Genomic DNA, 122,295 nt, shown 5'->3' with positions numbered 1-122,295 from the left:
GAAGCCTTGATTGGTGCATCTGGTACATTAAATGTATTAGCTGCTGTCTAATATGCATGGTTGTGTGGTCATGGTATCGAGCTGTTTTTTTTTTTTTTATCAGGGGTCAAACCTCAGGATCTGAACAGCGACGCCAATGACGAAGCGTCTTAAACTTTCATTCTCTCTAATGGCCACCAGGGGTCGACTCCTCTGATCCCATAGTAGTCTATGAGAAAGATGACTACTTCTCTTTTTTTTTTTATTTCTCAGTACAACATTGTAAACATGAGTTTGTGGTCTCTCTAGTTTCAAGTCTTCTTCAATGCAGCATGAGGTTCATTTAGTAAATGATGGTTCATTTCGAATCAAACAGACCATAAATCAGGGGATGCTTTAGGGCGGGGCTACTTGATGATTGACAGGTCTCACCCATGGTCCTGTGTTGGATAAAAGCGTCAGCTAAATGACATGTAATGTTGCAAAATAACAAGACGACCTCAATGCCAAACTCAAGACTTCAAACCGGAGTTTACAAACCAACTTTCCACATCGTGTCCATTCCTTACATTCTTTAGCAAGGGAAGATGCATAGAGCTCGGCCTTTAAATGTTCTTGAATTTTCCCCCAGTTTAAAGACATTTGTTGACAATAACCTGCGCAAAGAGGTGTGCGCCTTGTGATCACCCTGCCACCTCGGCGGCCTCTTGCCCAATTGCAGCCTGGATCGCGGTCGCGAGCAGAGGTAAGAGGCTGGTGGGAGAAAAAAACAATCCCGCCAAGACAAGTACTTCGTTTAGTTGAGGTTTCAATGCAAATATAGTGGAAAGAAGACGAGCTATAATTTCCACCACATGTTTGTGAAATGCAAACTCAATGCACCTTCCCACCTTCAGACGATATGGTGCTAAAATCAGAGCTGTAGTGGAAGCGGCTTTAAGTTCCAAACAGCAGCCAAACATCTGTCTTCATTTAGTACTCAAAACACCTGGAAGTTACATTGCTCAGAGTTCACAGCGTGAAGTCAAAATCATAAAGTTAAGATTACATGTTATTACTTTCTCTCTTTTGGGATTTTTTACCAGTACTGTATATTTTTGCACCATGTTACTTGGTGTTAATTTGAAATGTATATTTATTGTATGCTTATTGTATACTGTGTTTTTAAAACTTTTTTTCTGCTGTGTGTTTCCTTACTCTTATTATTATACTACTTTAATATATTATTTATCCTTATTGTTCAATTACACCTTGACTTAATTTCCTTTATTTAATATATTTATTTATTTCCTTTTAAAGTCAAGAAGGGTTCTCTGCAACGGGGGGCAAAGTAAATTCACACTATTGTTGAATTTATCATTTATGTGTTTTCTCATAACATACAATACAATACACTGAAAATACAAAAGACGTCAGAAGTTGAAAGTGAGGCGTCGTGCAGGATGAGTTGTGACCTCGGAGAAGAGAGCCTGCGGTTGTTTGGCTTCTCTTCAGCGGTGAGAATGAAACGTTAAAGGGAACTTTTGATGGGCTCTCATGACATTCAAATGAAGCTTATTCTTTGACTCGTGAGGCGCTGAGTTTTAAGAGTTCTTTACTCAGCCCTAACAAGTATGGAGAAATATTGAATCATACCATAAATCAACCATAAATGTGTTCCTACTTCTAGCGGCTTGTTCCATTGGGGTTGTTTGCATGTTGAAAAGTTATGTTTGTCCAAAATACTGTTTATTTTGTCTGAATGATCACACAAGATTTCTGTTTTTTTTTTTGTTTCTTTTTAAATGCAAGACATTTATTTGGTGTTTTAGTTGATATCGTCTTTTCTTTTTTCACAATAGATAACTCACAACGCTCACAGATCAAGACCACATCCGAATTCAAGGTGAGAACCACTGTTGGAATTCAAAACAATGTGTCATTGCCTGTTTACCGAAGTGATCCTCACGCACCCACATGTCATCTGAACCTCCGCAGAGCCCGGCAGGACATAGAGATGGAGTCGCAATAATGCGAGTATTGGAATTAAAAGGCTGCGACATCTGGAGTGACACCTGCTTCGGCTTCAGCGGCCGCAGTGCACAGCCGTCATTTATATTCTTTGCATCGTCGTTATTTCTCCCTGCCCCCCCCCCCCCCCCCCCCCCGGGGCTGAAAAGACGGAGAACACGAGGAGCTGCACATTCCCTTTGATCGTGAACGAGTTTTCGCATCTGTGTTGTGTGCTTGTTGTCTGTCGTGCTCACCGTTTTAACTCAGAAGCTTGGCTTCGACTGGGAACCAACATGGGCCTTATTTTAAATAACATGATATGTATATTATGTTTGTCCGTTATGTATTTGCAGATATCTTTTCCACTAAAAGTTTTATTTTTACACTAGTTATGTGTGTTGAACCGCGTGCTACCACTTATCCAACTGTTTGTAATGTCGTGTGCCAAACATTTCAAAAAGTTATTTATTAGTTTGACTCTATTCATCCACTGTATCAATAATAAAGCTTCAGTCGATATCAAATCCTCACAGAAAATCTCTCTGGCTTTCCAGCTACCAGTACTTTGATTTACTGACACGACGAGCGCACATCTAAAGGGCCCATTAAAGGACCTAATTGACCACATCCTGTTTGACTAAAACCTTTTATAGGAAATGTTTCAAAATGTCTTTTCCTGCTCCTGGGGAAAAGTTCCCTCATTATTGGCCTTTCCAAAGTCCTCACGCGGCCAACTTCTAAAAGTTATGACCAAAGATAACAAGATGGAATTGTTTCAGTGAACTCTGGAGAAAACTCTTATAATGATAAAATCCCACGAGGTGTTTTCACAGAGATTCCATCCGATAGATACACACCCGCTGAAAGATGTGTCGTAAGTGCACAGGGCGTCACAGCAAGAGTCTGTGAGAAGTACTTGGAAACACCAACTGGTATGCATACTGCAACTACTGCACATACTGCACCTACTGCAACTACTGCACACACTGCACCTACTGCACCTACTGCACACACTGCACCTACTGCACACACTGCACACACTGCACCTACTGCAACTACTGCACACACTGCAACTACTGCACATACTGCACCTACTGCAACTACTGCACACACTGCACTTACTGCACATACTGCACCTACTGCACACACTGCACTTACTGCACATACTGCACCTACTGCATATACTGCACATAATGCACCTACTGCATATACTGCACATAATGCACCTACTGCACATACTGCACCTACAGCACCTACTGCATATACTGCACATAATGCACCTACAGCACATACTGCACGTGGACGCAAATAACAACACAATTTCGCTCTTTTTTTTATACAGGAATAACAAATCGTTCACAAACAACTTGGTGAAAAAATCTGTTTAGTTCAGACGGTGGTAGGAAAAGGTCGGCCTCATGGTCATTGATCTCGGGGTGCAGCCGTTTGAGGGAGCAGGGGGTTACAATAACGGATCAGATTCCTTTTTCCTCTAAAGTCAACCGAATGCTGACTCAAAGAAACCAGAGTGTGCATGTGCCTCTGTTTGTTTTTGTTTTTGTAGATTCTGTGTAGTAAGTGAAGAGGGAGAACGCAACGCTCCACTCGACAGCCTGCAATAAATCCTCATCAATAAAACGCTTCATTTCACAAGCTGCCGCTTATCAGTGTCCAAATCACGGCTCCGCTGGCCCAAAGCAAGGATCACATTTCTATAATGAGATTAGGTGATTAAAAGCAGCTGTGTGACACAAAGAGGCGAGTGGTCTTCTGGAAGACAGAGAAACATGCGGTTGCTTCAGAAAATATACAAAAGTTAGAGAAAATTACTCTGGAAAGGGATTCATTCAATTTTTTTAGGATGTGATAATATATTCCCTTTACACAAAAACGTTTCATAGCTGTCAATGGTGGATACAAAGTAATGAATCCTGACATTCACGCTTGTCTTGCCAACATTGCTCCGAATTCACTCCATAAAAAGTCTTTTGAAAAAAGAAAATAAAGTTATATGAAACAGTCATTACATTATATGATTATCCTTGAATAATTCAGGCGCTCGTTTGAGAAACATGTTTTTCACAATTTATAAATCTTTAAATGTTGATGAAAACAAACGGTTCTGTTAGTGAACATATGCTACGATGACGTGACCTTTTACAGAAAAGTAATTGAGAATCAGGGCTACTCAACCTGTTGTTTTATCACCTTGTGCCACTTGGTGGAAGCAAAGACTGACTCTCACATTGATGACAGCAAGTATTACACAGGTTATAGTTCACCAGACAGGTCAGCAGCAGAACGTGTTGGCACCTAAACATAAGCTTTGATCACAGTTATTCTCCGTATTGTTTTTGCCAGAATCCTAAAACTGATAATGTAATTAGTTTGTGCAAGGATTAAACTCTTCCCTATTGGTCATTTGGATACGTGATTATACACCTCTGGTATTTCCTGTTGAATCCTGGAACTGGATAATCATTCTGAATAGTAGCTCTCATGACTGTTTTTAAACACATTATCTTAAACGTGTGTGATGTAGTGAACTGTGAGGGGTTACATGGTAAATATAACAGCAGGGAGTGTTGAGCAACACCCTGAGTAGGGAGAGAGAGAGTGAGAGAGCTACACATCAATGAAGGCAACGCGCCGCAAACAGTAGGCCGCGTCGGCAGGGATGTCTTTGGCGCTGATCTCATTGGATTCCAAACGCAGCATTCTCAGCCTGGAGAAGTTCGTCATGCTGATCGGACCGCAGAAACTGCTCAGGGAGAACTCTGAAAAGGCACAAGAGGAGAGAACCGTGAGGGTGGGCCACATGCTCAAGTCCAGCGGTTGTCGACCTTTTGCACACAGTACCAATAAAAAAACTTTGGACAGATTGAATTGAATGAGGAAATGTGCTTTGGCAACCAGAGAAAACCCGACAGACACACGGGTTATGCGATAGGGGGGAGGAAAGAGGCTGAACTGGAGTCTGCTGGTCTGTTACGGTGTCTCTTGCCAGACAGGGTGGCTGTTTTCTTTAATATCCGTTGGGCTCTGCGCAGGCGCCTCTTGTCACCAACGTCTCTGATACTCGGAATCAGGGTACCTTGAATGTAATGGTTGTAATCCCCCGTGAACCCTCCCGTCTTATGTTGTGCACATCTAATGCCAGTTTGTAATGCTTCCAGTCAGGATGCTTTGCTGTTGCTCCCTTTAACCCTTGATAAGCACAGACATGTCATGAACGGATTTGACTACACAGATGACAACTGTAATGAAAAACGGTGCCTTGAAATAATTTTGTGTATTTTCTGCTCATGAATTATTTATAAATGACAAGATCAGATATTTACATTCATGTATAGAATTAAATCGAATTTTCTTCTCAACATTAATATAGGTGATGGTACGACATCAGAGGTTCAAACAATGTGAAATTCCTTTGATCCGATAGCGGATAGGATTTTTGAATGGGATCCCTTTGCATGGATGACTTGTGAGAGTGGTGTTATGGGCTAGGTTAGACAGTAAGGATGGTAGGATAGGAATAGCATATAATATTGCTGGTGTGTGATGGATTAGGTGTGTGCTGCTTGACTGATCTGTGTTGCGAAATCCTTTGACATCTGCGAGGTTATCACGAGTTAAAAAGATGGACTTGAAGACCACTGGCTGTGGCTATGGGTTGATTTCGTAGAATTAAGAGAAAACGACTCGGCATTCCCTTTTAAGGCCGGCTTCTGAGTTTTGCTGGAAGTATTGTTAATAAGTAGATAGCCTGGGGCAAGCATTCCGAAGGCAAGCTGCAGCGCTTGCTCGAGTAGACAGCGGGAATTAAGATTGTCCCGCCAGAGATTGCTGATGTGATTGCTTGAAGCGGATACTTTGGAGGCCCTGGCATTCTCGTGACAGATGGCCCTGGCTACGGAGAGCTGCTGCGGGCTTTGAGTTTGTAGTCACTCTAAACTTGGGAAGCTGGACAATCGATGAATGAGCAGTGGCCTGTTGTCTGGAATGGAGACTCTGATAGATGAGACAGCTGGGTATGTTCGCTCGCTGAAGAACTGAACTGAGAGGGAATGAATCGTCCTTACGAACAAGGACGCTTCAGTCATGATGTTTCCGTAACGTTGTGTTGATACCATGGGGAGACCGCGGCTATAAACAATGTGGGCAAACAGGGTGCATGTCTGAATTCAAACCACACAAGCAACTGCAGTGCACTAAGTGGCTGTAGGTCGTGTATGTGGAATTATGTCCAAAACAAAGGCTTGATTTCATCTAGTTCTAAACTTAATTTAAACTTTGTGTTTCTAACCACATTTGTGCCACTGATGATTTGAGGGTCTTGTGTGTTGGTACACGCTCAGTTTGTAGAGTGCGTCCTGCTGTGCCAGCCAACCCCATGATAACAGTTAAAACTGAGTTGCCTTGAGGAGTTTTTCTTGTGCAGATTGGTCAGAAAAGTAAATAAACGAGTATCTGGCATTATTCAGTGGGGGAAGAGTGGATTGCTTGTGACAGAGGGAGTGTTAGCAGAGTTTCTTTTTAGCATATGCTAGTGTTATGCTGGTGAGCCACACCCTTTTATAAATATACAAAAAGCTAACAAAGGTTCATCCTTATTAAATAAGAACCGCTGTGAACTCACTGGGAAGGTTTCATTTGGTGTTTTTTGTAAATTATATATCTCAGTATGCATCATTTTATTTTCTCAAAAAAAGGGCTGAACATGTGACATTGTAAATTCACAGTGTTCAAATGTTCAATTTAATTCTAATAATAAGCTGTTTTATCCCACAACAAAGTGTACAAAACATATCGAGGAGAGAGAGTTTTGGAGAAAATACCGTCCTTGGACATTTAACAAAACTCTGCCTCATTAAGAGCTTGGTAAATTGTGCGCAGATACCTATATCTGATGCAAGATACAATTATTTTGTACTACTGTTGAACCAGTGTGTGTGCAATGGAGGGTCAATTGTTGTCGATACAAAAGTGACCCAACCTCACTGTCCCCTTGAGGAGATCATCAAACTACATCAAACTATTAATGGATCCAATCTGGTCTGGTTTCAACATTAATCTTCTAAATCCTCTAATACATTGAAGGCCACTACTTATCTTATAAAATAGATGTAATAATTGAGAAGTGATCATACCTTTGATCTTATTGGCATGTAAATAAAGGTTCTCCAGGTTCCTACTAACCACAGGGATCTTCTCCAGTTTATTGAACGAAAGGTCAAGCTCAACCAGCGTGCTGACATTGAAGACATTGGATGGAAGTCCTTTGTCTGTTAGCTTGTTATGAGCCAAGCGGACAAACTGCAGGTGGGGATTCAAGGTAAGAAAGCCCGCCGGCACACTCTCTATGTCATTAAACTCCAGGTAGAGCTGCCGCAGGGCCACCGGGAGGTTGTCTGGGACTTTCCTCAGCTGGTTTTTCCTCACATCCAGCATGGTCAGGGACTTCAGTCCCTCCAACGCACCTCCAACGTCCTCTAGGACGTTTGCTTGGAGCCGAAGGACGGTGAGGTTGGTCATTCCCTCAAATGAGCTGGAGAGGACTTTAAAGATCTTGTTGTGACCAAGTCCCAGCTGCGTGATGGACTTTGGCAGGTTTGGGGGCACCCGTGTGAGCTCGTTGTGGTCCAAGAAGAGGCGGTCCAGGTGCTTCAGCTTGCCGAAGACACTTTTGCCAATCTTGTCCGAGTCGAGCCGGTTGTTAAACAGCATGACCCAGACCAAGTTGGGGGCATTGTCGAACACCCCGTCCCGGATGCCCGCAATCTGGTTGTGCTGCAGGTAGACGTACTTGATGTGCGAGGGGACGCTCGGGACGTGCTGGAGGTTTCGTCCGTTGCAGTACATGGCCGTGGGGTAGCTTGGTGGGCAGTCGCACTCCAGGGGGCAGTCCGCGTCCTCGGCCCCCCAGCCAGGGGGCTGCCGCCGCCCACGCAGCTGGGACAGCCACTGGCTGTAATGCTGGCTGATGCTCAGATCCACTATTCCCATAGTGAGGAGGACCACCGCTGTCCACATGATCCCTGATGGAACAAAAACACATGAAGTCAAACAGCTGCTAATCTGTAAAACACTAAATGTATGATATTGGAGTATGGATCTATTTCTCTCTGCTCCACTTTTTAAATGCACAGTAGGTGTAAAACACTCACCGGCTTGTAGGTCAGACACGATGCTTCTTCCCTTCCTCACGTTGCAGTTTGCTGCCTCAAACTCAGCGTTCCTGGTGTACAGTAAATATCCCCCCTGGTCGTAGAGTCTGTAGGTGCAGCACGGGCCCCAGACACCCACTCTAATAAGATAACATACATTTTCAGCTTGTATGTAAAACCTTACACTACAACATATCACCTCCAGCCATGAAAATAACAATCCCGGTGCAGACATCTGCTTTTTAACAGCCTTGCTCACCTTGTCATGCCTTATAATTAGGGAAGACACTCAGGCAAAATCAGGCTCTCTATTCGTTGCAGCAGCGTGTAGATATGGAGGCAGGGGGACTTATTCTGTAGAACCTTTCGGGATCCTTGGCTAGATACTTTAATTGGAGTTAACTTTTTTCTCATATAAAACAGCCGTTATAACATCAAATTGATGAGTTGCAGGATGCTTTATGCTACTATTCACTGGATGTTTGCACAACCCTATTATTTGAGCATAATCATCTTTCGTAAACATATTTTTCTTTCTCTCTCTTGTACTTTTCTCAATTACAGTGTTCAAACTGTGGAAAAAGTTAACATATGGCTTTGTGCTGGCGCCTCCAGACAAGAGAGCGCCATCCCCATAAGGTATGGGCCTTGACTTTCTCTCGTCGTGCAATCAACTTGAATCACTCCAAGACACGAGTGAACCATTAGGACACAACATAAAGTCAAAAACATTTCGGACAAGTGTATTTTGGACAAAGTACTTGGCAGGATTACAGCAAAACAATCGGTGGCCTACCTTGAATCAAACCAATAAATACAAAAAATACATGTTCCTAAAATGAAGAAGGCAGACATCGTCATTTTGTTATATCTGTGGTAGTATATCCTTCCTCACTAGTGAATCCAAACTAGCAGTAATAGGATGGGTTTTTCGCAATGGCCCTTTGAAAATCAAATTAAAAAGTTAGATTCATCTTGCAGTTATGATCAAACTATCAAATATCCACAAACTTTATACAACAGGCATATATATTTATTTTCAGGACATCGTCTCGTTCTCTGTGTGTGTGTGTGTGTGTGTGTGTGTGTGCGTGTGTGTGTGTGTCTTTCAGCGCGCCACAAAGACATTCTGAATGAAAACAGGATGCAAAAGCTGGAAATATTCTCTTGTAAGTGAAGCAACATGTTTAATTCAAACCGTTCCGGTGTCATATATTCATGGATCCAACTAAAGCCTGAAAAGCCAACAAAATCCACATTATATGAGAATTCATGATAAATGCTCATCCCCGTTGTAAGCTGTGGTGTATTTTAAAACACTAAGTATCTCCTTTCAGGAGTCTCTTTCTCTGAAAACTGTAAACAAGACTGTATTCAAAAGAATATATGAGATCTCAAAACAATTGAGACATTTAACATAATCAAGGCAGTGGTCTCTGTCCTTTGTAACTTAAGGCACACATCTGATTGTTCAAAATAAATGTGCATAAATAAATGAACATGGCAAAAAATGCCTCTATTGATGGCACATCTGGTACCCTGTGCCTTTGGATTAGAAGAAACAGTTTGGTATCTGTTAGCTAACAAAATAACAGCACACACACACACAGCTGCTTCTCTGCGGCTCACTTTCATTGTTTTGCACATAGCGTTTCATTCATCTTGTCAATTTTTATAAATTTTTTCAACTAAGTATCTTCTATGCCGACTATCAGCTTGTGAGTTATTTCTTTACGATGCGTTACCGGCCATCGATTAAGGAACAAGCAGTTAGCAGCTAACGGAACCAAGGGCAGACATTGCTGCACCTCACCAGCCACCGCAATGTCTTTAGATTTTCTATGTTCTCTTTCTATCACCTTTGATATGTGCTAAAATAATTCATATATTTTGCATGCATGAACATTGTTGAACCGTGGCATCTGTATTGCAATCTAATTGATTCAACCTTGCAATGAGGTTTTTTAATCTCAGGGAATGTCTGTGTTTTATGACTTTACAATCTCAGAGATAATTATAGATTTGTTCCCATACATTTGTGAGTTTCTTCTCATAAATACACCACTTAAACCCCAGGATGCATGTTCTCTAATATGTTTGCGATATATCAAGAACACCTTTTGGGACATTTATTTGACTTAATGCCAACAGCTAACTGGTCAAATAACACGCAAAATCAGAGAGAAAAACTAAAATATTTATTAAAATATTTAATCCAAAGTAAAAGGCAGTGCTCAGATTGCGACTGTTGTTCAGTTGGCCACAGTTTCAGTCTCATGAGAGTAGAAATTGTGATTGGCGCTACACATGGTCAACACGTTTCAGACACGGCACACCCACAGTAACAAATACTTGTGACGTCACATCAGGATAAAAAAAGATGTGGTTTCTGGTATTGGTCATTGAATTGACCTGTCACGATTTGGGTTTGTTTCCTGTTTTATATTGTAGTGTCCTGCCCCCTGCCCTGTCGTGTCACCCCGTGATTGTCTCCGTGTCCCTGATTTCCACCTGTGTCCAATCACGTGCACCTTCCCAGTGGATTTAAGCCATGTGTGTCTCTTGTCCCTGGTGGCGTTATTGAATGTGGTTACTTTGAATGTGGTTACTTTGAATGTGTTTTGTCCTGATTCCCGGTTTGCCCCCGCTGCATTTTGATTTTTTTTGTGCCCAAAATCTGCAATAGTCTCCTGCTTCAGCCACCCTACCGTGACATGACCAAAACGGACGATGCCTGTAAACGTAACTCTTAACAACACCTTGAGGGCAAAGAGTCATAAGGATTCCTACGGGTAGAAGAGAAAGACTTAAAGAAACAGGAAACATCCTTAAAACACTTTCGATCCCACACAAACTACTAAAAATACAGTTGTTTTAAATTTGTCTCTGAGAGAAGGTTCATTAATACGCATTAAAGCCCTCACATCAAACCTTTCAATGGATAGAGTCGTTAAAGCACTTTTTTGTAAACATAAGCTTTACAAATTTGAAAAATAAAATCATTTGAGGTTAATAAAAAAATAAAAAACGCCAAAAATATATTATGAAGCCAATTGGCAACGCAAAATATCTCTAAAGCTAAATCATATAACTGCATTTGTGAAAAACTCAATTTCACTCGCTTGGAAGTTGTGTGGCTGAGTTTTGGATTTTCTTTCTTCTCTTCAAGAGTAGAGGATTAGTTGATTCATCGATGGTTTTGATTTTGATGTGATCAAAGTCCATTCTCATCGTTCGCAAGGCGTTTGTCATTTCCTCCTGATAATAAAAACACAACATCATTTTTATCAAACACAACAGGGAAGGAAAAGAAACACACACATCCAGTTTCAAGTTAAGAGTGAATGGATCTCATCATGTCATTATTTCTACAAGTGAACAGGACCATTGCTCATTCACCCTCAACCCACTTCAGATGTTGGGCTCGATGAAATTGAATCAGGAGCACCAGGTCTTACCTTCACCTTCTCCCAGACTTCCTGCTCCACCTGCAGCCGGCGGCCGGTGTGAAGAGGTGTCCGCGAGGCCTCCACGGACCGCTGCGCAGAGGAGCGACATCACAGATAAGTTTCCACCAAATCATGCAAACATCTCTAAAAATCTGCAGATTCAGCGTCTCACGTTGATCCAGGGATGGCTCACGAACTGGGCGATGGTCATCCGCTGGGTGGGTTCGGTTTTCAGTAAGTGGCAGATTAGCTGCTTGGCTGAAAACAGGCAAATCATCACCACAGCCCTCCTTAAATCCACCACATGTGTCTCCTCGATTGCATGCCACGGCAGTAAATTCAGTTGTGTGCGAGACCAGTGTCCCGACTGTCATGAGTCTGCCTTCAACAACCGTTACAGTTGTAACTGGGCTTGGTTTGTAAATGATAAAAATGAAAGAAAAAAGGTATATGGCGTGTTTCGGCATTGGAAACCAATAAAACAGTGGTTTAACTTCCCTACCCGCTCACCTTCCTCAGACACGCCGCTCCACTCCGGGGTGGGGAACTCGTATTTTCCATTACAGATCCGTCTTTTCATCCCTGGGGACATGGCCAGACCGTGATGTGAGAAAAAGGGAGGATATCCACTAAGCCTGAGTATATCAAAGACAGAAAAACTATACAATGTAATAAAAAAGCAAAAATTTGAACGTTTGATTGCAATGGGAAAATAGTAACAGAATCCCTGAAAACACCCCGATTCACTTACAGAATATACATGATGACGCCCAGAGACCACATGTCGCAGGATCTGTCATACTTCTCAGGACCAAGAACTTCTGGAGCTGACACAGTGTCAACAAAATGTTTTAGATCAGTTTCACATTAAATGTCTAACTTCAGCATGAAAAACTTGTCATATAAGTGCCGTTTTTTCACAGGACATGACTTCTCATCGGTCCCACTACTTTCCATCGAAAGCAACCCAATAAAACACCCTTTAAGGGCAGAACACTCAGCAGAGAGGACGTCTCATCGTCTCAAAGGTGCTCACACTGATCGATGGCTGTGGTTTCCACTCCAGGGAATTTCATGAGAACTTGTTGCAACGGGAGAAACCCAACTCGATGTCTTTTGGTGATAAGTTGGCGTAAACAGAGCATTAGAGTCATCTTGGTCGTCTAACCATCTACCCGAGGGAAGTCTTTGGATTTGGATTGTCCTTTCACATCAGCTACTGTTTGCCATGTTCAATGTTGTCTTGAGACAAGGATAATATAAAATATATATTGAGGAAGATGCCAAAAGCAGAGTGAAGTTAATATTTAAGGTGGCAGGGTTTTAACCTGGGCACACAGAGCTAGCATTGCCCTGACCCCGACATGCACAATTTGACGCTGTTTCCGGTATTTTCTATTCCGACGGTCACCTTAAAAACATTAGTAATGTTAATTCATACATGTCAACGAATCTGGCTGTATAAAAATAAACATTTACAGGTTAACTACAGCAGGAAAGTCACATAAATGATGGGAAGCAGTAAGAACAATCGGGCGACGGTCTGGCAATGCTGGGGCGATGATGATTTATTGTGCTATTTGGAGCTATTTTAACTTCCAATTTTCACAAATTTTCTCATGCGATACTTTCTTCAACCGGATGGAGTAACATGGCGTCTCACCGACGTAGTAGGGGGTAAAACAAGGGGTTGCTAAAGAGTTTGAGGCAGTTATTTCTTTGGCGAACCCAAAGTCCGTCAGCTTGAGGAGGGCATCCGGCCTTTTGGACGTGTACAGCAGGTTCTCCGGCTGAAAGAGAACATAATCAACCACAAGAAGAGACCAATAAAAATACAGTTGATAGCTGATTGTCTTTTCACACTTACGACACCACACATTTTAAGTTTAACCTTTTTTCTTTAATATCCAATAAAGCGGTGCAGAAGAACATTGAAGGAAGAGGTCACATGACAATTACAGATGCAGATACTCATTTGTCGACTATCAAGTCTACACTTAAGTCTGCCTAGGATGTTTCATGCTCTTTAGATAAAACTCTTGGATCATAAAAGGGTCTTAATAAATCCCTCTGGTTCGGTTCATCACAAAACCCTTTGTAAACATTAAATAATTTCAATAGATCCCTTTTAGTGGGTTGTAGATGAATCCCTTGGAACATTAAAGGCTCTTAATGAAGCTCTGGCTGGGTTCTAGATGGAAGCCTGTGAATATAGAATGGAGGTAGCACCGGTAGAAGAGGGAACGGGTAGGACTTCCAGAGAGGGGTCCAGGTGGAAACTTTCACTGATGGTTTGAGGTATAATCCTTTCAGTTGAGTTCCAGGTAGAACCCTATGAATAGGTTTCAGGTGGAAACTTGATAAAAGGTTTTTGCGAGGAAACAAAAAGCTTCCTGTGATGACACGCCGAGAACCATCTATACTTCCATTTAGAAGCTAAGTTCCAAAGCATACAGCAGATAATAAAAAAACGGCCAAATCAAGATTCCAAGAGAAAAGAACTCTGGAGGAAACGCCTCCAGTTGAACTTGTTCGTGGAAACAACTCCAGCTGGACTTTAAATACTGCAGATCGTTCTACTCTGCCTTAAATATCGGTTCCTTGACAGGTTATTACATTTTCAGTGGCATGTAAGCACAATAAAAGTGAACCAACAGCTTTTAATTGAGTTAAGAATAATCCCATGTCAACCCTAATCCTAACCCTATGCTTTAACACACACAACTTTAGCATTACCTTGATGTCTCTGTGAGCAATGTTGATGGAATGCAAGAAATGTGTGGCTCCTCCAATGCTTTTCATGATGTCAGAGGCCTCTGAGGGACACAAGAGAGTGAAGATGAACGAGAGTTCAACCACAAAGATTAAATTATAAAAAATCAGCATCACAGCATCTGATTTCTACTGATGATGCAGATTGTTAAAATCTCATAACTACTGTTTTTTTTTAAATTGGAATTCCAAATACCTTTTGTGTATTGTCCCCCCTTTTGTCTGAACTGTGAACCGGCTCATGACGAAAATAGGAATAACATGTGTTTAAACCTAAGGATGGACAGGTTGTACTTTTTGTTTAGATAACTTGAATTTAGATGCAACATTTTGTTTCCAGTTCAAATTTAAAGTTATTTTTGTATCATAGCAGGGTCAAAACAGGAGTATTTAATATAAATAATTACTGTGCCCTTCTATTTTTGACATTCCAGTGATGCAATCTGCACACTACGGCCCATCTGAGTGAAGCGTAGAGGGCTTAGAGGGCTACTTTCAGTTTGCGTCTCCATCGTTTGGGCTTCCTGGTAAGCGGTCGACTGTGAGAGTCAGCGAGGGGCTTGGAATGGCGCATGTGCGAAAGGGATCGTGCCACCGTCACAACGTCAAAAAATATGTACATGGATTTATTCTATGTTCTTCACTCCCTGATTTGAACGTCTTCTAGGCTCTTTCCTCACAAGATAAACGGAACTTTCAATTAATTGGCAGTGGGACAGACTTCCCGCGAGGGGTTGGTTGACGTTGGGATTGGGCCAAGAGCTCTGTTTGTGTCCTCAGGCGCCTTTTCAGTTCCCGAGGCTCATCAGGCATCGGCCCAGCTGCTCAGCGACCCTCCTTCCTGGCTGCAGAGAGCTCCCGGGGGTTATTGAGGGTTTCCCTTGGTCTCGGCTGGCTGGTTTCTGGTGTCCAGCCGGGGAAATCGCTGAGGCAGTTTGGCAAGGGTCTTATGACTCTAGTTTTCTCTTGTTTTTTGGCTAGCTAGAATGTTCAGTATTGTCTCGATCTACATAGATAGATGGCTTCCGTTATCGTTTTGGCCTCAAAGTTTCTGGTGTCACAACCTCATATTTTGTTTTACTTTCTCTTAAAACAATGTTCCCAACATATTTCAGCTATTGTTTCGTTTTTAACCTTTAGCCAACATCAACAAGCTGTTACAGCTTGTATACCCCAAGCCCCCAAAATAAGCCCCCCTAAACAGGCCATAACAGCTCCATTGAGGGGTGAGTTCAGTCCGCCTCACTCAGCTGACACACATACCTTCTCCTGATTTGGTTGCATTAATCATTCTTTGCTTCTCTCACTCCTTCAAATTAAAAGCACGGAACTTACAGAACACGTATTGACGGATTCAGAAGATTGCTATTTGTAAATGAGGCAATCAGTTAAGAAACCTTTTGGGAATAATGACGAAGCAGGAGCAGCCACAGTGAGCCGTCACTGCCTCCACCCCTCCTCCTCGTGAATGCAAAAATGCTGATTATTAACTGCCCCAAAGAATCCTGGGATCAAACCACATTGACCAACAGGGAGCGACCAGGACACAAATCTCTTGGATTGTAACTTGAACTTGAAATTATTAGTTACTTTACCTCTTTCTGTAAATGCATGATTCCCTCTGTCTTGGATGTGACTGAACAATTCACCTCCATCCATGCTGAAAACAAAAAACATAAATCAACATAAATATAGTGTAGGGAATTTGTTCAGGCATAATGTCCTCACTTCTACTGGTCAATGTTTCCTGGTTCAGTCGAGAGGGTCATGAAGGCGTCTGCTTAGAATCACTGTGGCTTTAATAACCCCGGAGAGGTCCACGGATGAAGTTCACAGCTTTGGAGATATGGACATATTTTGAACCAAAAGTTGCACAAGACCTCCTCCAAGGTGACTTGATTAAACACGAATACACTGTATTCATCTTATTTATTGCCTGACACTTTGCGCTGATGTATTGTGGATTAGATTATGATTCTTTACTGGCCAAAAACTTTTTTTTTAAACTAAAGAATTTCTTTGATTAGGTAGAGTAAAACGCTGTCAACTTAGATCTAAAACAGCTGGAAACATCAGTCACTTAACGCGCAGACGGTTTTATAGTTTACGGCCAGGATTGAATTATAACACAACATTAATCACAACTCACATCGCTTTATATCCTCTTGTAACATTCGCTCACATGGACACCTGCCCGATCGGGTTTTTAACAAATCTGTCCCTCCCCGCTGTTCATCACTTTGTTTTTAGAAGCTGCTAAAGCTAAAATTGTTGTGATTGTGTTTTAAGACCACACACACAGTGTATTAGAGGAACACACCACTCCATTACGACGAGGAGGCACTTCCTTCCATGGTAGATATTCTCATAGACGCCTATGATGGGCACAATGTGGGGGCAAGGGGACACCCTCCAGTGGAGGTCCACCTCGCGCCTCGCCTCTGGACCGTCCTGCAGCATCTGGAAGAAGGCATGATCAAAAAATGAATCTGCGATAAGTGTCGTATAATGACGATGAACTTTATTCTAACAAAATAAGATATTTGTGAAATTACAAAAAGGGCATTCACAATTGTCCGCAGTCGGAGGAAAGACAATTAAAAGTCGTAATCCTCAGAAAAGGACCACGAGCAAGGCTGATTGTTTTAAAAATCCACCTGACAACCTCAGACTCTTATCCAATCATCACATTCATGACTCTGTGCCACGTGGGTTCTTTGTGCTGAATTTCAGTTGCATTCTTCTGTAATATTTAAATTTGGAGGATGAGATTTACAATCTTCTTTGTTGGACTCTTTCAGCGCAGATGATTCACTGCAGTCGATCTCATTCAGTGGATTAGTCCGTCTCCCATGCTTACATCATGATGATCACCCCCCCCCCCACAGGATGCACCGCTTTAACAGGACCTCAGAGGAAGGGAGGGGAAGCCACCTGCAAATGAATATTCCACTACGTGATTTATGGTTTGGGAGCAGTCGCCTCTTCTTTTTCTACTTTAGAGGAACATTGAGCAGCTTTCATGTGGATTCAGAACGATTAAATATTAATATTAAAACTGGTGTTAATTCATTTTATTGGCATATAAAAGGTCCTATAAAATTATTGGAAAGAGTTTCCAAAATTCACAACTTTTATCTAACAAAATGACCTCTTGCCGACCACTGTGCTACGCACTTGGCATTCAAAGGTTTTAGTTGGTTTCCATCGGCAACCTTGCTTTTACATGTTGGTAAATCCTGCTCACTGGCCTGGACATTTGGGAAAACGTCTCCTAAAAACTGCAGATTCTGGTAATTAAAAATCATTCTCCTTCTTTCCTTCGCTGTACAGCGTGACGTCTCGTCTCGTTTGAACTCCACCAGCATCATAATCAGTCAGGCATCTCAGGCACGAGGCTACTTTTAGATACAGCCCCCCCCCCCCCCTAACCTCGTGCTGGACAGGGAGAGTCAACCGTCTTTGGAAGGAGACACCTTGCCCTGGCGGGCCGGAGAGGCCAGAGCTGTTGGACAATATGTATCATTTACTAACTTAGACCCGGGACAAATCCTTCTGCCCTTAACTGACCAGTTCTAATGAGAACCAACATCTATAACTCACATCCAACGTTCACCCCACCTCTTGAACTCTGCTCCGAATTCAATTACTACCTCTCAATCCAGATGTGACAACGGATACACGCGCTCCCTCCTTTGGGTCTTGGTCCAGAGGAATGCGGTGCGGTGACCTACCACGTCGCACGACAGCCATCGAGGGCCAGGCTTACATCCCGTTGACCGCGCTCAGATAATGAAAAAACAAGTTTTGCCGCCAGCTAAAAATGGTGAGATCTGATCGGACGATCACACTGTACTCAAAAAATCCCCTCCTGAAGCTTCATCTTTCTGTACAACGTCCTACCTTAAGCCCCAGAAGAAAACAAATGCACTTGAGTAAAACAAGAGCAACACTTGTTATTCACACATGCATGGAAAGACGGTGCCAAATTGGTTGCCATTGAGGTGATGTCACTGGTTCAAGTGTCAAAGATCAGCTGACCGCCTCTGAAGAATCCCGAGAGCCATGAACACAAACAACATCTCGATATCAAACGCCAGTCGGGTTCATAGTGAATCCAGGTACGTTGTGCTACATGTGTCTTTGCGAGCCAACATTCAATCCTAATGGGGTAAAGCTCTCCGTAGGACCAACACAACGCACAACATGTTTCTCCAAATAACTCCACTCTAGAAGCTTCAGAATGAATAGGATATGATTTAGATAACAGTACCTTTAGTGCGTACTTTCCACCACTCTCTCTGTGGAAAACCTGCAGCACTCGGCCATTTATCCCCATCCCGAGCACCTGGCTTGTTACACTGTAATCTTCTGTTATCACATTCCTTCTGATCTGAAGAGGCTCGTTAAACGCTTTCCCAAAGCACTGTGGGAAAGATGCGGGGTCACGATGGAGCTGCTGCTGCCGATTCGACATGCTTAACCACCGGCAAGCGCGTGGTGACCCGTCCAAAGGGGTGCGTGTCCCCGTCTGCTCTCTGCTGGACCGACTGTGGCTCATGTTGTTGTCCCCGTGGGAGATAAGCCCCCAACACGAGCAGGGACAGCTGTTCACCCCCACCCCCCCCAACCCCCACAGCCCCCTCCCTGGGAGCGGAGTGACCGGCCGGAAAAGTCTGGTTTCATCTGAGATTCTCAACAGGCCGCCGGAAAACAACTTGTCCCGGTAAACAAATAAACTGCTTGATGAACTCAATGAATCAATTAGGGGAGGAACGGATGGGGGCACCTTGCTTGTGTCTGCTGCTCTATGGCAACAGGGAGAATAGTTTGACTCTACATTTTAGGCTCGTCGATTGGAATAAACAAATTTCGAAATCCCAAGTTTAATTTGTAAATATATTAGTCTCGTTTCAAGGGGTCGAGCAGCGACACCTGCAGGTCAGAGGAGGACGGGCTCCTGCTGGCGTCTCGTATCGTTTTAATTATATGTATTTGTTGTTGGTGCTTTCGAATGAATCTCACGCTCCTGCAGATTTAACGAAGAAATCACGAAACAACGCCTGAGCAATGGAGGAAGGGGAGCAGTTGATATTGAAGTAATTCTGACCCTCATAACCAACGGGCCTTCATCTGGCAAGACCTCTCCCTCCCATTATAATTCCATCATCATACTTGACATTTCATCTGCTTTTCCCACTTTAGCACGACAGTGCTCCTCTCGTCCATCGTACATACCACAACTCCCGTAGTGCTCCTTCCCCTCTTAAATCCACTCTTAACACGTTGCCAGCACACCCCTCATTTCCCAGACAAACATCTACAGACATGTGAGCAAAAGGCCGCTGGTTTGTTGTTGGTGGAATTCTTCCCAGCTTTCTTTGTTGGGATTCTTTCTTTGTTGCAAATTTTATTAGCACTTGTTCAGTCTTTTTTCAGTCCATTCCATGCGTATGTGGAAAGAAGGGGAGTAGAACAGACATTCTTGATTAAAATCAGCGCGTACGGTGGTCCGACTCTAAATAAAGTAAAGTACAACAATATTGGCCTAAAAATTAACTTAAAGTATCCAAAGTAAACTGGCTCATAATGACTCATGGGTCACTTTAATGTTGCAGCAAGGAAAGATGGGGTTGATTTTATTTGTTTCTTTCATTACATTACAAGAAATAAACTATTTAATCCATTAACTGTGTGCAGATGTCCTTTGTTTCCATGTCATCGTAGTTTAAGATATCCAGCAGTGCCTCTTCTATAGAAGAGTAAAATTACATAGAATAGATTTACTCACATCTGATTAAAGTATCTTACAGTTGTATTTAAGAATACCTGCTTACATTCCAGGGAACAAAATTCATCCCCAATTTCCATCTGGACCTCGATGTGAAGAAGAGTCAAGTGGAGATGAATTTTTTTCGGGCCAAAAAGTCAGCTGGATATTTTGGAAAGGAAAGTTTTCTGAGTGTGCGTGACACGTTTATCTGTTTCTGATGGCGTGCAGACTAAGTTTCTTGACTTTTATTAAGACAGAAAGTGGCCCGCATCAAGCTCTGGTGCACAATCTGGTAAAGCCTGAATAAAACATATGCAGACGATGCCCACGATGACCGATAAATGTCCAGACTCACATGATGCACAGGACTCAATCAGAAATCAGCAAAACCTAAAGTAAAGTCGGGGAGCCGTCTTTTTGAAACGCATCTTTGATCATTTATTAGAAGGTTTGTTTTGAAAAATTCCACAATAAAAAAGGCTTATGTTAATTCAATTCAATTCAATTCAATTCATTTTATTTTGTATAGCCCAAAATCGCAAATTACAAATTTGCCTCAGAGGGCTTTACAGTCTGTACACATGCAACATCCTCTGTCCCGAAACCCTCACATCGGCACAGGAAAAACTCCCCAAAATATGAAAAAAACCCTTCAATGGGGAAAAAAGGGAAGAAACCTTAGGGAGAACGTCAGAGGAGGGATCCCTCTCCCGGGATGGACAGACTGCAATGGATGTCATGTGTACAGAATCAACAATGTAAAAGATGTACAATACATTCAATTTCTCTAACTGAAATGATACAAGTAATTGCAAGTAGCAGAAGAGGTGTACGGCAGGACCACTGCAGGGACAACCTCCATCAGATCGAACCACCATCCACAGAGGCTTCTGTGGGGAGGGAGAGCAGAAAGATGTTGGTTTTTGATGACAGTAATATGAATCATATTTAAAGTAATGATGATGGCAGTAGCAGGTGTCAGCAGAGCCATGAGCCAGGAGTCAGAACCGGGGTCCGCACGAAACTATGATCCACGGAGACCTGCTAGGCGAGAAAGCACAAAAAACTCCCGGAAAGAAGCTTAATTAGTGATGTACATTAATAAAGCATGGATGATTGTGGGAGGAGAGAGTGAGAGTGAGAGAGGGGCTCGGTGTGTCCTAAGAAGTCCCCCGGCAGTCTAAGCCTAGAGCAGCTTAACTAAGGGCTGGTCCAGGCTAACCTGAGCCAGCCCTAACTATAAGCAATATCAAAGAGGAACGTTTTAAGCTTTATCTTAAATGAACTGACCGAGTCTGCCCCCCGGACTGAAAGTGGAAGCTGGTTCCACAAAAGAGGAGCTTGATAACTGAAGGCTCTGGCCCCCATCCTACTTTTTAAAACTCTAGGAACCACAAGTAGCCCAGCATCTATGGAGCGTAGATGCCTTGTAGGACAATACGGTGTAACAAGCTCTTTAAGATAAGACGGTGCCTCACCAGCAAGTGCCTTGTAGGTGAGGAGAAGTACCTTAAATTCTATTCTTGATTTAACAGGAAGCCAGTGCAGAGAAGTTAATACAGGAGTTATATGATCCCATTTCTTAGTTCTTGTTAATACACGTGCTGCAGCATTCTGAATCAGCTGGAGAGGTTTAAGCGATTTACAAGAGCAGCCTGATAACAAAGAATTACAGTAATCCAGTCTAGAAGTAACAAATGCATGAACTAGTTTTTCTGCATCACTTTGAGACAGGAAGTTCCTGATTTTTGATATATTCCGTAGATGAAAAAAGGCAGTCCTTGAAGTCTTCTTTATATGAGAGTTGAAGGACATATCCTGGTCGAAGAGAACTCCAAGATTTCTGACGGTGCTGTTGGATACCAGAGCAATTCCATCCATAGAGACTGTATCACGTGACAGCTGACTTCGAAGGCGCTCTGGGCCTATCATGATAACTTCCGTTTTTTCCGAGTTTAACATCAGGAAGTTGCAGGTCATCCAGGTTTTGATGTCTCCAAGACAGTCCTGAAGTCTAACAAGTTGGTTGGTGTCTTCTGGCTTGATCGATAGATACAGTTGAGTATCGTCTGCATAACAATGGAAGTTTATGCGGTGTTTTCTGATAACGTCGCCCAAAGGAAGCATGTACAGGGTAAATAGAATCGGTCCAAGCACAGAACCTTGTGGGACTCCGTGACCAACATTCGTGGTCCTCGATGATTCACCGTTCACAAACACAAACTGGGATCGATCCGATAAATAAGATTTAAACCAGCTGAGTGCAGTTCCTTTGATGCCAATCAAGTGTTCCAGTCTCTGCAGCAGGATACGGTGATCGATGGTGTCAAATGCAGCACTGAGGTCCAGCAATACAAGAAAAGATACAAGTCCTTGGTCCGATGCAAGTAGAAGATCATTTGTAATTTTCACCAGTGCCGTTTCTGTGCTGTGATGCATTCGAAATCCTGACTGGAAATCCTCGAACAAAGCATTGTTTTGTAGAAAGTCACATAATTGATTCGCGACAGATTTCTCCAGGATCTTAGCGAGGAAGGGAAGATTAGAGATGGGTCTGTAGTTAGCCAACACCTCTGGAGCTAGGGTAGGTTTCTTCAGAAGAGGTTTAATTACAGCTACCTTGAAGGACTGTGGTACATGTCCTGTCAACAAAGACAGATTCATAATATCCAGTAGGGATGTGCTAATTAACGGAAAAACTTCCTTAAGCAGCTTAGTTGGAATCGGATCCAGGAGACAAGTGGAAGAGTTGGATTTCAAAATTGTAGAAGTCAGTTGATCAAGGTTGATGGAAGAGAAACAATCCAAGTAGGTATCAGGGCCCACGGCTGCGTCCAAGGATCCTACATCCGCGGACGGGTTGGCTCCGGTTGGGGGTAGTAGACCATCAATTTTCTCTTTGATAGTCAGAATCTTATTATTGAAGAAGTTCATAAAGTCGTTACTACTGAGGTCCACAGGAATACACGGCTCGACAGCGCTGTGACTCTCTGTCAGTCTGGCTACAGTGCTGAAGAGAAACCTGGAGTTGTTTTTATTTTTCTCGATTAATGATGAATAATAGGATGCTCTTGCGTTACGGAGAGCCTTCTTATATGTTTTAACGCTGTCTTGCCAAGTTAGCCTAGATCCTTCTGATTTGGTGGAACGCCATAACCGCTCAAGTTTCCGCACAGTTTGCTTTAGGTTCCGGGTTTGAGAGTTATACCAAGGCGCGAACTTCCTTCTTGTTGCCATTCTTCTTTTGAGGGGAGCAATACCGTCCAGCGCCATTCTCAAAGAGCCTGTGGCAGTATCGACAAGATGGTCGATTTGTGACGGACTGAAGTTTTCACAGGAGTCTTCTGATATCTTGAGACAGGACACTGAACTTAGAGCAGAGGGAATGGTTTCTTTAAATGAGGCTACAGCGGTGTCCGATAAACATCGACTGTAGAAACCCTTGGCAGGAGGAGGAGATTCTGGCAGTAGAAATTCAAAGGTTATCAGACAATGGTCGGACAGGAGAGGGTTCTGTGGAAAGATTGTTAAGTGTTCTATCACAATACCATACACAAGAACCAAGTCGAGGGTGTGGTTAAAACAATGAGTTGGTTTGTTTACAGTCTGACAGAAACCAATTGATTCCAGCAAAGAGAGAAATGAAGTACCAAGGCTGTCGTTATCGACATCCACATGAATGTTAAAGTCACCCACTATAATTACCTTGTCCGTTTTAAGGACCAAACTCGTTAAGAACTGTGAAAATTCACATAAAAATTCAGAATAAGGACCTGGGGCCCTGTACACTATTACAAAGAGAACCGGCTGGATTATTTTCCAGGTTGGTTGTGAAAGACTGAAAGTCAGACTTTCAAATGAGTTATAATCCAGTTTAGGTTTAAGGTTTATTAAAAGGCAGGAGTCATAAATAGCTGCCACTCCACCCCCTCGGCCTGTGCCTCGGGGGATATGAGTATTAACATGACTTGGAGGAGTCGCTTCATTTAAGCTAAAGTACTCCCCATCCGATAGCCATGTTTCAGTAAGACAGAAAATATCAACATGGTTGTCAGATATTAGTTCATTTACTAAAACAGCTTTAGAGCACAGAGATCTAATATTCAAAAGACCCCCTTTAATTCTCCTAGTTTGTTGCACAGTTGTATTGTTACATTTAACTTTGATTAAGTTATTAAATATAACTCCTCGGTTGTTTACCTTTAACTTAAATAACGGTGTCCGTGGGGCAGAAACAGTTTCTATAGAGTTAATTACGCTGAGTGACTGCTCGGAATGAAGCGCAGAGAAGTGTGTAAGACTGCGACTCTGCTTCCTGGTCTGAACTCTGGGTCATGGATTAAGTCCATTAAGAAACTGGGTCAGGTTCTTAGAAATGAGTTGAGCTCCATCCAAAGTTGGATGGATGCCGTCCCTCCTAATCAGACCAGGCACTCCCCAAAACGTTTTCCAGTGATCAACGAAGCCCACATTATTTACTGGGCACCACCTCGACAACCAGCGGCGGAATGACGACATGCGGCTATACATGTCGTCACTGATCAAGTTTGGGAGGGGGCCAGAGAAAACTACGGTGTCCGACATTGTTTTAGCGTATGTACACACCGATTCCACGTTAACTTTTGTGACTTCCGAGTGGCGTAACCGGGAGTCATTACCGCCGACATGTATTACAATCTTACTGTATTTACGTTTATCCTTAGCCAGCAGTTTAAGATAAGACTCAATGTCGCCCGCTCTGGCCCCGGGGATACAAGTGACTATGGCCCCTGGTTTCGCTAACTTCACGTTCCTCAGAATGGAGCTACCTATAACCAGAGTTGGCTTCTCAGCGGGTGTGTCGCTGAGTGGGGAGAATCGGTTTGAAACGTGAAGTGGTTGGTGGTTAACCGTGTGCTTCGACTTAGACTTATGCTTATTCCGGACAGTCACCCAGCCTCCCGGCCGCTCGGGGGTTGCCGGGGGACGGTTAGCAGGAGCAAACGATACGTCTATGTGGTCCGCACCGACTATAGGAGATGGCTGGTTAACAGCGGCTACCTCCATGGTGCGGAGCCGTGCTTCTAACTCACTAAGCCTCGCCTCCAAGCGATCAAATATACTGCACTTCTTACATGTACCATTATCCGTAAGGGAGGCAGAGGAATAGCTAAACATGTGACACACCGAGCAAGAGAGAGCAGGGGAGGTAGGGAGGGAAGACATCACAATGTTAGCTGCTAAGCTAATGCTAAAAGAGGTAGCGCTAACGCTAAACAACGTCTAAGCAACTATTCGTTTAAACGACAAAGTGCTGGACGGTGAGGCGTTTAACAACGTCTCACGTAGATAATTCGCCGCTTGTACTGACAATATCACGACAGAATCAACTTGGTATCGCTAGAGCTCTGAAAAAGTTCAAGACATCAAACACGCTGTCGACAGGAAGTGACGCAACAGACTCACCGCCTCCTTGACAGAATTAATTAACCACTTCTCCACTGAGAAGACCAATGACCAAATTGTTAATTGGAATATAAAAAGAAATGTGGTTTTCCCCATTGAATTATTGGAACATACAACAATGTATCTACACACCCCATGGTTTAGACCGATTTCTGCCAAAAACGGCATGTGTTGTGTTGCTGGAAGAAGCTGCACAGAAAGTACTGTGCAAGTTAAAGCAATAAGTAAAAAGGGCTGTTCAAGTATTCGTAGAGGAAGGCTGATGTTTTGCCAAAATAAATGATCCACGAGTTTATATACGTCCTGTTAATTTCAAACTGTTAATATTATGGAGTGCATCATACGGGCTTTGGAACACCCAGTTTCCTCACTTTCATTACATTACATGTCATTCAGCTGACGCTTTTATCCAAAGCGACTTACAATAAGTTCATTTCAACCAGAAGGATAGAAAACTCAGAAGAACAAGGGACAAGAAAGCGCAATTTCCTCATTACCACAGGCCTCCTCCTCACTAAACTCCACTGTTATCAACATCAACATCTCCCTTCCTTTCATCCCTGAAGGGGATGTGATATCCTTTCAAACCGTTCCAGACTGGACCCAGTCATACAACTATCAAGACCAGATGCCCACAAACACAAAGTGTCTTGCAACCATTCATACAATGAGTATTAAAAAAAAAGATTACAACGAAGACCACATTCGCTCACTTCTTCGGAACATAAAGTCGAGGCGGAGCAGTTTCCCGTCGGACATAAATTCGCGTCGGACCACCGCCCCAGCGACCCATAGCGGCTCACTGTAGGGAGCAGTTGGAGACATTTGTGGGGCCGTCGCGTCGTTAATCAGCCCGTCGGAGGGCGGAGGGACGCCGGACGGGTCGCGGCAGTTGTTGTCTTCTGTGAGAAGATGTTCGCCAGACAGTTCCGAGTCAGATCCAACACCGCCATCAAAGGGTCGGACAGGTGAGCCCCCGGTCACGTGTCCCCACCGACCACAGGACGCGTTCATAACAAACGGTCACAGCAGGAGATTCGATTATTGTAAACAGAACCAGCGAAGCATCAACTATCGGTCATATTCCTTCTAGAATCATCGCCGAAACACATCTTAATACGTTAATGCATTACTGGGACATACGTGTGTTACATGTATGTCACTGTATAATTACTCAGTTCCTGATGTTTACCCACAATTCAGCAGTGTCAGAAGCAACGCTCAGAACTATTTAACATAAAAATAACATTTTGTTCACAACAACGATTGGACCAAGAGGACATTTAAGTAATTTTATAATGAGTTGTTATAATTATGGGACGAGAACGTTGTGTTCAGCTAAACCGAATCACAGCAAAAGGTTTTCTTTTGCGCGTTGCTGCGCAGTGATCTTCACCTCCAGGGTCACTGAGAGTGGTTGTTTTTCCCTTTCAGGAGGAAGCTCAAAGCGGACGTGTCCGCGGCCTTCCCCTCGCTGACTGCGGACGAGCTCTCCGAGCTGATCCCCAACAAAGAGGAGTTAAATGTAGTGAAGATTTATGCACACAAGGGCGACGCCCTCACACTTTATGTTCTCCACAAAAATCCTCTGTTCTTTGAACTGGAGAAACGACTTTACCCGACAGGTGATGACGCTCGGCGATCCCGTCACTTTGAGATCACCGGATGAGCTCGTCCTCGCGCGGCACCTGTTCTAACGGCTGCACTGTCACTTTCCTCTCTTCAGTCTACGCGCTCTGGCGCCACCCAGCTCTCCTGCCGACGTTCAGGACATGGCCTCCGGTGCTTGAGAAGTTGATCGGAGGAGCAGGTATCACCAGATAGTTGCACAAAAGTTTCTGGTTGTGTGATGAAGTGAACTAGAAGATTCTGGCAATAATTTGCGCTGATGAAGGAAACCGTTCTGATTTTCTCGAAAAGATCTCATGCTGCCGGGCGTGGTGGCGCCTTCAAGCGGTCTCCCACATGTGAAGCGGGGCGACTGCTGCTCTGTTACGTTGGTGAAGAACAGGTGAGTTATTGCAACATGTTCGTCTTCTAAACGCTCAGCGCAGATTTTGAGTGTGACGCCGGCGGTGGGTTTGCAGAGCTCCGGTTGCCGTCGGCAACGCGGCATCGTCCACCGAGGAGATGCACAGCTCGGGCATGAAGGGGAGAGGAGTGTGTGTTCTCCATGCGTACATGGATCATCTCTGGCGAGTATCCTCCATCTTCTTGCTGATTTTTAGTTTTTATTTGTCCTAACAACCCTGTTAATGTGCATCGCCTCATGCACTGCTGGCTCTCTCAAAGTTAAAATACCTGAAACATTTCACAGAATTCACCATCAAAGCCCTTAACTTTGAATGCATGTTTTTCTTGTAGGGCTTTTGGAGATAAATCAGGCCCTCCTTCTTTCCCCGATGCAGAGGGTGAAGAGCACGATGCGAATGGAGAAGATTATGAAGTCGATGACAGACAGGAGGAGGCTGAGAGGTGTGAGGAGGAGGAGGAGGAGGAGGAGCAGCAGCTCTCAGGTGAAAAGGTCAAAGATCAGCCCTGCTCTGGCATTGAGGAGCTGAGTCTGGTCGAGCAAGAGGAGCAGAGGGGCGACGAGGAAGAGGAGGCAGATCAAGAAGACCAGAAAATGCCACAAGGTACCAGACACGCCTCCCGGCATTTTAGTTCCAAAGTCACGTTGAACAAAGGAGCCATTAAAGCACATTCCACCACATTCCTTCATGGCCTCGTAATCTCTCTTACCCCTGATTCAAATCAAACGGAGACGTTCTGCAGCCAAACGAGTGGCGGGCCGCAGCTAATTCAGTGGGTTGAGACTGTCTGATGCGGCAGGGGGGGGGGGGGGGGGGAGCGCAGGAGAGGATGTGACCCGGGTCCTGCTCTGATTTCCACAGAGACAATGGATGCTCTGCTGTTGCAGTGTTTTCTCCATGCGCTCAAGAGGAAGGTGAAGAAATCCGAGCTCCCCCTGCTGACCAGCACGTTTCTCCGCAACCACATGTTCTCCTGCTGGTAAAAGTTCAGTTGCTCTTTTAAAAAATATATTTCTTTGAGGCTTTTAGCAGAGAAATTGAGTGTATTACTGAAAACATCTGGTGTTGTTTCAGCCCGAGTGGAAAGCAACTTGACATTAGGAAATCCAGCTATAAAAAGGTATGCTGAATATACAGAATGGTGTAATCCTCAAGGACCAGCAGGGTCGTCACTAAGCATTTACCCCCCCCCCCCCCTCCCACTAGCTGTCCAAGTTTCTCCAGGCCATGCAGAAGCAACATAACCTCGTGCGAGTGAAAGAACTGACCAAGGGAGTGGAGAGCATCGTGGAGGTGGACTGGAACAATCAAGAGTGAGCTGAGCAACGTCTCAACTTAAAGAAATTCTCTGGTTCAAACTCGGCCCGCCCACATCCAGCCTGACTCTCCCCTTTTTCCCCCCATCTCTCTTATTCCAATCAATCTTCACAGGCTGCGTTATTTCAAAGTTCTCGAGGAGACGAATGATGAAGCGTCCTCGGCGCAGGACGGCGGGGAAGCAGAACCTCCTTACCGGCCCCCCGAGATCACCACGCTGTACTCCGTGTCGGCCCGACTGGAGCCGCTTTTCCTGGACGCCAACAAGAGGTGCGTTTGTTTATGCTAACCCCTGCCTCTGGTTGCATGCACATGTTTGAGTGGTTCCGGGGGGGGGGGGACGTTGAGAGCGGAGCATCCAGCCGTGCCGTGTTTACCCGAGCGAGGAATCTCCCCCCCCCCCCCCCCCCCCCCCCCCACAGCGCCGGGAGTCCACCTCTTGGACCGTCATAAACCTGTTTAATGGACTGGTTCCGGCTCGGCTCTCTGAGCGTTGCTCGTCGGGTTTCCCCACTATTTGCTTCTTTTTAACCAAATTCACAAAAAGAAAAGGGACCTGACAGCCCAGACGGAGTCGTCGTGTGTCTGTTAGTGTTTGAAGTGGGACGCAGTGATAGATTCTGGAAGGAGGTAATAAAGGTTTCATGACTGACGGTGGTTTTGTGTCGTAAAGATTATACAGACGGCTGGTATTCCAGTAGCTGTTTTGTCCAGGATGTATTTTCTTTAAGTTTGGGGAGATGGTGGCGCATGGGGTAGTGCAGTGCGCTGGGGGCTGCAAGGTTGGTGGTTTGAATCCCGGCTTCCCCATGTGCCATGTCGAAGTGTCCCTGAGCAAGACACCTAACCCCTAATTGCTCCCCAGGCAAAAATGTAATGCACGGGTTATAATGCAATGCAATGTAAGTCGCTTTGGATAAAAGCGTCAGCTAAATAACATGTAATGTAATGTAATTTTGGAGGTCCATGTAGATCAGGGCCTGGGAACCATTTTGGTCTTTTTGCCTGCCACCTGTAGAATAATCCCTTTATCCATAAAGTCATAATACCGTCAGTCACATACAATACATACAGTCTGTAATGAGACCGTAAACTGAACGTGTGAACATTTATTCCTGTGCTTCTGTCTGCTTTAACGCCCCCACAGGAAAGGAACCATCCTGCAGCCTGCTGAAGTGAGGCACATTGTCACCGAGTACGTGAAGAAGAATGAACTGGTGGATGAAAATAACAAGAAGTGAGTAGATACTAAAAGAACCAAGAGGTTAGGATTGTCTAATATTACCTCAAGGTAACATCACATTTTTGTTGAATTCAATCAAAGCTTATCTTTTTGAGAGGGGACCGTGAAAGAAAGAAAGAGAGTAGACTTAATTATTAAGTCTCCGTTCTGCGTCTTGTTTTTTTTTGCAACCAGGCGCTGCTTCTTGATGTGGTAAAAAGTATATTCTGTATCTGAATATGAAATGATAAAAACCTCCTGAGCAGGAGACTACTGTATTTCCCAATTTTAATTCTATAATTACCGCATTTATTCCCATTGGAGGTTTTTACCCTGAATTTGGCCGAACGATGCATAGCTGGAAAAACCTGAGTTCAAACACAACCACGCTGTCAGGATGTTACATAACAGGGTGCTGCAGTAGAAGGGAAACCGCAATGACGACTGACGCCATCGGATGTCGCTTTAATTCTTTAAATGTGACTCGTGACCAGAAGACAAATTGATAATTCTGTGTAATAAAGAAAATGGGATCTTGGTATTTAAAGGGCATGCAGCCTAACAAGGCAGCTGGCCTCCTGTTAGATGGCATCCATCAAATATGAGAGGTGCTTTTTTCCAACCGCCCCCCCCCCCCTCTGTTCACAGCTACGTCACCGTGGACCCGACGCTGTGTGACTGCCTGTTGGAGAGGTCGGAGTACCAGGAGGTCCAGTCTCTTAAGTGGGACGACCTCTTCGGCAGGTAAGGACTTTATTCATCTTGTGAGCTTCATGGTTGCACAAGAGGCCTCAGTATTGAAAAGAAGCTGCTGTGGCAAAAACGGTGAAAGATGAGGATTTAAAACCAATAGAAAGATCCGACACTACGATGCCTTTTTATCATTTTATTTGGACTACCTGTGGTTTCCGGAGTGGGGCCTTCTGGGCTGTGATTCCCTCATGTAGGAATGTACTTTTTCAAAAAGACGTTTCCCATTGTCGATGCGAGGTAACATGTGCTTCTTAAGGTCGTAAGGTCATTCACACCTTAACATTCCTGCTCTTTATGTGAACGCCAAGGAAGCACAAGCTTCTCCGTTAACGCGGTGGTCCCTCGGCCCTCTGACCTCGGCAGCCTCCTCGTCTCCGCAGGGCGCTGGGAAAGATGACCGAGTGCTATGAAGTGGTGTTCCCGGGACATGCACCCATAAGAAAGAAGGGCCACATGGAGCCCATAGACGTCTCCGTGGCTTCACGAGGCTCCAATAAGAAGGTGAGCCCCCGTTAAAACCACCCCATAAATGACCAGCTGTATCAGCACAGACTCAACAGGCTTCGAGCTACGTGCTAACTTCACCATGCTAACGTGGCCACTTTGTTAGCATGCTAACGTTTGTCAGCACTGCAGGCTTTAGTAATAATGATTACATTGCTCGGGGAGATGGGGACATGCTGCTTAGCCAGCAGACGCTGGGATGTTTGAGTAACCATAGTAACCGCCGCAGCATCATGCCGTCGATGTTGACGCTCACATCGTCCCTGCAGGTCACTGTGATAAAGAACCTGGACGCGTACGGCCTTGATCCCGCCGCCGTGAGCGCCGCATTGCAGCGCCGCGTCCAGGCCAGCTCCGTCCTACAGCCCGTCCCCGGGTCCAAGGACAAAGTCCTGGTCCAGATCCAAGGCAACCAGATCCACCAAGTCGGCCTTCTGCTGACGGGTAAGGAGCGACCGGGTCACGTGCGGCGGGATCTCCCAACTGCTTTACCTGTGCACGTCTAATATTGTGCTTCAATTGCAGATTATTATCAAATTCCTCGCAAGTACATCCAAGGACTCGACAAAGCTCCGAAAAGTGGAAAGAAGAAGTAACTCTGCTTTGTGTGAACACAACAACACGCGCCTCTAACTTTAAATAAAGGTGATCACTGCTCTCCTCCTGCAGATTGATGGATGCACTCACTGCGTTGTGTTCCGTTGGATCAGGTTTTCTGATCGGATCATTTAAACCAGAGCAGCATTGTTTCCCTGCGAAGGGATCAGATGCTGATGCAGAAAACATTAAAAGTTCAATGTTTTCCAGTTGAGTGATATGTCCAATAAAAAAAGAGTGTCTAAAAATGATAATATATCTAAAGTTAAGAAAAAAACAGGCGAAAAATGCAAATAGAGAAATAATTTGGCACGTCAGTATTTAGTTTGGTGGTGTGTAGGATTCAAGGCGGCGGTATTTCTCGTGACCACGCCAGGGGATTTTTTTAGTGATCGACTCATCTTCAAGTGTGCACTATTAAACCTGCTGAGTTATGTTGTGGTTTCCGAGGTTGTCGGCTGCACGTCGGTTTCCTAAGTCGTCATCGGGTTTTGCAGATTTTGTACTGTAGTAAAAGAAGGAATTTTGCAATCAAGATCTTTTTAACATCCTGTAAAACCTGTTTTTTGTCCCCCTCAGCCACCAAAGTGTCCCGGTGGATAAAGATGAAATGTCCTCCGGTTATTGATCAGGGGCCCAGAAAGCAGTGTGTCCCCAAGTATCTCAAAAAAACATTCTCTCTAATGACCACCGAGCTGACTGTAAGTCTATGAGAAAGTGACTCTACTTCTCTCTTGATTTATTCCCTCAGGAAACAAGAGTTTATGGTCTTAAGTTCTACTTTCAAGTCTTCTTCAACACAGAAGGATGTTCATTTTAAAGCTGATTCTGATTTAGAGCGCATGGCTTAGGGCGCGGCGTATGTGATTGACAGGTCGCTTTCCGTCTGAATGTTGTCCCTCTTTTTCTTCCATACAACTTTACCAAAACAATCTCCTCCCTCGGGGTTTACTTCACTGGACTTTTATGTGCAAACTGATTCATCACCAGTCACCAAGTGAATCAATGGTATCGCCTGATCTTCGTGTGTGTGTGCGCGTGGATACGCACATCAATTTGTCCTCAAACCATAAACAAATAGCCACATCGTTTTGACCTTGTGCGTCACACCCGTCCAATCAGGTTGGACTCAAAGAGTCTCCGGGGGAAACCACGGCGCTGCTCGCTGATCACCATCCCAGCGGCTCCCACACACGTGGCCGCTAATTAGCGACGTCACCCGGTGACGCGCTGCTCAGCTTCCGGAGGCTGGAGTCCATGCTGTTGGTCCAAAATGTGTGCAGAGCCTCAAGAAAAGCCAGCTGCCCCCCCCCCCCCCCCCCAAAGGAAGTTTTGTTTTAATGAGAAACGTCCTGCAGGAGGTCAGAGCCTGCAGCTGCAGGGATGAAGTGCTCCTGTAAGAGGCCTCTTTGTGTCGTGGCCCTGTTTACACTTTACATTTAGTTATTGATTTAACATTTTTTTTGATTTTCCCTTCCTGCTAGAATCGCTTCCCAAAGACTGAATCTTGCGTGTTCAGTAGAACAAAATAACCACATTAAGCTGTTAATAAAGTGTCATATGCTTCACTTTTGCTCAAGAAAGTATAAATCGATCCATTTATTTTACAATTATTGTAATAAGAAGTTGAGAAAAAACCAAGCTTCCCACAATTTATTTTTCTTTGTCAAATTCTGGCACCTCTGGTACCCACAGTGCAACTAGACCACGGAAATACAGTCATATTTCCAGATGCTTCACTACCGTTGTCACGGTGACGGCCACCTTCCAAAGAGGTGACGCATCGCGCAAGAGTCGGCTGTCGGAGCCTACGTCGTCTCTCGTTCCAAACCTCTTCAACTGAATGTAAAATGTGATTGGTCGTTAATGGCGTTAAATACTCAATGTCTAAGTTAATGAAAAGGAGAAGAGGAGCAAAAGAAAACCAAAGAGCAGCAGACAAATATGTGTGTAAATGTGTCTTATCAATCATTGCGCTTCTGTCAAGGTCGCGTTGTACAGACTTCGGGCCACTTCTATTCAGCTGAGCCGTAATACCGAGGGCCACATCCTGTGTTACTGGGGGCCCAACATCTGTGCTTTTATTGGGACCCCGTTGGCTGAAGCCGAAGGTTCGACAGAAACCACCGAGAAAACAAATGATATAAGACCACAAATGTCGTAACGGGCCGTTACTACTGCACACGTTGTTATTAATATCCACCGATTTGACTAATAAACACTGAATGTACTCTGTCTGTATATTCAATGTTTGACTTTACAAAGAAATGAGCTAGAAATGTGCACTCTGCCCCCCCCAGCTTGACTTTAATGGGCTGTGGAAGGTGATAAAAACGCTCTCCGGCGAACCGTCTCGTGTCACAACCCTTCGACCTTTTCCCCGCCCTGCGCGAGTTCTCCGTGACATTCCGATCCCATCGTTGACCCGCGGGGTTCTCTGGCGTCCCGCCGTGACCCGACGCTCCAGTTCAGGTGATGGGGACTTCCTGCGCTGAGGCCTCACCTAAATGGTCGCGTTTGCTGCCCGGTCAGCTGACTTTGGAGGAGGTGACCCGACGGACGGTTTTCTCTTTATTCTCGAAATATCCACTTCATGTTGTCCTCCGTCTGTCCGGACCTGTTTAGTCTTCTGACTCTGACAACCATCGAGCAGTAGATCTGCAGCTTGCACATATTTATCATTCAGTACAGTTTTAATTCAAGACATTATTCAGTGACTTACTTGCTCTCCATGCCAAGGTGACCTCTGTCTCTGTCCTTCTGACTTTGTTGTCTCCCTCTCTGTCTCTGTCCTTCTGACTTTGTTGTCTCCTTCTCTGTCTCTGTGTGTTTCTCTCGCTGTGTCTGCGTCTGTGACCAATACAATGCAATAACTTGCCTTTTACCTTTATCTGTTTTCTACATGTCCAAACTGACTGGCGGATCCAGCGGTGCCCCGGGTCTGACCCGCAGAGACTGCTGCTGGGGTTTGTGCTTTGTGAGGACGAAGTGGACACACGGGTCTATTCTGGATTTAATCCAATGAAACTATCAAAACGTCCTTGGACTTGATTGACTGGAGGCAGGCGGAATGTCTGTAAACTTTGTAAACATGAGTTCCTGGTCTATGAAGTTGTCTGGAATACAGCATGATGTCCATTTAGTGGATTATGGTCCAATAGAAATAAATGAGGACATATTTTAGGGCGTGGCTACCTTGTGATTGACACGTTGCTGCCTGGACACACACGAGTTGTGTTTACTGCCATCTCTGTTTTGATATTATTAGTATCATTACTATACATTTTCCTCTATTACACATCTCATCATGTCGGTAATAGCGTTGTATTATAATGCAATTCCCCTGAGATGATGTTGTCCCCATCGTCACACGTGCCCCCCCCCCCTCCTGCAAACAGAAATAAGACTTGTGGCTTCCGTGCTGTGCAGAGGTTACGTAAGGCCGTAAGCCGCTCATTAAGAAAGATGTTTTTTAAACATTTTTCTGAAATCTCCATTTGGCTCGCAGGGCGGATTACTTTCACCTTTCCAGCGAGGTCCATCTTTGTTTCCAAGGGAGGCCTTGCTCCGGTGAAAAGAAAAAGAAGAGGTGTCACTCGGACTGCTGCATGCCTACTTTTGGATTACGTTGTTAGCGTTTTGTTGTTTTTTTAGGTAACACGGCGGTTACGTAACGGGTGCCCGGCGACGCTTCTCCTGAGCTTACTGAGGTCATCGCTGCCGCTCCAGTTTACAGCTGAGAGGATGAGAAGATCAAAAATGATTTAGACGCACTTATGGAAAATATTTAAATCTGGTGCATCTGTTTGCGCCGTGTCGTCACAAGTAGCATGTTGTTGGAGTTTTGTTTTTTTTTCATTCTGCCTGATAATCCACAGACTGTGTTTTTAGCTCGTAATGTGGTTTGCAAAGTGACAGGAAGTTAAACACCGCCAGGCTGCTGTGGCTCGTCGTGCAGAAAGCACAGATGAAAACTTGTCTCTTTTCTCACTTTGAGTTGTTATGAATCCCAACAATCCGTCATGAGGGTCAGAGAAGTACGTCCCAAAGGCCAGAAACTCACAGAAAGCAGATGGAAGGAAACCCTGAAAGCTTATAAACCTCATGACTGAGCTGAGGATATGGTGATACACACTAATGAAAAGGTGCAAATAATCACCAGGGATTGGTTTGAGCCGACATCAGCAGACACAGTCTGTGCCGCCATCTGTTGGTCATCAGTCAGCACGTCAGGGTCTCTTTTACAGACGCACCTTCCAACAAGCCCGAACATCCAGACGAGGCCCCCGGGAACCTGTACGCCGCTTTTAAGCTGCCGAAAAGTTACTTAAAGTCAAGGTCAAACTTTACCTGTATAACAATATAAAGTGATAGTGAAAAACATTTCATCTGTTCAAATATTGAAGTTGACATTTTTTCCTCGTCGATTACAACAAACGTAACAACTACTGTAACATGATTTCACTTCCACCTACTGAGGGCCCCCTGAAGCTGTATGGAGCTAAGCTAAGCTAAGCTAACCATTGGTTTTTTGCACCTGATGTGTTTTCTCACGGCCTTGTGTTTGCTGAATTCTACTGATATACAGCCCACAACATCGAGGCCAAACAGAAATGTTGATTAACATTTTCCATTAAACGCCTGCAGCACCAGTTCTTCAGGCTCAACTAACAATACCTGCAACGTCATTGCACTCGACGCTGACACAGATCCCTGCAGAGCACCCCAGGCTGTGGGCCCTGATCCGTCTGCGGGACGTCATCCCGCTGAGAGGATTGCACCGCCGGAAAAAAAGGATTACACACTTTGCCGTTTTCCCGACCCAAAAAACTGCTTAACCGCTCTGATTAGAGACCCAAAAACATCACGGCGACGCAGCGGGTTCAGAATCGTGTTTTTTTTGGGGCACCGCTTATGTTCTTATGACGTGGCTGATGGATCGATAGGTTATCGGGTGACTCGTCTGGTTTTATATGTTCTCGCTTTGTCTTTATGAGACAAAATAAATCTTCACTTTTCTTTTTTAGTTTTCACACTTGCCCCCCAGGCTTTGTTGGGCTTTGGTGTTCTCGAACGGCCGTAAAACTTGACGCCCTTCAGCTCCCACCCGTTGAGCACAACCTGAAATATACCTGCGGGCTGAATATATATATCATTTCAATTTATCTTTTGTGATGCATACCACATGTTTTCACGCATTCCATTATTCAAATGTAGCAGCCAAAACTCAGAGGTCAGAAAACTTCAAACATAAATGAAAGATCAGAAGCATCTGCCTCTGGTTCACCATCTCACGTATCCATACGATACTGCAGGAGCTTCATCATGTCCTTCTTTAGAGATCACGGTTTCTTGTTTCGTATAATGGAAATGAGATTCACAAAAGGGGATTTTTCAGAACTTTACTTGATGTGCGATCCATACGGTTCAGTGCAGCAGCCGCTGGCTTCATCAAAATGAAAACTATTTGTTCCAGAATCCCAACGGAAAGAGATCGATCCGAGGGCGTCCGTGCCGTGTGTCTTCCTCACATGTCGGTACACGACCTGTGATCTGTCAGTCTGCCGCATGATCCATCAACTTCAGACTCATTCATCAAGGACTCTCAAGGTCAGGGCAGGTCCAGGGCTGCCCTCTATGTAGAAGAAGCATGTCCGTGTTCACAATATTGCCCTATTGACACGGGCTGTTGTTATAAGGGGTTCTTGTGGGATTTAACCCCCCCCCTCAATACTCCCAAATACTTTGGACTTAATTCAAATGGGTCTCCATGTTGTGTGCGAGGTGCTGCCCCAGAATGTGCCGTAAACTATCACATGACCTCTGTGTTTGGTGGAACACAACCTCTCTAAGTACCACGAGGTCTTCTGCAGGTCATGTGCTCGGGCCAATAGTGGCGCTGTCATGGCGTCGCGTCCAGAATAAGAATAAAGAACCAATAAAAAAAGCAAAGCCTCTGCAATAGTGGAGCGTTTAATTTAACCCGGACTCAGAGCTCCTTCATAACGCCTCCATTAATCTCTCCCTCCAACACCTCCAGATAGATTAGCCCTATATGGAGTAATTTTGTCTATTCCACATTTGTCTATTCCTTTGGTCCTTAAGTAGACATGTGAACATAATTTAGTACAAAGGATGAACAGAAATTAGGCTCAGAGGAGTTGGTGAACTCTTCGCCTCGCCTCGGGACTCTTTTCCTCCAGAAGGCTCCGAAAGGAGAATTATTGTCCAATGTTGTCCACATTTGAACTTAACTTAAAATTGTCTTTGCCTATTGTCTCCCATTGAATCTTGAGCTGTCCTCCCCTTTCGACCTGCTCTCTTTTTTTTTAAGCTTAGATGCTGACTAAACAACCCTCGCTGCTCAAATTCAGCCCAATCCGAAGGATTAGAACATGAGAAAGTCGTTTGTGTCAGTGAGTGGTCGTGTGTTTGCGAAGCTTCCCGTGCAGGTGACCTGTTCTCCTGCTTGTGTGCATAACGTGAATGAGTCCGTCTGTGCTGTCGAGAGACACATGTGCGGAGCAGGAGGCGAGGATGGAGGCGGCGAGGGAGCGAGGGAGCGAGCGAGGGGCCCGTAGGTTAAGAGCTAAAGCCGCTTGGCCCAGATGAAAAGGGCTCTCAGGCTCCCTGCCAATCAAAGCCCGGGCCAGCGGCCTGCCCCCTCACTGCCGGGGCAGGGAGCGCTATGGCCACACGCTGCCTGCATGCACACGCTATAATAACAATAATAATAATAATTTCATTTATATAGTGCTTTTCCAAATGCTCAAAGTCACTTTCCATAAAACATTTTAAAAAATCCTAAAAGCTGAGCAATAAATAAATAAAACCAAGCAGATAGCGAATACACAGAATACACAGTCATGCATTAAAAGCAGTTCAGTTCACGTTCCCTGCATGCACACGCTCGCTGCATGCACACGCACACTGGGACAGAGACAAAGAGCCTCTACTTAAAGAAGTGTTTATATGAAGCTGCTGGGATTTTCATTCCTATATACAAATCAGTGGTAAGACCCAACTGGCTCTGGAGTTCACCCGAGCTCGAGGGAAGTGCTTAATCTGCACATTTCTTCTGTTTTTGTACAGCCTGCGAACTGCCGTGGTTGACTTTCATCGGTTACTGTTTTTTTTGTTCGCCTTACTCTGTGGCCAGCATGAAGAATGATAGAGAAAACAAAATGAATACTGCACTAACATCTGTCCTCGGGACTCCATGAATGATGAGGTTGTTCCTCATTTGCTGTTTTTCAATCAGCTTCTCACTGTATGTGAACAGTATGAGAACCGAATGGGAAAAAAAGTACAGTAAAAAAGTTTGTGGGAAAAACTTGGTTTGGCAAATATTAAGAGAAGCAAAAGTAGAAGGCAGGGCCGTGGAAACAGACTCACACAATAAATTATAAAGCACTTGAACCATGTGAACCAAGTGTCCACTCAAGCCTCCAACAGCTAACAGGGAGAAATAAAACACCATGGGGTCGGGTCCAGGTCTGAATCTTCTCCTCTCTGTAGGATCACGTGTGAAATCTGGCCCTTGATTCTGAATCCAAGTTGCATCAATCATCTGTCGCCCGCTGCTTCCAAACGAATCCCCCGCCGAGAGGCCGACGTTGGAAAGTGCTTCAAAAGCCCTCGCAGAGAACGCACAGCAGGCGGGTGGATAAACTCATCCGTCCGGGATCGAACGGGAAGAAGAAAAGTGCTCAATTAGCAGTGAGATGTCAACCAGCTCTCTCAGATTCAAACTTGTTTGTTTGAGGGATTCTTGCGCTCGAGCCCGGTCTTTCTTGCATTAAATATGCTCCTCTCCTTGTTTGACACTACATGGTTCCTCCAGAGTGTCCCGCAGATATTCGGAGCTACTGTTTGAAAGACCACCAGCTGGGTTCGGGACATTTGAGACATTTTTCCTGTCTCGTCCCTTTGGAAGCAGCTCTTCCACATTGGTCCACTTCACTTCATCTTGGTACAGTTACTGAGTTTAGAGGTTTACCAGTAGAAGAGAAAATGTGATTATTTTGAAACATTTTTCTTTCCTTGTTTCAAACCACAATCCCCACACTTTAGGGGCAGTGACTGTCATGTTGCCCCTGTCGGACTCCTCCCCCGCCAGCTCTGCTCCACTCTTCCCACCAGCTGCAGTCAATCACCCTCGTCACCTCACCTCCTCTTAAGGAGCTGCAAAACCCCGTGCCGTCGTCAGTTCGTTGCCATTCAACGTCGACTCGCCAGGCCCCAGCCAAGCTTTGTCTTGTCCTGCCTTGCCTTTTCTATTTAAACTAACCCTTGTTCTCGTGCCTCAGGAAACTGCTTCAGGAGCACGCCAGGGGGGACCTCCAGCCAAGCGGTATCACCCATCCTCGAGCCCGGACCTCGTCCAAGCCAAGTCCCTGTCTGCCGCACCGACACAATAAACCTGTACACTCTCCCACGACTTACCTGTCTTTTCTACGGGGTTCCAGCACCTGGGTTCGCCCCGTCAGGGTACCGTGACAATATAAATAACTATTTACACAGCACCCTTCCAGTACATATTATGGATATTAAGATTCAATAAAAGAGCAATTGTTGTAAAACACATTTAAAATATAAATAATTAATAAAACATGATGTATTAGTTGTCTATCATATTATAAAACACAATTAAAAAGATCTACCTCAAGGTAGCAGCGTTGAAATCATTTTTAAGACCACTCCAAAAAAAGGAAGCCATTGTGGAGATGCTAAAATGTATTTACCGTATTTTTCTTTTAGTTGTTTTGTTTGAACTCTGTATTTTCATTTTGTTTGAGAAGTCCCTCACTTCTTCATTCGTTCATTTGTTTGTAATCTTGTCAACAGCACTGCAAAGCTCAGTCAAGATCACGGTTTCAATAACTATCATTTTATAAATGATCAATAAATTCAGTTTAGAGATACTATACTGTGTACATATAGCTCTATATGAGCAGGTCAACCAGTCTGTGAGGTAACCCACGCGGGCCGCCTGCAGCCCTGCAGCAGATGATGGGCTGCGACCACGCAGGGAAACACAAAGGAGGGAAGCAGAGTGAGGCCCAAATAACAAAAGAGGGATGAATACACAGTTATGAAATGGAATCGTGATTCTCCATCTGAAAAGGACAAAAAGAGATGCCTCATGTCAGGAGGCGGTACTCAGTCATCTGACGTGCATCCCCCCCCCCCCCCTCGTTCTCCCAATCCCCCTCCATCCATCCCCGTTGTACATGACGGGATGATCAGCGTGCACGAGGGGGGGAGGAGGGATAATACCTCCTGAACACACGATGAATGTAGTCATTGGGCTTAAAGTGACCGGGGGGGGGGGGCGTGCATGTGAGTGGCACCAAGCGCATCATCGTCAACTCTCCCCTGCAGCCTCTTTCAGTCTCTCCATCGTCCTCTTGGAGAGACAGAGGGGGAGAGACAGAGGGGGAGAGACAGAGGGGGAGAGACAGAGGGGGAGGGACACATGGCTGCTCGCAACAAACAACACAAGTGACAGAAAGGATGAAAGAAGGCCTCTTTTTAAATTATTTTTTTTAACTGAGCAAACAAGACAACCGAGTCAGTGAGACGCAGAAGCAGCGTCTCTCCGGCTCGCCGACCTCGTATCCGGCCTTCTTCTCTGAGCCAGAAGATCAGGACCCGAGAGAGAGAGGGAGAGAGGATGCTGAACAACATGACGGACTGCGAGGAGGGAGAGGGGGGACCCAACAGCCAGGGTGAGTGACCAAGTGTGTGCGTGTGTGTGTGTGTGTATGTGTGTGTGTGTGACCCTGAGAGAGTCAGGAAAAGTGAAGGGAACGAGGTCATGTGATTCCTCTGTGAGCTCTGGTTTCCGGTTTGGCAGCAAAAAGTGATCCGTTTGTTGAGAGAATGCAAATAAGCTTCCTCATCACACCTCCACTTAACTGCCCCCCCCCCTCCCCTCAAAACCAGCTGTTCACGGTCAGGTGGATCTGACATCCTGGTGCAGTAGATGTGTTTCAGATGTGACCTTGGCAGGAGTTGATGAATTCATACGGAACATCTCGCCAGGCCCAACATCTGCCTTTTATAATGGTGTGTGTGTGTGTGTGTGTGTGTGTGTGTGTGTGTGTGTGTGTGTGTGCATTTCAAGTGGAGCCAAATATGTCTTCACCTTCCCATCCAAATTGCCGTAGGCTGCAACAATTAACCGATTAGGTTAACAGAAATTCTATTCGGATATTTAGTTATATAGTTTAGGAAATCTTTCTCCCAGTCTTTTCTTTTGGGGCTTTTTGTTAAAAACGTATCGTGACTCAACAAAGCCTGGTTTGGATCAGCGGTCTTGTGGTTGAAAGTCCCTTTTTTTGTTTGTTTGTTTGAAACCGCCCGGCTCTCCCTCCGTCCACCTCAATATGTCTCTGCGACATTAAATACTGTCTGCTACTATCTGACTTCTGTTATTTTATTTCCTTAAAAAGCATGTTGTTTCAAAGTATCAAGCGGCCCATTTAACGCTGAAATACTGTTTGTCGAGTTCGTTTACGACGGAGTAGCCCAGTTTAACAGATCTCAGCTGCAGAGATATCTGCCTTTTCTCAAGTACAACGAAGCTCTGTGGCACTCAAAGCACATTTTACATGTTTTACACATTACTTTGTATGAAGCCAATCGTGTAGTTCAATTCAAATGGATGAAAAGCAGAGAGATGTGTTATTTCCTTACCACATCAGTTTCCATTTGTGGGATCAATCCGAAGCCATTTTGTCATCGGCCTTCGATCGGCGGCTTTACTTTGAAGGCCAGATTACGCCACACGCCGCACGCTTTTTTAAAGGTTAAGAGTTAAACCGCTGCACCCGGTGCGGTTTATAACGAGCAGGCACTTGACATGATGACGAAGAGAGCAAAGCGTACTCGTCACTACAGAAACCACCTCATTAAACTCTGGCCTCTCACAACAGAGGGGACGGATTAATGAGGCAGCGAAACAGCCGATGGCGTTTCCATCAATGACCTTCACTTCCACACACACCCATTTAACTTATGCGTTGTGAATGGTTCATTCGTGACACGTTTATATGTTTATTTAAATGTTGGGAGAGGATGCTGCGTCGTGTGGTTTATTCATCAACAGTAGAACTCTGAAAAATAGCTGTGTAACGAATGCAGTGGAGTGAAAAACGCACGTTTGCATTGAAAGTGATGAAAGTGCATTTGATGGAAAGTAAAAGTAAATGGATCCAGACCTAAAAAAAACACATGTTATTACCATGCACTATATTACAAGTGTCCGTCAGACCTTTGACCATCCCGAGTTCATCTAAAGCAAACCAGCAAAGTCCTCAAAATATCCATTGGTACCGCCGGGATGCAGCTGCGCTCACCGAAGCCCTGCTGCCATCATCTGGAGCAGCTGGAGCAGGAGATAAGCGAAGGTCATGTCAATGTTGAATCTCTGGTGGGATTTATATGAGAGCACGTAACGACACCATGTGTGAACGACGCGGGGTCAGAAAGGAGCATTTCATTGTAATGACGGGGCTGACGGACGAAAGCGAACACAGATGCAGGAAGACGACCGCCGGACAAAGCTCTCCGTGAGGTTGGGACGTGCTCACTGCGTTCGAGCGGAAGGGAAAAGCTTATTGAGTTAAATCCGTCATGAGATGAAGTGGTGTCATCTGAATCACTAACTGTCGCCCTGTTTCTGTACGAGACGCAGCAGGCTTCGAGTAACCAAAGAAAAGCCTCCAGCGGTTGTAACGAGCTTAGTATTAAGACCAAAGGAAACGTGTGGAGGTCAAACAGGACTTTCCATCAGGAGACCATGTTTAGTTTCTTCCAGGTTGGTTAGCGATGCTTTTGATGTGCTAATATGAAATATATTTGAATGGGAAACTGCTTTATCGCCAAAGACACATATACTGTAGACATACTATATAGTGCGACAACCACAGAAAAAATATTAATAAAGTCGTGAGCCTTTGGATTTATCTTCTGACCCGCAACTCCCAACTGGAACGTTTTAACTAAATTACACAGTAAAAAAACAAAAAAAAAGTCTCATTCTCTCTTGCTTTTAGGATTAACAGCAACTCGAGTGATTCTGCATAAAGGCGAGCTGTGGCATGCTGGGAGAATACGCTGATTTACCAGAGATGAGATATAAGATGATAATGCTTGTTGGTTTTTTGTCGTTTGGGACAACACATGTACGACTTACGGGAAAGAATACGTGCAGTGTTCCTTTAAAGGAGTATTTTTAGGTCTTGGGAAATACCAGTACTCCCCGTCTTGCCAGAGAGAAGATCGATAGCACCCGTCCCTGCCCTTCACAACACATCCACCGACCGCAGGGCCGCACTCCATCTGGCTGCCAGATGTTCAGCCGCCGCTGTTTGAATCTGAATCAATTTGTGTGATAGTCCATGTTAATGCAGATGCCTCCCCCCCCCCCCCCCCCCCTCCCCCTCACAAAGGGTCACCAACCCGTCTACTCAACGCCTCGCAGATGATGATGATTCATCGTCTTTGCTCGACGAGAGTTTATCGGCAACTAAAGGGTGACAAGAAAGTCCCCCGTCGCTAATTAGGATTCAGTTACAATTAATAGTAAGGACACATCATCTGTTGCTCTCAATCACATTTGGGGGTGAGATGTTTTCTGTGCGCGTAGGTACGAGCAGTCGCGTGATTGTGGATCCGAAATGGTTGTCATTCCAGGCCGCTCTCTTAACGTCACACAGAGGGTTTGTGTTTCCTCACTCTGCTGATCTACAGCGTTAACAAACACGACTCTGACCCGAGCCAGCGATGAATTACAACAGTGAGGCGAACAGACTTGTGTGTTCTTGTTGGACGAGTCTTGCTCAGATCAACACTTCCAGGGTCTCACTTGGATACGGCCTGTTGAGGATTGGCTTTGTCGTGGAGTTCAGTCGTGAGAAGGTGTAGATGATGTGACGTTGTCGTTGCATGCTGCAGCGCTGATACTAGTCTTCATGCAGAGGCTTCCGTAGCTTCGGATCAACACGTCGACAATAGCAGCTTTAAAACGAGGGAACGCGTCTTCTGGTATTAAGGACGTGTCCCGGCGACTTGACCCGCTCAGGCTTCGGTGTCTTCACTAAGGCCCGAGATCGGGCGCTCGGACTGAAGGAGAAGTGAGGATAGCGACGGAGCTCTCTTCTAATCCGCTGAGCCGCGACACGTCTGCCGCCCCCTCGACTCGGGTCGGAGAGATGATTAAAAACAGTGCGGTCTGATCCTCTCTTCCGCTCTCAGCGGTCCAGTCACTTAGTTCTCTGCCTGCAGCTACGCGGAGGCATCAAACGAAAGGACGTCGGCCCGCCGCCAATTATGTCCCTTTTTTAATACTTTCAAATGAAAGCAGAGGGGACAGGACGGGGGGAGACGGACAAATTATTTGTATTGAATTTGTTCAAAGCTAGAGAATGTTCCCGTGGTTCAAAGTACCGACTTAAAATGATGGCAGAAAAAAACGGAGGAATTTAAGGAAAAGAAATAAGAGGCGAAAGACATTTCTAACAATTTCCTGTTTTTTCTCTGTGAAACCTCAAAACACGCCTTTCTCTTTTCTCAGAAACAAGCCGACACGTTCCACAGTGGTGTGCATGATGCAATCCATTGTCTCTGCGGTCGCTCCGAATCGGCACCCTGCTGAGCTCCGTCTCCGGCTGGAGCCCGGAGGGAGGAGCGCTGGTCTCTCTGACCCACGTGGCCCATGTGGGCTTCCAGACACGAACCAGAACAATCAAACGCAGGCGGCTTTCATGTGGCGGCTGTTTTACTTTCAGGGACAAAGCGGTTTAAAATCTGCCTCTCGTTCGCCCCCTCTGAGACCTCCTCGGGCTTCAGTGGTTCGCAGGAGCACGTGTTCTCATCCAACTTCGTACCCAGGCCATCACCCAACGGGCCGCACTATGGAGCCTGGCCCTCGAGTTTGATCCCATGAAGCAGACTTCAGGCCCCTTTCACTGCTGCTTCAGGTCGTATTTATGTGTGATTTTGTATCAGAGTGAACTTCAATCCTCCCTCGAGTTTGGCATTTAGAACGTCGGCATCTTGTTTTTTTGCAACCAATGAAGGGAAATTAGCTCATTAGGACATCGGAGGAGTGGCGTAGAAACGTTGTACACAGCTGTGGTTGAGTAGCAACCCCTCAATCACAACGTAGCCCCGCCCCTAAAGCATCCCCTACTTCATGGTCTATTTGACTTTAAATGCACCAAAACGTACTAAATGGACATTATGCCATATAAAGACTTTACTAAATCAAGAGAGAAGTCAATGTAACTTTCTCACAGACTTCTATACAGTCTGATTTATTTGCACCGAGAGGAGTCGCCCCCTTCTGGCCAGAAGAGAAAATGCAAGTGACTCTTTTTTCAGAAGGGTTGTATTGCAGCGATCCAAAGGAAGCGTTAAGTGTTCGAGTAATTCTCAAATCACGGACCCACTCTGAACATGCCGGTCTCCCTATGAAGAATCTGTGTGTTTTCTCCTTTTTAAACATATATTAGTGCACTAACTGCGATGCACGTGTGTGGCTCTGTGGGCGTTGCATCTTCTCACCACATCCAGGCCTCTCGTGGCTCATCAACACACAAACAGACAGGGAGCGTTCTTCTCTCTGGTGAACAAGCCCCGGCGTGTTGGAGACACCGAAGATGAAAAACGGGTTCAGGAGGCAACAGCATTTTTTTTCCAGATGTGAATCCCGAAGGGCTTCACATCTGGAAATGTTCACGGGTTGTTTTGAATTTCTTCGCTGTTGTTTCTGCTTTGATGAGATCTGTTGACAAGCTGATGGATGGTCTAAAAGTTTAAATTCCCGGTTCATGTGCCTGGGGGACCGCAGAAGGGGTGCTAGTCGTAAAATGACCACCTTTTCCGCCATCGTGCATACATCAGGACTTTAGACAAGGCTACCGCATGAGGCAGCTCGGTTTGGTGTGAAGACTGGGGGGTGGGGGGGGGTTTACTCAAAAGCCAAGCTGTGCATGTGGAAATAACAATGAGTGTAAAAAGAAAGTGATCTCTGCTTTGGGAAATTAAAAGTCGGTTGGCTCTTGGAAGTGCGAGCGTGCATGCTTCACGCGTCCCGCTTCCCCGAAAGAGCTAAGTGGCCATTAATTCCATCCGAGTTGATTCGGAACGTTTCTTCGGCTTTACAGCCTCCAAAGTAAATGTTACTATCGAATAAAGTATCTTCTGAACACGTACAAAGTCAAAGGAAGAGAAAATGAACTTCTTTTGGGGCCTTTCTTCTGAGGTCTCGCTGCTTTATATCTGCCTGAAACACAGCAACCGACAGTGAAAGACAGAGTCAGCAGATTTAAATTAAACTAATGACTCCATGGAATAAGCTTTAATGAAAAATGAAGGAGGGCTGTGTTGATGTAATTGTGTGGTTTGCTGTGCAGCCGGTTGGTGCCGTTCTCTCACATGCAGAAGTTAATTTTTTCCTTCCTCTGTGGCCTCCAGCAGATGCTGGATAATCCCCTTGAGCCTGCATCCTATTAAGCTTTTAAAAGCCGATATAAACTGTCCATTTTGTAACAGCGGTGTCATATCAAGGGTATAAATCTACCACACCCCCCCCCCACCCCGCCCCTTTCATCTGCATGACGCAGTCGAGTCTCGACTCAGCGGCACGGACACTTTAAGATCTTGTAATGCTGCAGTGATGTCATCTCTCTGAGCCAATAGCCTCTTATCAATAGCTCGTATTTGTTGGATAGAAAAAGAGACCGATTGTCCATCAATAACATAACAATGATATAGCAAAATATTTAAATATACTCAACATTAAAATTACAAACTCTGGAATTCGTCAGTGTTGCTGGTCACGTGACTCGTAGCTTCGTGAGTCGTTAAGGTTGCTGGTCATGTGACTCGTCGCTACGTGAGTTGTCGCTAGATGATTTGAGACTTTGAGGTTAATCATTTATTCAAGTGGAGGGGAAACTTTTTAGCTACTCATAGCAGGAATAAAATGTACGTTACTATTTTTATGTCTTTTGGAGAACCAAACCTATGATGCTGGTGAATTTGTGACGCGCTTTTGTAGGTTTTCAGGGTTCTGTGTGATCTCTCAAGGACACTTTGACATCTAGACATCTTCAGTCAGTCCTCAGGCAGCTCAGGTATCTAAAAGTTGTGCTCATTATTTTTGGCTTTAAATTTGCATGTGTTCCTATTTATATTTGGCTTTATTGTAAAATGTGTCACCTCAGCTGGTTCTTATTGCGTGGATGGAAATCTGTTACAGACGGTTCAAGATCACCCCTCAGGACGAATTTCTCTCTCATTGCATCCAAATAAGATTTACAAAGTAACACGTGAGCAATTGAGCCATTTAAGTTCTTTCATAATCATTTACAATCTTAACTGCGTCATTTCATGAAGACGTCATTACATATAAGCCAATAAAACCAACCCTCCTTGCAAACGCGTGGGTACAGGCTGAAGATTAAAGCGGCTTTTGTGTTTTAGAGGCGCATTAAAAACCAGTTTTAGTGAATGTGCACCGACACAGAAGCACAAAAGAGCTCATCCTGCGGCGGTAAAGCTGTGGACGTGACCCCTCCGGGTCAGACGGGTCGGATCGGGACGAGCACACAGCTTTGAGCCTTGTCTTTGCTTTCCATGATAATTGTATGTAGTCTTACTTCCTTTATCTTCCAGCCAATGATCCTCCTGCGTTACTCAAAGGGAAACTGTTCTCCGGCCATCTAAAAGTCCACAGAAAAAGACTAAGAAAACATTTTTAAAAACATTTATTTTCCAGATGACCTCTCCGTGATTCTGTAAACGATATCGAATTGTTGAAGAGTAAAGACTAATTCACCTCTGTTTATTCTAATGATTAACTCTATTGATGGTTTTCTTTTTTTAAATCCCTGAAAAGAGATTCAAACCAGAGCAAGTTATCAGGGTGTAGGGTTGCAAACTATATTTTGTAATCTTAATGACTGTCAGTGTGGAGGATGGATTTCAGGGAAGGAATCATTGTTCCTGAAAACCAGTCATTCCTTTGGAAAGAAATCCGGACGTTTTCTCTGATCATTTGGAAGTCAACTTTCTGCTCCGCATCCGGAGGCGGGGGGGGGGGGGGGGGGCGAGGGTGATGACACATGAGGTCGAGAGCACAGAAAGACCGTTTGACCTTCATTCATACTTACAGAGGTCAACAGCAAAAGATGAACGATCTCCGGATCCCGTTAGAATTGCGTCACAAATCGAAACATGTGATGTGGGTCGATGGACGGGATTATTTTACGAGTCAAGAAAGTCGCAGTAAACGATCACCTTTCACAGTGAGGCACCTTCTCCGTGGGTCGGATGGGATGCATCAGGAGATGCATTTCACGCCGAGGTGAAGGATGAAGGCCGCTGGGATTAAACCGCTAAATTAAACACTATTGTCAAAATTTGAGGGTTGTGGAATACGCAGCTTTCATTATTTAAGAAATCTTCTGTGGTGTAATGAAGGTTTATTGGGTATTGGATGACTTTGATGTGTCAGCATCTCCTGAAACACCCAAAAATTATTTTAATTTTTAGTACTGGAGAAGGATGAGCAAATAGTAAAATTCAACCCATTTGAAAAGGATTTTCTTTATGAAACTTTCTAACATCAACCTTTTATCTAATAATTCTTTCTTTGTAGCCTCAAGAACATTATCTTTATACTAATATCACGCAATGTCACCTCACACGCACACATTTGGTAAAACGTGGCTTTAAAAGCTCATTTCACTCTAAGCTAAGAGCTGAAAAGCTGAATTTAACTGCAGATTTAAAAGAACATAGTGGATTACTGAATACTCAGGTGGCTTGGAGTGGAAATAAAAGACGTATTGTGAGCTTTTATGTAAAAAAAAGCTCAGCGCTTCCTTGTTGTCTCACGCACAACCCCAGATTATTCGTTTCTTGACCTACATTTAAGGCAAAAAGCCAACAAATAAACACCAAGAGTGCTTGAGGAGGTGTGTAAGGTGTTCAGGGAGTTTTGAATGTGATCTGTTCAGGTATTGACAGGTATTGACAGGAGGGTGATAACAAAAAAAGAAATCACTCCCCGCAAACCACATCTGCAGCATCGACATCCCGTCTAATCCAATCAGAGGTGAGCACGGATTATGTGCTGCGTGAGAGCAGTTTGGCAGCCGTCTGACTCTCTTTGCTCTAAAGATTAGTGTTTAATGCCGCTGCAGCGCAGGGGGAATCCAAAGGGACGACCTGATTGGTGGTCACATCTGGCCGAGTCGTAAACCGCAAAGCCCTTGAAGGGCAGATGTGCTCCTGCTCTGCTCAGGTGAAGCGTTACTTTGTTCATTGTTGTGGAGGAACAGCTGGGGGTAGTTTGAGGTGGAGGATGGATTGCATCCAGCCAATCCATAGCCGCGTCCAAAGGGCCCGGGATGCATGTCTTTGCTCTGCATTAATGCAAAAATTCGAAATGTGAGGGATGCCCAGAGAGGAAGGGAAAGTAGAGTCTGACCATAAAATCCAACCAGAAAACGTTTGGACATGCTCTGTAATTCAAAATATCACCATCATATGTTTTTTTTCGTTTTTGTAAAGAGATGTCCAATCACATTTTCTTTGCGATGAGGAGAGGCCTTCGCCACAGCAACATGTCAGTACAGTCACTTCCAGAATGTGGAACCGCAGACATGTTTCAATTCTTTCTTTTTCCATCAATATTCCGAACCACAACATTGGGTAGACACACAGTTGGAAACTAAATACCCAAATGTCGTAATCTAAGTCTTCACTGCTCCCTCTTAAATGCCAAATGGTGGAACATGACAAACACTTATTTAGATGCTTCTGTGTTGCAGGTGACGGGAACCCCAAAGAGAGCAGTCCGTTCATCAACAGCAGCCCGGACGCCGATAAGAGCCTCCAGTACGACGCCAAGAACATGGCTCTGTTTGAGGTGGGGGCCCTTCTTCCAGGATGGACGCCTGGACGTCTCACACCGACCTCATAACCAAGACTGTGTGTGTGTGTGTGTGTGTGTCTGCGCTGCAGGAGGAGATGGACACCAGTCCAATGGTCTCGTCTTTGCTCAGCAGTCTGGCCAACTACACCAACCTGCCGACAGGCAGCAAAGAGCACGAAGAGGCCGAGAACAACGAGGAGGGGGCGCGTCCGTCCAAGAAGCCCGTCAAGGTAGAGCCCCCCCCCCCCCCGCAGCACTCAGCAGAGCGGTGTGGAAAAAAAGATCATGACGGTTTTTGTTTTGATCATTTTTGAGCGTTGCCAAATGAGGAAAAATTGTTCAACAAAAACACATGTGACATTGAATAAGACTTGAAACAAGAGATTAAGACCTTGAACTCAATGTTTACTATGTTTACTGAGGGAATAAAGAAGTTTCAATCAAGGAGTTGTTTTTTTTCATAGACTTCTATGGGACCAGAGGAGTCGCCCCCTGGTGGTCAGTCAACAACAAGAAACTTTTACTTTTCTCTTGGTGTTTGAAAAGAATTAATTCCTTTTCTTTATAATGAAAAACCGGGACGTATTTCCTTCATTTTAAAGGGGGAATATTAGCAGAACAACAAAGAGCACTTTGTCTGTGTAAGATGAGATAAAAACACAAACCTTCAGTGATGACTTCCTGCGTTTGTGCTGCTCAGGCTCCACAGCTGGGCACTCTGATGGGCGTGTACTTGCCGTGCATACAGAACATTTTTGGGGTGATCCTCTTCCTGCGGATGACTTGGATGGTCGGTGTGGGAGGCGTCTTCGGCTCCTTCATAATCGTCTTCATGTGTTGCTCCACGGTGAGTAAATCTGGGAAAAACGCCGTTGCATATTTGTTTTTGTTGTGCAACGCGGCCGCTCTCTGTGACCAACGGCTCTGTGGGTTTTTGATATTAAAATATGTGGGTTTAATTTACTGCAGGCCAAAAGAACTGTAAACATTTTAAAGTGGTCCATTAACACACATGCTGTTTTTTAAATGTTTTTTATTTTACTTGTGACATACAGATGACAAGATTTATTGTTTTGTTTCGAAAAACTAAGATAAACGAATGACATACAGATGGGAAGGTTTTTCTAATTAGTATAATAATAATAATAATACAGGCATGACATTCAGATGGAATGGTTTCCATTAATTGTATTGTCTTTCATTTGCAGATTTTAATTTAAATGTATTAACTAATTAATTATTTTGTACTCATACCAAACAAAAAAGACATAAAGAGAGAAAGCTATATTTAGTGTGGAGAAAAAGAGACTAACTGCATATGTATGTGTGGCGAATAATCGGGAAAACAAATGTGTGGAGTCAGTTTGGGAGAAAAAGCTTTTGAGGCACTGCTGGCAGCAGGAAAACAGAAAGACAAAAAAAGACACCAAAAGACACCGAAAGACGTAGACCAGGGCTATTCATTTGGCGGCCCGCGGGCCACATCCGGCCCGAAGGCAACCTCAGAGTGGCCCAGCCCGTAGTTCCGCAATAGACAGTATAAAAGGGAAAATAGGGTCCCGCCAGCGATATTTTTCCCCCCACTATGGCCACGCCAAGACCCGCCCTTCAATAGCATTCACACACTACGATTGGCCAGGTGTCCGTGTACAGGTCCTATCCCTTGACTGCTTCGTAGGGCGGGTCTTGTGGTGGCCATAGTGGGATTGGTAATTCTGCGTCCCGCCAAAACTAACAAAATGTAAACAATGCAGAGCGTGCTGTGCCGGCAGTAGCCTACATTACTATCAATATGTCTTTCTCAACACTGAAACGTAAAATTGACAATGAAAACCGTCAGTTTAACCCTGCCTGGACTGACAAATACTTGTTTATTTTACCGCCACATCCAAATGCCAAACCGATGTGTTTAATTTGTAATGAGTGCGTTGCAGTACTTAAAGATTACAATCTGCGGCGGCACCACGCTGAAAAACACCAGACTTTCCGCACCAATTTTCCCGAGGGATCTCAAGAGAGGGCTGCAAAAGTGCAGAGTTTGATTGCATCTTACAACCGGAGCAGTGTTACTATGGTACGGTCATTTACAGCCCAAGAGAGAGCTACCGCAGCATCCCTTCGTGTTTCCTGGATATTGGCAAAAAAGAAAAGGCCATTCACAGACTCTGAAACCGTGAAGGACTGTAATGCTGGCCATCGTGGATGAGGTAATAAATGACGATAAAATGAAAACGAGCGTGGCATCTGCTATAAAAAACATACCCCTGTCAGATACTTCCAACAGTCAGAGAGTTGAAATTCTTGCTGCAGATGTGTATGAAACGATGTTAGGCGACCTGATGAAAGCTGACACTATGTCTATAGCAGTCGATGAGTCCACAGACAAAACTGATACTGCTCAGTTGTGCATATATGTCCGTTTTTTTGACGGCAAATGCTTCCGAGAGGAGCTGCTCACCCTACTGCCGTTAGAAGGACACACAACTGGCGATATAGTCTTTGGGAACATTTCTGCTTTTTTTAAAGACAATGGTCTGGATATGAAGCGTGTGTGCATGCTTGTGACAGATGGGGCTCCATTCATGACAGGGAAAGTGAATGGTTTGGCAGCACGTTGGTCCGCTGTAGCACCTCAGCTGATGTCCTTACACTGCATTGTGCATCAGGCGGTGTTGTGCGCAAAACTAAGCGGGGCGCTCAAAACGACAATGGACAGCGTGATGGCTACAATTAATTTTATTCGCTCCACATCAAGCCTCCAACACCGCTTATTCCGCATGCTGCTGTCAGAAATGTCTGCTGAGCACCAAGACCTGCTTTTGCATAATAACGTGAAGTGGCTGTCCAAAGGCAAAGCACTGGAGCGTTTCTGTGGTCTCAGAGAGGAGATCATAACTTTCCTCCGCAGCAGCAAGCAAAAAAAGGCAGAAACGCACTTGAGTCGCATACTGGACGACAACTTCATGGCTAATGCCTGCTTTCTGAGCGACATATTTAAACACCTGAATGATCTCAATTTCGGACTACAAGGCAGAGATAAAACTGTCATTGACCTTGTGGGACAGATGCGCGCATTCCAAGTTAAACTGGACCTTTTCGCAACTGATTTGAGCACAGGACGAAGACTCCATTTTCCGACACTCCGCAAATACATCTCATCCCCCGCAGAAATCACGGATGTGATGACAGATTTCATTGCGAGCCTGAAAAAGATCTTTGCTGGTCGATTGGATGGACTTGTTCTGCCCACAGAGGTCTCCGCTTTTGCCAGAGACCCGTTCACTGTTGCAATAGAAGGGGACTTATCCGCCCGGGCAAAGGAAGTGGTTCCTTCCATTGACGAGGGGAAATTCACACTCGAACTTGTTGACATGCAGTCATCTGTGACCATGGCACAGGAGCTTTGCACTAACGGGCCCGCAATGTTTTGGACAGATGTCAACGTACATCAGTTCCCTAACATAAAGAAAGTAGCGATCGTCATCCTCAGTATGTTTGGATCAACATACACATGTGAGTCAAGTTTTTCACACATGAACTCAATAAAAAGCAACTCTCGTTGCTCCCTGACTGACCGTACTCTCCATCAATGCCTCCGGATTGCATTGACAACTTACGAGCCTAAAGTCACTGCTCTCGTTCAAAACAAAAAATGTCACTTCTCCCACTAAGTCAGCAGGGTAAATGTAGCCTAACTACATCAATATAATGTGGGATGTGTAAAATATGTTCCCTCAGTGTGCAGCTTGTGTAGTTAGTTAAAGTTGTGCACTTTTTATTTTTATGCACTTTGAGATGTTCCTGCATGGGTCAAATATGAGCAAGATGTTTATTTTATTTCAAAAGGAAAGTTAATGTTATTTTTAATTGCTTACTGTGCACTTTTTTGTTTTATGCACTAAGATAGGTCAGATATGTAGCCTAGGTAGGCCTAGGCAAGAGGTGCCTAGGTCAGTTTCTTTTCTTTTGTAAGTGGAAAAAGTAGGAGCTACCTCAGATTCTGTTCAGTTAGCTCTTTTGTTTTTTATGAACCTTTTGCTGTGCAAACTCACCAAAGTCAAAAGAGAAACAATTAATAAATGTTTTTTAATAAATTTGTTTGTGTTGGTTTTAAAATTTGTCATTACGAGCTGCTTCGCCGCTGAAATGACTGGCCCAACTAACCTTTCTCGATTTAAAAATCTGGCCCAACTGAATTTGTAATTGAATAGCCCTGACGTAGACTGTGTAGAAAAGGGGAAAATAGGAGGATAAAGAAGTACAGAAATACTGTACATTGAACTGATAAAAAAATACATTTTAAAAAATCAAAATTCCACAGTAATCAATAATCAAAGCCTGTTTCTGTGTGAGTTTTCAAAAGAGTGTGTTGGCGATAACCAAAGCTCAGCCACGCCCCCTGGGTCAGCTGACTAAAACCCCCCACTGCAGCGTTTGAGTGGAAAATGGTCAGACATATCCTAAGCCTCCTCCACTGTGCGCTGCTTCTTCCAGACGATGCTCACCGCCATCTCCATGAGCGCCATAGCAACCAACGGAGTGGTACCAGGTGAGTTTACGGCGTGGTCCGGGAAGCGCGGGTCTCTCTGAGAAGCAACGCACCGACTCTTCCTCGTGTGCTTGTGACTCACAGCCGGGGGGTCGTACTACATGATCTCTCGCTCTCTGGGGCCCGAGTTCGGTGGAGCCGTGGGGATCTGCTTCTACCTGGGCACCACCTTCGCCGGCGCCATGTACATTCTGGGCTGCATCGAGATCCTGCTGGTGAGCACCTTGTCCCCACAGATGCTGTCTTTGGTTTGTCTATCATCTGTTTAACTGTCATTGTCACACACGTGTCGTATTTCACCTCCCTCCCCCCCCGCCCCCCGCCATATCTTCAGATCTACATCATCCCCCAGGCGGCCATCTTTAAGATCGAGGGCCTGGAGGGCCAGGAGGCGGAGCTGGCTCTCCTGAACAACATGCGGGTGTACGGCACCATCGTGCTGAGCTTCATGTCGCTGGTGGTGTTCGTCGGGGTCAAATACGTCAACAAGCTGGCGCTGCTGTTCCTCGCCTGCGTCATCCTCTCCATCGTGGCCGTGTACGCCGGCGTAATCAAGACCGCCATCGACCCCCCCGTCTTCCCGTGAGTGACTCGCTCGTTCGCCTCTCGGGAAGCCGAGGGTGGGGGAGGGGGTGGAGGGTGGGGCGCGCGTGAGGGTGACGGGCCGACTCTCTCCACAGCGTCTGCCTCCTGGGGAATCGAACGCTTCTCTCCAAGGGATACGACGTCTGCGCCAAGGTCGTGGAGATGGACAACGAAACCGTCACCACCAAGCTGTGGAGGACCTTCTGCGATTCCGACTCTCTGGACGCCACCTGCGACGAGTACTTCACCAACAACAACGTGACGGAGATCCAGGGCATCCCGGGGGTCACCAGCGGCATCCTGGCAGGTAGGAGGCACACCGCACGAGGGCGAAAATCCATCCAACGCGCTCGATTGGATGTCCCTCCGTTCCGCAGAGAACCTGTTTGGGAACTACCTGGAAAAGGGGATGTTCCTGGAGAAGCGCCGCGTTGCATCAGAAGAGGACGCGGACAGCCCGCCGACCGGCGCCAACCGCTACGTCATGGCCGACATCACCAGCTTCTTCACCCTGCTGGTGGGGATATACTTCCCGTCAGTCACAGGTCAGCGGCAGGAGAGACGTCTCGAGGGAGGGGAGGAGGTCCTCGCCCAATTGAGGGGACCGTCATCAGCTTTTAAACGGCCTCCAGACTATATTTTTGCAGCAATTGATTGAGACCTGCAGGCCTCTTCGACTCCACTGTGTGTAACGTGCTTTACTTGCACCCACAGGCATCATGGCGGGCTCCAACCGCTCCGGAGACCTGCGCGACGCTCAGAAGTCCATCCCCATCGGCACGATTGCCGCCATCACCACCACGTCCATCGTGTGTATCCTTTGCTGGACTGGCGTTTACGTATCAGTGTACACTACGTGTGAGGCGTTTCTTGACGGCCTTTCGCCTCAGACATGTCCACCGTGGTGCTGTTCGGAGCCTGCATAGAGGGAGTCGTCCTCAGGGACAAGTGAGTCTCACGGGCTTCTTTTCCTCTGTGAGTGTGTGGAGTCAGAGTTTGTTCTCACGGCCTTGCTCTCTCTCCACAGGTTCGGCGAGGGGGTGAATGGCAACCTGGTGATCGGGACTTTGGCGTGGCCGTCTCCGTGGGTCATCGTGTTCGGCTCCTTCTTCTCCACCTGTGGAGCGGGACTCCAGAGTCTCACCGGAGCTCCGCGGCTCCTGCAGGCCATCGCCAGAGACGGCATCATCCCGTTTCTCAGAGTGCGTACACGTGCACCACCAGAAGGCATCTTCATCATGAAAGCACTAACGTTCGTATCTTTAAAGGCCTAAGCCGGCTTTTAGTGGAGCTTTACGTGGGATGTTCCCTCATTAGCCAAGTCTTCAGATTCCTAAACCTAAGGATTTATTTTCACCTTTGTTTCCTCATGATTTTGCTGTCATTATTTATATTTAATGAAACATTTAATATTAATTTGTTGTTTTACGTCGCGGTTTCTGTTACATGTTATTTCCATTAAAAGTGCTATAAAATCACAGATCCGATGATACATTTAAAAGCGCTGGATTTAATTGAATCCCCTCATGCTGCTGCAGGTGTTTGGGCACGGCAAAGACAACGGGGAGCCCACCTGGGCCCTTCTGCTCACAGCTTGCATCTGTGAGATCGGCATCATCATTGCCTCCCTGGATGCCGTCGCCCCCATCCTCTCCATGTACGCACACCAAACACACACACACACACCTTGTGTTAGTTGTTTTGCCTGCTGTCTTTTTAAAATGTTTTTGGGGGGTATTTCCCACCCTCTTTCTGTAGGTTCTTCTTGATGTGCTACATGTTCGTCAACCTCGCATGTGCCCTGCAGACTCTGCTGAGGACGCCAAACTGGAGGCCGCGCTTCAAGTTCTACCACTGGTGTGTGTGTGTGTGTGTGTATGTGTGTGTGTGGCGTAAAGGTGAGGACACGTCGATGCTGTAATGCCGGCTTTTCATTTGAACGTAAGAAACAGCATCTGGGGGATGACGTTAGAGCATCTGCAGCGACGCGGGGAGCTGATCTGGTGCCGCCTGGGCGCCAGCACGGGTTTTTAACGGCAGAGGATCACGTGCGCACCTTTAGGTCAAGAACCTGTGGTCACACGTGTGATGTGCTGTCTCCCGCAGGGCTCTGTCCTTCCTGGGGATGAGCCTGTGTCTGTCGCTTATGTTCATCTGCTCCTGGTTTTACGCCATCATCGCCATGGGCATCGCCACCTGCATCTACAAATACATTGAGTTTTGCGGGTGAGTAATTATAGTCATTAAGATTTTATCGCAAGAAACCCAAATCCCCGCACACATTGCTCCCTTTGGAGTCCCTCCAGGGGCTTCGGTCTCGGCTCACTTGAGCTTGTTCTTTTGCCAGGGCGGAGAAGGAGTGGGGCGACGGCATACGTGGCATCTCCCTGAGCGCCGCTCGCTTCGCTCTCATGAGGCTGGAGGAAGGGCCGCCACACACCAAGAACTGGAGGTCAGCTCGCAGAAGCAGCTGAAGTCACATGTGGTCGATTTCGAAACCACACTGAGATGAGGCTCGGTGCCTTTTCCTTTCATTTTTTTTTCCCCGTCAGGCCTCAGATCCTGGTCCTGGTGAGCGTGGACGCCGAGCAGAACGTGGAGCAGCCTCGTCTGCTCTCTCTGGCCAATCAGCTGAAAGCAGGGAAGGGTCTGACCATCGTGGGCACCTCGGTTCAAGGGACCTTCCTGGACAACTACGCGGAGGCCCAGAAGGCCGATCAGGTTCCTCTTCTCGTCTCTGACGCATGCACAGTGGTGCTCGGGGTGGGGAGGGGGGCGAGCTCCTGGCTCCTCGCGCTAACCGTTACTAAGCAACAGAGACCCTCCGCGCAGGGGTGACGAAGTTGCCGCGGTTCGGCATCAACCCTCGCTGAACAAAGTCAAAACACCAATGTGTGGAGTAACGCCACGGCTCATTTTGCCTGTTGTCAGTTGACCTTTGACCGAGCCCCCCCCCCCCCCCCCCCCCGTTACCACGGCGCCCACACGGTCACTAGGTGACCTCCCTGAAGAATTCACATCCAAAATCAAAGCTGTTTCGGAGCGAAGCAGACAGAATGTGTCCAGCATGTTGAACTGATTCAAGAAGTGGAAACAGACAAACGGATAAAAGAGCGAGTGAACGGACTCCATTAAAAGAAGGAACACCCTGTTCCAGTAAACAGTTTTTTATTTCCTGCTAACATCATTAAAGATCAAAAGCAACATGTCTAAACATCCAGAACACCTTCAGTAGCTTTAGCACATGCTAGTTTATGAAGTGCTTATTTACTCTGTAGATCTAATCGCCAAAGGTTTTTAAAAACTATGATTTTTGACCTTAGGTCAATTCGTCTGACCTTTCAACAGGATTTGTGATGTCAGACAGAAACAAGTAAACCGAACTAATGCACTTAAATGATTTCACATGTTTACTGAGAAAGAGGAGATATTTTCCGATAACTATTTGCTGACATTAAACAGCTGTCTTCCCCTCCTCTGTCCTCAGTCTTTGCGTAAGTTGATGGAGACGGAGAAAGTGAAGGGTTTCCCTCAGGTGGTCATCTCCTCCAATCTGAGAGACGGGACGTCCCACCTGATCCAGGTGGGAGGACTGGGAGGTCTGAAGCACAACACCGTGATGGTCAGCTGGCCCCGGAACTGGAAGCAGCCCGAGTGCCACCAGCAGTTTAGGAACTTTATTGGTGAGTCTTAAACACCGGTGATACATGTTGAATCCTGATCATTAAGTTGCTCTGTTGAGGAAACAATGCATTGCTCTTCAAAGTTACTGAGAAGAACTTTTGACCGGTTATGAAACAGTCGAAGCCTCTTTACGGCCTCAGAAGGTGGGTTAAAGTGAAGCGAATTTTCGTTTTAGATGGAGTTTGACTCCGGTTTATCTTTGGCTCTCCATATACTTTACATAGGGTTCATCTTCATTAAGAGATTTTTTTCTTTGTCCTTCCTGAAAGCGTTTGAAGTTCGAGGGAGAGATGTATTTTTAAAAATACCTTTAATGATTATTTTGTTTTACTTTTTTTAATTCTATGGTGATATCAGTATCTGCCTAATGGCACATGCTATAATTGATGTTTTTTCTATGAACAATTAACACTATCACCAGAGAAATGCTTTTTTTGTCTATTTGGATGAATCAAACCTTTTCCTGGAAAATCCATTGCATCCCTCTGCAGAGGTGGTCCGAGAGACGACCGTGGCCAGTCTGGCCTTGTTGGTTCCCAAGAACATCTCCAGCTACCCGTCCAATGGGGAGCGCTTCACCGAGGGCCACATAGACGTGTGGTGGATCGTCCATGACGGAGGCATGTTGATGCTCCTCCCCTTCCTGCTGCGACAGCATAAGGTGCCATTGAGATTGTTTATTGTGACTTTTAAATGATTTTGTCTGAGGAAAAACAAACAGTTACAAACTTTGTTCATTGACTGTGAATGTTCCTGCTTCAGGTGTGGAGGAAGTGCAAGATGCGCATTTTCACCGTGGCCCAGATGGACGACAACAGCATCCAGATGAAGAAAGACCTCATCACTTTCCTCTACCACCTGCGCATCGACGCTGCTGTGGAAGTGGTGGAGATGGTGAGCGACTCATCTGACACGTCATCCGACTTCAGAAACAGGGGCGAGCGAGCTTTCGCGTTTTTGTGACGAACCCAGATTTCTTCAACCGTGGACCCAAACGTTCTTCTATTCATTGACTCCTGTTTCGGGACTTGACGAGTTTGTGCGTTGAGGGAAGAACGTGTTCTTCTCTTCACAGCACGACGGCGACATCTCGGCCTACACCTACGAGAAGACGCTGGTCATGGAGCAACGATCGCAGATCCTCAAACAGATGCATCTGACCAAGAATGAGAAGGAGAGAGAGGTCAGTTTGACATTCATTCATTCAACTTTGACGTTCTCATCATCTCCCCAAATATCAGCTCCTGCAGGAAATAGTATTTATATCTTGTTTTCTGGGCTTGTTTTATTCAATCCATTTTTCTTTCTTTCTACTTCAGATCCAGAGCATCACTGATTCCTCCCGCGGGTCCATTCGGCGTAAAAACCCGCCCGGCTCGCGCTCCCGGCCCAGCGTGGATGAAGGAGCCAGCGTGGCAGAACAGCCGGAGGACGAGGTAACGTTTTTCGCGGTCTGTCTTCAGGTCGAAACGAGCGTCTTTTCAGTCTTTTCTCCCGGAGTTTCACCCATACTGACGGGTGTGTCTCTTTCTCGTTTTTTTTTCTCTCTTTCACTGTCGCGGTGTTCGTCTCTCAGTCTGTGGCTGTCTCCAACCCAAAACAGGTGCGGCTCATCCTTGGCAAGAACGCCTCCTCCACACCGGCCAGCCCCGCGAGCCCCGCGCCCCCGACGGCGCCCACGGCGGCGAGCGCCGCGCCGTGGACGGACAGCAAGGGCGCGGAGAGAGGGCTGACCGCCGCAAACCCAGAGGCCGGCAGAGACCAATTCAACATGAAGCCGTGAGTGACCTGTCGGCACTGGCAGCAGAAATGACACGTGGCAAGTGACACGTGACACTCTACTCATGACACATGACCGTTAACCTACAACACACGACTCATGTCACGGCACGTGGCAGTTGACGCTCTACTCGTGACATGTGACACACACACAACATGAATATTTGTGCATAGAAAGAAAGAAATACGGCGTTTTCCTGCACAATGAACAGAACTTGTGACTAACACAGTGTTGTCAACACACGTCTTTAATTAACTGTACTAACCCCCCCCCCCCCCCCCCAACATGCTGCTGCAGGGAGTGGGAGCACCTGTAAGTATTTTTGTGTTCTATTGGGGAAAGAGCAGCTGATTCCTCTTTTTCATATCATCAAAAGCTTTTTTTTCCTCCCGTTTCTCTGGTCAGGAGCCCGGTGGACGTGAGGCGCATGCACACCGCGATGAGGCTCAACGAGGTCATCACCAAGAAGTCCAAGGAGGCAAAGCTGGTCCTGCTCAACATGCCCGGACCGCCCAAGAACCGCGTGGGCAATGAGAACTGTATCCTCGGTCATTAATAGAATCAAATGCATCCACGTACCGACATCTTATATCCTGACACGATAACAATATATATCACAATACAGCATGCTTTCTGTTCATTACAGTCAATGTGAAATAACCATCATTGTATATTCCTGAGTGAATTCAGTACTTTTTAATACTTTAGTACTCATTTAATTAAGAGTTTTCTGAACATTAACCGTTCTCAAGAAATTATAGAGAAATGTTTATTGAAATTTAAGCAGTTGTTTAACACGTTGATCAAGTTTTAAAATGAGAAAGTACACAAATTTTCATCACAATACTCTAAAATATTAAATTAATTATGCTGATGTAAGATGTAAGTGGTAGCAATCCATAAATCGGTCTTCCACTGAACCTTTGAGGTCGCGCAACCAAACTAGACTCCTTCACATAAGCGTCTCTCAGACATGGAGTTCCTGGAGGTGCTGACCGAAGGTCTCAATCGGGTCCTCCTGGTGCGTGGAGGTGGACGTGAGGTCATCACCATCTACTCCTGAAGGGGCTCCGAGGTCTTTCAGGGTCACACGCACACAGACTCTGCCCCCCCCCCCCCCCCCCCAAGTGAAACCTCACATAGCGTCCGCTTGTTTCACCGCATGAAGGATTGCGCAACGTTCCGCTCATAACAGCAGATTTATGTTTAGTGCACTAAAAAAACAACTGAAAGCGTCACTTATCCTTAGAAAGAAATCATGGTTTTCTCATATTTCTGTTTCCTTTTTGCACTTTCTTCTTCCTTTAACTGTGAATTATTTATTTATATTATTTATGTATTTATTAAATTAATTAGTCTTTATTTGTCTAATTCTGCTTTTCATAGTATGGTTGGAAGCGTGCGTTTATTAACACGAGACTTACAGGCAACAACATTTAAGTCCGGCGAGGTTTCCCGCGGCTGCAGACGAGCTTACGGGGCTCAGCTTGAATGAGCCGAGTGACCATTGACCTCAGCTTGAATAGTACCCAGTGTTCTGCCGTCACGTGGCCGTGTTGGTGGGCGAGGTGCGCGTTGATCGGAGTGCACGTGACGCATGTTTTGATTATTTTTTTTTTGCAGTAAATGAACTCTGCATTTTCTCAATTCATCAGCTGAGTTCAGAAATATTATATATAAATATGATATATATATTATAGTATAATGTGTTACAGAGAAAGTCAGTGAATGTAGAATTGTATTTCTCATTTTGACTGTTTAAAGACACGTATTGTTTATATGTCATTTTTGTTTGTAAACAAAAGTAAGCAACGGATAAATACAAATCAATGATATCTCATAAATCAAATCGCGGACGGTTTATGTTTTTTATGCTGCTGTCCGAAACCTCAAAAAGGTTTGAATAGTCTGTGTTTTATGGACACCAAGTACTGCATCATTCTTGCTGATATTAAGAAAACTGATATTTACGTCTTTACCTCTCAGCAAGAAAGCAACTGAGCGTATTTCACAAAATGTCCAAGCGTGTTTGCTGCTTTGCTGATGCACCTTGTGTTTAAAAAATCATCAAAAATGATTTAATCAGATTGTCCTGCAGAGTGCCACCCCTCATGCATTTAGTAGAGTTTATTTCCCTCTTCTCCTCGGCCTTAGTACTGTGAAGTATTTCTCCTTCTAGTAAAAAGCAGTCAGTATCTTTTCCAGGAAGTCATAAGACATGTAAGTATTTTTCGATGGTTTTCCACCCACATCGGAGACAGTTATAGAGGATATCTATGCAGCCCTTTGTGTTTCCCTCATTCCCTCCAAAGAAGGGACATTTGTAAATAGGTGCTTGACTTTAGGCTTAGTGCAACGTGTGTTAACACAGATTTTATAGAAATTAAATAGTTTGTATTGTCTTATGAAATGATGGTTTTTAAGAAACCATTTGATATGTCGGCAAAATGCAATAAATTAAAATCATTTTAATATGTCGTTCATGTGTTGGTGTTGTTCAGAGTGCGTCTGCTTGCATTCATTGTTGATCTTTCTCAGCGTTGTACAGACTAGTTCTTTCTGTGTGTTGCAATCCGAGCGGTCTCTTTGCTTTGAAGACCTGGCCCGGGCCGCCGTGCACGCCTTCAGCGATCCAAACCCACCGGTTGGCTGACGGCCGGCCCTCTGTGTCGCCCATATTTTTTTTTAAAAGACAGGAAAACGCCTTCAACTGAGCACTTCATTCAAAGTTAGAGCGCATGCTGAGGTAACGATAGCCACACAAAATGAGACCTGTTACAAGTCTCACGACAACAGGCCAAAGTCCAGTGTCACGTCCGATGCCTTTGACCCGTTTTATCTGAGCAGATAAACCTCCGGCTGCAGCAGAAGCCGCCGTCATTTGTCCCGGAGAGCAGTCGCGATGAAGAGCAGGTCGCCCAGCCTGCGGCTGAAGTTACCCGCCTTCGTGTTCGTCACGCAGGTGATTGTCGCCGCCCTGTACGCCGCCTTCGTCACCTACGACGAGCACGCGGACGCCAGGTTTCAGACCAACGGGACCAACCCCGTGGACAATGCGCTGTACAGCGACTACCCGGTTTTCGCCGACGTGCAGGTCATGATCTTCCTCGGCTTCGGGTGCCTCCTGGCTTTTTTCCGTCTCTACGGCTTCGGGGGGATAGTGTTCAACTTCCTCACGGCCGTCTTCGCCATCCAGTGGGCCGTCCTGGCGCAGGGCTACTTCCAGTTCAGCCGCGGGGGTAAGATCCACCTCGGGGTGATCAACCTGCTGAACGCGGAGTTCGCCTGTGCCGCCGTGCTGATATCGTGCGGCGCCGTGCTGGGCCGCACGAGCCCCCTGCAGCTGCTGGTCATGGCTCTGCTGGAGGTGCCGGTGTTCGCGTGCACCGAGTGGGCCGTGCTCGAGTACCTGAAGATCAACGACGCGGGGGGCTCCGTTCTCATCCACCTGTTCGCCTGTTACTTTGGTCTGGGCGTGTCCTTCGTGCTGCACAGGCCCGGCTTGGACGAGGGCCACGCCAAGCAGAACTCCAGCTACCAGTCGGACATCCTGTCGGTGATAGGGACCCTGTTCCTCTGGGTGTTCTGGCCCTCCTTGAACTCGGCGCTGACCCTGAAGGGAGACGACCAGCACCGGGCCGTCCTGCACACCTTCCTGGGCCTCAGTGCCTCCACGCTCACGGCCTTCGCCCTCTCCGCCGCGCTGAACAAAAACGGCAAGCTCACCATGGCTGACGTTCAGAACGTGACCCTGGCCGGGGGGGTGGCGGTCGGGGCGTCCGTGGACATGATGATCTCGCCAGCGGCCGCGTACGCCCTGGGCGCGACGGGCTGCGCCACATGCATGCTGGGCTACAGGTACCTGACCCCCTTCCTGGCGCGCCGCTTCCGGATTCAAGATCAGTGCGGAATACATAACCTGCACGGCCTGACGGGACTCATATCCTGCGCCGCGGGGATATGCGCCATACTGGTGGCCGACGAGGAGACGTACGGGCCCAGTTTGTACGAGACCTTCGCCCACAGAGCACCGCCGGAGGGCGACCCGAAGCTGCAGGAGCTCCGGGTGTTGATCCCCGGGTTGAGGGCGGGGCTGGGGAGGACGGCCCGGGAGCAGGCTCTCTTCCAGGTGGCGGCCGTGTTCGCCACCATCGGAGTGTCGGCGCTGGGAGGCGTCCTCACGGGCCTCGTCGTAAAGATGCCTTTCCTCGACCCACCGCCCGATAGGTTGTGCTTTGACGACGGGCTGTTTTTTGAGGTTCCGCTGGATTATGACTCACCACTTAATCTGAATAATGACACAATGCAGGATTCTGCTGCCTGATGTGCAGCAGACGAGTGAGGTCAAATATTACAAATATTATCTACATGAAAAAAATGTGGTCAGAGCAAAAACAATTGACTTATAAGTCTTATAGAAAATAATATTGTTGTGGAGGATAGGGAGACATACAAAATAATAACTAAATGTTTTTAATAAAGTTTGTGTTCTGAAGTCTGGTCTGATCTTAGCATGAAAGGGAGGTGGGACGTTTTTGCTCATCACTTGATGGCGATACAGAGCCGTGAAACTGCTCACGCGCGATCTCACGAGGAAAGCCTGTGAGTAATGGTGCCCAGAGTATCGTCTGTCAGGAGGAACGTTGTGGTTTGATGTTAATCCCCACTTAACATTTAGGAAGAAAGACATGTGTTGTAACTAAGCGGTGATAATTATTTCAAGGGAAAATAAACCACCAAACAGGAACACTTGAATAGCCGAGAACGGGGCTGGACCAGTGATGGGAGGCGGGGTTAAAGAAAACGCTACTGCGCATGCTCAAACTGGGCCCGTACTGCGGAAGATCCGGGTATTTTCATCTGAAGTCAAACGTTTTTTGCTTCATTCACGTTGTGTGCAGTTCATTTATATTTCCATGCGTTGACAACATGATTTATGTTTCATCATCATGCACTCAGATGATTATAATATCATAATAGAAGTGATCCCTTTTGCGATTCAAAATGTACAAATACCAAATGTATTAACACAAAACACTATGGTTTGTTATATTTGTCTACTATGACGGTAGATTAGTGTCTTTATTTTGCAAACAAATAAACTGTTATAATCTACTGAAGCAGGCCAAATATTTCAAATCTTATAGTTGATCAAATGCATGTCACATAGCGGATATTTCACATTTATATGTATGAGTCACATTCCAGTCAAAGAGCTTATTTTAATAACCTGCAGCAAGTAACGTTTTGCTATTTCCTTTTGTAGTTTCTGCCTTTTTTAATGATTGTGCTTTACAGTAATTTATCAATTTTCACATAGCATCATTGAGACCCTGTATTATATTTTCTAAAAGGTTCCGCTCATTTAAATTAGATTTAATAAAGCCCGACGTGTAATGCTCAGCTCCGCTAGGTGGCGGTGATGATGAAAACTAACGGTTGCCGCTGCCGCAAAAACTCACCGTAGAGGAAGAAGACGAAGAAGAAGGAAGGAGAGCGCTTCCAATCCAGGCCGCGCGACCTGCCACGGATAGCTGCTAATAATAAAAAAAGCTTATATAACTTCGAAAGTCGAGATTGCATCTCGACTTTGTTTCATCTTCCAAGAGAGGGGCGTCGAGGAGAGTATTTTCAGCACCGCATTGCCCGGGATATTTTCACGTTGGCACGTCATTTCATCAATTTAAAAAGGTATCGTCAATGTTTGGTAATCAAGCTAGCTCGCTGCCGCGGAAACGCTGTTAGCCATATTGGCTGTTAAATTTAGCCCAAGCGCTTGTTTTTTTTGTCTCTCTGCCGTGAACACAACTTGCACCACTGAACGCGTACGACCAAATGTACCGTTAAATTGTATTTGTTTAGAAGAGGCGTGATGTTTTTGTCTATTAAATACCCGGGCAGTGTAGTCGAACGCAAAGGTAAATAAATGAGGGTCATTGATGTAAGCTAACGTAAAGACGACAGCCATGGAGCTCGTCGAGGCGGCTAGTTAGCTTTAGCATCGTGTTGAGTGCAACGTGTGTTTGTACATCAAGTGTTCTCTCCAATGCTGAATGTGTATTCGACTTGTGTTTGGCGTTAATAGTGGGTTCGACGGTAGTATGCATTGCTTCTAGATCTGTCCTCATCCCAGAATAAAGTCCCAACTACAAAAGTGAGTGAAATATTAAGGAAGTTCGGTCCAACTCGATCTCCCACTGCTGCCATCTAACGTTAACTTGTTCTCGGCTTACGTCGATCTAGCTTCCGCCCACTTGTCAAACGCTTATTTTACCGAATCAATAAGAGTTTCAATCAAACTAAAGTCGATGACTAACTTCACAATAGGACGTTTGGACTAAAGTAATAAGCTGGAGTGCATAGGCGTGTAATAAATGACCTGTTTAACAGCTGTGTAACAGCACCCCACCGAGAGCATGTCGGTGTGATGCTATTTGTGTGGAAACGGACTGTTAACTGTGGGGTTTTTTCTCCCACAGGATCATCATGGCTGATGATTTTGACGTTGAGGCCATGCTGGAGGCTCCATTCAGAAAGGTGGGTCTCAGATTACAGAGATGAGAGGCCTGTTTCACTGTTATGATTTACTCGAGTCTTTTTTATATATTTGCTACTGTGACAAAGTTTACTTGATTGTGTGGTGTACTTGAGTATTTCAAACGCAATACAGACATAAATAAATCCGCATCTATCTCTCTTTATAGACTTCCCTAATGATATCTCACCTCTACTCCCATGAATTCATCTTTGATTCCACTGTGAACTGTGAAAAAAAGGAAGGTAGTTATTGTGCATATACTGATGTACTGTGGTTCACCTTAGGGCTAAAAGAGACTCAACCTAGAACATCCAATCCCTAATCGGTTGCAACAAGGTGAATGCCAATGGTTGATAAGCCCATCTTTACCTGTCCAGCAAAGGAGGCAGTATTCAGATTTACGATCTGCACGCCATCACGCTTTCTGAAAGTGGAATACTACATGATTCGTTTTCCTGAACGTCGGACACTGTTTTGCTCTGAAGAAAATGTATCACTCTGTCATCTTGAGGTTTATTAAGCTGTTAAAACAAATTGCCACAAATTCAATACGGGTTGCTTAAATGTGTTTTGTATCAATCTGTTATTAAATCCAATAGTTTGACTTCAGTATGCTTGAAAATGCAGATTTTGCAGTTGTGGAGCGTCATTGTTCGAATACATGAGCCATGTCATGATTTTATGGCAAAATACAGGTGAACTATTAATCTCTTTTGCAAGTAAATATGAATACTGCCTCTTTGCCATAGTCAACTGTAATGTGAATCAGCATCTTGATTTTGCATGCCACACAATACCACAGATATTGATATATTAGAATGACTGTAAAATAGATTATATCTAGCATCATTGTATTATAAAGTGATTTTATTTTTAGCCATTATTTCATTCCTTCTGAAGTTCAAAGGGATATAAATATTACAAGATAATGGCAGTTTAACACGTGGCTGAATTAATGGATTTATTTCTTTTTTAATTCATTTATTTCCTTGGGCGTCAATATTACTAAGAAGTGTGAATCCCTGTTTGCTTCAGGGCAAGATGTGTGACAGAGGTGGCATCGAGCTCTTACAGTCCAAGAACGAAAATGGGTGAAGATCACTGGACTGACACCGACCACACAGGATCTCTTTTAGTGGCCCATGCGTGGTCACATGATTAGGCACAAATAGTGGCTTTGGTACGACCTATAAGGAGGGGGATGATCTGACTTCTGAACTCAGCTAATGTGTCTGACACTCTCCCTTAACTGTGCTTTGTTGCATTAAGTACTGAGCAGGCTTGTAAATAACAGGAGGGGGATGGGAAGCATTTGGGGTGGTGGAAGGACACTGTCCAGACATGGCAGTAGGCAGTTTTGAAGTATAATTATTAATTGAATACATTCTGCATTTTCTCTTGTCCCACCCCTTCCCCTTTACCTTGACGACTTGAAATGTTTCCTCTACGTCCTCATGATGTTCTTCTATCAACCTTGCTTAGGATGAGATCAAGTCCTCTCATGCAAATGGACACAATGAGCAAAATAAGAAGTAAGTTTGCAACTTCTCAACTATGTGACGATACAAAGAAAGCAAACTGTTTTCCCATTGCACGACGATAGTGTTGTAACATGTTTCAGAAAAAGGAGGAGTCGAAGCAAAAGCCGAAGCCCTGGTTCTAGGAAGCGAAGGAGCCGAAGCAAAGACAAAAAGAAGAGCAAGAAGAGGAGCAAGAGCCGAGAAAGAAAGCGAAGCCGCAGCAGAGAGCGCCATCGCAGCGGCTCCCGCAGCAAGGAGCGCTCGGGCCGCTACAGAGCACGCAAGAGCCCCATGTACGTGACCTCTGGTGCCCCACGACCCTCACACGGCCAACACTTCTCATGCAATCTGTCACGTCTATTGATACAACTATTGGTACTATTGGCTTATAGAGTACGGTCTTTGGCAACGTTGAAGGAAATATCAGAATTTATAGTTTATAACGCAGTCGCGTACAACACATGTAGCATCTGTGTAGGAAGCTCTGCTCTTACTCGAAGTTAGATGTTAAACGTGCAACACATTGATCAAAGTGCATTGTGGGAGGCTCTGTTCCCATCAGATTTACGTAGGCTCGTTACAGAGGGAGAAAAATACCACAATGTCTTATAAGAAGAGTCATGGCGGTTTATCTTTCAGCTGAATTCAAAACTAAAATGTTAATTCTTTACATTTTAGCCGGAAACGTTCAAAAAGTAGGAGCCCCTTTAAAAAAGAGAAGAGTCCCATCAGGTGAGCTGAACCTTCCTGCTCTCTGGAATCATGATTTTTTGTTTTGTTTTTTTAACTCAAGGTTTTTAACTGATCTTTGTTTCTTTTCAAGAAACTTTGAAGATGCTATCGGGCCGTTTAACAAAGTCAGGGAGTATGTCCAACCCTTTTTTAACATTCCACACTATTCATTATTTTACCACTTCATCTTTTCCGAGCACGCAGGGGCATTCTTTAATTTTTGGTGTTTTCTTTTTTTCTTTCCTTTTTAGGCAACCGATTGACAACCTCACGCCGGAGGAGAGGGATGCTCGCACAGTTTTCTGCATGCAGCTCGCTGCACGAATCCGAGCCAGAGACCTGGAGGACTTCTTCTCCGCCGTGGGAAAAGTCCGTTGTTGTTTTTTTTCACGTGCAATCCAGCAGCGTGTGCGAGTAGAGACTGAAACCGTTTCTGACCCTCCCTCTTCTCTGCAGGTCAGAGATGTCAGAATGATCTCGGACAGAAACTCCAGGAGGTCAAAGGGCATCGCGTACATAGAGTTCGTGGAGTCGTCCTCCGTGCCGCTGGCCATCGGTCTGACCGGACAGAGGCTGCTCGGAGTTCCCATCATCGTCCAGGCCTCGCAGGTCTGATGCTTCGAATCCGGTTGACTCTGCAAATTCAGACACTCTGAAGAATCTTCTGAATGAACCTCTCCTGCGTGTGATTACAGGCGGAGAAAAATAGAGCGGCAGCGGCTGCCAACAATCTGCAGAAGGGCAGCTCGGGCCCAATGCGGCTCTACGTGGGCTCGCTGCACTTCAACATCACGGAAGAAATGCTCCGAGGGATCTTCGAGCCTTTTGGGAAGGTGCGCGGCAAGTTTGACGAACGTCAAAGGGTGACAACTCCTGGCTCCGCCCTCGTGACGATTCCTCCGTTTTTGTTTCTTCAGATCGAGGGCATCCAGCTGATGATGGACAGCGAAACGGGCCGGTCCAAAGGATACGGCTTCATATCGGTAAACCCAGCGTCTTTAGCGCAGCCAAAGATTCCCGCCTGCGTCACCTTCCTGATCCTGACCTCTCTTCCTTTCGCTTCAGTTTGCAGACGCCGAATGCGCCAAGAAGGCCCTGGAGCAGCTGAACGGCTTTGAGCTGGCGGGCCGGCCCATGAAGGTGGGTCACGTGACAGAGCGCTCGGACTCCTCCACGGCCTCCTCCTTCCTGGACAACGACGAGCTGGAGCGGACCGGCATCGACCTCGGCACCACAGGCCGCCTGCAGCTCATGGCCCGGCTAGCGGAAGGTTGGTGACCGTTCAGTCTGCAGCATCTACTCGATCATAAGTCATCACCACAAACGTTTTCACCCTCTGGTTGGACAAACGAGCCATTTGAAGGTTTTTATATCAGTCTGAATTCTCCATTCTCCCTCTTTGCTAATTGTTATACGCCCAACCCCTGAGTTTCTACATGCGAGTAGTTATCATTTTACTGCCATCAATCATTGGATTGTGTTTCTCCTCCCCAGGAACCGGCCTGAAGATCCCCCCCGCTGCTCAGCAGGCTCTGCAGATGACCGGCTCCATTCCCTTCGGGAACATTTCTGCTCCACCATGTGAGTTGCCAGATGACCACCGGACGCTCGGCGCGTGTGTGTCTGTGTGTTATTTCATTGTTTTTCTTTTTGTTTCAGCTCTCCCGACTCCGTCTCAGAGCCAAGCGATGAACCTCCCGTCCCAGCCGCTGGCCACACACTGCCTGCAGCTCTCCAACCTCTTCAACCCACAAGCGTAAGGACCGCCTCCTTTGGGATTTAATTAAATTCAGGGAACACTTCTCAGTTTATCAAAATCAATGGACTATTGAACAATTGCATCATCGTCCTTTCAGGGAGAACGATCTGACCTGGGCTGTGGAGATCCAGGACGACGTGATCGAGGAGTGCAACAAACACGGAGGAATCGTTCACATTTATGTCGACAAGAACTCTGCTCAAGTGAGTTTTACTCCCAAGAACTAAAACCACATCAGCTTCCTGATATTAGTACATTCACACAACTCTTTCTTCACAAAGGGCAACGTGTACGTGAAGTGTCCCTCGATACCAGCGGCGATGGCGACTGTGAACGCTCTTCACGGACGCTGGTTTGCAGGTGTGTGATGCTTCCTTTTTAAATGCCGCCTGGGGAACCAGAATGTGTGACGGACGGTTTGAAACCCGTTTTTATTTCATTTTTGTAGGTAAAATGATAACGGCGGCTTACGTCCCGCTCCCGACGTACCACAACCTTTTCCCCGACTCGGTGACGGCGAAGCAGCTCCTGATGCCGGCGCGCCGATAGACTCGCGGAGTCACTGTACATACCTTTGTTTGCTGTCATGGAAGCGTCATCGAAGTTAGCTGGCAGTGTGTAATAAAAGTTGCCTCGAGTTCATGTGTCCACGACTGAATATTAGGCAGGTTCTTTTGTTTTTTCTGAGTTGCTTTTCAATTTTTTTGTGGGTTTGTGTTGTAAAAACCACTGAGAAGTAATCTGCAGTTATCTATTGGTCTGTATGTTTTTAAATATTCCTGTCTTATCTGCTTGTTTAAATCAAGTTTTAGAATTAAAATAAATTGCAAAAAGTTACAAAACTATGTTGGTTAATGGGCCTTAAATGCCAAAAGTATGTCAACAATAAACCTTTGTAACTTTTTACAGCCATAATTTCATTTTTTGTATGAAGGCTCCCAATAAACTTTGGCAAATTTGACAATTAGGTTTTTTTTTTTATACCGCCTGTTTTAATATGATTTACTAAATGAACTGGTCTATTCAAACCACTTTCCAGTCTTCTTCAACCAGATGTTACATGAACTAAATAATCCTTATTCAGCGCTTCACTAACTCACGTTATCGCTTTGATTTACATTTATCAACTGTATTGGAGGAAACATCTTAAGTAGGTCGATTTGTCAGATGAATAGAAGCATGTTTCTTATACTCCACAACCCATTCTACCGTGTCAAGTATATTGAAAAGAACAAAGCAAACCATTTAAAGTGAAACTGAAAGTACAACATTGCCCTTTAATAGATGACACAAAACAGGTTTAATGCATATACTGTGAACTTTTACTTCTAACAAAAATGTTTGCAACAACAAAATAGTTTTTAAACTTCATTTCCTTTTTCAAAATGTTACTTCTTCCAGAAAGTCTAAATCTAGAAAAGTAATGACAAAAGTTATCAAAATACAATTGTCATCCTGTTTAGGAATCACTTCTGTTAACAGAAAGAAGCGATGCAGATCTGAAAGGACTCTTCACTTCTTAGGAGAGCAATCCTTGGCCTGGTGAGCCTGCAGCACGGCGATGGCCTCGTCCACCTGACGGGACAACGAGCGTGGATTACTAATCAATCGGTCCATAACAGCAAGCCCCCCCACACACACAATCGTACCTTAGAGTGCAGGGACTCGGGGGTCTCCAGCATGTGCAGAAGCTCCGAGTTGTCGATCTCCAGCAGCATGCCGGTGATTTTACCAGCCAGGTTTGGGTGAAGGGAATGGATCACTGGGTACAATCGCTCCCCTACGCATCAGAGAGAAATCGGTTAATGACCGAGCCGCCTACAGCGACACGGGGAGCAGCCGTGCGGACTGAGGGCTCACCGAGGAGCTGTTTCTGATCCATGGGCGGAGCGGCGGCCAACATGGAGGTGGTGAGCGGCTCGTGGTGGAGGTGCACGGGGGGCTCCATCACAGGAGCCGGGTAGACCTGGAAGAGCAGAAACCCGGAGGTAAACGCCCCGTTTTGTTTCCCCGCGAGTAGAATCAAAAGGAGTGGATGCAGCACCTGTATTCTGCTCATGGGCGCGGGCAGAGTGACGACCTGCTGGACGTTTCTCACCGCTGGCGAGTACTTGTACTGACCCCCCCTGGCCACGTCGGCGCGGCCTCCCCCGGTCTGGGTACCGATGTTACCTAGAAGGAAAAAAAAAAAAGAAAGACGCGTGCTCGTCAGCATCTGGCCGCCAGTGAGGGGCCGGACGCTGCCGTGTCGCCGCACTCACTGGTCTTCTGGGAGGAGCTGAGGATGCGCGGGGCCTGGGTGGAGGCCTGGCGCACCGTGGCGATGGGGGTCGACCCGCGGCGGGGGCCAGCCGGGCTGACGAACTGCGCAGAGTAGGGCCCTGAGGACGGGAGCGGTCGACATTGGCGTCCATCTCATTCACGGCAGCGTGCGATAGAAGAGAGCCACTCACCCTGCATCCGGGGGGGCTGTCCGGTCCAGCGCGGCACCGGCCGCATGTTGCCAACGGCGTTCTGGTTGTAGAAGGAGCGCGTCGGAGGCTGCTGGAATGTAGCACGTTCAATAGTACGGGTTAATTCACTTTAGAGTGAACCGAGTAAGCTCTCCTGTCATTTAAGTTCCATTCAGAGCGAAATTGTGTGTGAGCTTCTTCATTTTATCGACTTTAAAAAAAATAATTAAAAAACAAGAGGTAAAGAAATTGTAAAAATATCACCATCAGTAAAACTAGAGACCACGACCTTGAATGTTAAAATAACCCCCAGAATGAAGGAGCAGTTTGTGTTGCTTTCAAACGCCTCGGGCCTCAGCTTACTTTAATTACTAAACGTAGGGAACAATAAATACTTTTACTTTATTATTCAAGAGTAAAACCGTATATACAAAAGATTGTTTGATGTTTGGTTCAGCTAGAAAAAGAAAATGCTCTTATTGCATTCACTGTTATCTGAGAAAACTAAATTGATTTAGTGCTTTTATGTGTCATTGTATTCTGTGTGAAAAAAACTTTATGAGATAAAAGATTGCTTTTTAAAATAGAAATCGAGAGGTTGGCCCTCCACTCAATGTACTTGTTGGTCTTAGCGTGACGTAGTACCTGAGGCACCGTCATGTAGTACCCGGCCTGCTGGTACGAGTCGATGACGGGACTCGTCATGGTCCTCAGGGACGCCAGCCTCTGCATGTACTTGTTGGTGAGGATGGCCTTGCGCTCCTCCCTCCGCTGAGCCAGCGCCACGTACAGCGGCTTGGTGGCCACGATCCTCCCGTTCATCTCCGTCACCGCCTTGGTGGCCTCCTCCGGTGAGGAGAAGCACACGAAGCCGAAGCCTTTGCTCTGCGAGCCGTCGGTCATGACCTGACGAGGGAAGGGGTCAACAAGGTGGTTAACGGCCTCCAAATCTCAAGCCACGGAATTATTCAATGAAATAAATGCTTTAACTAGTGGGAATAATCAACGGTTATTTTATGACGAAACATTTTTTTTTTAATAATGTATAGCCAATAAAATCAGTGTCTGCCCCTGGTTACCTTGGCACTGGTGATGGTGCCGTAGGGGGCGAACTCCTTCCGGAGGCGCTCGTCATCGATGCCATCGTCCAAGTTCTTCACGTACAGATTCACCCCCTAAAAGCACGTTTACTGATCACGTTCCTGTTTGTATGCGATTTAACGGTTTATATTTTGTAAAATATAAAGCGGCACAGTAACGCCTTAACGTTATGAAATCTCAAAGGTTCTCAGCCAAACTCCTTTTATAAAGTAACACCTACATGAAAACAAGTTACAGCACTATAGACCCTAAACCTGTATTATTATTACCTAATAAGTGAAATATATGATAAACCACACAAGGAGACCTGATAGCGCTGGATGCGATCCTGTTTGATCTGGTCAAACTTGCGCTTCAGCTCCCCTTGGCGCTCCAGGCGCTTCTGAGCCCGACCCACGTAGAGGACTTTACCGTTGAGGTCCTTTCCGTTCATCTCGTCCACGGCCTGCAGGACGAACGCAGCGTTAACGTTATCGCCGTTATTCAGACTAGAGCACGTCATACTTCCCTCATATTGACCACGCTTTGTTGATCCACGGTTCACCTTCACGGTTATTGCATATCTATTTATTCACTACTACACTTTACATTTGCACATACTCTGCATTTCGTTGCCTCAGTACTTGTACCCTGTGCAATGACAATAAAGTTGAATCTAATCTAAAGAACAAAAAAATAACTATGCGTCTCAGATCTGCTAATCTGTGTGTTGATTACCATGGCAACGTCGGAAGCTTCAAAGCATCCACATCCATGTTTTCTTAACCATGTGAAATATACAATGTTTGTGGTTTTTACTGAAACGCGATTAATACCTGAAGCTCCGAGTCGTCAATGAATCAATGGAAATGTGTGGCTGCACAGAACAAACTACCTTCTGCGCGTCCTCGTGGTCGGCGTAGTTTACGAAGCCAAACCCTCGGGATCGGCCCCTCTCGTCCTTCATCACGCGCACGCTGAGGGTCCTCCCTGAGAGCACAGCGCTGAGTGACGCCTAGTTCCTACTCCATTAAAGGATAGGGTTCAGCGATCCATCGACAACTTACCAAACGCAGTAAAGATCTCCTTGAGCTTCTCGTCGGTGTAGTCTTCACCAAAGTTTTTGATGTAGACGTTGGTGTACTTCATGGCTTTGGTGCCAAACTCCATCTCTCTCTCCTTACGCGACTTAAAGTGGCCGACGAAACTGGACAGAACCAGACCCGCCGCAGTGATGACACAACAGGAAGTAAATACGACTTGAAAAAGGTTTAAGAAACACCACTTGGATACAAAAACATCTGTTGGACAAAATAACTAACTCCTGTTCACCATAGATTTCCATTTGACAACAAATTAAAATGTTCCTCCTCCTGTCATGAATGGAAAATCTGATTAGTCATCGCTTTCTGATGATCTCTTTTGTCTTAAAATAAATCACAACACACACAAAGACAAAGAGCTAGACACAGGTCCTACGTACTCACTGACCTACGCAGGGACAACTGACATGTTTCCCCCAGAGAACGCGCCTTTGGGTTGACAATGCCAGATTCCAAATGATTTCCTGTCTTTTGACTGAGCAAAAAAAAAATGGCAAGGTTCATAAAACTTACATACTTAACGTACATTATATATATATATAAATAATTAGATATATTCTGCTCTACTCTTTTCCTCAACTAGCTTTTCTCCCAAACCTGTTTGGATGGTTTTTTGATCTACTCACACTTTCCTATCATTCAGCAGCATTCCGTTCATGGTGTCAATGGCCCGGTTTGCAGCCTCGTGGGTCTCAAAGTGAACGAATCCGTAGCCTTTGGACCCTTTCTCATCACAAACGACCTGCGGAGACAAAATGCTTCAAAACGGGCAAATCACAGAGCATTTGCAGCCAAAGAACCACAGCGTTCCCTGTGGACAGACAGCAGGTCTCGGTCGGTTCTGGAGTCAGATTTTGCGCGATGGGCAGCAGAAGAACACTTGACTGCTAGCGACAGCTTCTCTTCAGCGATGTCGTCGCTTTGCAGAGCGTTGGATCACGGCGCCTAAGCTCATTTCCAAAGTGCCTTTTCGTTTTGCTACAAAGCGAATAACTTTACGTAATCATGTCTCCAGCTTTACATGATCTGTTGAAACATCCAATGACAATAAAGAATTGAAAGTTTACGCTGCACAGTCTTACATGTGCAAAGCCCAAGATACATTTCCTCTACCTCTAAATGACGACCCTTAATGTCCCTGATTGTATTCAACAGGTTTATGGATGTAGCTCACAACATTTACATGTTATGGGTTTATTGCACCGCTCACTTTAATTTGAGGGATTTTGCATTAATATGCTCACGTCTGATCAAAAGAATATGAAACACAGGCTAACTCAATGCATGGAGGATGTGTGTATGGTCAAACATGTGCTTAAATAAGCAACAGTGCGACACCAACCAGGTAGTCAGTAACCACGACGACCACCGAGGACACTTACCTTGCAGGACAAAATATTGCCAAAGGCTGAGAAGGTGTCGTACAGCGCCTTGTTGTCAATGGACTCATCCATGTTCTTGATAAAGATGTTTCCCACACCGGACTTCCTGAGTCCCGGGTCCCGCTGAGACCACATTATACGGATAGGCCGACCCTTGATAACGTCGTAGTTCATTGTGTCCAAGGCGCACTCCGCTGAGACGAGAACGACATCACAAAGTCATTCTTACACTCTCAAAAGGTCGTTTTTCATTTCTGGTCAACATGAAGCGAGACTACGTTTCTCAAAGCCAAGGACGCCTCCTCGGTAGGACGGGTGCTGAGGGAGGAGGTCGACACTCCGTAGCACACGATGGAACATTCCGGAGAGTGTGCTGAAGAGATGGATGCTTTTTAACTTTATTGTGAATATTCAGTACAATAAATAGTTTTAGAGGGAATTTCAATTGTTCACCCCCAAAATAAACAATTTCAAAAAGCATGTCATTAATAAAACTAATTAAAAAATAGGATTTTTACAATTAATAGAATCCACAAATGTCCTCAACAATACCAGAATAAAAAAATGTGCTAATTGCAAAACACTTTGACACAACATATCAGGCTGGAAAACAATTAAAAACAAATTCCAGTTTAATTCCGGGGGTCAGGAAATGCACGGTGCACACAGGAATGCTTCTAAATCTCCTAAACGAAGGACTCGGTCCTCAGTAGAATTTGAAGGATCCTCGACTTTGGGTCATGCTTGAAATTCAGCCGCTGAATGGTCCTTCCTTGACTTTGAGAAACAGCCTCTGTGGGGGATTCAACTTCCTTTTACCTAAACAGAATGATCCGATTGGTTGAGCAACAATCGGGGTGACAATGTTTTTTCCCCACACTCTTCGTGTCCAGTTCGTTTGATAAGTGGTGAGAATCAAACGTCTGATTCTCACATATTTATATTGCTGCAATATTTGAGGGTATTGGCTGATTTCCAGTGTTTAATTAGGTTTTTCATGCTGTCCAGTGTACATTAATCATAATCAACGCAACCCAGGATGTCCTATTGAACAACACTCCATGATGATGCCATTGGAACTTGCATCCAGACAACATCAAACCTCTTCTACATTTTATTCATTTTAAATTCCATGACCATTGCCACGGGTCCACAGGGGGCGACACCGCGGCCAGTACACTATTACTTCCACAAACATTTTAACTAAATATTGCATTTCTAAAATTAATAAATGTTAAAACGGGTACTTTACCATCAGCCGGTTGCTGGAAGTTGATGTAGGCATAGCCCAGAGATCTGCGGGTGATGATGTCCCGGCAAACACGAATCGACATGATTGGTCCGGCAGGAGAAAACTTCTGGTAGAGCATGGCCTCCGTGACGTCGGGGTGCAGGTCGCCTACGTACAGAGAGGCGAGGGGGTACGCTGGTCCACTGCCGTTCATCTTGGGCGACAGTTCAAGAAGAAAGACTGTTTCAGGCATTACATGGTATGGCTTTAAACCTTTGACATGCACAGACTTTATCCTCGGAGTAGCCAGTTTGTTGTTAGGTACAAAGTTAGATCCCACGCAAAGCTTTATAGTCAACAACTATTTCTACCTTTACAGACTCACACATCTTGTCCAACATTGTGGCAGCCTGCATTAAAAGCATTATAAAGCGGCTCAAACGCCACCTTGTTTTGATTTTTGGAGCCTCAAATTAGGAACCAGCAACCAAAGCTGGGTTTAATTTGGGGATTTTTGCAGCCACACCGCCTATTTAAAAAGAGCTGAAAAGCACTAAGATTAAGAATTGTTTTCTAACAAATAGGGCAGCATGAAACTAGGACGATATTCTGATGGTGCTTCATGTTTGAATGACAGATAATTGCAGGTCATTTACAGGACATGTTTTATGTGGCAGTGACGTTCGTTCAGCATTACGTGGTCGGTGGGAGGTTCCTTTGTCAACGATGTCAGGGTATTTAGGGACATGGACCCTCATCATCCGATCATTTGAACGGAAGGTGCATTTCTCGAAGTAGTCAGTCCGCTGATGCGCTCTGTCCGCTGTTTTTTTTAATTTTATTTGCTGACTTTTTCCGGGGGGGGGGGGCACCCTGTTTTAGTGATGGGAAACTTAACTGGCAAATAATCAGTTGCAGGCTTTATAAGCAAATACAAAACCCCTTTGTATTAATTTGTAAATACTCGCATGAAGACATATATCACTTTATTTAAGGTCGCTGTGTTTTGCCATATCCTCAATAAAGTTAGAAAAAGCATATACACCAAACCCATGGTCATGAAGATACTCATTCAACGTGACATGGACTTTGCATGAGGAGGAGGGGGGCTCTGTGTCGCTAAATACCCAACTGAGATCAGCTTGTGCCGGTCTGAAAAATGATCTGACCACCGACCAATAATAATATGAAGCCGTATTGGCAAAAATAAAACTAAAAGTTTTTCTTTATCAGGGAGTCAAATCCCTTACTAATGCTTGGGACTGAAAGTTGCTCGTTAAACAGTTTTATAAGACGTTCTATATTGCAACTTAACTTAATTAACATTAATCAAATAATTTATGTTAACGTAGCAATACTAATAGTAACAAAGTAATCACGATGTTGAAACAATTACACATTATTTTCCCCCAACATACGTGCATATCGAAACCACGTGTTATTAAGAGGGGTTAAAAACGGTTATGCTAATGTAAGCTAACGTTAACGAATAGTTCATTTTGTGCGGCGACAGGGTGTGGCTAGGTGCTGGGGGTAAAATGGGTCATTGATTTTTAAAAATCACCATCTTAAATAAGTTTTAAGCACATATCATCGCAGAACTTTGTTTGAAGTATCCATATTATATATGAATGTAAGTACCACAGAAAAGTAACTGAAGGCTCGTTACGTTAAACTGTCGCATGCTAACGCACTTAAGCTAGCTGCCGTTAAGCTTAATTCACTGTTCACACGCCTCTGCTTCGCACAATGCACGTTTAAGTTGAAGCAACGGTGAAGAAGCAGCGAGTTGAGATGAAGTTACTTACGGCTGGTTTTAATAGCTGGTGCGTCCTGTTAGTGATGCGGCGGGTTTCACAGCAGCGGGTAGTTTGCCCTCATGGGCGCCGGGGGGTTGTTTTCGTTTAATTACGACCGCGGAACACCTGCAGGCGTTTCAATTAGGGCCGGAAAACCTGGCGTGATAACTCCGCGATAAATGAGAAAGTAGTCCCCACTTATCGAGTTTCTTTCCGTCGGCGAATCCAAGCGGTCTTTATGAACTTCCAAATGAAACTAAATTTCCTTGAGAACAAAAAAGAAGACGTAACTTGTCTGTTATCTTAAACGAAACTTTATTTCACTGAATGGTCTTTGACACTTTCCTATTTCTTACATGTATAGTGAAACTAGAATGGTATTAAGATACATAAACACAAAGCTAGAATTACACCAACCATTGTTTATCTCCATTTGCCATTGCTTTTTTTTGTTTTAAGAGCTATTCTAAATTTTTCACAACCACGTGTGTGCACTGGGTAATAGACTGTTACAGAAGCAAATTTTTAGCCATAAGACTTGTCAGTAAAAACAAAGCAAGATACCTGATATACAGACAGGCTTCGTTCCACATTCACTAACTGCATTTTCATCAAGCATAATAAACTGACATGGATTTTTTTTTTCCTCAACAGAAGATTATTTCAATTCATTGGAGCATTTTCAGAGTAAACACTGTCAGCTATAATGTGGAATGGTGTCTTCAACTACAATATGTGGAATGTAGTGGTGAAAAAAATGGTATTGTGACACTGAGCTTCTTCCCAAAGTGAGGACTTGAACTTTTCCCAAATTGCACCTTCAAAACAGACCTGATTTTTTTAGGCGATTGTTCACACCAGCTACCCTTAAAGCAGAGCGATGCACCTGGGAGAAAGCTGACGTCAGGATTAAGTTATCCAAGTTTGTCTGGTCTTCTCTTTCCCTTTGAGCTTTCTAAAAAACCACAATCAGATGCTGCAAGAGAAAGCCAGGCACAGATTTTTTCTTATTTTTTTCTGGAGAAAACAACCGCTTTAAGAGGAATATTTTGCAAGCAGGGTTGATACAGTGTGGTATGACATTTTCAATTAACATCAATAAAAGGTTACTTTAGGTTTTACATACAGATGATAGTCAATCTTGCAAAATACATGGAACCACATTTACGCACATACAATTTCCATTGTACTGAGATCAAGCAGCACCTGAACAGTGAGTAAAACTACAATAACAAGCAGTACTAAGTTCAAAAATAAAATACAAATTTAAAATGAAAAAAAAAACGCACTGCCTTTCCGAAAGCCTAATAATGTGGAATGTGTGAACAAATCTAGCCTGACAATTTAAGGGGTCCCTTAAAACTTTGAAAACTGTGAATTTGTGAACATGACCAAGGAGCATTACACCAAGACGTCAGTGTCACAATACAGCCTGCCTCCTTTCTGTATGAGCCCACAGCAGAATTGCAGTTGGATGTTAATACAGGATTGTACGTGTGCCTGGAAATTCACAAAAACAGGGTTGTTGTGAAGCAAGTGGAACGCCTGCCATCACAGTGTTGGTGGAAATCAACTGCCAGCATAATTACCATACAATAAAACCTGTAAATATCATGAGGAATCACAAAAGAGAAAGTAACAAAAAAAAAAAAAAGAAAGAAGCACAATAAACTAGCTGGGACAAAGGGATTTGGAAGGACGATTTGAATTTACAACAACCAGCTCCCTCCCACCCTCAGACCGCGCACGCACACTCACTCACTCACTCACATTCTTTCACGCTTGCTCTCTCACTACATACAAACACACACAACGCCAACTAAACAACAGCAACATGGACTCACTAATCATTAAAACATGTTTCCACAAAGTGACTGAATCTGCTAACTGAAAATGACCCGGTCACCTCCCAGTGAACTGAGAGGGGTGAACTAGTTGGTCGGGAGCAATTCAGGCTGCTTGTCATACAGAAGTGGGAGGAGTTGATGGAGTGGAGGGGATGTATATAAGCTGTCTGTGTTTAAGATAAGAGTGTAGGTGGATGAACAGTGCAATTCCATTAGTTTTCCCCGTCTCCGGTCTCTGCCTCATCTGCCTGGTTTTCTGATGTCCACAGCTGGGAATAGAGACAGGGAGACATTATGGTTTGCTTAGAGTAAAACGCCTGCATCAAATCTGGAGGGGAAAAAAAAAAAAAAAAAAACTCACGGTCAGGTTGTCCCTTAGTAGTTGCATGATCAGGGTGCTGTCTTTGTAAGAATCCTCGTTCAAAGTGTCAAGTTCAGCGATGGCGTCGTCAAATGCCTGAAATACAAAGATTGCAATGGTTATATAAACTTATAAGAATCCAGCAGCCTCCTTTAAACACTGTGTGGCATTGACAGAACATCTCTTTGAGCCAGTCAGCTCTGGAAAATAAATAGCTCAAAATAACCCTCCAAGGTTAATTGATGTACAATACAGGATCTCACAATGAATACAGTTTACACTGCCAAGAAACAAAGATGCTTGGAATTCTGGCGGCTCAGCAGCGGATTCTTCTGCAGCAGCGAGTATAACAGGATGTTGCTGGTGGTGGCTGTTAGTTTTTAATATTCTTGGGCTCTCGCAGGCACCTCCTTACACCAACATCACTGATGCTCTGTAGATAAATGGGTAACAATTCTGGCTACTTTTGCGTCATGTTCACAGTTACAGTTAATGGTGTCAAAAGTATAACATTGGGCTTTAGTTCGTACCCCCTTGGCCAGGGCGCAGGCCTGGTCCGGGTTGTTGAGGATTTCATAGTAGAAGACTGAGAAGTTGAGGGCTAGGCCAAGCCGGATTGGGTGTGTTGGCTGCATCTCCCCCTTGCTGATGTCAAAAGCTTGCTGGTACGCCTGCTGGGAATTGTCCACCGTATCTTTGTGTAGAAAAACAGATCAACAGATAATTAACCGTCAAGGTTTAAAACACATTTCGAGCACCATGATTTATTTGAAGTAATCATCAGGTCTGCCAAACCAATTTAAGTCACTTTCCCTTTAGCTTTGTTGCAGCTACAACTATTTCCTAAGGAAAATATCTGTCTCTTTTGGTGCTAAATGATATACTGTGTTCAAAATACGCAACTTTGACAGCCTGCACTGTATGTCAACCGCTTTGTGCCGCTGGTGGAAACAAAGTATTCATTAACGCGGCTTCTGTATTCTGTTACAGTACATGTTCATAATATTGATCCATGTCGTCACTTACCCTTCTTAGTATCCCCAGATGCAACCTCGGACAGGTATCTATAATAGTCGCCTTTCATTTTCAGATAGAACACCTTGCTCTCAGCCGCAGTTGCATTGCTAATAAGAAAGTTGTCCAGAAGCCCCTGAAAACAGCAATCAAATAGCTGTGTTAATCTGGCTAAATCACACACTGGCACTATCTTTACAAGTAAATGGAATTGGGACCTTTTTTTTTGTATACACCAAAAGACATGAGAAAACCCCTTACGAGCACATCATGGCAGATTTCCTGAAGCTCGGCTTCGATCTTCTCCCGGTATTCACGTGCCATCTGCTGCTTCTTGTCGTTGCCCTCGGTCTTCTGCTCGATGCTGGAGATGACTCGCCAGGATGAGCGGCGTGCTCCCACCACGTTCTTGTAGGCAACAGAGAGAAGGTTGCGCTCCTCATTTGACAGCTCTGCACCTTGCTCCGTCACCGACTTCATGGCTGCAGCCATGTCATCGTAGCGCTCAGCCTGCTCTGCGAGCTTGGCCTTCTGTACCAGGTCGTTCTTATCCATTTTCTAAACTGTGTGGCGTGGAGGGGGGGAAATAAAATTAGTTTAGGTTATGTGCATTTATTCGAAATACAATTGCTCTCACATTGTCTATTCATTGGACATTTCGGTGTAATGTGGTACATAAATGTCATGAACTGGTTTTATTTAGCCTAGCAGACGAGGACACCAGACCAGGGCAACATTGCATCCAATGGAAAGTGAGGATAAGCAGTGCAAACTGGGCCCGCTTAGCAAGTGGGTCAACCCAACACACCACTAGCTACGGTTAGCTGCTAGCTGCCGTCAGTTTGATAGCGATCGTCAATCCGTTATCGTCTCGACTGCCGCTGCTAACGTCATTATGACTGAAGCCGCTTCCCCAACGGTCGTTGCATCAACCGTGATACCAAATGTGGGACACGCGAGGGTTCCTAGTGCGGTGAAATGTGTTGTAAACGACAGTTACTACGCAAACCCGAAGCCTTCCCGGGTCAGGTTTTAACGCTAGCGGGATGTGGTTTATATCGCTAACCGATGACCACGTTAGCTTTTTTTTAAAAACGCGATCGAACTGATCCGCAATTAGTTTCGCTTCCATGCATGTTAGCGACCCAACGGGATCAGACAACGTTATTATCCCTAATCTGCCGTATTCGAGACTACGCAAAGCGAGCGGAGTGGCTAACACTAGCTAAGCTAGCGCTGCCGATCTAACGGAACCGTTTATTAGCTAGGCCAGAGTGAGCAGAGGCGGACTCTAGTTTGTAAAAAATAAAATAACAACACCACAAAAAAAGGACATGGGTGTCCGAAAATCCATCTAAAAAAAATACAACGAACACAACATAACAGTCTTCCCCTGCAATGTCTTAACAGTGCTTCGGCGTTTAATTCATTTCCCACAGCTGTATCACGGCCCGCCCGGGCGGACGAGCCTGTCAGAACAAAGTGTCATGGAATCCGTCCGTTGGTTAGCTCGTTAGCGCTAGCCTGCTAGCCTGCTAGCGAGCTAACGCCACTTGCCTTTCAACAAACCCCCGCGAGCTCGGTCCGTTATCGTGACGGCTTTCTCAACGAGATTCTAACCGGCTACTCGAACATTGAGCTCAGCGTGCAGATATGGTATCATAAAGCGCTTTGTATAGGTACGACGTTATTACACTTACAATATTGTCGACTTTAAGTCCTGCTTCTCTCGCTCTCTCTCGCTCTCGCTCCCTCTCTCTCTCTCTCTCTCTCTCTCTCTCTCTCAGCACCACTTCCGCTTCTCCAGCACTTGTGTTTCCTCGTTCCTCACATCTGCCTTACATAACGCAGCCTTCGATCACGGGCTAAATAGGAGCATTTGTGTGCAAGATAAAGCCGCTGCTTAATAGCACACATGTGCGTTCTCCATAACGGGCTCGTAATCTACCACGGATCTTCTTTTTTAGGGTAATTTTCGCTGTGTTTTTTTTTTAATTAAAAAAAATATTTTAGAGAATAATTCATGATAACTTAAGATGCTTTCAACGAATACAAAATTGTTGCTACCCACGAAAGGCCAAAACATTTCAAGCCTTGGTGCTTTAAAATGGGGGGATGTCTGCCTTTAGACACGTTGCATAAATAAATAAACAATTATGGGCAGGAAATTAGAAGGCTCTTATTGGTTGTTATTGTGTGGATGCATATTATCAGTGACTGAGACTCTTTATGTGTGGGCAAGGTCAAAGGTAAAGGTCAGTCTGCGATTTGCTCAAGGGAAGTTAATCGGTTTAACAAAAAGATCAATCTTCCCATAGCACAAGGAAGAGAAAGAAATGAATCGTAAATTAATCAAATGTTATAAAATAGTGAGTGCTGGGAAACATCTTGTAATTGAAGGTGCAAATTCCACAGATATTGCTCAAATTGTAAAATGAAAAAAAAAATCCTCACATTTGAGAATCTGGAACGAGAAATGTTTTTTCTGTATAAAAGAGGATTTGTGACTTTTGACCAAAATAAATGAGTTATCTGCTAATCTACTAATGAATTAATTTACTAATCGTTATTTTCTACATTTAAGCAATAGGTGACCACTCAGTATATAAACGTTGAATGTTCATAGTTGTATCATCTCTCTGCATGGGATACCTCACATATAATGAGAATGGAACCTGTATTCATCAGGAAACAGAAGAAGACACCCAATGGAAAGGGTTAAGGATGCCCGTCGTAACTCTCCCTCTGGTAGAATGTTTTATCATAATACACAAAAGGGATTTCAGCTGCACACCAAAACTCCACCATGATTAATGAATCAGCACTAAACAAAATACTCCATCAGCCTATTTACAAGCGGTCTTATTCTACAGAAAATAGACCTCTACATCTGGAGGTTGTTTTCTCCGCAGCGTGTGTGTTGAGCAGAACAATCAGATCTCAGCGATAACGCACGAGACATTCTGCAAAGGAAACTCCAGCCACCACATCCGCACCAACACGGAGGAGGTGACGCTGGACGGGAACCCCGTCACGCTGCACCCAAACAGCTTCATCGGTCTGCATCAAATGGTGCAACTGAAAATAACGGATCTGACGGAGACGAAGCGTTTAGAAAAGGCAGTTCTTATGTTACAGTTAACATCCTCAATTCTATTGTACAGTGTTAGATCTCTTTTAAGCGGACAGAAAGTCACGGGGTTACAGAAAAACTATATTTATTCAAAGTTAGTTTGTTATTTACTGGCAGATTTCAGTGTTTCTACATACAAAGACTTTCTGTAATTTATTTTGTTGAAATTACATTTTTTTCAGTGAAGGGCTATGCAATGACATTTACATCAATACGAGACCATTGTTGAGATTATTATTACTCCTATTGCTTTTTTTGCCTCTTCAACTCAACATCATATATTAAAGATACACTTGCATGCCTCTGCATCCTCTTTACACCGTTGACTCCTTCATAGAGTAACTGTGATACGGTGAAGTGAAGTACAGTCCGGCCTGCTGGAAACAAAGCAGCGCGCGTCAGGAGTCCCACGTGTCCTTAGTCCTCCTCATCAAGTCACTTGGCTGCCGTCTCATTAGGAACCACCAGACCGTCTGCGAGCTTCTGCTGGTATTCCCGCTCAGATTGTTTTCTTCGGTAGACATCATCTGGGGGAGAAAAAAAGGAGCATTATAAAACTGAATGGGAGACTTTGAATGCAGATGAGGGTAAGGATAAATCATATTAATAATAACTGCAGGCCATTCGGGAAAGCAAATATACAGGTTCGCACACAAGAGGATTTTTCCTTGTGTTAGTTGTCCTGAAGTGCCACATCTGGAATGAATGGTTGTGAGTTCAGTGAGTGCAGCTCTTAAATGGGACACACATGTGCAACTGATGTTTGCAGTGGTGGACATGTATTCAAGTATTGCCCCAATGTACTACATTTGAGGTACTCTATTTTTTATGCCGCTGCAGAGGACTTTCACTCTGCTAAAGTTCCTTGGCCATATTGTATGAAAATTTACTTCACATTTTTCCTATAAACGCCATTAAATTGTCTTATTGTCATTACACGAATACAGTTTTTCCTCCAAGGTCAAAGGTCATTCAATTTTGGGCCCATCCTCTCCTCCTTCATTCTTTATCACTCATTCCTGGTCACATGGACAACAAACAAAATTGTTTATGAATGAAATTTTAAAAACTGATATTTATTGATGAATAGGTACCTCAAAGAGAGAATAAAGAATAGGGAAGACTAAATCATGAGAGTTTTGGTTGTAGGGAAATTACGTATGCCTCTACAAAATATACCATAATCCATTTATTTCTCTGTGCAGTCAGCTGTGCATTCAGCTTCCTGATCGATCGAATAGCCTGCACTGTGTGTCCTTTCCATCACTTTTACCGCATTCCCTATTGGAGGAGAGGAAGGCTTTGATGAACATCTGTCCCCTCACAGCCCTCACAGTGACAGTGTGACTGACACGAGCAACATGCCAGTGGTTCACAACAACAAAAGGTGGCGCAGCCGCTATGACATAAAGTGATGGCACTGACAAATCATACGTTTGTCCTTTTAACTGTCGTTTATGGTCAGCTAACAAGCTATAACTAACGTTAGCTAACGCTAGCTTAAATACCAAGTCAAGAGACGTACGTTTTGCCGTCGTGAACGAACTTGATGCGTTATACTCACAGAAAGTCTCCTTTCCTATCCTCACGTTGATCATGATCCACTCCATGACACCTCCGACGCAAAAGAAGATGGGGAGAAACCTGTAGTTACCGAGACGTTGTTTGCCCGGGACGAGGCTTAGTAGATATTTGACTTTATCCCGCGTATTAAACATCGTCGCTGGATGTAAACAGCCAACAATGCGGCGGTGAAACTACGCGGTCCCAACGGTTGAGCGTACGAGGACGTTTTAACGTGTCCTTTCCACTCGTTACGAGCGCAACGGACGTTAGTGGAGGGTGCGTTCGATGCGAGTCCTCGCGTACAGCGAACGAGCGGAGACGCGTGTAATCTCGACACGCGTGTTGCGGAAGCTACGTTCTCAAGTCAAAACGAGCACACCGGGAAAAGATCGTCACATCCGGTTCGCGTCAATAAGCACACCGAAACGCAAAACAAAATAAGATCCAAAATAAATGTAAAATTAAAAGAACAAATGTAGAAATAACGTCTCATAAAAGCATGATATATAGAGAATGAGACCTGCACTATGGACACCTTTATGACATTTTCAAAAAACTGCATTGTCTTCATATTGAAAGAGACATAAGAATGTGTAGTATCTTTAATGTAAATTGATACAGTAGTGTAGTAAATTTGGTTTTCCTTTTCTATTGGGATTCAATCAATTATGTACAAAACGGGTCACTAAATGGAAATTCTATGACGCCACCATAAAACTGAACTCATGACTCACAAATGGATTTATTTTAGCTGGAATGACCAAACACATCGTTGAAATGAACTCTTAACTAGAACATCATGATGTAGAAAAAGCGCACAATTAAACTCCAACACAGGACACTTAAGACACATGCGACGACGACTGGGGCCTACAGATATAGTATCGTACTAGGAAACAAGAGAGCTAACTTCAAGATCTACTGTTAGTTGGGCTAAAGATAATCAAATTGAGATCTAAAATAAAGTAATTTTTGATTTTCTTCAGTTTGTCTGTAAACAATCTCAGACCACAGCCACCCGTTTATGAGCATTTTATCTTTCATATAAACAGATGATGGTATCGGTAGAACATTAAATATAAAAAGAAAAGAACCAACATCTTTAGCATCATTTGAGCGTAATAAAATAAATACAATCATAATCGAAACATTGCTATAGGGTCTTCATGAAATTAGTGTCAAATTAGTGGAAGCACAGATCATTTGTTTTTCTTACACTACAACAGGAGACTAAATCATAATTCCCATTTCATTATTTTTATGCCTTCTGTCTGGACCTTGATCTTTGATCTAAAAAACAGAGATCAAAATAAGTTCCTTTTTTGATCATGGCCTGTGTAATATGGAGACAAATTAAACAGTAATGTCCCCCGCAGTTCAGTCCTCGACTTTGTGAGCCGGCCTGCAGAAAGTCCAGTGATGCTCCACCGTGTTCTCGTTGGCGCGCTCGCTCATGTGATGCACGCGCGTGTTACGGATGGTGAAGCCTTGTTTCATGATGTAGTCCATGAGCAGAACCCTCAGGGACACCTCTTGGTGATGGTCACATGGTCCGAAAGTGAACGACACCTGGCAGTCCCTGGTGTCCATCATGTGTTTGTTCCACTTGGTGAAGTTGTTGGAGATGCCTTCCAGCAGGCCGTGAACCTTCGTGGTTATGGTCAGCTGCGTGATGATGACCGCCACCGGGTTTGAATACTTTGACAGTTTCCGGGTGCTGGAGAGCTCCACGACCTGCTCGAAGATGTCGGGAGGGTACAGCGGCTTGGGGTCGTTGAGGCACTGGATCAAAGGTTCGATCTGGTAGAAGTCCGCCTCCTTCCTCAGGAGGTCCGTCTCCGTGAAGTCCAGGGGGAGGGTGAGCTCGGACGTCCGCAGGAAGTTCAAGATGTACCTGAAAAGCGTCCCGTCGCGATCAATGAAGTAATTCCCTTGGGAATCGCGGGTGGTGGGGAAATCCCCCCTGAACATGGCGCCCAGCATGGAGTCCGGATAGCGCTGCAGGGTGGATAAACTGGTGGTGTACAGGCAGCCCCCCACATTCAATGTAACAGGAGAACTCATCTGGGGGAAAAAGAGGAACGGAGAGACGATAATGAGAACGCAGGTTGTTGTATTTCAAATGAGCATTTGCATGCTGCAAATGTAGGTTAATCACATGAATGGTGTGTATTTCCGGAGTCTGACGCAAAAGTTTGTGTGTGCATGGCATTATAAACCAAACATCTGAAATGTATCCTATTCTAGTCTGGTCTTCTGTCCATCTCTTACCCTATGGCCCCAGTCTCCATTATCCATTTGTAGAACAATACCCACTTGGCCAGAATCAAAATAGAGAGGGAACAGATACGCTTTGGCTTAATTCAATACCACCTGTGAAAAAACAGTCACATTAATATGAGCTGTAACACAGATATGCAGAATATGATTGACACGATCATGTAGACTTGAGTCAAATCACGTGTTTCCCCAGTAGAGCAAGCTACAGACGATCGTTGTGGTTTCAATGAGCATTCTGTACACATTGCTCGATTATTCGCAAATCCAGGCTAGAGATTTTTCACTTAATGTCCATTAAACAGCTGTTTGACATCAAATCGCATCATCGTTATCCTGACCGTCAAGTACGCAGGAGGGAAACTAAATAGTTTCCATGCAACCTGGCGGTTTGATGGACAGCTGCTGGATAAATAATGCTTTGTCAACAGCTGTTTCAAACGTCTATTAGAATTAACGTTGACCCTCGCACAGCAGAACATCGTGTCACTACCAAATATGCAACTTAAACGTGGCGTTACTTAACTTTAGATACAAACACTTCCATACAGTATCGATTATTCAGCAATAACTAAAACTAAAGTAACAAGAAAGACGGTAGCTATCCATCGTTAATGCATTTCACTCTTTCTGCTGTGATAAAGAAGCTAACGGAGCATATTTCCAAAAGAAGAGAGTATGACTGTTGCACATTTAAAATACAACGTTACGTGCTGCTGATGCGTCGATAATCCACCGAGGAGGGGCTGAGACAAGTCGCGTTAGACGCACTGCGAGTACCACAAGTGAAAAAAGGGCTTTATCGCACACCTAGGTAGCTGCGAGCTAGCATGCTAACGCGGCTAACGCGGCTAACGGCGGCAGCCCACGAGCCGCTCCTCCTCGCGCGCGCGGGGATCCCGATCACACAGACAGGAAGTAACGTTTATTTTATTGTTGTTGTTGTTGCGCCTGTTTGTCCTTTCTAGTTGGGTTTGTTATCCGGAAGTAACCCTTGGTCGGTGCTTCACGTTACCGTTATGGATGTTGGCCGCTGGTCCTGCGGGGCAGCTGTGCGGGGCTGGTGCGGCGACGCTGCGCACACCACGTGGTTGTTTATGACGTAGGGGAGAGGCGGTGCTGCGGCGACCACGCACCTCTGCATCCACGCACGGATGCATGAATGCACTCACACGCACACGTAAATGCAGCATTGGCTTTTTTTAAACATTATTTTATTATAACGATGCAAGTTACTACACAAATAGAATGTGATTCATCTTCTAGTAAATGCAAGATCGGAACACTATAAATTGCTGTCATGTGTTGAGCTTAGATATCTGTTTGTACATGTCCCTTTTGGGGGAAGGAGTTCATTCGGCTCAGCAGGATTTCTTCACGCCCCCCCTGGCCTCTTGCTGCAAGATGATGAACTCCAGGATGAGTTTGGCGGTCCTACAGGGCCTCTCCATCACCACGGAGTGTCCACAGTTCTCCAGCAGGTCCACTCTGCAGCCGGGCAACGCCTCTGCAATGACCGCGGCTCCGGAGACGTCCACCACCTTGGACAGACGCAGAGGTTACTCACGGGATTCAGAGGAGACGCCCAACGTCTTGTTGCAAAGCTTTTTTGTCCCACATGATTCTTTTTAGGTTCAGAAGCCAAAGCCTCCACTTGTGTTTTGTTGAGTTTGTATCACCTGGTCCTTTTTGCCCCATATGACTTGCAAAGGAGCCGTGATCAGATGTAAGTGCTCCTGCAGGGCATATCGCGATGTCTCACCAACAATCTCCATAAAGACTGTTAAAAAAAGGAAACCCATTTATGCACCACGCTCACATGGGAACTTTGGGAAAAAGTGTGTGAACTAACCTTCTTCGTAAAACGTGTTGTGAGGCTCCCGAACATCTACTAGCCCTTGAAGAATCTAACAATGACATCACATGTGTAAAACAGCAGCGATACAGATGCTCATGCAAAAGAGAATCCCATAATGCTCTGGAGCCGAGGTCCTGACCTGCTGAGGGATTTTAAAGCGAACATGAGAGCAGAGCCTGAACATGTCCTCCATCTCCTCGGGCGTGGTGGGGATCAGCGGGATGTTGAGTGTGTAATTGCTGTGCTCCAAGTCCTGCAGGTGATTGTCAAATTTGGTCTCACAGGGGTGTCTTATACCTGCAGGATTAGAAAGGAATGATGGGAAAATAAACAAGGCGAGCCACAATAGAAAAGGAGACAATACTGAATGGGTTTTTGTGTGCTATTGTGATCATGCCAGGTCACTGATGATCAAACGACAGGCGGGAGATCAAATGTGGCTCAGCAGCTTTCTGAGGGGTGCACACACACACACACACACACACACACACGACTGACCGTCTGGACAGATGAGAGTCATGCTGCAGATCTCTGAGGGGTAGCAGGCTGCGTAAACCCCGGCCACATTTCCCCCCATGGAGGTCCCGACCACGTGGAAAGGTTTCCTGTTCAAGCGAACGGTTTCCACAAACTGAGAAGGTAAAAAAAAAAAAAAAAAACTAAAAACCACAGATTTTCAGTGAAATGACAGACACAAATTGCTTCTTGTGTTTCTACCTCCCCCCCCCCTGTACCTGATGGATCCGTCTGACCTGCCCCCGGATGGAGTAGTCCTCTGCGCTGGTGCGTGTGGTTCCCTCGTGACCGGGCATGTCCACGCACACGATGTGAAGATGCTTTGGTAAATACTGGAGCAGAGCGAGAGGAGAAGGTACTCGGCTTTAAGTGACTCGGTGATACCTGATCACTCAATACGTGGCCTTTGAACTTAATGTGGGTGTAACATGATTGGACAGAGATCTGATTGACAGCTCATCCTTTGCATCGCGTCCACATTTACCCATTGAATTCTATCACATTCGGTCAAATCGTATATTTGTAAACTCCTTGAAATTGAAAGCCTTGAAATGACGTGGAAATTCAAACCACGTACCTTAAACAAAAAAATCCCTGGGTTTAAATTTCTCACTAACATCACTGCGATCTTTTAAAACTGACTTTTAACCCTTAAAATCTGATGGTCTCTGTGTGATCTGGGTTCTTCTTGTCACTGCTCCTTCAAAATAAAAATGAGTTTCTATCACAGAACCCCCTGCCCCCTCCCCCCTGCCCCCTGCCCCCCAGACCTTGACCACGCTGAGCCATGTGTCTTTGTGTGCAGAGAAGCCGTGCAGCATCAGGATGGAGGGTCTCGTCCCCGGCTTCCCTCTGCAGGCGAAGCAGAAGCGATAGCCGCCGCAGTCGGCGTAGCGCACCTGTAGGCCCAGAGTCCTCCTCCAGTACCTGGAGAGGAAGCAGGTACACGCGTGAGCCCCTCCGCCCCCCCCCCCCCCCCCCCCCCCACTACACAACACGGACACCACGCCTCCACGGACTCACGGTGTGCTTCATAAAGGTCAAAAGAGTCGAAGGATTTTTCCTCTTGAAGGAACAGATCGTGGAGGCTCGGGGTTAGAATTTAAAAACACATGAAGCTTCAATTAGAAAACTATAAAGTAAAAAGTAAAAAGGCAAACTTTTTAATTATACCTTTTTCAGATTTTGGACTGTTTAGCTTCCATACGAGTCGTTTTTTCAGACAAATATAAAGAAAACACATAAATACACATTTGGCGGTTTCATTAACTACTTTGCATTTATCTGTAGATTTCTTCTAAACTCACCAAAAGTTACCGTTAGATAATTCACAATTTACCATTTCAACATTCATTTACAGAAAATCTTTTTTTTGAATGTAAAAACTCAACCAGGGGACATTTTATTCATGTTTATATGTTTTAACCTTTTCCCCTTATGAGGGTTGAAATCAGACGCGTGTTGATCAGAGCCACTTTTTGCAATCAGTAATTTGTCATTTCCTGTCAAACACGTGAGTCATAATTATCAGCGTGGCTCAAATCAAGGTCGTGAAGGCAAAGAGCTCACCAGTAATACACCTTGATGAGCGCAGAGGGCCACAGCATGAAGGAAGCCACAAAGGCGACGATGGGAAGAGCCAGTGTCCCCCCCGCGATCACAAACAGGTTCAACACGTCCAGGTCCGCCGCCATGGCCTTCTGCACAACACACACACGCACGCACACACACACACACACAGGCTGTGGGCCGAGCGCACAGACAGCGTCCAAAGATGCTACAGCCCCCGCTTTAAATAAAACTTAAAACTCACTTTTCAGAGGAGTCGTTTCCCTCCTGGCGTGATTCTGTTGGTCAGTTTTCCAGCACGCGGATGTTTGAGCTCGTTTAAAAGGTGATGTGGAGCATAAACAGTCAGGTAATCTTTGTTACACAATCAGAATGAAATAAAAACACCCGGGTGGAGAGCAGTTAGTCCAGATGCTTGCTCTGGATAAACTTATTGATTATTAAATCATTGGGGGGAAAACCGGGCCAATCTTTTAAAGTGAACGCACAACAGGAACCTGTTTATGAGACCGGTTCCCCGTCCAAAAACACACAAATAAGAGAAACAAATACAGTGAAGTCAGCAGAGGTAAAGTAAGGCAAAGTAAAACACAATGAGCTGACAGTTTATTACTTATTTAAGGCGTATGACCACTGGCCAGAGCTGCAGTGATGCAAAACCTCCACCAGAGGAGCTTCACTGGGTCCCTTTCATCTCACCAACGCTTCAGGCCCAGAAGGCTCCACAGGGGGGTCACGATGGAGGCCGACTGCTGCTTCCTGATGGTCTGAGCAGGTTTCACTGAAGGGAAGAAGCAGAACCAATCAAGCTCAAACAAGAGCTCAATGATCACTATTTTTCATTTTTTGCATTCAAAAAAGTGGAAAGAAAACATTCAAAATCTACATTATGGGTTTTCAAATGAAAGAAATCTACTGGGGAAGATTCCTGATTATATCTTTTATTTCAAAGTAAAGTCTCGCTTTAATAAAAGCGTTTACCAAAACCATTAACATGTGTAGTCTGAATAGAAACAAAGCCACTGTTATTATGATGATTATTTCACAGCTGTACAGAGGGCTTCCACATTAATCAGATTGGATGCAAGTTAAAGCTACTATTCAATTCATTTTATTTTGTAAAGCATTTAGATGTGTACAGAATGAACAACGTGAGGCGAGAAGGAAACCTGAACTAGAAGCTACTGACCGTCCATTTCAATGTGCAGCTCCCCCCCCCCCCGTGATGCACCTCTGGCCCACTAACGATGACCTACATACGAACTGGAGCACAACTAAATGCACGCAGCGGCTCTGCAGAGGAGCCTCTGCAGGGTTTTTTTGGAGGGGGGGGAGGGGGGGAGTAGACCGGGACGAGAGGAGAGGTCACCCTCTACGTGCTCAGATGGCAAAGCTGTGCTCCGTCATCTTCCAGCCCCCCCCCCCCCGTGAGGTGTCACGTGAGCTCCTCATATTGTATCATTACATTTCCCATAGTGCTTTAGGTGATCTTATACCAGTGAAAACATTGTTCCCTTTCTGACTCCCTGAATCACACACTGTTCCATTAGAAGTCAGGAGGCGTTAAACAACGCTGTAGAATGGAATATACTTCTATTAAGTATGGACTAACAATCTTTGTGTTTTAAAGTCTACAAAGATGAAATTAGTTGAACCCAGCGACCTCGCCACCAGAGGGCGCCAGATTCGAGCCCCTGCAGCTTTAAGTAGAAGCCAGATGACCCCGATGACATCACCGCTCCATCATCAAGGGTATTTCATTTCAGACTTTGAGGGGGGGCTCCTTTCAAAGCCACAGAATACTTCATACTTTATTCAAAGTAGTTCTCCTCTTCACTAGTACACACTAGAGTACTAATATGCATTAGGACCCTTTACAATGTACACACAAAGACTGTATGTAAATGCATATAACTGGATTGTATTTCTAGGACTGACTTTGAAGGACTTCCCCCCCATCCTGTATCCTTTTCTCGCAGGTCAAACTGCAGGTGATGTTGGAGGCCTGCTACATGGTGCAAAACAGCAAAAATAAGATCTAACTTCACTAGGTCTCTGGCAGGAGATTGAAAGCAAAAACCTTAATTTCCAAATCCGCTCACGTCACCAGACGAGAGCAGCTCACCTTCTGTGTGGCGTTCCTCTACAGAAGAAACACGAAACCACACAAAGGAGGTTGAGATCTTAAATTAAGGTCACTCGTACTTTAAGAGCAGTTATTCATAAACGTTGAACCCAAGAACCCAAACAACCCTCCATCTCCTTACTAGATACCTAGATGTGGTACTTATTCACAAAACATCAAAAAAGGAAATTTATAGAAGAATGAAGTTGAGATTTCACACAAAATCATATGTAATGCAAACAACTATGAAAACACTACAATTCTAGAGTTTACTTTCATAAAAGTTAACATTAAGTATTTAACCAGTTTCTTGATGGAAGATAAAATACAAATGAAAGCATTTAAATAACACGTCTGCTTCACCAAGCTTTGAATTCTTTAATAGGCCAAACTAAAAGAAATGTGATGATCGGCTGCTGCAGAAACTACGGAAGCAACCGTATATTTAATGTAAAGCAGAGGAGGAACCCTCGACTGGAGTTTGATGGAGAGAAGTCCGTGCAGAACTAACGCTGAACAGAAACAACACTGAAGGAGAATATGTCAGCCATCAATGTGTCCGAGGCGTCATGCAATCAACTCAGCGTTATTGTGACAATATTTATTATTTCTGACAGTTACAGAGATGCATTACATTTAGGGAGGTTCAAACGGCAGGTGATCCAATGAAAAATAGATTTAGAACTGATTAAGTGTGTAGTGCTCCTTTACATTCATTAACAGACTACAGTATATGACAGAAACAAAAACACACGATCCCCCAAATGATACAAAATAACAAAACAAGCGTATTCGCTTTTGCACGCAAAACACATTCTTTTATTAACATCTGTCATCTAAAATAGAGCATCTTAGAAATTAAACTGTTTAGTACGAGCCCTCCTAATTAAAAGTGCAGATATGGCGAGGGCGAGTTTCGGTGTGTGTGTGTGTGTGCACGTGTGTGTGCACGTTGCCCTCAGGTCCTGAAGAGCACGGCAGCGGTCACAGCTGTTAGAGCCACAGCGGCGGCGACGGGCCCCCAGATCAACCACGGCTTCTGAAAACAAGCGGCGACATGGAGACATGAGGAGCGACGCGGGTCAATACCACCACCATCATCACCACCACCACCACCGGGGGATTGCAGGAGCTTTGAGAGGAGGAGCTGACGTTGAGGCCGATGCAGTGCAGAGAGAAGATGAATCGAATGAAAGCAATCAGCTTTCAGATGAAGGGGAGCCGACGGGCAGAAACAAAGCCGTTAAGCATTAGCCATCCAGACAAGACAAGCAGAACTGTATGATTAGAGAGGTTAGAGTCTCTGACACCCCCACCAGGACCCCCCCCCCCCCCACAATGAAGGCATTCTGGGAAAAATAAAGTCATGCATCCGAGCCACAAAAACACGGGTGAGAATGAAAGATGTCGGCCGGCTTGAGACGAGTGACGTTGTACCTTTAGTACCACAACGCGCCGAAGCACCAAAACAGGCCGGCCAGGACGAGGCCGAGGACTACGGCCTGAAAGGGCAGCAATGGGGACGTCTACGGAGGGGACATTACAGGACAGACGTTTAGGGGTCTTAATGAACCCCCTTCGGTCAGTGGTGTGTAACAGACACAACGCTGCCAAAGCGGAGGGGATAAAACAAATCTATATAAATATATATCTATATCCATATATAGATTATATATCTGGGAACCTTACCAAGGACATTTTAAAAACAAATCTGATGCAAAGCTCATGCTCCTACAGAACAAATCAACCGGCTGCCTCTTATGCAAAGCTACGGTGACGCTTTCCTTTCTCGGAACGGTCGGATCATTATTAATTATGCATAAATGTGCCGTTGTTGGTGTGCGATAGACCGGCGCTCACCTTTGTCCCTTTCTCCTTTAGTTCCTCCACGTTGGCTTTGCACTCCTCCAACTCGTCGGCGAGCGACTGCTTTTCCTGCTCCGTCTTCTCGTATTTCTCCTTCAGGTCTGACAGCTCCGTCTTGGCTTCCTCAAACTGTGCCAAGCAAAGTGGTCATCTTCAACTTTACGACATTTAAATGTTCATTTGGCTCAGAACTGTATTTTAAGTACACCGCGCTCTATAATTAGAGGCACTTAAATGAGTTGTATGCAGGAGAGAGACGTCACAATACAGAAAAGAACACTTACAACAACTAAATAATGTGTCAGAGTGTTGGACATTGTTTCCCCCTCATGCTGTGAAGATGTCGCCCACGTCACCTGACCACACATGGGTTTCTTTTAATGCAAAGTTACAACGCACCGCAGGAATGTAACACTGTTTGTTTTGTTACGGCTCGGCTCGTTACAACTGGATGTCGTCCCTGTGTCGCATGACAATAATAAATGAGCCTTGAAAAACACACACAAAAGTGCTTCACAGTATAGACTAAGTAGAGTAAATAAATAAGGGTTGCTTGAAGTATCTGTGATTGATCCCCAGCATTCCTTTGTCCCATAAAGCAAAGCGTGAGAGCACTCGGGTTCATCACCCCGGGACGAACGCATGGAGTCTCCTTGCGACATTTTTCAAAAACGGGGTCAGAGTCCTGAAACAAGTTTGCATTCAAGCACTTATCTCCAGATGTCAGAAATGCGGTTAACTTCTTGTTCTACAAAATGAAAACACGTCAGTAAGGATCACTTAGTCGTTCTCGGGCCTCAGAGCGAAGCTACAGCAGCTCCTCCAACGAGCGGCTCCCGACGAACAAACAAACGCAAGAAAACATCTGCATCAGGGAGCCGCCGGCTGGCTGGTCGGTCCCAACAATTTGCAAATTAAACTTTATTCTGTGAACTGCGCTGCAATATCAAATTATTTATACGGGCAAATGAATTACTAAAGCAACATATAACAAAACATGTGCTGGGGAGTATCAGGCAGTGGCCCAGATGGACGAGGGCCTGCAATCATAAAGTGTGAAGCTTGTTTAGTGGTACAGTCCTAAGAGAGAAAAGTCTCCTAACTTCCGGTCCTCCTGAACACTGCGATAATCAAAGCATACTGGTTATGCATATTTCATTTTCGGTTCTGCATGCAGGAGGCGTCATTGACACCGTAAGACACGGTAAACAGCAGGCTGCAGGTCAGCAGGTCAGCAGTCCTTCCACTCTGCTGAGATGAATTATCTCACAGATCGACACACAATGATCTACAGAAGCGTAGACAATGTGTAACTGTCGGGTCTGAAGTGTCGTTCTGCTCCTGAGGACGCACCTCTTTCTGCAGGGCCTTGCTGTGCCCCCCCGCCTCCTCCAGCTGGGTCTGCAGCTCGCCGCTGTCCCGCTGGTGCTGCAGCTTCTGGGCCGCCAGCCGCTTCTCCAGCTCCTGCTGGGACCCCTGCAGGGCTTTGAGGCTGTCGCTGAGCTCTGCATTCTGGGCACGTGAACTACCAGGAAACGAGACAAACACGGGGTTCAATAGGAGGGGGGGGGGGGTTCACACAGCATTCTTCTGTATAGCAGAACGTGGAGCCGAGTAACGCTGAAGATACAGCGATGGGAGGGGGGGAGGGGGGGGGTCTGTCGGGGCGGTGCACTGACCTGGCGAGCTCCTTCTGCAGCTGTTGCTGCCTCTGCAGCGCCGCCTCCACGTCAGAGCGCAGCGTCGCACAGTCGCTCTGCAGGCCGTCCGCGTCCCTCTGGTGGGCCTTGAGGATCTCCTCCCTCTCGGAGCGCAGGGACGCACACTCGGCCCGGAGGGCGGCGCTCTCCTTCTGCTGCTTGTTGGCGGCGTCCTGCTTCTCGGAGCGCAGGCCCGAGCACTCCTTCTGGAGGCCGCTGCACTCGGCCTGCATGGACTGCAGCTCTCCGGCTGGGAGGATAAAGAGCTTTAAGGCGACCATCGCGGGGCAGATGCTCTTTTCTTAATCAAGCAGTCAGATTTAAAGTTTAAAAAAAACATATCGTCCTGCTTGGACGGATATTTGAGCCCCTTTGAACTGTATTTCAGAATCACAAGGTCACTAAAGCAGTGTGTGTCTGCACCTTGTATCTCTGCGGTTTTCTGCCACTGCTTGCTCTGCTGCTGAAGGTCACGCTGCAGTTCGCCGATCTCTCGCTCGTAGTTGTTGGCCGCCTGACGCCATTTGTCCAGATCCTTGGAGGCGGTCGCCAGGTTGGCCTGGACGGCGGCGGCGTCGCGGTCCCGCTCGCCGGCGGCTGCCTCAAGGGCGCGGTTCAGCGCCTTCACCTCGTCGCGTGCGCTCTGCAGCTCGCCGGCCGAGACGTCCCTCTGGTCCCTGAGGACGCCCGTTTCATCCTGGAGCTGCCGCAGCTGACCTGTGCGACGCCACGTGGGGACGGGGGGTTGGGGGGGTGGGAAGCGTGGTTTGGGTCAGCAGCCATTTTTAGTGGGGCGGACGAAACGTTCATACTGCAACAAAACGTTTACCTTGAAGATGTTTTATCTGTTTCGCAGACTCATCAGCTTGTTGCTTATTTTCTTTTCTCTCGTCCTGCAGGAGGCCTGCGAAGGAACGATGCAGTTATTTACTGCATTAGCAGTCATCGTCATCATCGTTTACCTTGTAGCTCCATGCATTTGTGCTTCTCGGCGTTGGCTAGCTCCTGGGCTCCTCGGAGTTCATCGTTCAAGCGCTGGAGCATTTTCTCAGAGTCGCCAGAAGAGCCCGTGTTCGACCTGGTCAAGTCATCTGATGACAGCAACAAAAAGAGGACAAACAAAAAGAACATCATCCGGATTGGACGTTCCTTTCTCCCAACAGGGAAGCCTGCAGCTGTGAGGAGTAGATATTTGCAGACGGCGACGTCAGGAAGTCTGAACCCCGGTGACGCATCAAACAGTAATGACGGCCATTCGTGGCCGTAAAAATAGATGTATTACTCATAAGGTTCCACCAGATTGATTCTGTTTCACTCCCAAATATTTAACCAGGCCTGACATGCTAGATGATTTCCCAAGATATTCAAATGGGAGCATTACATAAACTAATTGCACACCCAGAAATAGACACATTCTTTTCTTTTATAAGAAGCTTTCGTTCCAAATTGTCCATTAACCCGAAAACAGACACGTCCCTGGCACCCCGACACGCTTTGTTAACGCTAAGTTACTGTAAACAACACACAAAGGCCAACGTTGTCAAGGGTCTGTTGTGCTTCCCCAGAGGTGGAAACAAGCGCCACAAATACCCGTGCTTTGCAACTCCCAGTGAATACCCTCATCCCCTAATCTGCCGCGGCTCGGAAAAGAGATGACCTCATCTCAGGCCCAGCATTTGGCGGAGAGGGGAGAAGAAAAAAAAAAAAGTCCGGGACAGGTCAAGCGTGAGCGCCATAAATGGTCACATCGTCAGCGGACTCGGCGCGTACCGACGAAGGTCCCTGAGGGGCGGCCGATGGAGGCTGGTGGCACCCTCCGACTCTGGCACATGACCGCCAGACAAAAGGACGGGTCGGAGGGAGGCGGCGCCCTGTCCAGCGTGCGTGCATGCGGTGGTGTGTTCCCTCATGCATGCATATGTATGAGAGGGAGGGAGGGGAGGGGGGGGGGGGGGGGGGGGGGGGAGGAGAATGTGCGTGGGGGTCGATGTCTGGAGACAGATACTTTTCCTTCAGTAGCATCGTTCATTACGGCCGTTGTGTGCGAGTGTCACAGAGTAATGACGGGTTTAGCCTGTGTGTAAAAATACCTCCCTGACTAGCTGAGGGAGGGGGGGGGGGGGGGCAGTTGGGAGGGGGGGTGCGCAGAGCATCACACAGAAAATGTAGGAGAAATTCTTTTTTTAGCTCCAGCGCCGAGGGGCCGAAGCCATTCCGGTCTGTCATTACCCCGAAGGTAAACGCCCCCCCATGTGACGGCGTTCCTAAACTGAAATGAAGGGGGTTAGCGCCGCCGGCCTGAATGTGGACAGTGTTCGGCGGGTTTCTATAAAACAGCAGATCCCACTGCCGGGAGGGGGTTTATTCACAGCGACACACTGCGCTGCGACGGCGTGTCCTCATCCGTTGGTGGAGAAAGGGACGCCGTTGTCGCGGGGACACTGTTTGCTTTGTGCTGCCTATACGCGGCGCAGCCGAGCGTCACAGATTCACTCGTCATGCCGATTTGGATTCGCTCGCCGACGCGCTTGCTCGTTTTCCCGTGACGGTCCCTGTTGCTCCTCATGTGTGTTGGAATCTATAACGTTGGCCTGATTGCACAAAACACACAGCCGCTAATGTGAGCTCCATCTTCTGATGACGCCTGAGAAAGAAAACAGGGCCACCTGCATCTCTCCTCCTGCATCTCTTCGCCCGGCCGCCGACCCCCCCCCCCCCACCCCCTCTCTCTCTCTCTCTCTCTCTCTCCCTCCCTGTAACTGCAGAGTCACTGAGGGAAGAAGACAGCTGGGTTACCTTGGATGACCGGTGCGTTATTCATTGGATCACTCAGCTCCTTCTCATCCATTTGCTTATCTGTGAGGAAATAAACACACACATATTACATATTTATTTGTGCATGTGTGAAATAAATAAATATAATAAAATAATATATATATATATATATATATATATATATATATATACACACACACACACACACACACACACACACACACACACACACACACACACACACACACACACACACACACACAGACATACACACACATATACAGACACACACATATTCATGTCCACACACAGATATCATTTTCAGAATCAGGAGTTAAATCCAGAGATGATAAATCAAATCTTTAAAGATACCACCGCTGCTGCTGATGTTTTGGTTAAGAGTATTTTCAAAGAAGTAAAACATAGAAATTCAAGCTCTCTTATAAACAGAAGTTCTTCTGAAAGAGGACAGCTGCCTGGGTGCCAAGAGCTTTAACTTTAAACTCTTAGTCCCAGAAAATGTACTGAGAATTTAAAAAACTAAAACTAATTTCATTTAATGGGGAAATATTACCTCAAGGAGATGCAGGAGCTTCGGTACTCGTTGTGTTGAGGCTGAATCCCTGGCGTGAAGAACTCTCCTCCAACTATCAGATTTTTCTCAGATGTGAAATGGACCAGTCCAAGCGGGGAGGCAGGGTGGGGGGAGACCACAGAGGGGGCGACCGACGGCGCGTTCCAAACCTCTCCGCTAATGTTGGGCCGAGGCCAGCGAAGACGAAGAAATATGGCTGAAATAAGTGACCAAATATTTAAAGTCTTGTGCCAAAAGCTACACAGGAGGTAAATCAGACAAATTACATCAAAAACACCCCCCTCTTTGCACACCCCCCCCCCCTCCCCTTTTATTGTGTGGCTGAAGTCTTCCAGCCTCGCCACACTAGGTCATGCATCCGAGTGGAAGCTGCAGCTGCACAGCCAGTGACAGAGAGGTTTTGTTCAGGGAGCCGCTCTCTGACCACGTTGTGCCGGACAGGACGACACGGAAGGCCGGTGTGACGCTGTGTGTTGGTGTCGTACATGTGCTGCATCCTCCCCCCACTTATTTTGAAAGATTGATGAATTAATAGCCTCCAGCGTGAGATCTGCACATGCCCCTGAGGGGCAGAGCTGTGTGTGTTGTTCAGCTAGACCACATTGTGCTATTGGACAAGGCCAGAACTCAGTTTGCATGGGAATGCTTTGAAATGTGTGAGACTTCCTAAACTCATTGAATAATCCATGTAGTCCACACACAGACATGATTGTGAATTTAAAAAAAAATGAGGTTGTGTAAAAGGTGTGATGCTACACTGGCATGCTAATCTCCAACAGAAACAGGTTTACTGGTGTTGCCTCAGTTCAGATTATTTCATATCATGAATGGTGACAGTGTGCGTCATTCTCGTGCCGCCGAAACCACAGGCTCAACAGTGCAAGTATGAACAGCCCTCGTCTGATCGGCGCATATCATAACAAGCTGCACCCAACTCAAAGAGTGCGAAGCAGTCAGCGTTTAGAGGCCGGCGCCCTGAGAGCTACCAAAGTCTAAACTACAGCTGGCCGTGCATTAAATGTCCACATTAACAACCTGCAACTTCAGGGAGGACACCATTCGCAGCTACACGATAGCAATAGATTTGACTGAATAATTCAATTTTGGACACAAGGCAGAGGCTAAGCTGTGCTAGCCAGAGGCGGTTAACTTCACACCCTATAAATAAAAGGTAAAACAACAACCAGGGAAATTACCATATTCCATAGAGTAACCTTTTGGCAGACGAGTAATCAAGCGAAGGTTCATGATCTGATGCTGCCAATCATTGACACATTGTCAGTCAATAATCAAACTCTGCAACCTTTGACTTTCTTCTGCAGTAAATCTATAATCTTTACAGACTGTATCTTGGCATCTTGCTGTCCAGGCACCGGAAGGGCCTGAAGGGGATCACGGCTCTCAGAGAGCATGCAGTGTTCTCCACCCGGACAGGAGAAAAAAGGCAAACCACATAAACCGGTTTTATACACGTGAAAGACTCAACGAACTCAAAGCCCAGCAGCAAAACTGCTTCACGTCACAATGTGCAAGAGGCCGTAGCATTAGTTGTTTAACTGTCGGCCTGTGATCACACGCTTCCAGAGCCGCCCTGCCAAATTCCAAGGATTAACTCCCCCACGCAACTTGGACTGGTTTCAAATGCAATAAAAAAAAAAGAAAAAGAAATCTACTCCTTCCCTGAGCAATAAATCCATCTTGATGGTGTTGAATACATCATAATAATATGCACCTAATGTACTGTCTCAGCTGTCAGTTTATCAGTTAAATACGTTGGTGCTGAACTTAATCTGCCTCGTGAGGGTTATGCAGTTCAGGTTTAAACTGAAACTATTTCAGAGACGAGTTGATTAGACTTTATGAACCTTTTGGTACATTTTTGGGAGAACTTAAATAATGTTTCACCGTAGTCAGCATTACTTAAGACGGCAGGGAGTCACACAGAGACACATTTTGTTCTGCGTCAAATGATAATCAAGATGTTTGTGTCTGGTTAATCTCGTGGTGCCCAAGATGATAGTCTGCATCCAAGGTTGATTACCAGTAGTGTGTTTATCTTACAAATATATATTCCAGCTCAGAAGAAAACCTTTGAGTAGCCTTGGTGCATGACTTCCATGTGTGTCAATTCTGTCTCCTACTTGCAAGTACTTTTAAAACTTATTCAAGGATTTTACACTGGCGTAAAGTAAGAATTATTCTAACATAAATGAAAGAGAGAGTTGCACATCGGACAAGTTTCTTTTTATATGAGCTCAAATGAATGTTAGCTTAGCTACTGCATGGTAAATAATTTTGGCCCACAGGATGCTATGGGCTAGTTAGCTAACTGCTATCTAACTAAGTCGGCTTTTAGGCGCTTTGCTTGTCACCTGATATTTCCCCTACTTCCTATCAAATTGTGGAGTTACAAGTGTCCAAACACTGCATTTGATAGTCGTCACTTACCACCAGAATCGCCAAAACATACGGTAACGTTACCTTTAATTGGCCGTGAGGAAAGCTAACAGAGCCTGAGTTCACCTAGAGCTAATTGGCAAGTTTTCTTCTTCTGTGGTTTTAGGTTTATTGGCGATTGGCCCGCAAACTAATTGTTGCGTCACCGCCACCAGCTGGTGTGGAGCGTGTGTTTTGATTAAATGAATAAAAGAACAAACAAAACAACAGGCTGTCATCTTCACTAAAAAAAGCAACGTTTTAGTGGACATCGTCCCAAGTTAATGGTAAATTCCCAACAATCTCAACAATCCCAACAAGCACAACGTGACGTTTAAAAAACTCAAATCTCGTTCAAATGTCAAATCTCGCCCCCGCCCATGAAAATAAAAAAATCCCACGACCGGTAACACGATCCTCGAAACATCCGCAACAAAAAAGACAGAAGAAAGAAGAGGAAGAAGCGGAAGGCAGGAGCGGGCCGATGAGGTGGGAGTTTCCTTCAGACTTTCAGCGTTACGTGTCGAGCTGACGGAGGCGGACCAGAAGTGATCGTCTGTCGGTGCTGGCGGGAGGAGGTGGAAACATCTCCACCGAACCGTCCGTGTGTCTGCTTCGCCTCCAACAGATGTTACACAAGTAACTTTCTCGCTTCACTTTTTTTTGTCTTTTTTTGTCGATATCGAGTGGCTTTTGAATTTATTTATTTTTTTAAATATATATATATATATTTTTTTTTGTAAAGTTGTCTTTCGTCGGTTCCGCCGCCCGATGGCTTCCTCTATCTCCGCCTGGTTTTGGAGTGAGAGTTTTTGGCTCCCCGGTAACGTCACATGGGCGGACCTGGAGCGACCCCCACCTGGGGTGGAGTACCCCCGAGTCAGGCACCTTCTCTACGCCCTGCCCCTGGCTGTCATGGTGTTTCTGCTCAGAATGCTCTTTGAAAGGTACGCTCGTCCTCCTCTCGGCTTGAATCATTTAGATGCGTGCTCCCGTGTGCGCGTGCACGTTTATATATATATACACATAAATACTCTTTATAAAGACTGTTCGGTCCGTGTCGCCACACTGTTGCTCCCGAAGACAAAGTGTGAAGAGGTTTCCTTGCGGTGAGCCTCGTGCATGACTCGCTCCCGACACCAGAAACCACACCACGGGCCTCGTCGGGCAAACCGGAGACACGCGAGCTGCTGCCCACGTGAACTAAAACCTCTTCTTTTCATGTGTTATTTTTCCACAAATCGACTCCACAGCTGGGAGCTGATCTTGCCCCCACGTGACCGATATCGGGGCCCAGGCTCCCGTGGTTTCTGCCTCTTGGCCTCGTTCTTTTGGCAGAGTCAGCGTTCCTTTGAGCTGATGAAACACACTTCTCGTTTTGGACACTTTCTTTCATTTTGTGAATTGAGCCGGGAGGAACGCATCTGTATTACGGCCTACTCGAATGAGGCCCAGTTCCATCAAAGTGAAGACACACACACACACACCAACCCCCCCCCTTACTTCATTTGGAGTGGACTCATCAATAACAGCCCCCCCCCCCCCAAAAAAAAGGCCCAGTCTTTAAGAGAGAAGTAGGGTGTTGTGAGGTGGAGACAAAGTTAAAACACACCAGTGTGGCCCCTCCATCCCGGTCTCTCACATGACAGAGGCCACCACGCTCTGTTTAGACTAGGTGCCGCATTCCCCCCCCCCTCCCCTAAACACTCCCTGGTCCCCCCTCTCCACACCCCCTGTGAGACAAAGTCAATCATTTCTTATCCTAACTTATCTCCCTGTGTTTCTCTTTTGCCCCCCCCCCCTCCCCCCTGTGTGTTCACAGGCTGGTGGCCAAGCCCTGCGCCCACATACTTCACATCCAGGCGGGAGTGCCCCGGCGAGCTCAGCCCAACGCCGTCCTGGAGAAGGTGTTCCAGTCCAAAGCGGTACTCACGAAGCTCCCTCTGCATCGTCTCCATCCAATTGCCCCCACCCCTCCATCTTATGTCCACTTTTTCCATTCGACTTTGTCCCCCCCCCCCCCCTCAGTGTCCGGACACGAGGCAGCTGGAGGGGCTCTCCAAGCAGCTGGACTGGGACCAGCGGAAGATAGAGAGATGGTTCCGGGTGCGTCGGAACCAGGACCGGCCCGGCATGCAGAAGAAGTTCTGCGAGAGCATGTGAGTTCCTGCCGAACGGCCCCCGGGGGGCCCACCCTGTGAAAATGATCGCAGTGTGTGTTTCCCCCCCCCCCCCCCCTCATGGCTCCGCTTCCTCATCTCCTCTCAGGTGGCGACTAACGTTCTATTTGGGGATTTTCATCTACGGCGTTCGACATCTGTGGGTGGTGAGATGATGATGATGATGATGATGATGATGATAATAATAATAATACGTTTCAAAGTTAGTATCAATGAAACCAGTTGGACGGCAGATGCTGTTGCATAATAATAACCCTGATAACCACATGATTGACGTGATTACGATCAAGATATAAAACAATAAGAAATAGAGCCAACGCCGTTCGATAAATGAGTCTCAAATAGGATTAAAGAAAGATAAGCAATGCTTTATCATTTATTTGTTTAGCACCTTAACAATTCCTTTAAAGAAACAAACAGGGCTTTAACAGGGCTTTAAGTCATAAACAATAGAGAGCGTGATGAATGCAATGGAAGGTGTTTTATTGGCGTAATCATGTGACCTCTCGTCTGCCCCCGTTAGTCGCCCTGGATGTGGGACACCAGAAAGTGTTGGTACAACTACCCCTTCCAGGTGAACACTCACTTCTTCCCTTTCCATGAGCCGCTCTCCTCTCCCCCTCCTCCGGGTTTGTTTTAAAGCCGTTTCTTTCTCCAACAGCATCAGAGCTCCCAGCAGTTCAGCCACTACGCGGCCGAGCTGGCCTTCTACTGGTCCCTCATGTTCTCCCAGTTCATAGACGTGAAACGCAAGGTGAGCAAACAAACCACCCCGCCTCTCGGGTGTCCGATGTCGGGTCGGGGGGGGGGGGGGGTGCCGCGTGCGGTTTGTATCAACTACTGTCAAAGAAGTGGCTTTATTGCGCCGCCGCCTGCAGAACCGGTTTTGGCGGTAAAATGCCGCTGTTTCCAACGCGCTTGTGTTCACGACCGGTTGTCGTCTCCCGACAGGACTTCATCATCATGCTCGTCCACCACCTCGCCACCATCTTCCTCATCACCTTCTCCTACGCAAACAACATGCTGAGGGTCGGCACGCTGGTCATGTGCGTGCACGACGCGTCTGACATCTTTCTCGAGGTGAAGAACCGGCGCTTTTTGTTTTAGGGTTGGGCAAAAAAAAACTCTGCGGTGAGCGGGGCGGAGGGAGGCAGTAACGAGCTGAAATGCAGCCGAGCGAGTTTGGGTTGTTCCCAAACAAGATCTTACTCGACTAAAACGAGACGAAACCAGGCGGGGGGGCGGGTACTCTTTGAGTGACAACCATCCTTCTTCCACGAATGAATGAATGAATGAATGAATTCCTTGTTTAAGGCGGCCAAGCTGGCCAACTACGCCAAGTACCAGCGGCTGTGCGACGGCCTGTTTGTGGTGTTCAGCGTCAGCTTCTTCATCACGCGACTCGTCATCTACCCCTTCTGGTGAGGCAAATGAGATCTTTATTTACAAATCAAATGGAACGTTCCCGAGCGCCGCCGCCTTGGCACCGACCCCTTTGTGACGAGTTGACGCCCCTTTGTGCCGCAGGGTGGTCTACAGCGTGCTGGTGGAGAGCTGGGAGATCGTGGGGCCGTACCAGTCCTGGTGGCTGCTCAACGGGCTGCTGCTGGTGCTGCAGACGCTCCACGTCATCTGGTTCTACCTCATTGCCCGCATCGCCATCAAAGCCGTGTTCAAGGGGAAGGTGAGTGGGCGACGGTACTGTTCATGGGGAGGAGAGGAGAGGCTAGGAGAAAGAGTGTTGGAATGATCTTAACATGAGTGGTCCGGGCAGGATGACACACACACACACACACACACAGTTAGATTCTCTTGTGGAATCTGTTAAGATTTTATCACCCAAAGTGTCGCCGACCAATCGGGTTTGAGCCTTCGTCTCTCCGTCCGGCTAGATCATCAGATAAAATGAATAGTCAGATCGGATCAGCATGCTTCTCCCGTTGGTTCTGTTTGAGTGAAATCGATCACTGCCGCGCAGGTGGCGAAAGACGACCGCAGCGACGTGGAGAGCAGCTCGGACGAGGAGATTTATTCCACCTGCAGTAAAAACCAGAGCGAGACGCTCAAAGCGAAGGACATCGGTCACACCGGCAACCTCAACGGAGAAGCCCACGACCGCTGAGCACCACGAGTGTGGCTTTTAATCCCCAAAGGTTTGCTGAATGGCAGAAACGGAGCGTGGACTTAAGACCGAGAGCGTAAAGTATTCCCTCACTTTGTGGAATAAAGACGCCTTACTGAGAGGGGTTTACACTGTGTGAGGTTTACACTAAACGTGTGTGTGTGTGTGTGTGTGCGCGTGTGTGTGTGTGTGTGTGCGTGTGTGTGTGTGCAAGCTGGACATGAAAACGGAGCATGTAAACACTGCTTTTTGTCAAAATGCATTTTCTACATGTAAATACGTTTTTATTTGTGAAATTGGTAATATATTTACAGCTGTAAAACAAATCACTGCAATCTGCCTTAAATCGCTTAAGGTCCCGTAATCGAAATCCATCTTAGAATGCCAAAGATTTCTTAATAAAACATTATTGTACCAAATTTAGCAATGAATGTGAAGGATTCGTGCAAATGACAATTATTCGTCTGCCTGATTATTTAAGCTTTATCCAGACAACAAAGCCCAAAAAAGTAATTGTTAAATTTATTATATTTCTTGCATTGTCAAATAAAAGGTCCATACTACAAAATGTTTAATTTTGTTTCTTGTGAAGAAACGCGAAAGAACGCTGGACGCTGAAAGACATTTTCCTTTGAAATATGACCTGAAAAGTATTCTGATGGATTGTTTATTTTGTGTGTGCATTAAATCATCCCCCCTGCGTGCGAGCAGGGTGCGACCACGTCGTCCTCCTCAGTATCTTATTTTGCCGCACTCGTCCATCACGTCGAACACGTCCTCGCTGATGTCGTTGTACTTCAGGCTGAAAGACACAGAAAAAGCGTCACGTCGTTCATTCTTGTGATGCGATGACGTTCAAAAGTTCCTCCTCACCTCATCTCCTGCATGCTGTCGCTGTCCTGCACGGCGCGGACCAGCGCCGGCACCGAGGCGTCCGTCAGAGAGTTGTTCCTCAGCTCCAGGCTCCTGAGGACCCCGCTGGCCCTCAGGGCGGCGCACAGGTCCCGGACGCATTCGTCCGTCAGGCCCGTCATCTCCACGCTGCGCAGAGAGAGAAAGGGGCGGAGCTTAAAACAAGTCATGTGTGTGGGGGTTTGGTTACAGTTTTGTGCCGTCAACTCACTCCAGTTCCTCCAGCAGACAGCTGGGATGCGCCACGGCCTCCCAGAGGGGCTTAACCCCCTCGTCCCCCACCGCATTGAGACCGACGATCAGGGACTTCAGACGAGACGTCCCGCCCCTCATCGCCGAGCTCAGCTCCCTGAACACCGGCGCGGTCAACTCGCAGCGGGACAAGCTGCAGGGGGGGGGGGGGGGGGGGGGGGGGGGGGTGTGTTTGTGAGAGGTGGCTCTACATCACCTGGGTGCAGCGTGTTCGAATGCAACGGCGGCGACACCCAACCTGAGCTTTTCTATTGGACATCCAGGGCGGCGGAGGGCGTGGCACAGCAGCAGCGCCCCCTCCTGGCCCAAGTCGTTGAGCGACAGGTCGAGCTCGGTCAGGTGGCAGCGGTCCGACATCAAGGCCTCCGACAGACGGGGGCAGCACGCGGCCGACAGCTCGCAGTCGAACAGACTGAAGTAGAAGAGATCAGCTACTTAATAAATTATTAATCTGGTAAAAAGCCACCTTTAAGTCTGTTATATCTACTTAGTGGGACCTGGTAATAATTCAATATAATCATTTATCATCTTTCAATGGATTCATAACGTAATGAAATCTTGTATTAGAAAACAATGTACTAACTACGATTTATCAAAGGGTCAAAGTTCAGCCATGTGATGAGAATTAAATGCACACTGCATGCAACGATGCATGCTTTTTAAATGCAGTAAATAAAAAAGTATGCCGAAAGCGGCGGCTGGCTCTTAGGGGGGGGGCCTCTCAGGTTTTAGACGTTACCCGAGGGCCCCCATAGGGTGCAACCCTCCCCGGACTGACTTGCAGTCTCACTAAGGGAGGCGCGAGCAGAAATCCAACCCTCCGTGCCTTTAAGTGACAGTTTCAGCTCATGTAACTTGAACATCCTTTCTTTTCTCCAATCCTCTAATGCCCCCCCCCCCCCCCAGACTTACACGAGGCCCCGCAGTTTGCAGAGCGGGTGCTGCAGGGACTCACTCAGCGCCTCAATCCCCCGCTCGCCGATCACGTTTTGCGTCAGGTCGACTCTTCTCAACTCCGACCCGCCCGAACGCAGAGCGGCCGACAAGGCCTCCATGGACACGGCGGTCAGCTCGCACTTTTGTAGCCTTGAATATACAAAAACATTTTTCAAAGTGCAACATCAAACACAAGGGTGCTCGCGGTCGCCGAGGACGAAGAACATACATGAGCTCCTGGAGTCTGCAGAGCGGACTTTGCAGCGCCTTGCACAGTTTCACAAAGCCCCGGTCTCCGATGGGATTGAACCTCATGTCCATCTCGCGCAACTGGGCGGTGCCCGAGGTCAGGGCGGAGGCCAGATCTCCACAGACCGCCTCGGTCAGCTCGCACGCTAGAAGTCTGGGAGGAAGTGACGAGGAAAAACATGGAGGACTTCATTTCAGGTCTTTAAAAAGCACATTTTTAAGAGGAACGCTTCCCTTCTTACTTTATAACGTGCAGCTTGCAGTTTCTGAGTCCCTCGCAGAGACTTCTGAACTCCTCTTCTCCGAGGCGGACGTGAGAGAGGTCCAGCTCCTCGGTAAGTCCTCTGCGGAGAGCCGAGGCCAGATGGGGGACAGCGGCAGAATTCAAGGAGCTGTCCGACAACCTGTGGGGGAGATTGGGGGGGGGGGGGGTGGAGCTCACATTAGACGCCGTGCCGAGCCCTTTTAAAGGTTGGAACCCCGGACACGTGGACTCTTACTCGATCTTGCGGCACAGACTCATAGCCGGAGCCAGCGCCTCCGCTTGCTCCTCCGTCAGATCCCTCGTCCGGTACAGATTCAACAGCTCCATCTCGCCGAGGCAGCCGAAGACGTAGTTCAGGGCGACGCAGTCCCGGAGGCTCGGGTCGCCGTAGCCGATGCCGGTTCGCGCCAAGGGGCCCGCGATCTCTTTCACCAGACTCTCGTTTTGAGTTTGAAGGAGCAGGTGGAAGCGGCGGTGGTGCTGGTCCTTGCGCCGTCCCTTTAGCGTCGCCTCCGAGCTGCTCCTGAACCAGCGGGCGAAGTCGGCGATCCGACCGGGGTCCAGCTCCCCCAACGCGGCCTCCAGCGGCCGGCGCTGAGCCGGCTCAGAGAGCCCCGACAGGAAGACGTCCAGGAGCTCCACGCGGCCTTGGTGCTTCTCCAGCAGCTCCTCCACGCCAACGGGTGTCGAGGTGTCCAGGAGGAAGGACGTGGCCAAGGTGAATTCCAGCATCGCCCGGGAGTGGAAGGAGAAGACGGGTCCGTCCGAGCGGCCGTCGTCCACTCGCAGGAAGATGCCGACAGAGGCGAGACCCTGATGAAAACCGAAAGAATCCATTTCCTCTTTGGTGCAACTCTGATGCGGTTGTAGGAGGCAGTGGGATGCCATCTTGCCGAGGGCCGACACCAGGGCTCTGCTGCGGGCCTCGTTCAGCCGGAGCGACTGGATCAGTCGCGCCAGGATGTCCACGTACAGCTGAGTCAGCGTCTCGGGGAGCTTCGCTCCAGCGTCCATCAGAGACTTGTAAACGGAGCAAACGGTCCAACAGAATCTAGGGGAGGCGCAGACATCGTAGAAGCCCAGAGTCCTTTCCATGTGTTTTCTCGCCGTGGTGGCGGCGGACGGGTCGGCGGAGAAGAACCCCTTGACGTAGGCTCCTCTCTGCGGCTTCAGAAACCCCAAAACCTGCAATCTGGCGTCTCTCGGGAACTTCTGACCCTCGGCCGGCCTGGTCGCCACCAGGAACGAGGCTCCTTTCAGCAGCGATCCGTGGAGCAAGCCGGCCACCAAGAGCGACGCGGGGGCCTCCTCTCCGGGGTCAGCGCAGAGGGGGGGGAGGACCGAGGGGTCCAGGCTGTGTCGCCACTGATCCAGGTCATCGAAAACAAACAACACACCCTCGGGATCCTGCAGGAGAGGGGCCAGGGACCCCGGGGGGAGATGGCCGTGGTGGCGCAGCAGCAAGGCCTCCAGGGAGAGCGTCCCGCCGAGGGAATCCAACTGGCCGAGCCGGAAGTGGAAAACGAAGGAGAAGTTCTGGAGGAGCTCCCCCCGGGCCCAGCCCACAACCAGCTTCTGCAGGGCCGTGGTTTTGCCGGAGCCTTCGGGCCCCCCCAGCACCACGGTCCTGGTCCCCTCGGACAGGGCGGTGCGGACGGCGCTGTCGAGGGGGAGGCGCTCGCCGTCCGGGCCCCCGGAGGTCAGTGGGGAGACGTGGTTGCTGCCGTTTATCACAGCGACAGGCGACTGCCCCCCGAGGAGGGGGGCCGGGGCGTCTGACTGCAGCATGTGAGTCAACATTGAGTCTTTGTCCATGGTGTAGGTCACTGAAAAAATGAAAAGACAGTTTTATGGAAAGAGAAACTCACAACTGCTGTCCTACAAAGGTGCAGTGGGTCTGGAACTTGTCAGAATGCGGAAGTGGAAGCACAGTTACCTTTTAGAAACTCCACGCGGGGAAACTAAAAGGAAGACTTTCTTTTTCTTCTCACTTTGTTTTCTTCTGTCTTTCTTTCTCTCTGTTTTCGTTTCAAACGCGGTAACGGTCGCAACCTGCCAATAAAACCGCGAGCAGCGCGAACCAGGAAGTGCGCGGACCAGGAAGTGCTCGGAGGCTCGCGAGCCCCGCGCGCTGCCTCGCAGGCGGCACCGGGCCGAACTACTGCAACAATGAGCTTCCGATGAGGCTCAGTGGCTGCAAGTCACCAAGATCACAAAGGTGTGATTGTCACCTTTCGTTCCAGTGCGTTTCAGATGGCGTTGCTCCTTTTATCCAGCATTTATTTCACAACTTTAGTTACTGTGCAGATCCAGATTATCAAAAGAAATGTACATTTGGATGTACTAGAATAAGAGGCAAATCTCACTGTCGAAAGTCTGATCCTAATACAATCATTTCAAGGCCAACACTTGAGTTTTTATTAAAGGGACAGCAAGAGATCAAATAAAATATTCCTTTATTAGTCCCATGTAGCATTTAATGTGATGTGTTGGTTTTTGTGTTTTTATTATGTTTAAAGGATACAGTGTTAATCACTGCTTAGGGGGGCTCAGAGGTTCATCATCATCACCTTCTACAGGGCGTCAGAGATGTGATGCTGCTCAAAATCAAAAGAATATTAAAAAGACAAAAGCATTTTAATAAGAAACTATGGAGACCTCCCAGTTGGAATAACGCTGTTGTAGTAAGCCCCGCCCTAAAGCTTCCCCTTATGGTTGATTTGACTCTAAACACAGGAGTCACTTCAGAATTGCTGTCACTTTTTCACCTGATTACTACCCCAAAAAAAGGCGCAAAAATATCCAGAGAAAGTCTTTATTGTAAACACAGTGATTAACGTGATATCCAAAAAAGAAGCACAAACACACACATGTGTCACATTGGAGCTGTTCATTAACAAAGATGTTCAAGATATGGTTACAGTTAAATGCTTACAGTATTTATTTTGACGTAAAATATTCTTCATTGGTTTCCACGGTCTTGATGAAGACACCTGGCTTGCGTGTCTGGTGCCTTTTGGCGGCTGTTTGATGAGAGGAGAGGGGAAAGGTCACATGCAGAAACACACGGCAGGCAAACAATCCTGATACCAGGGCTAAAAAAAAACCTGTACTCACACATGGCGGCCACTGTGTGGACTTTGACAATAGAGTCCTGTCCAATTCTGTCAGTGAGAAAGCAGGGAATACTTATTAATTACACATATTATCACAATCAGTATGGAGCAGTGAAACGTTGTTAAAGATGAACTACGCACTAAAGGGTTTGTTTAATTTTGGGTGAGGAATGGGCTCAGTGTTTCCCCCTTGTGTTTGCTGGGAGAAAAGCACCCCACACATCTTTACAGATGTGCATTCATTGATATTATTCACATTTACTTTGATACATTATACATATATATTGCGATATATAATGTATATACATCCACATATATAATGTATATACATCCATGTGTATACACACATGAACTACAAAAGTGCTGAAGCTGCGTTTATTGTGACCTCAGCGACAACCCGACGCACCTTTCCTCCTCTCCCTCCAGCAGCTTCCTGTATGTGGAGATCTCGATGTCCAGAGCCAGCTTGAGGTTCATGAGCTCCTGGTACTCTTTAAGTTGCAGAGCCATGTCATGCTTGGCCCTCTGCAGGGCCAGCTCCAGGTCCCTGATGCGAGCCCCGGCGTCCCGCACGGCCCCCTCGCCTTGCTGCTCCGCTTCGGCTATCTGGCCCTGGATGCTGGTGTGCTGGGAGGGAGAAGAAAATAATTTGAGCCACAGCTGATGGGGGAGTGAAATGTGTCGTAATGTCACCGGGCTCCAGGACGGGCCCGGTTGCCTTTGACCCTCCCACTCACCTGGGCTTTCACCGCCTGGGTTTCGTTCTGCAGGCGGGCGATCACCCGGCGGAGCTCGGATATCTGCACCTTGGCGCTGCGCATGTCCTCGGCGTGCCGGTCCGCCTCAGCGGTGATCCGGTCGAACTGGTGATTGTGAGCGATTGTGAGGTTTAGGGAGGTGATTTCGAGCGTCCTACAGCGGAGGCGCCGGCTTCGAACCGATTGCTGGGTTTCCTTACTTTGCTCTGGTGCCAGCTCTCGGCTTCGGAGCGGCTGCGAGCGGCGATGTCTTCGTACTCGGCCTTGACCTCGGACACGACCTGTTCCATGTTCAGGTCGCGGGAGTTGTCCATCTGCACCACCACAGAGGTCCCCCTCAGGCTCTCCTGCAGCTCCCGCAGCTCCTTTTGGGTTTTCACACAACAGCACGGCGACGGTAAGGAGACATATTCTCATTTTGCAGTGTGAAGAACAATCGAGTGCTCGCGTACCTCGTCATGCAGGGCCTTGATAAAGCGCAGCTCATCGCTGATCAAAGACACCTTGTTGCTCAGATCCATCTTGGACACGTAGCCGGCGTCCGTGTCCTGCAGGCGGAGATGAACCAACAACCTTCTCAAACCTTTTGCGTTTGACACGTGTGGGCATTTGAAGTATTCTTATTAGTGCTGTCAAACGATTAAAATGTTCAGTCACGATTAATCGCATGTACGTCAAAATAAATCAAAATTAATCGGAAATATTTATCTATTCTAAATGTCCCTTAATTTATTGTTTTTCCAGAATTTTTTCTTCATTTTAAATGCTCTTCTCAACATAGAAAAGTGGGTTGGCTTGCTTTATGCAAATGTTTTATTTTACAGACAACCGTCATCCATCCCCACCCCCCCAATTTTCCCCAAGAAAACGTTAATCTCGCGAGAAAAAAATTGACGTCGTTAAAATGGGTTTGAGTTAACGTCCTTAATAACGCGTTTAACTGACAGCACTAATATTTATAACATGAAATGCAGCTCAAATAACAACATACAAAATAAAACTGGTAAAGTATGAGAAAAACTGAACGAATATGATGATATTACGGTTTATAAAAAGGTGAAATTGTCACTAGAGAAATGCTTAGGAAACAATTTTAAAAGAGCTAATTTACCTTTTTGAGCGAGACAAACTGGATCTCCACCTCATTCCTCCTGTTGACCTCACTCTCGAACCTGAAACCGCCCAACAATATCACGTTACCCACGCCGGCGTCGGTTTGCACTGACCCCCACACACTTCTGGTGGATCATTCTTACTTTTCCTTGTATTTGCTCACATCCTGGTGCATGGCTTGGTTCTCAGAGTCCAGCCTGAGTTTGTCGCTGGCGACGACCTCCAGCTGCCTCTGCAGGCCGCTGATGTAGGACTTCAGCATGGGCTCCACGTCGGAGGCGACGGAGGCCTCTCCCTGCAGCAGATCCCACTTGGTTTGCAGCATTTTGTTCTGCTGCTCCAGTAAGATCACCTAAACCCAAAGAAAAGTGTTTGTGCCCTCAGATACGAGTTGAAATGCCCCCAGAAATGTAAATGTTGCGTCGGGGGAGGGGGGTGATCTCCTCTCACCTTATCAATGAAGGAGAGGAATCGGTTGTTCAGGCCCTTGAGCTGCTCCTTCTCCTGCGTGCGGACCACTTGGATGTCGGGGTCGATGTCCACGTTGACCGGGGTCAGCAGGCTCCTGTTGGCGGTCACGGCCGTGATGGGGGCCGCCGCCGCTCGGGTCCCGTCGGCGATCCTGGGGATGGAGTAGGACGCCATGGACACGCTGCTGAAGCCCCTCTGAGGCGGGCGGAGGCCCGGGCGGGCGCTCTGCTTGCTCCTCAGGCTCATGGTCGTCGGGTCGGGTCGGGTGGAGGTGGTTCTTGGCCGCGGTCGGGTGGAGGGCGTCCGGGTGGTGGTTGAGCTCCGCGTGTGCTGCGTCTTATCTCTTGGGCTCTGCTTTATAGGCCATGGTTAGGGTGTGGCGAGATAAGGAAGTTATGTGGCTCCCCAAATGTGGGTGAACCAGTCGGACGCATGCCGCCCGCTCTCCCACCCGGCCACCGTTTCCGTCGTTACGCCGGAATTCCGACGCAACAACGCCAGGTATGCAGCCTTTGGGCAAGAAACGTCAATCTAAACCGCCCTTGACAATAGTTGTAAAAACACATATATATTGGTTTTATGCTAAAAGGAGGTTTCATTCTGATTTACCTTTAAAACTTGGTTCATTATCGCTGGTAAATGGAGAGATTTAACCGGAGGGATCTTCATAAGTTCTCAAATAAGAAATAAGAAAACAGAAAGGCTGTTTGTACTGTGAACCAGACGTTTTGTCTAAAGCAGCCTCCTTAGATTCCTGCATGCGTTCAGGGTCATTGTTTTTCCTATTTCTAATATTAAACAGATCTCACATTTTAAATATTATAAATGGGCATTTAGGCCTCGATCAGAATAAAATATTTGGTCATTTGTATTATTTACAAATGTACTTGTTTCAGTGAGGATTCTATTAGAGTTTAGTGAAATTAACTGTGTTAGTTGAGGAGCAGCAGCTACAGAAACGCATTGCTGGAGGAAGGCTAAAAAAACTCTCCCTCTTTCTATGTAGGTGTGTTTATTCTGTTTTGGGGAGCAGCGATAAGTCTGCGATGGTGTTGATAATCCGTTACTGGATCATACCAACATATTAGAAGCCTTTGATTTGGATGAAAGAGAACAAGGGAGCATTAAACGGTCATGAAGTGTCCTTGCTTGTCGTTTCGTGGCGCTGTTGTTGTGCAGATTGCGTCTCGATGCGACATCATAGTGATTCTGGAGGTGAGCGGAGAACAAGCGTATATATTTTTTCAATTTAAATATACGTATGTTACTATTCAACCAGAGTCAACACGACCCACCGCTACGGCCTGCAGCTCCACAGCATCGACCCCCCCAAAAAAAACACCTGCACTAAGCAGGGACGATGCGCAACAGTCGCCGCGTTCCAGGGGGCGAAGGAGGCGGAATCGGCTTTGAAACAGGCACAGAGGGCAGGTTTATCGAGTTGAGTCGGTCCGCTGAGGTGTGGCAAGGCCCCGAAGCCCCCCCCCCCCCCCCCCCGGGGGCTCACTCACTGTGAAATGCATGTGATGGCACAGCAGCAGCGACAACAACAGCACCTGGGCGGGGAAAGTGATGGAAACATTGCAGTACAGTATCTCTGAACCGAATCACACACATTGTAGGTCTTCTCTTTGATAACCAACGCACTGGTTTCACTTTCAATCGCTGAGCTCAGACGGAACCACAGATATTACGAAGGGATCAAAACATGCTCATCAGCACCAAAACGGGCGCGTCTGATTCCAAGGCTGACGGCTCACGTCACCCTCCTACGGACGGCCCGTCTGCGCCCGTAAGAGGACCATCATGCACCTGTGCATGTCCTCGTCTGCATACATGCGCATGTGGAGGGATGCACTGGATGTGTGCACCACAGGAAATGCAGTCGGCCTTTGTGCCAGACTTGAGCCAAGCCCGACGGAACAAATGGTGAGTTTCGCCTCTTTGAGGGAGCTGAATACAATCTAACCCGACAACGGGTCCTGTGCGGCTTGTTTTCACCGCCCTGAGAGTCAGACACTAATGTTGCTGTCTGATGTGATTTGGTACTGATTTGACACAGCATTGTGTGGTTTCAGGTTTTGTAACCAGTAAGAGGAGGGTGCAGCGTGTCTGCTAGACTTTGAAACTAAATAAAAACAGTGAGATAAATGTGTATATCAATACACATTTATCTCACTGTTTATATATATATATATATATATATATAAAATCGTCAGGGAACTGGCCGGATGGTTACAAATGCGGCCGTTGGCCGAAGCGTTGGTCGTTAACCAAGTCAGTGGTCGTTAACCACGTGGAGCAACGCCAGGAATGCCGCTAAGCAAACTTTACCTTTGACATTATTATAGTCTTTAGTCTTTTATTTCAACATATAACCATGACCTTCTGATCTACCATTCCAAAATTAAAGCCTCTCAAAATACCATAAATGAGCTAAATGGTTTCTTTCAAAATCTTTCACAAGACTACTTTTGGTCAATTTCAGGTTATAAATAAAAGGTAACTAAAATAGTTACACAGTAATTCCACTTCACCAGAGAGTACACATCAGCATGGTGTGACATGGTGATACCCAGGACATTCTGATGTACCATTCCAAAATTATAGCCTCTCAAAATACCATATATGAGCCAATTTCCTTCAAAATGTATCACCAGACTACATTTTGTCATTTTCAGAATAGATTTAAAAGGAAAACAATCAAAACTTTACATGACCATTCCACTTCAGGTTGATAGGGATAAACAGGATATTCTGATGTACCATCCCAAAATAAAAGCCTCTCAAAATACCATACATTACCCAACTTCAAAATCATTCAAACGGTGTTTTTGTTAAATTGCGCCCTACGCACATAGTTTAATATTTCTTCCGGCAAAATGCAACTTTTAGAGGCCAAGGTCTCAAGAGCACACTGTGTGGATTTGAAAAGAATCGGGTTTAATCCCTGGGAGGAGTTCGGTCTTTTACAACTCTAAGAAATTATGAAAATAGGCCAAAAACAGGCCAAAAAGGCAGATTTCTCAACCATTAATTACAGCGCCCCCTATTCTTCAGAAATTAGGACCCCAATTACTCGAAATGTTGTTATATGTAAGATCATGATGTTGTAAATGTTGAGGAGAGC

The 122,295-nt window shown here is 46.1% G+C and overlaps 15 protein-coding genes and 1 non-coding gene across 30 annotated transcripts; 6 read left to right on the top strand and 10 right to left on the bottom strand.

Annotated features, from left to right (window-relative positions):
• Positions 1-1,226: 1,226 nt before the first annotated feature.
• LOC119221708 (uncharacterized) lies at positions 1,227-2,104 on the top strand. Its single transcript, XR_009956264.1, has 2 exons — positions 1,227-1,864; positions 1,957-2,104. It is a non-coding gene; the product is annotated as an uncharacterized LOC119221708 (transcript).
• Positions 2,105-4,596: 2,492 nt separating this feature from the next.
• Positions 4,597-8,405, bottom strand: fmodb (fibromodulin b). Its single transcript, XM_037477726.2, has 4 exons — positions 8,398-8,405; positions 8,139-8,245; positions 7,122-8,009; positions 4,597-4,748 (listed from the first exon to the last, which is right to left on the bottom strand). The coding sequence occupies exons 1-4, from the start codon at positions 8,403-8,405 to the stop codon at positions 4,597-4,599; spliced, it is 1,155 nt and encodes a 384-aa protein (XP_037333623.2).
• Positions 8,406-10,314: 1,909 nt separating this feature from the next.
• On the bottom strand, positions 10,315-18,909 carry LOC119223602 (MAP kinase-activated protein kinase 2-like). 2 transcript variants are annotated; one of them, XM_037480946.2, is made up of 10 exons: positions 18,633-18,909; positions 16,680-16,819; positions 15,955-16,019; positions 14,324-14,403; positions 13,251-13,377; positions 12,339-12,414; positions 12,098-12,222; positions 11,760-11,845; positions 11,597-11,677; positions 10,315-11,396 (listed from the first exon to the last, which is right to left on the bottom strand). In XM_037480946.2, the coding sequence occupies exons 1-10, from the start codon at positions 18,834-18,836 to the stop codon at positions 11,253-11,255; spliced, it is 1,128 nt and encodes a 375-aa protein (XP_037336843.2). In that variant the 5' UTR covers positions 18,837-18,909; the 3' UTR covers positions 10,315-11,252. The 2 variants fall into 2 exon arrangements, with proteins under 2 accessions (XP_037336843.2, XP_037336844.2); XM_037480947.2 differs by lacking the exon at positions 18,633-18,909 and adding an exon at positions 18,013-18,602.
• Positions 18,910-26,347: 7,438 nt separating this feature from the next.
• On the top strand, positions 26,348-35,362 carry eif2d (eukaryotic translation initiation factor 2D). 3 transcript variants are annotated; one of them, XM_037480544.2, is made up of 16 exons: positions 26,348-26,545; positions 27,012-27,202; positions 27,304-27,387; positions 27,498-27,588; positions 27,665-27,772; positions 27,942-28,213; positions 28,472-28,589; positions 28,685-28,730; positions 28,817-28,923; positions 29,042-29,197; positions 30,075-30,164; positions 30,798-30,893; positions 31,283-31,403; positions 31,676-31,850; positions 31,932-32,051; positions 34,932-35,362. In XM_037480544.2, the coding sequence occupies exons 1-15, from the start codon at positions 26,490-26,492 to the stop codon at positions 32,000-32,002; spliced, it is 1,782 nt and encodes a 593-aa protein (XP_037336441.2). In that variant the 5' UTR covers positions 26,348-26,489; the 3' UTR covers positions 32,003-32,051; positions 34,932-35,362. The 3 variants fall into 3 exon arrangements, with proteins under 3 accessions (XP_037336441.2, XP_062418438.1, XP_037336440.2); XM_062562454.1 differs by lacking the exon at positions 34,932-35,362 and adding an exon at positions 32,583-32,836; XM_037480543.2 differs by lacking the exon at positions 34,932-35,362 and having other exon boundaries at positions 31,932-32,203.
• A 6,101-nt stretch (positions 35,363-41,463) lies between these two features.
• Positions 41,464-62,668, top strand: LOC119222277 (solute carrier family 12 member 5). The gene is made up of 26 exons (XM_037478778.2): positions 41,464-41,734; positions 50,855-50,952; positions 51,048-51,188; positions 51,659-51,805; positions 55,453-55,507; positions 55,592-55,722; positions 55,842-56,089; positions 56,188-56,399; positions 56,470-56,637; positions 56,807-56,905; positions 56,983-57,040; positions 57,120-57,294; positions 57,631-57,749; positions 57,851-57,949; positions 58,199-58,318; positions 58,440-58,544; positions 58,645-58,813; positions 59,580-59,775; positions 60,268-60,437; positions 60,539-60,670; positions 60,852-60,959; positions 61,096-61,212; positions 61,353-61,555; positions 61,854-61,868; positions 61,962-62,095; positions 62,528-62,668. Exons 1-26 carry the CDS (start codon positions 41,680-41,682, stop codon positions 62,617-62,619), a joined length of 3,366 nt encoding a protein of 1,121 aa, XP_037334675.2. The 5' UTR covers positions 41,464-41,679; the 3' UTR covers positions 62,620-62,668.
• Positions 62,669-62,693: 25 nt separating this feature from the next.
• On the top strand, positions 62,694-66,576 carry LOC119222276 (ammonium transporter Rh type B-like). The gene is made up of 2 exons (XM_062562445.1): positions 62,694-64,302; positions 64,404-66,576. Exon 2 carries the CDS (start codon positions 64,459-64,461, stop codon positions 65,878-65,880), a length of 1,422 nt encoding a protein of 473 aa, XP_062418429.1. The 5' UTR covers positions 62,694-64,302; positions 64,404-64,458; the 3' UTR covers positions 65,881-66,576.
• Positions 66,577-66,981: 405 nt separating this feature from the next.
• On the top strand, positions 66,982-73,069 carry rbm39b (RNA binding motif protein 39b). Of its 2 annotated transcripts, XM_037478771.2 has the most exons (16): positions 66,984-67,247; positions 68,036-68,093; positions 69,577-69,626; positions 69,716-69,907; positions 70,293-70,346; positions 70,438-70,479; positions 70,598-70,715; positions 70,803-70,955; positions 71,042-71,179; positions 71,264-71,329; positions 71,412-71,616; positions 71,841-71,927; positions 72,006-72,102; positions 72,203-72,308; positions 72,387-72,465; positions 72,554-73,069. In XM_037478771.2, the coding sequence occupies exons 2-16, from the start codon at positions 68,043-68,045 to the stop codon at positions 72,652-72,654; spliced, it is 1,539 nt and encodes a 512-aa protein (XP_037334668.1). In that variant the 5' UTR covers positions 66,984-67,247; positions 68,036-68,042; the 3' UTR covers positions 72,655-73,069. The 2 variants fall into 2 exon arrangements, with proteins under 2 accessions (XP_037334667.1, XP_037334668.1); XM_037478770.2 differs by having other exon boundaries at positions 66,982-67,247; positions 71,841-72,102.
• Positions 73,070-73,240: 171 nt separating this feature from the next.
• On the bottom strand, positions 73,241-81,346 carry LOC119221865 (embryonic polyadenylate-binding protein-like). Of its 4 annotated transcripts, none has more exons than XM_037478002.2 (16): positions 81,163-81,346; positions 79,376-79,568; positions 78,124-78,317; positions 77,368-77,483; positions 77,130-77,216; positions 76,706-76,845; positions 76,534-76,628; positions 75,967-76,104; positions 75,638-75,733; positions 75,204-75,464; positions 74,559-74,646; positions 74,367-74,486; positions 74,150-74,277; positions 73,966-74,071; positions 73,755-73,885; positions 73,241-73,680 (listed from the first exon to the last, which is right to left on the bottom strand). In XM_037478002.2, the coding sequence occupies exons 2-16, from the start codon at positions 79,566-79,568 to the stop codon at positions 73,618-73,620; spliced, it is 1,956 nt and encodes a 651-aa protein (XP_037333899.1). In that variant the 5' UTR covers positions 81,163-81,346; the 3' UTR covers positions 73,241-73,617. The 4 variants fall into 4 exon arrangements, with proteins under 4 accessions (XP_037333899.1, XP_037333898.1, XP_037333901.1 ...); XM_037478001.2 differs by having other exon boundaries at positions 73,242-73,680; positions 74,559-74,649; positions 81,163-81,345; XM_037478004.2 differs by lacking the exon at positions 77,130-77,216 and having other exon boundaries at positions 73,242-73,680; positions 81,163-81,344.
• Positions 81,347-81,444: 98 nt separating this feature from the next.
• On the bottom strand, positions 81,445-86,167 carry LOC119221869 (14-3-3 protein beta/alpha-1-like). The gene is made up of 6 exons (XM_037478015.2): positions 86,076-86,167; positions 84,637-84,938; positions 84,388-84,511; positions 83,892-84,055; positions 83,362-83,457; positions 81,445-83,269 (listed from the first exon to the last, which is right to left on the bottom strand). Exons 2-6 carry the CDS (start codon positions 84,928-84,930, stop codon positions 83,213-83,215), a joined length of 735 nt encoding a protein of 244 aa, XP_037333912.1. The 5' UTR covers positions 84,931-84,938; positions 86,076-86,167; the 3' UTR covers positions 81,445-83,212.
• Positions 86,168-86,328: 161 nt separating this feature from the next.
• Positions 86,329-89,423, bottom strand: LOC119221870 (ubiquinol-cytochrome c reductase complex assembly factor 5). The gene is made up of 2 exons (XM_037478016.2): positions 89,073-89,423; positions 86,329-88,035 (listed from the first exon to the last, which is right to left on the bottom strand). The coding sequence occupies exons 1-2, from the start codon at positions 89,224-89,226 to the stop codon at positions 87,944-87,946; spliced, it is 246 nt and encodes an 81-aa protein (XP_037333913.1). The 5' UTR covers positions 89,227-89,423; the 3' UTR covers positions 86,329-87,943.
• A 363-nt stretch (positions 89,424-89,786) lies between these two features.
• kctd6b (potassium channel tetramerization domain containing 6b) lies at positions 89,787-92,498 on the bottom strand. Of its 6 annotated transcripts, none has more exons than XM_037478009.2 (3): positions 92,367-92,498; positions 91,346-91,447; positions 89,787-91,138 (listed from the first exon to the last, which is right to left on the bottom strand). In XM_037478009.2, exons 2-3 carry the CDS (start codon positions 91,370-91,372, stop codon positions 90,452-90,454), a joined length of 714 nt encoding a protein of 237 aa, XP_037333906.1. In that variant the 5' UTR covers positions 91,373-91,447; positions 92,367-92,498; the 3' UTR covers positions 89,787-90,451. The 6 variants fall into 6 exon arrangements, with proteins under 6 accessions (XP_037333906.1, XP_037333908.1, XP_037333911.1 ...); XM_037478011.2 differs by lacking the exon at positions 92,367-92,498 and adding an exon at positions 92,088-92,360; XM_037478014.2 differs by lacking the exon at positions 92,367-92,498 and adding an exon at positions 92,162-92,360.
• Positions 92,499-92,551: 53 nt separating this feature from the next.
• On the bottom strand, positions 92,552-96,505 carry abhd6b (abhydrolase domain containing 6, acylglycerol lipase b). The gene is made up of 9 exons (XM_037478005.2): positions 95,539-96,505; positions 95,295-95,425; positions 94,496-94,652; positions 93,944-94,057; positions 93,708-93,840; positions 93,349-93,506; positions 93,204-93,258; positions 93,031-93,131; positions 92,552-92,892 (listed from the first exon to the last, which is right to left on the bottom strand). Exons 2-9 carry the CDS (start codon positions 95,417-95,419, stop codon positions 92,713-92,715), a joined length of 1,023 nt encoding a protein of 340 aa, XP_037333902.1. The 5' UTR covers positions 95,420-95,425; positions 95,539-96,505; the 3' UTR covers positions 92,552-92,712.
• Positions 96,506-98,004: 1,499 nt separating this feature from the next.
• On the bottom strand, positions 98,005-104,593 carry slmapb (sarcolemma associated protein b). 2 transcript variants are annotated; one of them, XM_037479017.2, is made up of 10 exons: positions 104,335-104,593; positions 103,782-103,841; positions 101,948-102,076; positions 101,815-101,889; positions 101,409-101,702; positions 100,965-101,235; positions 100,639-100,810; positions 99,280-99,414; positions 98,857-98,945; positions 98,005-98,458 (listed from the first exon to the last, which is right to left on the bottom strand). In XM_037479017.2, exons 2-9 carry the CDS (start codon positions 103,831-103,833, stop codon positions 98,859-98,861), a joined length of 1,215 nt encoding a protein of 404 aa, XP_037334914.2. In that variant the 5' UTR covers positions 103,834-103,841; positions 104,335-104,593; the 3' UTR covers positions 98,005-98,458; positions 98,857-98,858. The 2 variants fall into 2 exon arrangements, with proteins under 2 accessions (XP_037334914.2, XP_037334915.2); XM_037479018.2 differs by lacking the exon at positions 98,857-98,945 and having other exon boundaries at positions 104,335-104,591.
• Positions 104,594-106,849: 2,256 nt separating this feature from the next.
• LOC119222399 (ceramide synthase 5-like) lies at positions 106,850-111,661 on the top strand. 2 transcript variants are annotated; one of them, XM_037479020.2, is made up of 11 exons: positions 107,287-107,430; positions 107,537-107,738; positions 108,614-108,716; positions 108,820-108,950; positions 109,060-109,117; positions 109,495-109,545; positions 109,633-109,725; positions 109,923-110,051; positions 110,286-110,392; positions 110,499-110,655; positions 110,950-111,661. In XM_037479020.2, exons 2-11 carry the CDS (start codon positions 107,563-107,565, stop codon positions 111,091-111,093), a joined length of 1,149 nt encoding a protein of 382 aa, XP_037334917.1. In that variant the 5' UTR covers positions 107,287-107,430; positions 107,537-107,562; the 3' UTR covers positions 111,094-111,661. The 2 variants fall into 2 exon arrangements, with proteins under 2 accessions (XP_037334918.2, XP_037334917.1); XM_037479021.2 differs by lacking the exons at positions 107,287-107,430; positions 107,537-107,738 and adding an exon at positions 106,850-107,280.
• Positions 111,662-111,758: 97 nt separating this feature from the next.
• Positions 111,759-115,882, bottom strand: si:ch73-233m11.2 (NACHT, LRR and PYD domains-containing protein 12). The gene is made up of 9 exons (XM_037479015.2): positions 115,644-115,882; positions 113,943-115,533; positions 113,685-113,846; positions 113,423-113,596; positions 113,170-113,343; positions 112,496-112,669; positions 112,217-112,390; positions 111,967-112,134; positions 111,759-111,895 (listed from the first exon to the last, which is right to left on the bottom strand). Exons 2-9 carry the CDS (start codon positions 115,520-115,522, stop codon positions 111,826-111,828), a joined length of 2,676 nt encoding a protein of 891 aa, XP_037334912.2. The 5' UTR covers positions 115,523-115,533; positions 115,644-115,882; the 3' UTR covers positions 111,759-111,825.
• Positions 115,883-116,521: 639 nt separating this feature from the next.
• Positions 116,522-120,493, bottom strand: LOC119222650 (intermediate filament protein ON3-like). Its single transcript, XM_037479439.2, has 10 exons — positions 119,775-120,493; positions 119,145-119,675; positions 118,838-119,046; positions 118,693-118,753; positions 118,034-118,129; positions 117,782-117,946; positions 117,561-117,686; positions 117,230-117,450; positions 116,825-116,871; positions 116,522-116,730 (listed from the first exon to the last, which is right to left on the bottom strand). Exons 2-10 carry the CDS (start codon positions 119,409-119,411, stop codon positions 116,648-116,650), a joined length of 1,275 nt encoding a protein of 424 aa, XP_037335336.2. The 5' UTR covers positions 119,412-119,675; positions 119,775-120,493; the 3' UTR covers positions 116,522-116,647.
• Between the last annotated feature and the right edge of the window lie 1,802 nt (positions 120,494-122,295).

Source organism: Pungitius pungitius, chromosome 1 (assembly GCF_949316345.1).
Source record: "Pungitius pungitius chromosome 1, fPunPun2.1, whole genome shotgun sequence".
In the NCBI taxonomy this organism is placed as follows: Eukaryota; Metazoa; Chordata; class Actinopteri; order Perciformes; family Gasterosteidae; genus Pungitius; species Pungitius pungitius.
The sequence above is the reverse complement of the archived record's forward strand: the minus strand, read 5'-3'. Positions and strand labels throughout refer to the sequence as shown.

Coding starts and splice junctions, on each gene's coding strand:
- fmodb (XM_037477726.2), bottom strand. Junction 8,010..8,138: donor CGTGTCTGACCTACAAGCCG/GTGAGTGTTTTA, acceptor TTGTTCCATCAG/GGATCATGTGGACAGCGGTG. Junction 4,749..7,121: donor ACATGCCAATAAGATCAAAG/GTATGATCACTT, acceptor GTGCCTTTTCAG/AGTTCTCCCTGAGCAGTTTC.
- LOC119223602 (XM_037480946.2), bottom strand. CDS start 18,836: ATGTCGAATCGGCAGCAGCAGCTCCATCGTGACCCCGCATCTTTCCCA. Junction 16,820..18,632: donor GTGGAAAGTACGCACTAAAG/GTACTGTTATCT, acceptor GCCTTCTTCCAG/ATGCTGCAGGACGGTCCAGA. Junction 11,678..11,759: donor TGAGCCATCCCTGGATCAAC/GTGAGACGCTGA, acceptor TCCTCTGCGCAG/CGGTCCGTGGAGGCCTCGCG.
- eif2d (XM_037480544.2), top strand. CDS start 26,490: ATGTTCGCCAGACAGTTCCGAGTCAGATCCAACACCGCCATCAAAGGG. Junction 27,589..27,664: donor GTTACGTTGGTGAAGAACAG/GTGAGTTATTGC, acceptor GTGGGTTTGCAG/AGCTCCGGTTGCCGTCGGCA. Junction 28,214..28,471: donor AGACCAGAAAATGCCACAAG/GTACCAGACACG, acceptor TGATTTCCACAG/AGACAATGGATGCTCTGCTG.
- LOC119222277 (XM_037478778.2), top strand. CDS start 41,680: ATGCTGAACAACATGACGGACTGCGAGGAGGGAGAGGGGGGACCCAAC. Junction 55,723..55,841: donor GCTGCATCGAGATCCTGCTG/GTGAGCACCTTG, acceptor CCATATCTTCAG/ATCTACATCATCCCCCAGGC. Junction 56,638..56,806: donor ATACTTCCCGTCAGTCACAG/GTCAGCGGCAGG, acceptor TTGCACCCACAG/GCATCATGGCGGGCTCCAAC.
- LOC119222276 (XM_062562445.1), top strand. CDS start 64,459: ATGAAGAGCAGGTCGCCCAGCCTGCGGCTGAAGTTACCCGCCTTCGTG.
- rbm39b (XM_037478770.2), top strand. CDS start 68,043: ATGGCTGATGATTTTGACGTTGAGGCCATGCTGGAGGCTCCATTCAGA. Junction 70,956..71,041: donor TCATCGTCCAGGCCTCGCAG/GTCTGATGCTTC, acceptor GTGTGATTACAG/GCGGAGAAAAATAGAGCGGC. Junction 71,617..71,840: donor CATGGCCCGGCTAGCGGAAG/GTTGGTGACCGT, acceptor TCTCCTCCCCAG/GAACCGGCCTGAAGATCCCC.
- LOC119221865 (XM_037478001.2), bottom strand. CDS start 79,568: ATGAACGGCAGTGGACCAGCGTACCCCCTCGCCTCTCTGTACGTAGGC. Junction 77,217..77,367: donor CTGCTGAATGATAGGAAAGT/GTGAGTAGATCA, acceptor TTTTTTGCTCAG/TCAAAAGACAGGAAATCATT. Junction 73,886..73,965: donor GGATCAGAAACAGCTCCTCG/GTGAGCCCTCAG, acceptor TCTGATGCGTAG/GGGAGCGATTGTACCCAGTG.
- LOC119221869 (XM_037478015.2), bottom strand. CDS start 84,930: ATGGATAAGAACGACCTGGTACAGAAGGCCAAGCTCGCAGAGCAGGCT. Junction 84,056..84,387: donor ATCTGGGGATACTAAGAAGG/GTAAGTGACGAC, acceptor TTCTACACAAAG/ATACGGTGGACAATTCCCAG. Junction 83,458..83,891: donor CCTGCGCCCTGGCCAAGGGG/GTACGAACTAAA, acceptor TTTGTATTTCAG/GCATTTGACGACGCCATCGC.
- LOC119221870 (XM_037478016.2), bottom strand. CDS start 89,226: ATGTTTAATACGCGGGATAAAGTCAAATATCTACTAAGCCTCGTCCCG. Junction 88,036..89,072: donor GATAGGAAAGGAGACTTTCT/GTGAGTATAACG, acceptor TTTCTCCCCCAG/ATGATGTCTACCGAAGAAAA.
- kctd6b (XM_037478009.2), bottom strand. CDS start 91,372: ATGGATAATGGAGACTGGGGCCATAGG. Junction 91,139..91,345: donor ATGGAGACTGGGGCCATAGG/GTAAGAGATGGA, acceptor TTTTTCCCCCAG/ATGAGTTCTCCTGTTACATT.
- abhd6b (XM_037478005.2), bottom strand. CDS start 95,419: ATGGCGGCGGACCTGGACGTGTTGAACCTGTTTGTGATCGCGGGGGGG. Junction 93,507..93,707: donor GACTCTCATCTGTCCAGACG/GTCAGTCGTGTG, acceptor CTAATCCTGCAG/GTATAAGACACCCCTGTGAG. Junction 93,132..93,203: donor CAACACGTTTTACGAAGAAG/GTTAGTTCACAC, acceptor TTTTTTTAACAG/TCTTTATGGAGATTGTTGGT.
- slmapb (XM_037479017.2), bottom strand. CDS start 103,833: ATGGATGAGAAGGAGCTGAGTGATCCAATGAATAACGCACCGGTCATC. Junction 101,236..101,408: donor GAAAACCGCAGAGATACAAG/GTGCAGACACAC, acceptor TTATCCTCCCAG/CCGGAGAGCTGCAGTCCATG. Junction 98,946..99,279: donor TAAAGGAGAAAGGGACAAAG/GTGAGCGCCGGT, acceptor TCCCCTCCGTAG/ACGTCCCCATTGCTGCCCTT.
- LOC119222399 (XM_037479020.2), top strand. CDS start 107,563: ATGGCTTCCTCTATCTCCGCCTGGTTTTGGAGTGAGAGTTTTTGGCTC. Junction 108,717..108,819: donor AGGTGTTCCAGTCCAAAGCG/GTACTCACGAAG, acceptor CCCCCCCCTCAG/TGTCCGGACACGAGGCAGCT. Junction 109,726..109,922: donor TCATAGACGTGAAACGCAAG/GTGAGCAAACAA, acceptor GTCTCCCGACAG/GACTTCATCATCATGCTCGT.
- si:ch73-233m11.2 (XM_037479015.2), bottom strand. CDS start 115,522: ATGGACAAAGACTCAATGTTGACTCACATGCTGCAGTCAGACGCCCCG. Junction 113,847..113,942: donor AGTCTGTGCCGCAAGATCGA/GTAAGAGTCCAC, acceptor TCTCCCCCACAG/GTTGTCGGACAGCTCCTTGA. Junction 111,896..111,966: donor GACAGCATGCAGGAGATGAG/GTGAGGAGGAAC, acceptor TGTGTCTTTCAG/CCTGAAGTACAACGACATCA.
- LOC119222650 (XM_037479439.2), bottom strand. CDS start 119,411: ATGAGCCTGAGGAGCAAGCAGAGCGCCCGCCCGGGCCTCCGCCCGCCT. Junction 118,754..118,837: donor GTGAGCAAATACAAGGAAAA/GTAAGAATGATC, acceptor GGGCGGTTTCAG/GTTCGAGAGTGAGGTCAACA. Junction 116,731..116,824: donor CCACACAGTGGCCGCCATGT/GTGAGTACAGGT, acceptor CTCATCAAACAG/CCGCCAAAAGGCACCAGACA.